The sequence below is a fragment of the Gasterosteus aculeatus genome, chromosome 13, assembly GCF_964276395.1.
Source record: "Gasterosteus aculeatus chromosome 13, fGasAcu3.hap1.1, whole genome shotgun sequence".
In the NCBI taxonomy this organism is placed as follows: Eukaryota; Metazoa; Chordata; class Actinopteri; order Perciformes; family Gasterosteidae; genus Gasterosteus; species Gasterosteus aculeatus.
The window spans coordinates 7,521,440-7,633,735 of NC_135701.1; the positions used below are offsets into that span (position 1 = coordinate 7,521,440).

The 112,296-nt window shown below is 42.4% G+C and overlaps 2 protein-coding genes and 1 long non-coding RNA gene across 4 annotated transcripts; 1 reads left to right on the top strand and 2 right to left on the bottom strand.

The window, feature by feature from the left end:
* Window positions 1-8,450: 8,450 nt before the first annotated feature.
* On the bottom strand, window positions 8,451-10,085 carry LOC144386363 (uncharacterized). Its single transcript, XR_013452065.1, has 2 exons — window positions 8,969-10,085; window positions 8,451-8,768 (listed from the first exon to the last, which is right to left on the bottom strand). It is a non-coding gene; the product is annotated as an uncharacterized LOC144386363 (long non-coding RNA).
* Window positions 10,086-19,969: 9,884 nt separating this feature from the next.
* Window positions 19,970-101,816, bottom strand: ipo11 (importin 11). The gene is made up of 30 exons (XM_040195663.2): window positions 101,630-101,816; window positions 98,578-98,727; window positions 97,151-97,251; window positions 94,653-94,725; window positions 91,997-92,200; window positions 87,365-87,497; window positions 87,060-87,118; window positions 83,930-83,978; window positions 80,638-80,708; window positions 80,047-80,239; window positions 79,004-79,156; window positions 78,546-78,589; window positions 76,749-76,839; window positions 75,870-75,917; window positions 74,106-74,211; window positions 68,306-68,432; window positions 62,544-62,577; window positions 62,343-62,383; window positions 62,089-62,205; window positions 60,060-60,173; window positions 55,542-55,657; window positions 53,261-53,337; window positions 45,714-45,793; window positions 45,540-45,620; window positions 44,113-44,208; window positions 43,617-43,730; window positions 42,955-43,076; window positions 38,445-38,540; window positions 36,423-36,507; window positions 19,970-21,699 (listed from the first exon to the last, which is right to left on the bottom strand). The coding sequence occupies exons 2-30, from the start codon at window positions 98,713-98,715 to the stop codon at window positions 21,535-21,537; spliced, it is 2,928 nt and encodes a 975-aa protein (XP_040051597.1). The 5' UTR covers window positions 98,716-98,727; window positions 101,630-101,816; the 3' UTR covers window positions 19,970-21,534.
* A 924-nt stretch (window positions 101,817-102,740) lies between these two features.
* On the top strand, window positions 102,741-108,252 carry hsd17b3 (hydroxysteroid (17-beta) dehydrogenase 3). Of its 2 annotated transcripts, XM_040195715.2 has the most exons (12): window positions 102,741-103,000; window positions 104,844-104,876; window positions 105,893-105,939; window positions 106,121-106,196; window positions 106,336-106,440; window positions 106,546-106,613; window positions 106,940-106,984; window positions 107,275-107,309; window positions 107,418-107,499; window positions 107,569-107,634; window positions 107,731-107,880; window positions 107,972-108,252. In XM_040195715.2, exons 1-12 carry the CDS (start codon window positions 102,850-102,852, stop codon window positions 108,113-108,115), a joined length of 1,002 nt encoding a protein of 333 aa, XP_040051649.1. In that variant the 5' UTR covers window positions 102,741-102,849; the 3' UTR covers window positions 108,116-108,252. The 2 variants fall into 2 exon arrangements, with proteins under 2 accessions (XP_040051649.1, XP_040051650.1); XM_040195716.2 differs by lacking the exon at window positions 104,844-104,876.
* Window positions 108,253-112,296: the final 4,044 nt, after the last annotated feature.

The following is a 112,296-nucleotide window of genomic DNA, read 5'->3' on the forward strand; positions in this document are numbered from 1 at the left end:
GCCCGTGTAACAGCACACTTTGCTGTGGCTGTGGAACAAGGTGCGTGCACGCCAGTGTTGTGTTGGTGGTGCAGCGGTTGGAAGGGGTCGAGGACTCGCCGGGCGGACGGCTTGTTAAGATCATTCTCCTGTGACAGACCACTCACTCGCCTCCTCTCCGCTCTCAAAGTCAACTCATTGCACTCTCATTTCACACTTGACGGCGTGTGGAAAGGAGTAAAAAAAACAAGGAGATGGGAGGAGTGTGGACGAGGTGGAGTAAAGATGCTTTGTTGTTTTTTGGAGGGGGAGTCAGGTCTTGGACTGGCATGATAGGGTCAAGAGGGGTCGCAGGAGGGCAAATAAGAAAAGCTTTTGAGGGGCTTGTTGGATGAAGAGAAGATGAAATGGACCAAAAGAGAAAAGACTTGAAACTGAGGAGCAGAGGATTGGTGTCTTGTTGTTTCTGAAGAGTTCTCATCATTCATTTGTTAACAGACATAGTTCCACTAGTGCTGCCTAACCTCGATATCATGGTAAGATTATACATCATAGAATATTATTCCTTCTTTGAATTTTTTATCCAATTGCCTCTGAGGGGGTAGAGCTGCTATGACAACCGTTGATCAATATAATCAATTCAACCGTCCATTCAAGTTAATGTGAACCGTCAAAATTCTACCTAATATTAGGAAATGAATGATTGTATTAGTAGTTTGAATGATGCTTTTAAGCTGCGTAGAACTGGTCATACAAGTTACACATGTCAAGATACAACTATAGCTACACTATATTTGAACTCCTACGATAATTCACCGTACAAAAGTCATTTTTACTGAGCTTTTCTAAGCAACCCACGAGCAAGTCAGCGTAAACTCAATTCATTTCAGCCGTTTATCTCAGTGCTGTCGACAGAAGACCCGGTCACTGCTCTCACTCTTTTTTTAAACCTGTTTCAATGTTTCGGCAAGTGATCAATCGGCAAAACCGATTTCCTAGGTGCAGTTTACATGCATGTCTGTCCAAAATGTCACCATTTCATCAATTTATGGATGTAGGCACTACTTACTCTTTCATATTTTTGGGTCTTTTCTGAGGGAACACCACCTCTTTCAATCAGCGTTTGGGGCACCAGTTAAACACTAATTTATTTTAATTGGTTTATAGTATAAGATAAAAGACTAATATGTAAAACTTTTTGGTGTTTTCAAGGCTTTATATTACCTCTAAGTACACATTTGTGTTATGTACAAAGTTTTGAATCAAAAGCATGTGTTATGTTCGGGGGGCTCAATTTATATACATATCAAAATTATAAAAAATCAATTAATTTTTGATCACTGAACCCACTTCTCCCAAACATCCCAGTGCGAGTTTGTCGGGCTCTCGTCGGCCCTGCCTGGTTTCTCTTTCGTCAGAGCGAATGTGACGGGAGAAGACAAGGGATGTGTTTAGAGACGCAGTGGCTGGAAATATTCCCCTTCCAGCGTCAGCAACCAGAAAGCTTGCTGTTACGTTGTCTTTTGACCTTTTACGCTCCAAAATGCAGGCTTGCAAGTGGGTCACATCCAAATATTTCACACCGCCCCCATACACGCGCCTCCCCCCTCCATTTGTCATCTCAAGAATATTGGCTTCGACTGACGGTGTTACGAAGAGCTCCGCAGCTGATTATAAGGCTTGACATGGCTGAGTACATGTGTACAGGCCTTTGAAAACATTTCATTGTGTTATTTTTAAGTTGTCCCCTTTAAAATTAAGAAAACTCATGAAATATGAAGCGAAAAAAAAAGATGCCGTGATGATCAATTATTTAGGGGCGTTAAACATTGAATGGGCTCAAATTGACCCCAGATAGGAGGGTTAGTACATATTACCTGAAAATGATTCCCCTCTACAGTTATTGAAATGGTCAACTGTTAAATCACACAACATCATACGCATTTATGTGATTATTCTAAATTGACTTTATTTGTTGAAATACCAGAAAGCATACTAAATTAGCCTATTAGCTTATTTGTAAGTTCTCTAATAATCATTTCTATTTTGTTAGAGCTTCTTTTGCCGTTTGCTCAGGTAATTGAAATGAAAAAATTGAATTGAAACAAAACAAAGTGTATTTTACTACTTTTATTAACAGTGACATTAAAACATTAACTTTAACCCGCTGAGACATTTCAGTGAGATGGAAGGGTGAGATATGTCAAAGCTGCTCTTGTGTCTGAGCATGATGACACGCAGAGAGGACGGGTGTCTCGTCTTGTGTTGCTTCCTTTTATTTTGTACAAAAAAAAAAAGTGTTGTGGCAAAATGTAAAACATCAAGATGTCCTTTTTTTCCCCCCGACGGGGTTCTTTTTATATTGAACTTGTGTATCTGAAGAATGTCTGAGAAAAGAGTGGAAGGGACAATGTGAGCAAAAGAGAGTAGATAGTTAGTGTGTGTGTGTGTCTGTGTGTCTTCAATTTCCTCCCCAAAAAGAGACCGCAAAGCTTCAAACGGCCGGCCCCGTCCTTTGTTCTGTGCCACAGTGTTTGCACTGGAAGCCTTCTATGAAAAGTCCCTCTGTGACTGAAGAGCTGCCACTCTGCTCGCTGCCTCCGTACACTTTGATTTATTACAGCGTAGAATGACGCCACTCAACTTGATCAAGGGATTCAGACCCAAACAGAACAAATCAAAGAAATTAGAAAAACCTGCTATTTTTCCAGGCACATTAAGTTCAAACTACGAGCCATCTGTAAATGCCACTTTACTTCCCGCGCACACCCCCCCCGGGTGGAGATGCGATGTATAAAAGCTACATCTTTGTTGTCGGGAGATACAGACAGAGATGCGCAGAGAGGCAGAGATGAGGAGGGATGCTGCCTTCCCTCCCTCGGCCAATGCTTTTAGTGAGTCTGCTATAATTTAGTAAAGCAGGAAGAGTGACTGCATCCAGCTTCAAACAGCTGGACCCGCTCTTTGATCCAGATCTTTTCATGAAAATAAGTCTCTATCTGTGCTTGGAATTTCCAATCGTTCCTTTTGCATTTAAGAACATTTAAAAGAAAGATGGCTTCCGATGAAGTGCAATGAAGCGCCATAGTTAGAATTTATGTTAATGCATAGAAATGTACTAATTTGCATATTTTCCAGACTAACCAAAAACTGCGATTACCTGAAAGCGTTGAACCCCAAAACGGTTCAGAGAACAGGATGTCATTTGCAAATCAGGGATCAGGAGTACGAGTGATGAGGATGGACACAGAGGAAAGGCCGAGGGCGGATTAAAACTCGCCGCTTTGTAGTCTCATAAAAGCCAGCGGCTGGGGAGAACCACACATTCTCTCTCCAATTTGTTGAATCTCCTGAGATTGGCCTTCGCTTTAAAATGCAAAAGAAGACATCGGTGTGTGGAAGGGAAAAGGAGAGAAGAAGCACGTGCACAAATAGCCGTTTCTCCACTCTGACAGGAAAAAGAAGGTGGGGAAAGTGAGGAGATAAATGAGAAACACCTGTGGACGGGTAAATTAACGGCATGGAGGAGCAGTAAGAGGAGGGAGAGTGGCTGAAGGAACAGATAATTGAAGTATAATTCAGGTTGTGGACGTCTTATGCTGAAAAACGACATGAGTTGATGTATATCAAACTAAACGGAGGAGCAGGTGATCAGAGAACCAGCCAGCCATCCTGAATTGGGACCAGGTGTGCTGGTCTGCGGTGGTTCACATTTACATGCATCATTTAGCTGATGTTTGATCCAAAGCGACTTAATGAGTGAATTCACAACAACAAGAATCAAGAGAGTGAAGATGCTTCAAGAAAGCCACACTTTAAAGTGTGATATGCAAGTGCCATTGTAAGTGCCCCTTAATGTAAGGTTTCCCCTCACATTTCCTCAAAGACACACACACGCACACTGAACTAAACCGGATTGACACAAACACACTCACATTTACCTTAATGGGACTTTTTGTCTTGTGCATTTAGCAGGCCGCCCGTCCAACTGGACACAAGTAACATTTTCTTTACTGCGTGCCAATCGTATTCACCTCACTGCGGCTAATGAGCACATCGGGGCTCATCTGCATACCATCGTGAGAAGCAGTTTGCCAGATATGTGAATCCCACTGAGCCGTGGTAAACTCTCCAATAAAAACAATGTCAAGTATAAGTATAACTCAAGGATGGAATTTAATTTAATGAGAAAAACAAATCAACACATCTTTGAAAATAAGTGGCTCCTAAACTTTATGGGAGATATTTAAGTGAGACTAATGAGGAATCAGAAGTGTAATTTAACCTTGTCGGAGTTTGCTGCTGGACCTTTAAAGTATCTGATTAATTATTGTTTGACAGTCTGGGACTAATGAACGGCCTTAATCATTCTGAATTACACACACGCGACAGGTTGTAAATCAGAGTACAACGTTGGGGTTAAAACCACACCATGCTGCGGTAGATTCGGTCTGTAATTTAGAGGCGTCCAAGCCACAGCGGCAACGGCAATCCGTCAGAGCTCGAGCACATGTGTGCGTGAAAGGCTGCCTCGGATTTAGATTTAACGTGTTGGCTGGGAGACAAATCTAGTCTCGTCGCTTCACCAGTGAGTTAATGCCACCGGTGTCAGGCTGAAGGTCCTGTTCCATCGGGCCGAGTCGAGCTTCTAGACATTCAACAAAGAAAATGAAAAAGAGCCGATTGTGTTTCTTGAATCCTTGAAACTGGCCTATAGAAGATTTTATTAGTTCACCCATCTGGTTGTCGATCATACTCAGTCATTATTAGTGATGGAGCTGAAAGAGAATCCAAGGCGCTCACCAGTAATAATCAGTCGGTATCGAGTTCATCATTGCAACTAAATGGCACCACTTTTAACTAGCGGCAATGTACATATACACGTACTTGTCACGCAGATAGAGACACATGCGTGACCACATGCACAGAGGACGTGCCGTGCTCAGCATGAGAAAACATAGAAAATCATCTTGGCATGAGAGAGCAGAATGTGACTGACAGGCGAGGCTCTCTAACTGACCCACGCAGAATATAATTGGATGCATTGCTGGCAAAACTCCACAGGGGCCACATATGGCAATCTCATCCGCCCAGCTTCCGTCTCATAACAACAAATTCAGTGTTGACTTCGTTTGGAAAACGGGATCTCACAATGCAGGAAGCCTGTAAAAAAAAGAAATCAATGGGGATAAAGCGCAGTCAAGGACACGGTGTGTTTTCGCAGCACCCGAGGCAACTTTAGGAGGGAAGGTGTTCTTTCCTGAATATAAATGAAATGCTTAAGACAAGATTTTATAATGTGTCCCTTTGGCAGTTGACCTGACGGGGGAGTTGCTGCCATTAGATGAGTCAGAAGTTCTGGTTTAATGCCCAATCATGGCACGAGAGAGCACAGGTGGAAGTCTAGAAAAGTTCAAAAAAAGTTCACTTTCGTATTTATACGTTCGTTTTTATAAATTGTCCCCAGGATAAGGCGCGTATTCATTATTTTGATGATGAATACACTCCTCAGACACAAAGACTTGTTGGGGGGCTGCATTTAGTCTCAGAAACGTGCTAGAAGGCCGCTTTCGCACCGGGAAAGGGGAAAAAATAATAATAATAATATATATATATATATATATATATATATATATATATATATATATATTATATAGATACAAATGTACAAACGTTCAAATTCCGTATGTGTGTGTGTGTGTGTGTGTGTGTGTGCGTCTCTGTTCCATGAACACCCTTTCTTGCATTTTAAATCAGCTGAGACAGACATACCAGTGCTGAGAAGACACAGCAGAGGGTCATCGGGGAGGCCATCAGGAATAGGATCAAATACGAGGGACGGATCCAACGGCTTCTACAGGATATTGTGTGTGTGAGTAGAATATAAACTATCCTGAAGAAAGTGACCAAAAAAGTTCGGAGATTTCTGGAGATGGTCTGCTCACAAAGCAGGTTTTGTTTGAGCTGTGAGAAATTACCATCAGGCTAAAGTAGCTCTGGGAGCTCATTAATATTATGGCTGGCTTTAGAGTGTATTTTGAAATTAAAAACCACAGTTCGTTCGTTCGTTCGCGCACACACACACACACACACACACACACACACACACACACACACACACACACACACACACACACACACACACACACACACACACACACACACACACACACACACACACACACACACACACACACACACACACACACACACACACCCTGCAGTGCATCTTCCTAATTGTTGCTATTCCTCCAACTAAGACTATTGAACTGTTAATTTAACAGCAGCTCTGTTGCATCGGCAACACACACAAAAAAGAGACACAGTCCTACACACGCACACATAGCGTGTAGAGAAACCTGGACCATTACTGATGATTCATATCTAGTCTCAAACACACACCTTTTTTCTAATGAGTGTGGTCTGGGTGGATCATGTTGTGGTGCTCAGGTCTTGGTGCTGAAAGCATCCGTTTCACTCACACAGAAAAAGCCCTTTATAGCTAGAGAAATACACTCTCTGAAGTGCAGATTTCAGTCAAGTGAGTCCGCACCGATCACTGCTGCAATATTTTGGAGAAGTACAGGTGAATAAAAAGGGCAATTGGTCTAAACGCGAGAGTATTGGACTAGTTTTTCACCAGCATGTTGAATACAAACGGATACACGTTTAATCAATGCACCTCTCTGCACCAGGTCTGTGCAGCTAAACTGCACTTCACTGCGTAGAGCACGTGTGTCAAGCCTCGTCTTCACACGCCAGTGCGGCCCGCCGGATGACTTTGCTATTGTGAGCATTACAGAAAGGTCCCGGACCTGAACCTGAAATGAGTGTGACACCCCTGGCGTATCTTAATGCTGAATATTTATATTTCAGTCGGGTGTTTGGTTAACTGTTTTTTGAGAAAAAAACAAAACACAGCAGGCTTCCAACAACTGTTAACTAGCTCTCCTCCACCTACATACATACATACATGCAGATTTTCAACTGTCCCACCTGCAAGTCAAGACAGGACTATTTGTAATCCGTGGCGGAAACAAATCAAACTGTAGCAGTCGTTGACTGACTACATACGTTCTTAAAATGTGTGGATAACTGCAACAGGGAGAGCCGTTAGAGCAGGAAATAAATAAATGAGCACAAAGAAATGGTACGATATTTGCCGACAGAGAGCAAGATGCACACCGCACGCTATACCGGTCACATAACCTTGAGGCGGTGCATCATAGAGGCGCTGAGCATCCCAAGAAATAAGTGACTGGATCGGGAGAGACAAATGAGCTTTCAGCTTGTTTATCTAGAAAGTTCTTGAAACTGACTACTATTAATATGCTCCTCCATTTCAAACTGTCATCCTCACTTTGTACCTTCAAAAACATCCTTGGGAGTTTATTTTTTATTTTTTTACAAAAATAGCGCTCTACTTGACAGAAGGAAATAACACAACACTTGATCATTTCAAGAGGAGCGACAGCCATTCAGGCAGCCCCGATGGACTTAAACCATCTAGCTCCTGCAGGTGAACATTCCCCGTGATGTACAGCTGTTCGCTGTCATCCATCAGGCAGCAATTACAGTTCGGCTCAACACATGAATTGCATCAAGCCAGACTGATGTGAACAAAGACCTCAGTGAGTAAAGACGTTTTTATGTCTCTGCCCTGACTGAAGGTCAGGTGTGAGGCTTCTCTGTCTGAGCTGTAGTCAGATACTCCTTTTTCTTCACAACGCACTCGCTCAGCAATTTAGAGGCGTTGCAAATGGAGAATGATGCGCGGGGGATACCAGAGCGACGGGGTCAGCTTCTCCATTACCATCAGTCAGAATGACTGCGATGGGGGATTAGATGTCCATGCGCTCTTCTGGTTGTCTCTTGAGACCGGAGGAAGGACTTTTGAGGCCTCGTCAGTCACTCATTTCCACCCTGCTCTCACTTCGCTGTATGCACCCACTTCCACTCAAAGGGTGCATGTACACCAAGCATGCTAAAGCCAGGTGCATTGACATGGGAGGAGCCACAGAGGTGTAGGGGATTTACAAAGCAACACCAATATAGAGCTGCATATTTGAAATTGCACATTTGCGAGAGTCGAGGACGGTCCGACGGAAAACATTATGCCCGGGCCTGTCAAAAGCATCAGACGCTGCAGCATGCTTTGACTGTGATTCAGCCTCTCAGTGTCGAGGGTTGCTACGATTGCGAAGACGCTGATGTGGGTAAAGGCTGGCGCATGCTTCTGCGTCTGCGTCGACGCACTTGTTTCAATTCATGGTTCAAAACTCACACTCACACTCCTCCGACCTCAAGACGCCACTTTCCACTAAAGCGGATGTGGCGAAGATAAGCTGTAAAAGGGGAATTGAACTAAATTAAGACAACGCCACCCGGGGAATTTCATCCCGAGAAATAATCTGGGAAGCACAAGGCACACAGGTAAATTTACTCGTTAAGGCAAGAGACGCAGTTCACGGTTTAGAAAAATACAGCTTTATTCAGGGCCTGGGTGTGATCTGTCTCGCTGTTGTGCTTGTCCCAGTCCAGAGGAACTGAGCAAAGCAACTGTACAGGGCGTGATGCTCCGACACACACTCACGGAGGAACCGCCTCATGCAGTGAAACAAGTCCAGCTTCATATTAATGTTTGCATTAAAATGTTATCTTGATGCACATGTGTTTCGGAGGTTACCAGAAGTGACATCGGCAACAATTGCATCTGTTGTTCTCCAAGAATCCCATTCAGATGCTCTCCTGCAAACGACTCTGCCACCTTGAGTGCAACACAGCAATCCCTGGAAGAAAAATAAAAGGAAAGACATCAATGTGACAGCAGGCATATAGACCACCACGTGTGCTCCAGTGTATATGGTCATCAAAATAAAATTGAATGCAAAGGGCTTTCCTTTAATTAAACTGAAAAAAATGAAAAGTAATCTAAGACTGTGAGCTGTTTGTGTCACCAATGATGGTAAAAAATATTTATATAATTTACCTGTCTACCCACTGGTATTGTGCCTTTTCTATGCCTGCAGCGCTGTGCCAGTCCCTCGTACATGGGCTTCAGGGACTTAGCATCGAAATGAACTTTAATGAAAGATTAAAACTAGTTGTGATGCCAAATATATCATATATTACCCTAATCATTGAGGCATTAATGTGTTTACATTTGACTGACTTTAAACAATTCTGGTGGTTTAATCTATTAAAAGATCCTCATTTATTAGTTAAGTAACATCTGTGATATGCAACTAGTAATTAATGCAGTCAAACACGTGAACACAACTATAAACTAACGCGTGGCGTGACACTAACATAAATGCATTTATAGACATGACACTTAAGTACTAAAGTACAGTATCAGGAAACATTTTTTGCCAAAATATGTCAAACATACAAGGAATTTGTCTTGGCGGTTGGTGCGTGACAGTAGACAGTGTAACAATAGACAACAAGACAGCAGTGCACAAGTAATAAAATAAAATGCTAATGCTATGAGTTAGTAGAATAAGACTATGGGTTAGTATAAAATAAGAGAATAAAGTTAAAAAATATTAAAAAAATAAAGTGCACTATTGAACAAGTGACAAAGTGACAACAAAGTGAAAAATTGCAGTTAAAGTCACATGTGCAGTGTGAAGGGGAGTGACCGGTGGGATGTTATATAGTCAGTCAGTGGGGGACCGGCTCTGTTGATGAGCCCGACTGCCGACGGGAAGAAACTGTTGGTGTGGCGGGAGGTCTTAGTCCTGATGGACCTCAGCCTCCTGCCAGATGAAAGGGGCACAAACAGTTTTTGTCCGGGGTGAGAGGGGTCGGCCACGATCTTTTTAGCTCGCTTCAGAGACCTGGAAGCGAACAAGTCCTGCAGGGACGGCAGATTGCAGCCAATCTCTGCAGAGCGGATGACACGCTGCAGCCTGCCCTTGTCCTTGGCTGTGGCTGCAGCGTACCAGACGGTGATGGAGGAGCAGAGGATGGACTCGATGATGGCCGCGTAGAAGTGGACCATCATCGTCTTTGGCAGGTTGAATTTCTTCAGCTGCCTCAGGAAGAACCACTTCTACTGAGCCTTCTTGGTGATGGAGCTGATGTTCAGCTCCCACTTGAGGTCCTGGGTGATGATGGAAACAGAAGGAGTCACACAGGGTGATGAGGGAAGGTGGGGCTCTGTTCCTCCGGAAATCCACAACCATCTCCACTGTCTTTAGAGCGTTGAGCAAGAACGCAAGGAGGTGTGTAAAGGCACGCAAGGGACACGCAAGGGGGTCTTGCGTTTGCGTCGCTCTGAAAACGCAGAAGCATAAACTAGGCTTAAGGCTCATCTGACTTAAGCAGAGGGGGACATTTGTCCCACATGGCGGCATTTGGAGAACAATTGAAAAACTGAAATGTGTCTACCCACGCTACTCGGTGTGAGGGGTGCATAAATACAATGTTCCCCGTTTTATTAAGAGAACAAAAAACAGGGGTTTTCTAACCTGCGGCTATGCTTGTCTCAGACTTGAGGAAAACGTGAATTTCAGTAAAGACCCCAGGGTTCCACCTGTGTAATCTGAAACACAGCAATGTATAAAGACTATATCCCCTCCCCCCCCCCCGAGCCGTCTTCTTATCACAGCAGGAAGCATTTCCTTGCTGCTGAACACAGCCTCCATGACTTCACACATGGGTTTCTGAAGAGTTGTTGTGAAGCTCAAAGGCGGATGGCTATGGGCGGTCGCCATCTTGACAGTGATAACACAGCCTGACTCTCGGCTGATGTGAAAAGGGGCAAGGAGGGGGACGGTATAGTAGGAGCAAAGGCTGGCGCCCTCCCGAGGCACCGCTGAGAAGACGGAGAGGAACGGCACTCACCCGTCCCGCAGGGCAGCGACACCCTTAAGTGTACACAACCGTGAGCCTCAATATGACTTAGTGTGTATAGTTGCTACCAATGGGCCCCAGAGAACTGGATCTTATGTGAGCATTTATCAGACATATGCATATTATATATATATATATTATACATGGATGCTGATTAATCATTTAAAGTGCGTGTAAAATATTTTTGTGTAGAAATGAGAGAAAGAAAAAGCCTGATGAAATAAACAACCTAATGAGACAGAAGATTTCTTTCAAACATCACATATTCACGAGGCCTGTGTCTATTGATCTTGGCTTTAATACGGCCGGTCTTTGAATGGTCTGAAATCGTCAGTGTCCATATAAACTGAAAAACACTGCGCGACATGGATGCAAACGTAGATCTAATACATATAACCACCTGCATTGGGAAGCAAACATTGTGTTTTTATTGCATTAAAAAAAAACACACACTAATTTGAAAAAAACTACAAGATTGTTAAATAAATAATACATGTGAAGCCTTGGGCTGAAACCCATGAACTGTACTAAACGTGCACAATTGAGGTTTGCAAAGCTGCAACACTAGCATGGGCTAAAACCTAATTAAGGGTCATGTGGAATGAATACATTTTGGTTTCAATCTTTGTGGCCTGTTTCATTTGTTTGTCCCAGCAAAAATCATCTTTGCAATTTAGGAGCTACTGACATTGTCGTTGATCTACATGGCAACATTCGGCTCCCTGCTGCGACCTAGATGCTCTGCACAACTGTGCCCTGTAGCACCTGGTCAGAATTCCTAGGTTTGGAATTTGAGTTTTTTATGATTTATTTGTGCCAAAAGCGCGCGTGCGTGCGTGTGCGAGTATGTGAGAGAGGGATTCTGTGTGGGGATCTCTAATATTAAGCATGACAAACCGTTATTTCCCTCCCTGTGAAGCATGGTGATGGAAAATGTCCCTTCCCCTCGACGCCCACACCTTCCAAGCAGGCCGCAGCAAAATCAAATTTCACACAAGGTTTACACGGCTGGTCAGCCAAGACACACACACACACACACACACACACACACACACACACACAGATAAAAGGGCTATTGAATCTTGCAGTATATATAGATGATGGAGTAGCAGCTACCGTTTAATTGCAGTACATCAGAAATCTTTAACCAATGAAGCGATGAAGACTTAAAGGAGACACATAGAAGTTCCTTTCCATCCCCTGATTGACAGGTATACACACACTAACAAGGATAAGATGAGGTGAACACCAAAAACACACAAGAAACACACAAGAAACAGATGAAAGGCAGTTGAGGCATGTCTGTGTACTCAAGTCTTGATGTCCTCAAAGGCTTAAATGTGATTGTTTCTTAAATCCTCCAAAGCTGATTTGACCCCATGCTGCCTAACCAAAGACCAATCGTCACTCCACTGTGCAAGAGTGTCATGTGTAAGTACCAGAGGGGAATGTTGGTGCGGGGGATTTCTGTACGGTCGCCTGAGCATGCGGTGCAAAAAAGGGCAAGTGTGGGAGGCTACATGCAAAGTGCAGTTTCCTGCAAAGCCGAGACAGAGACCAGTCACATGCACAATGATTCAGCGTCCATATGCCTGCACTTCAACGAATACGCCAATGATTTGATCTGCAACCGGCAGCTCCTTACCGTTTCTCTCAAATCCCCGGCAGAGGGTCAATCGAAGCCCTCGAAAAATCAGAGATATCACTCGGCAGGAATGCCTATTTTTATCAGTCAAAAAACGCTTTGCAAATAACGCGATTAACAGTGAACTTTTTATGCCTTATGTTTATGAACCCATTATGATAAGCAAAACAAAGATTGTGCCTCATTTATTTGATAGATTCTGACAACTTTCATCAAAGCGCTACGGCTTTTAATGTATTCACTTGTGAGATTGCCTCTCGTCTTATGCCAGACCTCTTTCTTCCTCCTCCGTCTGCATCTCACCAGAATCACAGATGTGAACTCCCCGTTAACAACTTCCCCTGCCTCTTCGCCCTTGCTTTGCAGAACACTGTCAAACCATTTTAGTCTTTTTTTCTCTCCACCTGTCAGTTGTAGAAGAGGTGTGTAAAGGTGTGATGATGAATTCTTTCCCAGACAATGTAATCAGAGAGCGGACTCATGGCTGCTAATTGAGTTGAAGGAAAGAGCTCAAAGGTCACTCAGTGAATTTGGTTTTTGTCCACGCCTCCATGCAATGAACCAGCCTGCAGTAATCCTCCAATCCTCGGTGGCCAGGAGCGGTGTTCAGAATTAACATTGTTGCTATCAAAAGGCTTCGAAATAATAGACGGTCCCACAGTGGGACAGGAGGGAAGACAATGAGAAGCGGTTGCGAATGCAAGGGGGAGTCAGAAGAACAGAAGGGGAAACATATCAGTATTCAACACATGGATTCACATGCGCATTTAAAAGATGATGAAGTAGAGGAGAGTGGTAAAAGTACCACAGGACTCTGGAGCAGCAGTTCTCCTCCAAGATCTATTACAATGCATCGGATGTCAAAAGGCGCTATTCATTTCAAGCGCTGGTTTCATCTGTCCGCTTCAATGACAAATAAACTGCTATATTTTATCATGTCATCCTACTTTTAAACTAACTTGAAATGAAAAATGGTTAAGAGAATCGGGTCAAAACAACAAGACGTGTAGACGAACTTGCCTCTGTATGTGGAAACACAGACTCTGAAGGTGATGAAGAGAAAGGAATAGTTATTATTTTCCCCCTCGCTGCAATCCGAGGTACATACATGTGTGGCATCTTTTCTGCAGTGTTTCATCCCTTCAGTCATCAGCACACACAGCTCAGCGTCCCATCACACCTTTAGCACAGGTAATGAGGGGGTTCAGTTCAGACGAACGTTTTTTACTGATCAAATCCCTCCTGCATCCGTCCGCTGTCCTTTCTCCTGCTCATATTCTGGTTCACAGTAGAACTACAAAAACAGCAACGTTTTAAAATAACCACTTCAATGCGCCGTGACAGACTGCTGCGGTGAACCCATGAACTGATCAACAAAACCTCTCTTCATACTTCAGGAGGAAATTATCCTTACAAAAAGCATGAAGAGCCATCAAATTAGCTAAAAAAAATCAGAGGGACAATACATTTTCGACTGTTGTGACCATTACAAATGACGCTATGCGCTGCGCTAGAATACAATGCTTGCATTTTACATTTCTGCAAACAACAAATATGTTGAATCATGATGTTTCTGAACCAAACTGTTGATCAACATTAGGTAGATACTTGTGTTTGTATGAACGGTTATAGCATTTTTGCCCCACGTGTGCTTTTGCCATTTCGAGGCTGAGATCTAAATTATGTTACGGTTCCACTTGGTTGGGTTTAGTAAAATATAGTGTTTTGGTTTTAAATAAACGCACTACTTCTCACGTCCCCACACAGAATTTTCAGGATATTTATCAAACATATTAGTGATACAACAAATACAAACGTTCCATTTGTAAATGACAAGGTTGTTTTGTAGAAACCTACGTTGCTGACCGGGCAGACATTGGACTTGGTCATGGACATGAGACACGAGCAGCTGGTTAAATCCTCTTGCTCGCCTTGTAAAATTAAACACGACATTTATCAATAATGAGAAGGAAAGAAGGAGACAGAATTGAAACAAGAACAAAGTCATGCGTCAAGGCTACTCAGAGGTCTTCTTCGCAGCGGGAATAGATGGAAGGTATTTCACAACAAAAGTTACTATTAGATAATTATGCGAAACAGAAAATATATCTACATATATTTGTATCAAGCCATCAGGATATGTGATACCCGTACAAAAGCCCATAGCAACAGTTCAATGAAAGCAACATGATGCAAACATCATGTCGATAGACAGGTAAACTACAGAGTCATGGTAGCATGAGCAAATGCTGTCACCCATGCAATCCTTTGCTCAAATTGTGCAACCCCCATAATGCAAAATTGAAACTACAGGCTATCAGGTGATCCAACGAGATGTTCCTCCGGGGCACCCTGAAACCCCTTGTTAAGGATTCCTCCCCGTTGTGCGAGTCTGACAACTGAGGGGCCAGAGCCGGAGGCAGCAGACACTTCTATGGAGAGCTTCTCATTTCACTGAGGAGAAAATTAGACGGTTACCGTGCTGTTTGTGACATTGAAAAAGGGTTGACGACGTGAGCTCGGTCTTCACTTTGAATGCTTTCCTGCTTTCAAGCGTCAGTAAGTACACAGGAATTATAATGTGCGAGTCCTACCGTATTATTAGTGTCATTACGGACCTGTGCAGAGAATTACACGCAGGATATTCAAACGTGAAACCTTAAATTCTTTTCTGCTGGTAGAGGGGGCAAAACAAATAAAAATCAAACAATGACAGCTTTGCCATCCAATATTAATCAGCCACCAGCGGGGAGAGACAGAGATGGAGCCGACAGAGAGGTCGAGGGCAGCGCGGGAGAAAGGGTGGCCGTGGTGAGGCGTGCGTTGGTGCGGGTGAGGATTTCGCTCTCCTCACTCTGGACCTGGAACCACACTGTCAAACACCCGTCAACAGGCCTGACAAGGTGATTATGGCAATCCACAATCACACAAAAAAGAAAAAACACTCACTATCGCAGCGACAGTCTACAGCCGCCTATTAAGTGTTCTGAAATAAATCAATGAGGATCCGATCTCGGGGGTTCAGCGGGTCGTCCAGCTAATTAGCATCGACGCGCGCACGTGTAACGAAGTGCAGATTAAAGCTGCGTTTCGACTATGAACGCGGTGCAATGTGGTGGCGCGATGCCACAAAAGAGTTTTCCAGCGACAGCCGCAGCAGCTGAGAGAAAGTAGATTATCCATCGGCTGACTCGCTCCACGGGCGGACACAATAACAGGAACACCTCTGCAGAATAATGCAATCCACGTGGGTATCGATTTGACTTTATGGGATTTTAATCATATTGAGTGTGGTGTTCTAGTAACTGTGTGTGTGTTTCTAACTGGAAAACCAAATTCTCAAGGAAAATTTCCCAGTTGATGTAAACATAGAGAATATTGCCGGTGAGATGAAACTGCCACTAATGCCTGCATCAAAAACACACAAAATTGCCTGTCACAAATGTAACAAGTAACTGTAGGTTTTCTATTTCTGTCACTGCATGGACGATGACTCTGACACACTTATGGGTCTGTGCTTCACCGAATACATTTTCCTCACTGACAACGCAGTCGTACTTTGAATCCACCTGCGTTGTGTAAAGCTGGTGCTGCACAGAGCCGATAGTAAAGTGTGGGGGTTCAAAAACATCCTCTCATTTACATTTCAGACAAGTACTCCCTTCCAATTGTTCAGTGTTTACTTAATGTGAGTAGCCCTGCTCTTAATCTATCTCCTCACTAACAGCTCCTCAGTCTTCAATTGTAAACAGACACATCCAACAGACGTTACGTGCACACAATCAGCCTTTCTGTGTCCTGCTCTGCCACCTCTGTGTCTCCCATTTATTCACCTCATTCATTACAGAGCGGATAACCGATAAGAGCTTGTTTTAGTTTTATAATGCTAATGAGAAAGTGTCTTTTCAGATACATGCCTTATCTACTTCACCTTTGTGGCTCCCGCTTGTCAATGATTCCTTTGCAGACATTTTAGGGGATTAAGCCTGATTTACCTGAGGATGATTTCTCTTCTGGAGTTCCATACGTTTACACTATCACACTTTCATCATAAATATGATATCGCTGACTGCCTGAAACCGTTATTTGTGGGCACAGCAACTTAGAGATTCCTACCTGAGGCGAACACTCATCGATTCCATTTCACATGGACAGAAATGACCTCTTCACCCCTCACTGCAGACAATAACGCTCAATTCCTCCATCCTTGATGTCATTGAGTGTAATCCATGGCGTCACTGGCAACTTATGCACTACACCAGAGCACTTTTTTATTGTTTGTAGCTCTTGTCACCATTGAGTTTCAATGCACTTCATCAAACACATGCAGCACTAGATCATCTGCCGAATGTCAAACCTTCTTCTCTTTGCTTCCCATACGACGGCCCATTTAAAAGCTTTGCAAGACGTTTGACAATATTGTGTGTCGAGGATGTGTGTCAGCACAGAAGATACGGGAAAGTACCAAGCCCGGAAAGCATCCCTCCCACCTGCCTGGAAGTCTGGTGACCAGCTGGCGCTCCCATCATACTGACGCGGCTACTCAACAGATCACTGGAGTTGTGTGAAGTCCCATCCTGCTGCATAATGCCCCACTAACATCCAAAGGACGAAAGGCCCTCCGTTTGCAGACTTCAGCTTATCGCAGACGTGCAACAATTTCAACGTCGCCGAAGGTCAACGTCCCAGCTCCCAGCGGGCAGTGGATCTCAAACTTCCTGACAGACTGCAGGAAGTAGGTGAGCGACTGCAACTCACAATCGGCCTCAGCTGGCCATGTCGGCTGTGGAAGCCCTTTAAGCTTCTGCGATCCCCCATCTTCTAGGACCTCAGGTGGACTTCTGGCATTAGACACTCAAAACACACAAAAGGACCAGCAGAGGATGTACTTCCTGCTTTTATTTCAGAAAAATCCACCTGCCTCAAGAGCTCAGTTCCACATCGCAATAATCAAGTCCCTTTCTCTGCACAGCCATCGATGTGGCGTTTGGAGCATCAAACAAACAGGACAGGAAGAGACTACAAGAGAAAGAGAAATTCCTTGGTGACAGCCTGTCCTCCATACAGGGCTTCAACACAGGAAAACAGGGAGGAAAATTCACTCCAGACCCTTTGGACTATTCAGAAGTTCTTCCCTCTTGGAGAGAATACAGAACACACCAAAACAACCAGATACAGGAAACGGTTTCTCACGCAGAATGTACATACTGGACTGTAGATGTACTAAATTATATATACACAGTCTATTTCTCACACAATGAGAAAGTGTGTTCAAACTTTTGACTGGTACTGTATGTGAGAGTGTATGAGGGGGATTAACAACAAACAACTAATAGTCAAATTCCTTGTGCATGCAAAATAGATTTAGTATAAAACTTGCAAAATTCAGATTTCCATTAAGAATGTATCGCAATATTATTTTGCATTCACTTACGTTGCGATGCCGCTGATGGCCGTGTCTGGTGCAAAGCAAAGTTGTATTACAGCATTTCTTTCCCTTGCAATGATGGTAATATATGAAACCGCTTCTGATAGGAATTTGGATGAGTGTCAACTACTTGACGAATGGCCCCACGGGACTTCGATTCCACAGCCGAGAGCACACGAGCAGGGAGGCACTGGGATTATTTTTACTGCAGGTTCAGCGGCACACATGGAGCTTGAACAGGCGAGATAGCTAAAGGCAAGCTGCACGGCTACGTACACTAATGATCCCACATGCTCAGGACCGCGGGGAGCCTCCAGCGGGCGGACGAGAGCCGCCCCCTCTAATCACAATCAATACACAGACACACATGGGCACTCACCAATACTCTCCTGCTGCAGCAGCGTTCAAGAGCCCGCACTCACAATCTGAGTACACGGTGTATTTTTTACACGGTTTAAGCCTTGAGGGCTCGATGAAAGGATTCTATGGGCTTCGGGAGACGTCTGATCCGTGGCCGTAGTGTTGAGGATCAATGTAGAGGAAGTTGCTGATGCAGCTGGTTGACCAGCGGTTGAGGAGGAGGAGGATGGTGCCATGGGGGTCCAAGAGGACAGGTATCTGTGAACAGTCTGCAGTTGTTCAACAAGAAATGACAAATAATACTTAAAGGTTTTCTAATAAATAGCACAGAGATCCTAAAGAACTGCAAAGGGAACACGATGACTTGGAATCTACAGGGTTGTTGCATTGATATACTACAATATTCGTACAATACAAAACTATATTTGGAGAGAAAAAAAGTCTGCTCAACTAATATAAGCAACTTTGGGGTACTACACAGTTAAGATGAATGTATTGGTGAACAATACATGACCCTTTGTTTCCACCTGAGACAGAACAAAAGCAGGACACTGCTTTCGCACATCGTGTTGCTCCTTGGGAATTCTGTAAATGCTGCTGCAGCGAGCAAATGTTGCAGCAGTAAACAGGTGCGAGTCTTTTTTTTTCTGTAACTGGATAGTATGAAGCTTTTGTGCCTCCAGTGCTTCCTGCAGAGAACAAATACTTCTACAGAATGACATCTCAAAGTTTGACTACAGGCAGCGAAAGAACAAGACTTGAGTGACTTAGAGCCAAGAAACAATCTGGGATTCTTCTCTTCCCGCGGCGCTTTTACTGGCTCCCCGACACTGTTTATCCTATCGCGGGTCCTACTGGACCTTCAGAGACGAATAAGAGCCACGAGCAGACTATAGACCAGGCTTTGTGTTAATTATCCCGTGGAATGCATGACAGGAGTAAGCGCATTACCTCTGATCTAGAACCTGCATTATCGTTTAGTTCCCCACTTCAAAAGGCAAACGGTGTATTTGTCTGTTCTCTTATTTATGCACCTGCGATAACCATCACCTGTTGGATTTACCAAGATGATGAAAGTGTTTGGAATATTTTTGGCATGTGGGAAGCAAAGTATCATTAACCCCTCCGCCTCCAATAAAACAACCTGTGAATGGAGCTCTGCAGTTACAATTCTTTTTCGTTGTTAAATGTCAAGTCCCCTGAGCTGGGAGGTGGAGCTCCAAAAAAACGAGAGCAACACAGGTTATTAGTAAAAAAAAAAAAAATTCTACAGTGTCGTAATGTCGACAATGTCCTATTTTGGCATTACTTAAACAAAAAAGATATCTTGATGAAATGTAACGACACAACAGTGAGTTATTAATACTAATAATTAAAACTAATGAGGCAAATACTTTAAGGGATACTTTGACATTCTGGCATACAAACACACTTTCCTAACAGAAGGAAGGGAAAGTCGCTAAATAGGTGAACATTTGATGGAAATAAACTTAAAAGTAAAATGTAAAACCCTGACCAGCACTTATTTTCAGTTTGTATCAGAACACGAACACGCGCACGCACGCTTTGTACCTTTACAATGAAACATTTTGATTTATGTTCAGAAGCAACAACACTCAGATCAGAGGAAGCTGTAAATGACTCCTGATGTGCATGTTTGCAATGTCAGTACTATAAAATAATTACACAGTATAATATTTGGCTTATTACTGCACTTTATTAAATGCTTTGGAAAACGCAACGAGGATAATTTCTCATCAAAGCATAACCAACTCGATAGGAGCATAACACACAGATGTTTCTGCACTAACTTCATGATTGAGGTCTTTAACAGAACACACAGAAACCCTCTGGTGTTTCACTACTCAGTTATTAACATAATGGTAAGAAAGTTCTCGAGTTTCAGGGATGCGTAAGGCTGAAAGCGCATGGCTGGAACTCTGTCTGCTACTCAACTATCACAGTGTCAAAGGAGCTCGTGGATTTTCTTCCTCCCAGATAGGTGGACCAACGTGATGAGAACCAAAAGAAGCTATTCTACTCCCATGAATTCGAGAAGAATAGACTATAAAAGCAGGGCGACCCAAACTAAATGGCTTTTCTCTTTTTTGTTTTCGTTAAACCCGATGTTGCATTTTATTGCAAGATCAAACTGCCACTAAAAACCTACTTAAAAAAAAAGGGATTCTTCAGTCAAAGCAAATACAGCAAAGCCTCCTCTCTACTACTAAAATGCCATCAAAAAAAATAAAGCGTCCGGGCAGCAGCACAGTCGACTCATGCAGTGGCTCACAAAAGGGAATCTTTAAGAGCCCCTGAGATCAGGATTCATGAGATCATTTCAAATTCTGTTTTTAAAGACACAACCTACTGGCATGTTACCATTACCACAAGTCTATTACAAGCACAGACCTGAAAGATCAGGGTCAAATTTAAACAATTGTGTGAGAAGATGGGCCACTGACAAGAATATGAAAACAGGTGACACAGTTTTGGGTTATTAAAGTGCTCTCACACAGTCAGTTAGCAGCAGTATGTGTACGCACACATAGATGTGGTTCAGCACTCTTCCAAATCAACCATTTTACGGTGGAAACAAAACTCCCTCTGAGAAAGAAAAGAGGGTCTCAGTAGTTACTTCAACTTGACCTCTGGTTATGAAATAATTATCTTTTTCAAAACAAAAGAGAAATGAACACAAAGTAAAAACAAAGTAAAAAGGTAAAATATCATCATGCAGAATATCATCCATACTTTACATACATACAAAATTACATTTTTTTTCTTCTCTTTTTAAGAATAGATTCTGTAAACACTGCTTTGGGTCCTTCGGGTTCAATTTATCCCCATTTCTTCAACAATCTGTTTGTTTCTCCGTAGAAAATAGTCCGAGGATCCTGCTGTGGCACCTGCAGGGGATTGCTTCCTTTCTTCTCCCGAGAACCCCAAACCAGCCCATAGTCTAACAATCCCACGTTAAAACCACAGAGAGAGAAGAAACTACCGAACGAGTGGAAGCTCTGGTGTGGTGATGATGTAGTGTGGCTGAAGGTGCTTCACATTCATGTACCCACAGAGACCCCACCTTGATAAAAAAAGGATGTAAAGGAACCCAGGAGATAGAGAAAGGGATGCAGGGTGTTAGCTGAGGAAATTGGCCACGCCGTAGTCCAAAGCTTTCTTTTTTAATGAGGGTGATGTGGGGTGGGGGGGCACTGGGCAAAGGTGTTTGTGTAAGGTAAAGAAGGCTCATAGATGTGATTCAGAGGCCCTGGAGGAACTCTTGGAGCTGCCTGACAAGCTCCGTGTCCACGGTCTCCATCAGCACCCCGAAGCCCTGGTCCCCCATCATGGCCTGCTGCGCCTTCAGCTTCTCGTACACAAACTGCTGCAGGGACACGCTGTGCACCGGGTCCTCCAGGGCCAACTGCAGTGGGACACAGACAAATGCAGCGGTTACAGTTTGGGTTGAATTCCAAATCAAAGAAATTAAGATTACGTTTCATCAAGAGTCAAAACAAAAACACCGCTCAAGCAACATCTCCTGCTGAAAATGCTGCACTTTCTTAGGCAGCCTCCTAATCTGTAGCCGATCTGGATTTGGAGAAATCCTTTTTTTCTTTTCATGCGTTTGTTGCAGGTTGCTCAAGTTGGAACAATCTGTAAAGAGATTCAAATGTGGCTTTGGCCGGGTCAGTGGGGGCTGGTACATGATTGTTTTGTCTCCGGTCCAGGTTGGATTCGGTGAATGATAAGAGCGTGCATACTCTGCCCAGCTGCTCTCAAACCCAGCACTTGGCAAAGGCAGCTGCAGAGGGATTCTCTCTTCAATCAGGGACAGACTCTCTGCCTCGTGCATTTGTCAGTCATGCTTTTCCTTTAGGTTATTTTTGCAAACTCTGGTCAGCTGCCAAGAGGCTGAGAAGATTTTGACATCTTTTGGTGATGTGCTGACGTGGAATCACTTCTTGAAGTTTATGTGCAGACAGGAGTGTACAAAGTGCTGAGATGTAAAGTAGAGTCTGGAGCACAATGCTTCCAGTTATTCAGGGTTTGTGAACATTTGATTTATTTAAATAAACAGTTGACAGCCGTATTCATAAAAAGCTGGTCAATCACCAGGCAACAATTTGCATCATTTTTTTAAGGAAATCAATCATAAAGCACACTGCTTAACAAAAAGGGTAAATTCACAAAAGATTCTTAATCCGTTAATCAGTTCGGGTCAGATTGGAAGGAGATTCACTAGTTACTTTTGACAAAAGGGAAATGGAAAAGAAACTCAGACAAGTTACTACTTCCAGCTTGGACAGATTCATCAAACACAAACCTCGCGCTGGAGAAAGAAGGAATTCAGTATATGCAGCCGCTGACATTTATCTTGCGCAGACGACAGAGCTGGAAAAATAACAGAATTTTATAAAGCGGGGGGAGTTGGATGGGCCACTAGAACAAACACATCGCTGGGGAAAGTGCACCGCTGTTTATTTTTTTGCAAGGACAGAGGAAAACATCGCCATTGAAAACTTTGAAACGCCTGCGAATGAATTGGAGGGGCGTACGATGGACATCTGTACACAATCAAAACCGTTTGAATTTCAACACAATTGGTGCAGAATAACATCAATAAAATGGGATGGTTCATGATTGTGGTTTGGAATAATGTAAACCAGACTTTCTGCGGTACGCGTCATGAACCTGTAAGTGCTTTTGAAGTGGTGTGCGTGTCATATATATGTGTGCACCTGTATGTGAAAGCTGGATCCCGCTTTGATTTCCCAGCAGGATTAATTATTGCTATTATGTGACGATGCTTGACCCTCCTCCTCAAGCAGTTTGAGAGCGGAGTCACTTCATCTGTATAATATGGCATACGCATACTTGACATTTGGGCAAGCTTGTGCACTCTCACTCACGAATATCGAAATGGAAACTCCTGGTGTCAAGCCAACCACTGGAGGGAATAGTCGCTAATTAGTTCTTTGTCATTACAGTGCAATCAAACTAGTGGAGAGTGGCTCAGTGGAAACACTGTCAGCTAACTTGCATAATTATATTCACCTCAAGACCCTGCTGGATGTGTGTGTGCGTGCGTTAAACGGCCATATTTTCTTGTCAGTTTGTGTGTTTTTTTGTGGAACCATCAGACCAAAATCTCAGGCAAAGGATCAAAGCAAAGGCATTGAAAAATTTGTGTGGATGAGCACTTTTTGGAGTGTTTAAAGATGGTGTGTAAATTGAAAAGGATAAATAATAATGCATTGATTAGGGATGATGAGGAATATGTAACAGATGAGACAGTAAAACAGTTAAGGGTGTAAGCAGGAGGCTGTGAGCAGACATGAGCTCAAAAGGCAAACTGTTTTGGACAGTCAACAACAGAGCGCCGAGATGAGGACACCTGCTGCGCACCAAACAGCACGCACACGCGCACACACTCTGATCTGAAGAGTGGAAGCTACCTATAAGAACAGCAAGTTCAATCTAGTGCGCCCGGAGAAAAAACAAAAAGGCACAGATGAGAAGAGAAGACAGAAAAATGAACGGCAAGAGGAGGCGTGATCATACGTGAAAGTGAAGAAAGTGGCGACGTTGGGAGCCTACAGAGGGATGCAGTGTGGTACGAGAGCAGAGGTGAGCGGGACCGGCGGTGTGACGCAGTGGCAGATGATGCCTTGAAGGCGGCTATGGATGGAAACAAACACGCGTGGGGCGCTGCAGAGGGGAGTGGGCAACATGGGTGGAGAAGGTGGAAGAGCGGCGGATGAAGTGAGGGGCCCATTGAAAGCCTTCATCTGCAATGCCCGGAACACGGCTGCCTGTTACCACAGCAAACATTGGATATTTCACTATTGTATCAGGAAATATGTAATTACAGAATTCACACAAGTGGGCTCGTTAAGAATCCCTATGCTTTAACCTGCCGACCTCTTAAACCTCATTTATTTCCATTCCTCTTGCTTTCTCACAACAGTAAGCTGCTCTGTTCAGCGCGGCTGTAGCAGAGGACATTAAAGGGAACCAAGTCAGCCAGGCAATTGCTAAATGGAGTTAATGATGCAACAACCTGCACTTTCACAGCCTTTATTGCACATCCCGTGGCGCTCGATGTCCAGCTGCAAGCACCCGAATACAGTAAATGAGCGCGCCTGTGTGCGAGTGCGTTCTCACTTCAGCTTCATGCAACAAGCACTGTGCGAGAGGAGGCCGACGTTAAGGGGCTTCAGAGGATTACGTTGCAGGCCGATCCAAATCACCAAATTTATCGCATCTACAGAACACCCGCCAGCCAGTCGCCCTCGGCAACGGAGCCACGACTTGCGAGCCGCTCCCACGTGGTCAAATCTGACACAAGGATTCATATTGTTTGAGCACAACAACATTTAGGTGTGTGGACTGATCGGTTATTCAGTTATTGAAATACAAAAATACTGCCTCGGCCTGTATACCTCTGCCGACCAGTCATGTGCATAACATATCTGCCTCACCAGAGAGACATTTCTGTGAAATTATAAAATGAGGATATGAACTATTGAATCAGGGTGCGAGAGAGTTCGGCCCGTTACCCACTACTACTACTACTACTACTCCCGAAACCCAGCCTGATGGAAACGCTACGCGCTCCATACAGCTTACTTACGCTGTCACACATGGACGCCAGGGTTGCCATGATGTCGGCATAGACGTTTGTCTGTATGGAACAGATACTGGGGCAATGTATGAACTTCGTTATGGTGCAAACCATGCGCCCACACATGCACTAGCAACAGCCTAACTTGACTTACTTTATGTATTTCTGTTTGGGATTGTTTTTGCATAACTTCTAGAATAATGTGTTCTGTGTCATTAATTTCTTACAGGCATAAGTATTATCTAAATAGTGATCAAGGGTTAAGATGGCCATTACGTCACTGGTGTATTAGGTGACTGTTACTGTAAGTGGGTGACACTTTTTATTTTTAAAATCGCAAATCTCACCAGTTACGCTGGTCTGCAATTGCAAATACCATATCTAGCTATTTAACATCTCCTATATGAAACATTCATACATAAAGAATTAAAAACAAATCAAGAGTATTGAATTCAAAGCCAGGGAAGCGCCAGGGAACTACAAAAGAACAGGTGAATTAAAAATGTGAATCGACTTCTAATTCCACGATCTCTCGGTGGCAGTTCTTTTCCTGACAGTTCCTCCTGATTTTGACAAGAATATGTTCGGCTGACGTGCACGAGGAGATGGAATGAGAGGGGAAAAAAAAACATCACACTACAAATGTTTTGGGAAGCGGGGGATTTTATAACCTACTAATATATTTTCAAGTTCAGAGTGCCGGGAAGATGAAAAGGCGGACTAATCAGGGCATTTGGATGAATGAGGAAAAGATAAAAGGCAAAGGGAAGACGGGGGGAGAAGTACAGGTGCAATGAACAACATAATTGAGTGAAAACATGTGGAGAGAGAAAAAAAAAGACAGCGGGATGAATTGAAGGACAAAAGCAATCCCCGGGAAACTTAAGAGCACAGCCATCCTCTGCACTAGCCAAATATTCCAGGCGGAAGAACGTAGAAAGGACAAATGAAACCCGGTGGAGGCTTGAGGAAGAAAAGATTTGGAGTGATGATGAGAGGAAAGGACGGATGCTCTCTGCTGCACCTCACCGATAAAGAACCACTGGTCCTCATTCCTTGGAGAGCGTGGAAGATAAATGAGAAGCAGGATGAAAAGAGAGCGACAGATGAGATGTGAGGAATGGGGAAAGGGTTTAGTAGTTGCCAAGTGAGCAGAGAGGAAAAGTCATAGCGAGCACAAAAAAGGCAAGTGGGCGGGATTGGCTGAGGAGAAAAAAAGAAATAAAACTATAATTGTGAGAATGATTATAATAATGATGATGCTGCTGTTGCGCCCCCACAACGGTGGCCACTCTTACTTCAAGTAAAATGTCAGGATAAACTTGTTCCATCTGTATTGACACTATCCAGATGCTGACTAAGTTGTTTTTTGGTACTTGTATTTATTCAATGATTGGCGTTATCATGCAAGCAAACACCTAAATTAAGCAAAGGAGCAATTAATGTCCGTAATTATACCTGTTGTGTGGTTCGAGCCGAGTCGACTCCACACTCCCACCGGCGTGCACACTTAGGAAAAGCACTGTTTACGCTTCAAAACACTTACTAAGACCTACAATGCAGGGCCGCTTTAGCAATAGTTTGTTGTTGTTGACAAGAAGCAGAGAATACTTCTGCGATATGGTCTTCTGAACATTTAATAAAAAGATATCCTCAGTAGGAAGTTGGCCCCGCAGAAGAGAAGCTGAAAGGGACGGACACAGAGCTGGTTTTGCTTTATTCATTTCTTCACATTAGAAACCTATAAAGTCAACAGTACTTATATATTTGTTGTGAAATTTGAATCAAAGTTAACAGCCGTGACTGTAATTATAAACATCAAAGAACAAAGGATGCAAGGGACTGTCTGTATGCCAGCTCATATGAAAGAATATGCGAGTGCGTGGCTGATGGATATTATGCACGGCAGTGAAAGTCTCTCTTTACGTATGCATGTGTTGGCAGAGATGCACTGGCCTGATGAGAACGGGCCTGCTGAATATCAGAGTCTGACAATAATCCAATTACCTCAAGCTTCTCCAGCTCCTGCAGATATCCGCTATCTACTTATGTCCCCATACACACTGCCCTGATTTAAGGACACACACACATATGTATGTGCAGATGTAGATCATAATGCCAGTGGGAGTGCTTACCTATGTCCTTATCTTTCAATGTAAAAGTTATGAAAGGAGTTCGATATTCAAACTGTGGCCCAAGTTATCTCCTTCTGTTGTGGTCTCCCGAGCTTACCTCAGGTCAGCCTGCTGATACGACGCGCTCATTTGCACATGAACTCATTTTAATCTGTGACATTGTTGGGAGTTGCCTTCTTTGACTGCAAAAAGCCGGCTTCAGAGCTTGTAAATTGTCCCAATTATTACTCATAGTAACGTGTCTTAGTTCGTGATCATTTAAATGATTGCTATCTGAACAAGTTTTGGTGAGCAGACTCATTAAAGTGTGCGTGAGTGTCAAGGTTTGACACAACAGGTCATAAACTTCTTTCCTCCCAGTATTGGAGGTCCTGGAGCATGAAATTGAAGTTCATGATAATAAGCTGTGTTCTACATGAGGAGTGGCTTGCACTTCAGAAAACCACAGCATCCCTTCTGGTGTGGTTAGAAGTGTGCTCAGTTGCACCTGCAACCGTAATCAACAGCAATGTCACAATGTGCTAGAACACTGGAGTACACTTCTACATCACAACAGCCGGGTGAGACGCTGAGCCACTTGAGGTCAACAAAAAAAACAGATGTTCAGCTGGCGTTATAATATTCAGTTACCAGATAAAACTTCCATGTTCCACGACTCACTTTCGTAGCGAGCAAATACATAAAAAAGGCTCTTCCTGCATTGGAATGTGGCATCCAGTCCTTTAGACATCTGGACTACAGAAATACAACTAGATAATAAGTGTTTCTGCTGTTCAATGGCCGCACAGGCTTATGGAATACTGGTTTGCGAGTGTAAATCTGTAACCAAATTAAAATCTTTGCTGCAGTACCACAATATAAAGCAAACCATGCATGCGTAGTAACAGTGAGCTGAGATATAAGGTCATGTAGATTTGTCAGTGTAATTATATTCAGGGAAAAAGATTAATCATCCGATAAGTAAATAGGCATCAAGACAAGACAAGCAGAATTAAAAAAGGTAAAATGACAGTAGAGGTCAGAGTATCAGTCAAGTGGAACGCGGGCCGGAAAAGACAGATATTGAGCGATTGACCTCTAAAACACAGAAACACACCTATGAAACCTTCTGAAAAGAAGAGGTGGATAATCTCATGGTCTCTTGATTTAGAGGGAGGATTAGAACTCGATTGCAGTAATTTCCTCACTAAATGAGGCGGAACAAATTGTAATAGCTTAATTAGTATCGTAGTAGAGGAGGTAAAATCACAGGAGAGTGTATATAACATCAACACATACCTCTAGGTGTAGGAGTCTGCACATGCACATACATGTGCGTTGTCAAAGAGCCGTAAATCTGCCTAGAGCGAACCTCCCACATTAAGTGAGGAGCAGAACGGAAGAAGGCCGTAGCAACTGGAGGGAGGCCACAAAGAGGTCTACAGCAACCCGGGAGAAGCTGCAGGGTTTGCCAAAGGTGTGCTGGCCGCGTGGAAGAAGGCCACACGGTGGGAAAAGGCTAATTAAAGGTGGTGTCATAGGCAAGGCAAGGCAATTTTATTTGTATAGCGCTTTTCATACACAAGGCAGACTCAAAGTGCTTCACATCATAACATTTCATACAATAAAGTGAAATAAAATGCATAATCGTAAGGGCTACGACACTGAGACATCAGCTCCATCACTTCTTCAAATCATCTCCCCAGCTAGTGTGCTAAAATCAAATCCCCCAAAAAGCAGTTTTAGCAGTGCTATAAAGTAGAAACATGCTGGATGGTGCTGGTAATAAATGGCCTATAAATAATTGACGATTCATATCTCGTCAGTGAAAACCTTGACGGTGCTCGGGTGGATGGCTGATGGATTTAGTGCGACTGGAGGACTCTTACAGCCGGCGCTTGAGCGACAAGCTGGGACTAACAGTGATACGCAAGGTCCTGTCTGAAATCTGCTGTGCCATCTGGCACTGGAAGGACCATTTCTGCACAAAAACGGTAAAACTCGAGGGGAGGGGAAGGGAAGCGGTTTGCAATTTTTGCAACGTGGAAAGAAATGTTGTAACAAGACTGTATTTTTCAATGCCACTTCTGGGATTGAATGCCCCAGATCGGAATTCAGTGCTATCCTTAAAATGGTATAGAATTCATAATATTTGGGGCTTTTTATTCTTATATATTGAAGAAACATGCAGACATGTAAACTTTCAAATGAAATTGGTTCTATTAGCAGTACGACTATTTATGCCTAATTATCAAATCAAAATAAGAATGTCATGAGACGTAGTGCATATTATTCTATGAGCAAAATTATTCACATTTAGTGCCTTTTGAAAATGCAATCATGCTCTCAGATATCAATTTGGTTTGGCTATTGCGACCATAACCCCGGTTCTGCTCCCCTGAGTTGTGCGTGAAAAGGTTTGGTGCATTGCATCACACCTCTTAACCCTGTCAAACCACTGATGCAAGCAACACGCATCCTCGCACAGTTCACGATGTCTCAGGGCATCGAGTGCTCGTGACAAGGCAACCAGAAGAAATGGACTTCATCAATTTTGGATGAAATAATGCCTGCTCACGAGGACTCTCATGTACCGGCATGCACACGCGTGACAGGATTCACATCCCTGCAATCAGTCTCACACGATTCCGCTGGTCAACATCTTGGGGGTTTAAGTCCATCTCATTTGAATCATAATCTGCATTTTAATAAAATCATATATCAACATATATGCACACCTTTGATAAGAAGCAGAGAATACTTGCGAACGACCTTAATGTATTTCTCACTGATTCATAAATCCCCAAGATAATAACTAGTAGGATATGAATATTTCTATAGATATAGAAAATATGTTTGTAAGATCCGAATACGTACATATTTTCCACTTCAGGCCAATGACTCACTGTACTGAGGATTCCACAAAGCTGGATCACAAACACTTTATGTGAGATAGAGAATGTGTGCAAAGCTCATGGATGGACAACTCTCAGGTCATGCCACAGCATAAAATAAAAGAATATTACAGCAGTGTGGAGCGGACCTATTTTTCATCTTCTTTCAGCATTCCAATATCTTTATCAGTTGCCGTATCCTTCAGCTTCCCGCGTGGACCAGCTAAATCGCCAAGGCAACAGTGATGATGTATGTTCAGCTCTACTCTGATTCCAATGGTAGACATGTTGACAGAGCAGGAAAAGCAAAGGTATATTTAAAATCAATACGAAAAGTGCACTCGGAGGGAAGACACCTGCCAGGATAAACCTCTGCTTTAATGGATGCGCTCGGTGTTTGGTTGAATTTCTAGGTACGTGATGAGAAGACAACGTTCGCTCCGTTGTAGTCATGGAGTTTGCAAAGTTGACAACTGATGGCGAACACATTATTGCTCCCAGGACATCGTAAGTCTTGAGCGCTGCTTTAAATGAGCGCTGCATACGTGTTTGATTGAAGAACAGACTTTGTGGCCGTTGTGGATCATTTGCGACACGGACCAGCCGGTTAAAAATATTGCAGCGTCAGCAGTCGATGAAAACCCGTCGTCAAAAGGTTTGATTCACTGCGGCCGCGCTAGAAGTCCTTAAGCGACCAACGACACGGCCGATGGGCGGAGCTTAGCTGTGGAATGGAATTGCACCGGTATCCTTCTTCTGATTGAAACTGGTCACACATGTCCAACTATGAGTCAAGACTCACTTCATTTATATTCCTTTGTGGGTTTAATTTTATAGTAAATCAATCTGTGGATTGTCAGTGATTCAACTTAATTAAATGTATTTGACCTAAAATTATAGTAGAAATTACAGTATTCAACTCAAGAACATGGATGCAAAGAAATGCCAAACTAAAACATGTTTGCGATCCTGCCACACGGCAAGAAGCCACAACGCCCAGCGTTCCAAATGGCTTTACAGCGCAGGAGTGACACAGATGGAAACTAATACTGATACCATCGTATGCCGCAGGCAACACAATAGGAGAATTCCTATATCTCGTGGTGCAGAATAATACCGTCAGAGAGGTCTGTTATTCAACAAAACCAAATTATGCTGACACTGATGGTTTGCTTGGGACGGGAGCAATAATACAGCAAGAATGGCACGTCTTAATTACTAAAGCTTTGCGTGGCCTGGAGGGAGTTGATAACACACTGAAACTCTTTTCCTAAAAATATACACCTCTTGAGGACCCAGAGTAATGTTGATTGTTCATTAAAATGAAATAATGAAAAACTGCAAAATGTCAAAAACTATTTCATGACTAATCGGTACTTTGTCAAAGCTTCAAAAAGCATTTTTTTGGTACACAGTGAGCAACAACAGCCGCTGGGTAACAACAACAGCTATCGTTTTCTATCATTTCCTTCCTTAAACATCAAAGCACTCCCATTTAATGGAATTGCCATTTAGGGGAATTTAATCAGACTCATTGCTAATCTCTACACAAAATTAAAACGTGGGAACAATTTCAACTAAATTAAAAGGTGGGAACAATTTCATGACTAATTAATATGTGCCGGAAATTGTTTTCTATTCACTCTGAGCAATAACAGCCACGGGGAAACAAAGTAATAGGTATTATTCTTTATCTCGCTCTTCTCAAATTTCAAAGCACCAAAGCACGGACGTTTAATGGGATGCAATTTTTCAAAGCCGTTCCCTCAGAAAAAGTTTCACTGGAGGTATTTTTACTACAGCCACATTTTGATTAAAGAGGCGGTGGGGCTTGTTGGGGGGTATTTTCCACACTGTCATTCAGATTGTGATCAAAACCTTTGTTCAAAGTTCTGTCATTTATTCCACTAAAGTAAAGTGAAATATGTTGATGCATTTCCAAATAATGGGTATTTACACTCTTGGTTTTTTGATCATTAACGGACTCTGGCTTGCTGCCATTTCTAACAGTCTTCTAGTCCAGTAATGCAGTGAATATTCCCTCATTTTAGGCTACCTTCCTTACTAAAAATAACTTTATTTAAATGGCACTATTGAGAAAGAAAAATTGTATCCGTGGCTTTCTTTTTGTACATCATTAAGTCCACATGAATGGTTTATGAGACATCCAACGACAGGGCTCAGCGAATACTGTAAGGACACAAACAAATGCACACGGGATACTGCAACTTTGAGTCCCGACTGCCTGAGCTGCTATCGACTCACCACGAGTAAAATATATTAAAAAAGAAATATGTAGCCTAATTCAAAATGAGCATTATCATCTAGAAATCTAAAAAGGACTGACTGTGAGCCAAATGATTTTTACTATCATATGTATCCACTATTACCAAAACCAATGGCAGAAAGACGCACTCCTGACACTAACTCATTAGCCTAACTGCCTGGAACAAAAAGCTCATCAGCAACACATCCTCAGCACATGCTATAAATGACTAAACCAAGCATGCTGCTCGAGTAAATCGAAACTACATTAAACAATAAACACCAAATTATGCTTTTAAAATAATGTCATTGGTCTGCTCAAGGGTGGCTGCAATATAATATAATGTATAAAAAGCCATAAAAAGTAATGTGGGTAAAAGGCAGTAAGTTCAATGCGAATATGTGAAACTACAGAGTAACTTTCTGGGAAAAGAACTGGGAAAGGATACTTTGTCGAGTCGTTTGTCGTTTCATTAACATAAGCCTTCCTTATTAACTCCTATCCTTAAAAAGGACCTTTGACATCTGCAGGCTGCATCACAAATAGGACGAGGGTTGTTTATGACAGAAGTCCGTTAATGGCAATTTAGCCATCAAACAGGACTAATATTTTCTGGGGACCGTATATAACTAAAAGATGACCGCCTATGCATCTGTGCTGCACAGGCACACGGGATATAATGAATAATCCAAAACCCTCTGCACTGCTAAAAGTGTGAGAGACACATTAAGAAGTGCTCGTTTCAAAATCTCCCCACTCAATCGTTTCACTCGGCCGTGTAAACCAGACTAATTTCTAACGAACATTACTCTGTGTTTCAATGCACGATGCCACATGTCCTCTTTTCAATTAATCAGGTTTAGCAACCCACCCCCCTTGTTAAGTCCCAGCTCTAACTGCACAACAGTGTGTCATATGCGGCGCCGTTGTCGTGTTGTTCATGTATATTAGTGGTAATAAAAGAATAGCTGTGGGTTTGTGCCGCCATAGCACAGCAGACGGAGCCCATGTCATTAATACCCAGTGGAGAAAGTCTTTGATGTCGTCCATCCCTCTTCTTGTTTGATGGCACACCAAGCGCAAGAATCAAATGACGCTTTATGCAGTGAAGCCAAAAAACAGCATCCGATAGCCGGACGTAGTTGCCTGGAATGCTTAGATCAGAGCAAGGCGCTCTAATAAACGCCAGACAAGATGGAGTCGACCTGTCGAGTTGACAGTGTCAACAGCTTCCAAGACGCAAAACAAACTCCCGCTTTGTGCCCAGAAATATATGCAGAGTCAAATTCAGAAGACAGCCGCAGTGGTTTATAAGCACAGCAACTATGAATCTGCAGCCACGAGTGTTTCCCCTACACGGGGGGGTCACGCATATGCTTATTTCACCGCTCAGAATATGGAGAAAAGGTTTCAAAACTGCTTGAATGTGTCATAGGATCTCAGCATTAAGCTATGGACTTCACAAACATGTCATTCAGTGCCCAAATAATAAAGCCACATCAAAATTCTAAATATAACTATTGCCAAAGCTATTATAATATTGTATATATTATTCAAACACTTCAGTTTAAAAGGTTTACATTATAGTGTTAACAGCATAGTGTTGTCATGTTAAAAAGACAATTCACAAGTCACATGACTTTCATGCAGGAAAAATAGCGGCACGTTCTGACACACGAGCGCTAACACACTTCACACGGTGTGACGAGTGCTAGAGGAAAAACACAAAAGCCAGCAGTTGGCAGCCAGAGTCGCTTGTTATATTTTATTCAGCAGTGTCACTTGAATTCCACTTATCCGGAGAACATTTAAATGTGGCCCTTTATGGAGGATGTAGGTCATGTATGAAAGCTAATAGAATGAGTCCTGCAACCATTACTTGTACTTCTAATGACTCCGCTGGAGCCATCCCCCCAAAAACTACAATTATTTGGATGAATTAAGGAAGCATGGAGTGAGGGCGCCGATTGCGCCTTGAATTGCACCACATTTGCGCAACTCAAGAGTCCGATTCCCAAATGGTTTCAATAATGCAGTTTGATTTTCCTGAACAAACTTCACATCGTGGCAAGACATGTTTGGCCGGCACACCAGATCCACGTCTAATGAAACTTCAGGTACAAAGCCGGAGAGGAAATGAGACTGCAGAGATCTCAACGCTGATTGGCCAAGAGTCAAAGCTGTTTTGTTGCGTAGATCACGACATCAAACCCTCTTTGGATCAACTTCTTTGAATTCTTTGTCTCTCACAATCACTTTTATACCTGCACACACACATTTGTATACACATAAAAGCTTCTACACAGACACCTGCAAAGGAAAGAAATGCCACGGGTCATCTTCCTCATTAACTTTGTCCTCTGACTGCAAGTAGAAATCAAACCGTTCACACTCACATGCCTTCATCTGTGCGCACGCACGCACGCACGCTAACAAGCAGGGAGAGGCGCGACTTTAAGTCTCCCCTAAAGCTGAAAGTCGGGGCTGAGGTGATAAGTGCACTGGGATCCCACTCAGCAAAAGAAACACACACACACACACACACACACACACACACACACACACACACACACACACACACACACACACACACACACACACACACACACACACACACACACACACACACACACACACACACACACACACACACACACACACACACACACCCACCCTTCAGTTATCAAGCTCCTCTTTTGTGGAACCAGGTTCCACTTTCAGTCCGGGGGGGCAGATTTGGTCAGCTCTTTTAAAGTTAAACTTAAAACGTTCCTCTTTGATTCTGCCTATAGTTAGGGCTGGCTCAGGTTAGTCCGGAGTCCTTAGTTAAGCTGCTATAGGCTTAGAATGCCGGGGGAATTCTTAGGACACACCGAGCTCCTCTCTCACGCTCTCTTTCTACCATAATTCAAGTTTTATTAATGCACATGACTAATTCAGCTTCTTTCCGGGAGTTTTTTTTTTTTGTGCTTTCGCCCCTATCAGGTCTCCATAGATCGTGTTCCTTCGGGACCCTGGTCCTGACACCTACCGTCGCCATGCTGACGCCTGCTGCTGCCATCATCATCATCATCATCATCATTATTTTAGATATTAATCATATTACTTTACTCATAAACCAACATTACCCTCTCCTAAAATCTCTGTGCTCTCCCTCCCCACAGGATTCTGTGGATGGTGGTTCTATCTGATGGTGGTTGCCTCTGCAGTGGTCCTGCTGTGCGCCTGGCTTACTACTCACAATTACTTGAATCATTTCTGTCATAGGAATTGCATGTATTATACATAGTTCATTCTGTACACATGGCATCCATTGTAGTCTGTCCATCCTGGGAGTGGGATCCCTCCTCTGACGTTCTCCCTAAGGTTTCTTCCCTTTTTTCCCTCTTGTAAGGGTTTTTTCATTTTTTGGGGAGTTTTTCCTGTGCCGATGGTGGGTTTCGGGGCAGAGGATGTCGTATGTGTACAGACTGTAAAGCCCTCTGAGGCAAATTTGTAATTTGCGATTCTGGGCTATACAAAATAAAATGACTTGACTTGACACACACACACACACACACACACACACACACACACACACACACACAGAGGAAAAAGACACTACAGAATAAATCCAACTGCATTTCTCAATTTGAACCTATGAAATACAATTTGTACATTTTTTGTACAATTTTGCTCAGGCATTCATTTGGAGAAATCACACTCGCACACTGACACAAAGAAACAATATTTTCTCAATGTTCAGTGGTACCAAGTGCAGCAGGGGAATGCAGGCAGACGACCCCCCCCCCCCCCCCTCCCTCACCTACCCAAGAGCTATTCATAGTTCCTTAATGCCGGCCTCGCACAGCTCAGGTGAATCAAAGCAATCTGCATGCTGCTATGACACACGTGCATCCAGGGGCTGTACGTAAGCCATCACATGGTTTACTGCAAGAAAAGTGTTACTGAAGGCTGAGAGGTGGTTGACTAACGACTGAAGTCTAACCTTTCTCCGTGCTCACTGGAAAAATAGATATTTTCATGTTGGTTGAGTGAGTCTGTATTATGAGTGCCAGTGGGGTAAAAGAAAGGATTATCACAAAAAAAGAAAGTTGATGAGGAGTAACAGAGGCGAGGAACATTATGATCAATGAAATACCAAACGTGAATGAGGCTACACAACAAACCTTTATGATTGCAAAATTAGATCAGGTGAGATTGTCACCGTGTGTACAATAGTGTGTGTGTTTATGTTTGACTGACCACTTTCTTCCTCTTGTCCTGCTCCGTTGGCGGCTCCTCGTCGTCGCTCAGCTTGGGCTCCTCAAACTGGCTCATCAGCATGCAGCTGCAAACACAATAATATTTCACTCAATATCAATATTGTATTGCACTCTGTAGGCCTGCACAACGGGAGACAATTTCAGAACAGGTCGAGTGAGTCTGAACCTTTGAAGTGTGTAACTACTATTAATATAATAATGTATCAAACGACCATTTGAAGTCCATGCGACAATGTGAAAGCCGCCACTCGTACTGATAACCAACAGATCGCTTGAAGCTGCAATCTCCCTCAGCTTTACAGAGCTTAATATTAGCTCAATCTCACAGCTTTAGTGTTTCTGTTTGCTCTCGTGGTGTCGTTTTCGGGCCGCAGAAGGCAGCTGTCATCGGTGCAGGAACACCCAACGGCAGACAGACACTGTGAGCAGCTTAAAAGCCGCACACTTCCCTCAGGAGCTGGTGGCCGAAAACAGAGCCAAGATGCTCCCATTCGTCAGGTGATCAGAGATACATCTCAGGATGAACGATGATGCTGCTGCTGCTCAGGGACAGCTGGATAAATAAGCAACTAACGGACACCAAAGATTGCCGAGTAAAGTTAAAAGGTGGCGATACGTTGACGGTGTTGTTTCTGCCGCCCCCGGGTGGACAAGATCAATCTGTTTATGCAGTTCTAGCAAAGTGTGCAGTGACAATTTTGTTGACCTAAGAGTACAACAGTTCTTTTCCTACTTTTTAAGTCATTAGATTTGTACACATTGATCCTGTGCCGCTCAGTTCAGTACAAAAGACCTTCAAGGGGTTGTGAAATTCCTTTTAGGATAGTTAAGGGACAAGCGGCTGACTTGGCTCAACAACTAGCATGTTGCTTTACTGAATTCAATACACGGCAGCAACGGCTTTTATTGTTCCAAACACCACAAAAGGACCAATTCCAAAGCTCTTATGAAAACAAAAGAACAGACAGGAAAGTCTGTTAACTTCAAACTTACATAATTCCTAAACACAGGAAGGGCAATTACAGAACCGCCTGCTTTCTGTGAGTGGACCGAGTTCACAAACTGAATGAAATGCGCATCTGAAAAGGGTTGTTTTGTCTGTTATGAAGCACAAAAGGGAACTAAAACAATTCCACACATCACTGGCAAATAAAGAAACATCTGGAACAACCGTTACGGCCAACTGTTCAGTGAATTTCACACTGGCACATTTTAGGAGGGCGCTGAGAAAAGTTGTCTGCCTACAGGTTAAATTCCGAGTAGAAGCGGAACTAAAGAGTGAGTCACGCCACAGAAGGGTCATTAACCAATCAGAATAATGAATAAAAATCCCCAAGTACATAAAGAGTCTAAAATTGTTAACAATGAGCAGCACACTGATCGCACAGTGAGGGTGCAGGTATCATGGATGGATTTACACCTCACTGCTCTATGGTCAGAGCCTGCACACCACATTTAAACAAAATCCATTCAACTCTGCGGCTCTTCTAGACTTTCAAAGTGTTTCCGACCGAACCGATCAAATTATAAATCTTGGTTTCCCAGCGTGGCTCGAGCCTTAAAACACTTGAACCGTTTTACAGCCGCAGCACCTCGAGGAGGTGGGACCGCCGATGCTCTGTGCGCTCATTTCCATAGAGCGTTAGGCGAGGTTCTGATGAAGCAGGTCTCCTGTGCATCATCCAGCAATGATTTCTGGCCCGCCATAAAAGTCAAGGCAGAAAATGATGAAACCGTTTGTGTCCTGTTCAACAGTGCTACTGTCACACTGCTTTTATAGCCTTGATTTAAAATCCTTCTTAAGGAGGTTTATTTTTGAGGGGGGGGGGGGGGGGGGGAAGCCTGGCAACCAACTCAAAAGCACACACAGCTGCACTTACTTTTAAAACAGATATTTCAGAATTTACTCCGCATGCTGGAGCCTCAACAAAATTACAGTATTCATTTGAAGGATTTGCTTTTCTATTTTCTTGGTCAATAGGTGATAAACGTGCATACTTACTCTTTGAAGGTGCCCGTCTCAGGATCTTCGGTCATCACGTCATGCAGGGCCTCAACGGAGATGTTGATGATGCCACAGAACTTGTCCTGGATCACACTGAGGACAGACGGTCAACACCGACTTATTACTCGTGAGATCACATATTCAATGGCTGTGTGTTGGAATGTAAACAGATGGATGCATGTAGAAAAGCACAGAGGGCCATCTGTCCAAATAAGCAAACGGTCAGCAAGAGAACTATGACAGCAGAATAGCAACAGACGAGGTAAAATCCCAACGGTGTGGAAAGTGTCAAAAAAAGAACAAAAACAGATGGCCATCCAGAGAAAAGAGCATCTATGGAATCCATTAACTCGGGTTACAGGACACATGTCCATATTTTTCCGTTTGTGTTTTTATCACCCTTTCGCTGGTGGCTTTTGGTAGCAACATTTTATGATTGAAAAGGCGAAAGACATTTCTCTACTTTTATGATCCCAGGAAAGCCTGTTCCCATGGCACTGATCAATCACGTATAATGACGAGGGGCTTTCCATCCTAAATACGGTTTTATTTGAGTTGTATCGATAAAAGTTGGGTCTCATTTCGGTCGTAGCCACTGAGCCGAAACCGGATAAGAAGCATTGCAGAGTTTTGGCTTCCTGTATTGAACTTTAGAATATGCCGTCTTGCGTCCCCCACCTCGCAGGCTTAGACACAAGCTGCAGTCATTGATGAATTATTTGAGCCATTCTTCCAAAGCACTGGAAAGGAAGTGGGGTTTACCATGTCAATGGGAATGAGAAGCAGGGAGGGAAAAGAACACACAGACACCCAGAGCGAGAATCGGTGGGTGAGGGCACTGACGCATCAAAGGTGCTGTCAGTTCAGGTGCCTGGCTCGGTAGACCTCTGGCAATGCTGCGTGAAGTTCACTGAGCATGAAGTATGGCAAAAAAACGGAAAAATCACTGCATGAAATGATACAAACCCAGCCAGCGAAAAAAGACCTCTGTTTCCTGTAAGTGGGAATCACTACTGTAGTGTGTTTATTCGCTTAATACAAACAGCAATCGGGGATGTAGTTCGCATATGGCTGTGAGCTGTCCTACTTTCCTTCTTGTGTTAGATCACTGTCAGCAATCTTTTTTTATTATACGGTAGTTTGTTTTAACTGTTATACCACGGAAAACTGAGGCAGTTCTGAAAGAAAAAGGGGGTCAAACCTTTAACTACCAAGATGTACCTAATAAACTGGCCGGTGAGAGGAGTTAAGCCTAATCAACTCAGAAGTCAATCAAATATTGCCTACAGTATTCATTTTAAACTATTGGCAACATTTTACTCCTAATATCCAGGCAAAATACATCGGCGTCACCTCTGCCACCAATTTCCGGCTAAGAGTTTTGAATTGACAGCCATAGCAACGACTGGATGTAGACATGGCATCATAGATACCGTATCACACATTCAAACTCGTCTGTCAATTCTAATTCCATCCTGCCCGGCACTTATCCAGTGATTATTTTCTAATGGCTGACTAGTGGGAGCTGCGTCGTGCCAGTCATTCAAATCAACATAAGTGGTTCTAGGGTCTGAAATCGCGCAAAGACATTCTGTGTTGGCGTCGTTTTGACAGCACACACAAGTGGAGGACAATGCATAAAAGACGGCATATTATATGTTAAGTTTTGCAGAACAGTGTGTTAATTCAAAACTGTGCTTTTGGGGGGGTTTTCCCCGTATTCAATTCTGAATACTTTTTTTATTGTTCAGCTGCTGGAACTGATTAATTGTCAATGTGAGAATATTACCCGTTTAGAGAAGCAGTGTCGTATGATACCAAACTTGTATTCTTCCGCCTCTTCCTTGTGTGTATGTGTGTAGATTGGATACTATCCATCTGAGCTGGTTGCAAATGGATTTCAATTAAACATCACTGATTCAAATGAATGTTGAAGAGCCTCATTAACTCTGAATCCTTAGAGAAGCCTTAAATAGCACAAGTTCAAGTGCAACTGGCGAGTGCATAGCTCGTGACAGGATGACAGCAAATCCAAAGCCTGCGGTATGAACATCAAAGCTGAGCATTACAAAGAATTGCATTATTTTACACTGGGGAGGGCTTGATTTACTAGTAATAATTCACCAGCAATTGCATGCACCAAAAATAAAGTATACGTTAGTGCAAGCAAGGTGCAAATGAAATATGTGCATCTAACATTTAACTAAAACTTTAATACGTTGGAGAATATGGAGAAAGATTCCTCCGAACATGACTCTTAAATAACTTTGAGAAGACACCGTTTTAATCCTGATTAGACAGAATTTGAGGACAGCAGATCCATGCAATAAGGATGTGCGTATTGATTTCCTACGGTCCTTGTTCCTGTTGTCCTGCCTTGGTAAAGCAAACTGTCAGTGATGATGAACTGGTGGTGCAAAACATACCCACAGGTTCTGATGACTAAAGCAGTCTTTAGTGAATTGGCCTCATGGCTCTGCATGTTAAATACGGGAACGTTCCTGTTCCCTTAGGTTGCACAAAAGTTTCAGAAAGTAAGCAGTAATTCTAGTTAACAGACAGGTTAGGTTCTTTGAATGCGTTCATGTGCTATCACAAAATAGGAAAAGCAGCGGACTGATATTATACATGTCTATGTGTGAAAAGCATAAAAAAATGATGCCTGTGGATGACACGCCTTCGCAGCATTCTTAGGGCCTTTTTTGCTTTATGAATTCCCAGTGGTGTGTTCCACTGCAGTTTCGTAACACCGGTCCACATTATTTTGCTGATATTAAATAGGGCTAGTGATAACATATTCAGTGTAAAATTATTCAAATAATTTTTTTTTTAATCATTCAATAAAATTCAAAATAAAAATGAATATTAAAATGATCTTATTAAGATGACTAGTATTCCGATTGGGTTCCATCCCCAGTATTGAACCACAAAAGAATTAGTTGACAAAACTCTCCTGGTGTGTATCGCTGTTACCAACATTGCAGAATACTGAATCACAAAACCTTTAATTGTTACATCCAACTGTTCTGCACCGAAGCAATTATTCCCATTGTTTTTACTAATTGTGCAATAAAAACGTAGTCATTGACCTCTTGCTGATCCTTCATCCAGATAACAAATTAGAAAAAAATAAGGTACACAATAATTGTAGGACACTGTGTAATTAATGACAATCAAAACCGTCCGTTATCAGCCAGTGCATTTAATCTTATAATCAGGCTACATTGTCCTCGAACGAGTCTCCTAAACAAAACAGCTTGTGGGGCTAAATGGTTGTCGGCGTTTACTTATTTTCTTAGAATTGCTGATTTTTCAATGGTGCATTAAAAAAAAAATCATGAGATAAGTTATAATGATTGAAATAGGCATGATTGAGAAATATCATGAAAACAGGTGGGACGTGAAGTCACGGTGACCTTTGAACTCCATCCTTCAGCCCAATGAATGTTTGCGCCAGATTTCAAGCAATTCCCTCCAGGCGTTCCTGAGGGATCGCTTTGACAAAGAGCGCAGGGAGTCCCGAGGGGACAACGTACGAGTGAAAAGGCAGCGACGGAGCCCTTTCAATTTCTGCCCCGAATGTATGAGAGAGAGTTGATTCTTCAAACAGCACTTAGGCAGCCAACGCTGTCACAACCAACTGCTGTGTGAGACCAGGGAGGGGAGCGTGACAAAGGATTTCATGCCGGTCCACGCCTGCGATAAGCATTTCGCAACTGCAGAAAACCAAGCGCCACAAAATGTTAATAAAAACATGCATCAGCGTACAGTGGGAGGCAGACGACACAAGGAAAGTTCATCACCGAGCCCACACAGAACACAGACTCCTTTGAAGTTGCACTTAACAGAAAATGAAATGAAAACTCTTTTGATGGCAAGTGAAGAACTTTTTTTGTTTTATTGTATCTTTGGTGCTCAGCCTGCCTCCCATAGCTACGTGTAGATAGCAGCCCAATATGTGATGACGGAGGCAAAAGAAGAAGAGCTTCATCTCACCATGCAACATGCTCGTTAACGCATCAGTAAACAAATGGGGCAGCATGATATGGTGTCGCGATATTATGCATGATTTTGTGCACAGATTTTCAAATAGCCACTCTTCTGGTACACGAGTCCATCAACTTCGAGATCTGCTCGAGTGTTTTATTGTCAATATCTAGCAGGGGAAAGTGTTTTGGTTAACATGTTTTTGCATTGCAGGCAACAGTCAAAAACTTCCTAATCAACCTCAGAAGAATCCCTTATCCATTATAATTCATTCTTGAAGTTAGAAAGATAATAAATTCATAGCGTTGGGTTTACAAGTGGCACCAATCTGTTGGAAAACCTCATTTACAGCGTCTATGTAGGCCTCCGTGGTGTCACATTATACTGGCACCCATATGGTGATAATTGTGTCAATCTTGTGTAGCATATTAAAGCTGTGGGGTAAAAAAAACAAAACGACAACCTTTAAGCAGCAACTAATATTCATTTCTGTCCCCATCTGCAGACAAACACCTCTCACCTGTTGTCCGATGGGAGCAAGGAGAGCAGAGCCAGCGACGACAGCTTCCTCCTCTCTGGCTGAGTGATGTTATCCATGCGGTCCACCCACATCTCTATCACACTGGCCAACAACTGCTCCATCTGATTGGCAAAGAGAAGGGAGAAGGGAGATATACGGAGGGTTAATGGAGAGGAAGAATGTGGGGAAACCAGGGAGCGGCAATTCAGCATTTAGAGAAAGCGCCAACAAGAGGGACGTGGGCAGTGTTGTATGATACAGTACTGTGAAGGATTTGAATGTATGAAAGGTTGGTTTGGCCTTTGTCAGAGAAGGAGGCAAAGCTGACCGTGGGTTTGTTTCGTCTCATTTTCCTCACTAGCTTATCCTCACATAAAAAAAAAAAAAAACCTAGGCTGGAGACACAACTGTGGGTCTGTCATTTTTAACATTACGGCAAAAAACAGGCCAGTCAGTGATAAAAACTAAACCGTCAGTTTAACGAGGAAGGGGATCCAACTCTGAACTTTAATATGTTAACATTTGCAATTCCTTGGCTCATTACACTTTGCCTCTTCAGAGAGATTTCCTTTTAACAGGCAATTTGCGGTTACGCCGCTCACACAGATTTGGAAAGGGTTGTGCAGAGTGCACAGAAATGAAGGGCAGACATTGAAGCTCACCTTCTGGCTGCACTCGGAGGCCATTTGTGTGAGCAGGGAAGAGAAGAAACTGGAGTTCTGGAGCAGTATGCGGCCGATGATTCCTAGGTAGGTGGACATCACCACTGGATATCTCTGAACACACACACACACACACACACACACACACACACACACACACGGTGAATGTAATCACTCATACGGCATACATCAAGACAGCGTTATTACGCATGGGTCATGGGTGAGGATCCACTGACACAGCGGAATCCTTCAAAGGCATGTGACCCTTAACTTAGCAGCATGATCAATAAACACCACTATATATTCACCGTAAGAATTAGATTTTTTACGTGACAAGAAAGGAGCAAACTGAAAGTACATGCAGGAACCTGTTGTAACCACGTAAGTATTGTACCATCCAGTCAAAGAAGATCGAAAATGAGTGAAAAGGGCATCACAGACAATATAACTCAGCATTATGGGTTTTCTATAATCAAGATGTTTAGGTTAAACTCACCTCGCCGGCCACAATGCCTCTCAAGACAGCAGGCAGCAGGGGCTGGAACATGTGGGCTCCCAGTATGGGGCTAACCTTTAAAGCTATCTCCACCACCTGCCGAGACACGGAGGGGTGAGTCAAGAGAAGAGAGTTGGGAACAGGAGCAAGGAGAGACAAGAGGAACAGACTGGGAGACAGTAAGGGTCAGGCAAAGGATGATGTGGTGACAGAGTGGGAAGACGTGCAGGGACAACAGGGAGTTTGCAGGTGCTGCTAGAGGTGTTAAAAGACTGTGTTGACAACCCTTTTTTGAATTGAGGGTCTGACCTACTGTAAGTGGCAAGAAATGTGAATGAGCTCTCTGTGAGGCAATGAAGTAAAAAAAGAATATGAAACATGTGAAAGTACATATGAATTTATAACGCAGTGTCAGCCTACAGTTTAAGGATGTGCACTCAACTGTTACTTTATAAAAAGGTATACTGAATGCATTTGTGCACCTAAACTAATGCACTCTGTGATAAAACAGCAAGTCGTACCTCCACAAATACATTCGCATGCTTTGATGTTCAGAAAAATACCTCGTTTGTGGATACATTTAGCCACGTAAACTAATCTTAAAAGGGCAGGATCTGGATTCAAACCACTAAAAAGATCGTTCCATCCTCATTAGGCTTCCTATGATTAGACCCTGACATAAATCCAGATGCAACACTGGAAGGGTACAAATAGCATCCTTTCAAATCAAACCATCAAATGAGAATGTTTAACTCAAAGGTCAGCAAGCAAACCTGAAGCAGAGAGACAGAGGGGCTATATCCGTCTTGCATAATGAACTTTTCAAAGGGACGACTGCGAATTACGCGGATCGCTGTCTTCTCCGGGAGTCCATGTGTGGTGAGCTGCTGTGTGCACGTGTCTGTGTTGGTTGACAGGTTTATCGTCTACAGGCTCAACTTCCCCCAGAACAAAAGGATTAGCAGGAGCCAGATGTGCCGTAATGCCACTGAGCTTAGCTGGGATAAAGCGCTGTGGTTTCATGATCATTCTGCACACAAACACGACCAGAGTGGTGCAAACAGAGCATGCATGTCACCAATGGACAACATCACAGCCAAATACCTTTTGGTGGAAACATGCTAACATCATACAAAACTGAGAATGGCCCCAGAGTAAAAAACCTGTTTCAAGGTCCTATTGAGTAATAGTTGCATGGCTTAAGCTACAGTAAGCCGTTTTATTAAGTTTCCTTTGGCTCTCCAGTGGATTTGAGTTCCCTCAGTTAAGTTAGGAAGTAAATATGGAATCTGCCTCTGGGGGCTTTTAAAATGAGTGCATCCAACTGATGTACTCGATTGCTCTCAGGATGAAAACTAAGCGAGAGACAAAGAATAGCAAAGGTGAGATACGCAATTTAGTGTGTGAGAAAGGGTGATTGACAGTACCTTGAGCACTTGCCCCTGTCCCTCATTTGTGATGTCTTTCAGCAGATTACAGAACGATCGACACAAAGATTCTGCATAGTTCTGAAGAGAACAAAATGATCTGAGCATGGGGAAGTACTGTACAATGTATGTTGATTATATACCATTGTGTGTGTGTCGGGGGGTGAATCTCACCTGCAGGAAGTCCGTTGCAGACAAATATAAGTAGGCGTTAACAATCTGAAAACAGGTGCGCAGGTTCTCTGAGCTCAACTCTGAAAAATTTGCCAAATTACAACAATTGGTTTTAATTGATGGAGGATGGGCTGTACTAAACACAGTTAGACTATTCTATACTGGATGGATGGTCCAAATGAGTGAAAGTCACCAATTAAAGACAACTTTTTAACATTTTGTAGTTGAGGATTGTCCAATATCCCTAATGCAATCCACAGTTACTGTACGGTGTTCTCACACACACACACACACACACACAGTATGTTATTATACACAGAGTGCTCACACCTTGCTAACCCAGGCAAAATGAGTTTTGATAATGACATTTTTCGCTCTCTTTTTTATTTAACAAGCGAAAAGAAAAATAAGAGTTCAATTAAGAGCAGTTTTCAACACGTTCACTATGGTCCAACAGAAAGCGTAGAGGAGAAGAACGAGGAGGACGTGAGCAGTAAGCATCCTGAACATTCACCACCAGAAAGCACGGTGGAATACTGGTCGGACGCTGGCATGGCAACAGACCATAACACTGATACAGGTGAGTGGTGATGAAGAAAGGAGAGGGGACACAGAGGGACAAAAGGACTAAAAAAAAAAAAAAAAAAAAAAAAAAGAAACACCTGCATAGCAACACCTTCGCCCCAACACAGCATCTGCACGTACATCTGCATGAACGGCCCTAGAGGAATGGCGGCTGACAGCGCGGCAGACTCCAACAGCTCGAGTAGGTAATAGCTGTTTACCACCGATAAGTTGACGCGAATGCTAATTCTAACACCGAGGATGGCGGTCCCCCCCCTGCGTGTTTACGGGGGACAGATACTGTGGATGTACGAGTCAACATACATAAAACGTTGTATTGTGAGGTAATGGTCCTCACAGGGTTGTGAGGTGGTTATAGTCCCGAGAGGACTCTCAGGGGTCAAAAGATTTAAGGGATGCGCCGAAAAAGCAACACAATACTTGATTTTTGGTACAGTTTTTTCTTTCTTTCTAAAGCTTCAACATATTACTTAGACGAGAAGAAAAAAAACAAAAACATTCCTCCTCTTTTGATGGCATTGCATCATTTTAAGGCATCACAAGCTTGGAGGGGAAAAAAACGAAAACAAAAAGGCACTCCAACAAATGAGGCTCAACATCTGTGCATGGATGCCCGCTCGCTGCCTTTGTAAAGCTAGAGTGTGTCCGCCTCAATCTCCCCGGCTCGCTCCTTATTTCTCTATCCTCGTCTCCTCAGCTTTTTCACCGTCCTTCCATCATTTTGAGTTTATTGAGGCAGCTGCAGTAACAGTAAACAAACCTCTCAGGCCTACTGCTGGATAGAAAAACACAAACACGATTTCAGGCAATAATCATGAGGCTCGTTCACCGATGCACCCTTAACGAAGATACTTGTGGTTCATGAAAACATGAATTTTAACCTTCGGAGACCTGAAACCTACAAAGTATACATTGTTGCTCTTTAATTCAGAAATGTTCGCAGTTCCTGTTGCTATGTCTGAAGCCGATGTTCAGAACAAACTTTCTGAATCCCAGTTTTCATAAAGCACCTAAACCTCACGTAGCCTTTTTCTTGGGAGAAGAAGTCACTGGGTGAGTAGCTCTGGAGGAGGTCCATTCAAACCCCGGCGGTCCGTACTGTATCTAATGCGATTTCTCCCGCCATCTGCCAGCCGCAGTAAGGTAATGGCATTAATGTCTGCTTCCATCTGTGCAGGTACACAACGTATTTCAGGGGTTTATTCAATCAGCCCGGGGAGCAACACTGCGCTTAACTTACAGTACAGCGTTTCCCATACCACTACAACAGGGGGAGGGGGCCGCCACCCCTGTAATTACTCCACCCTGAAATTTATTTTATTATGTGATGAATATAAATTGTTTTATATCGAACAAAAAAAAACAGGCACAGCTGCTGATGCATGTCCTAATGTTAAAAAAAGCCTCAGCCTCGATCCAGACTGCGTGAGCAAAGCCGAGAAGCCGCTGAGCAACATGTTGCATCACTGCTTTGAGACGAGATGAAACCGGCAGGAGTTCACAGGTCAAAAAGCCAAGTGGGACGGAAAGCTTCTCAGGATCAGACAAGAGAGAACTAGATGAGCCGGTACTGACAAATGTGACAAAAAAAAACCCTGGAATGAAGGTCTCTGACGAGGACGACTTGTGCCATTCGACTTCCACTTTGATATGGTACCAGATACAGAAAAGAGAACAAAATATGCATTTATTTCCATTGATCTTTTTCTTCCAAGAAGGCACAAAAAAACAATCCTAAAGAGTTCAGTTGGAGTGATTGTTATTGTAAAAGACGTACTTTTCTTGGTGGGTTTATTTCAGGTGGAGACCTTCGTGCTGCACCTACATGAGCGCTGCAGGCTACAAGCTGCCCTAGTTTAGAGAGTCTTATGGGTATTACTTCTCTCTCGATTCTTCAACTGTAATTTCATGCATGCGTTTTACTTTGGCGTAGTTGGTTTCTGTATTGTTCAGTCTACAAACACTATTGTAGACATCGCTGATTAAATACAAACATTTAACTGTTGTCCAAAAGAAATGCTTAATGAAGTCATTTCAGGGGCTGAAGTGAGAGTTGGACCTTATTGAATTTTACTGTGAAGGATTTTAATATTGTGTTGAAATAGTGAATGGCCACAGTCACAATGTTAGAAAGCTCTTGTGAATACTATTATAAAAACAGAAGAGCGTATTTTGACAATTCAGCATTACAAAAGCAATTAAATGTTCACATAGACTAGTGAGGACATGACAACACACACACACACACACACACACACACATACACACACACACCAAAGTCACAAAAACAGCTGCTGAAGCACTGATTAAGCTTTAGTTAGTTCGTCCTTCATAGATTTGGGCATGTGTTGTACAATCCCCTTCGGTTATCAACACTAACAGCAAAATGAGCCTCACATCTGACTGTGATAACGGCTCTTAAGTGCCTCTAATCGTTGATGGGAACAGTGCTGGAAACGTTGCTCGTCTCCCAACACAATTTTTTATCTTCACGCTGTGTGATTGAATTGACAAGGTTTTATACATAAGGAAAGTTAAAAGATACCAAAGAAACACTGCCAAAATCTGTACTGATGCACTACAAGGAAACGAAGATGTGTTTGTTGGGCTCATTGAAGCCCGTCGATGTAAAGGGTTTGAGCTCTAAGGCCCCGAAATGCATGAATCTAAAAAGGGAAAAATTGTTTTCCCGTAATTGCTTATTGCTTCTTTCATTTCGGACCTGAAAAGGAAGACAACTCTAAACAGAGTGCTAATAATAATATGTTTTTGCATTGGAGCTCAACTCCTGTACCACGTTTTACTGTACCCATTGGACTGACTCCTTAAAACATAAAAAAACACAGGACCAACAGTTGCAAGATGAGAAGTCAACTCCCCTCTGGTGCTTGAGTGACTCTCTTCAAAGTCACGGACGAGTGATCATGCATGAGAGAAGCGATAAAAAGCTCAGCGAGGGATTCAGTGAAGTGGCAGAAAAATCAACTTTGTGGGGAGACACCCATGTATGAGATGACAGTCGTGATGAGAAAGCAGAGCGCTCACAGCACTGAAGCAGCAGCTCAAGGTTAGACAGAGCGAACCGATCCAAACGGATTCACACTACAAATAGAGAACATCAAACTTTAAAAGAAGGGACGGTCGCACAAAGTTACGTTAATTAAACATCAACATCAACCTAACTTTTTTTTAAATTAAAATACCTTCCATCCCGGCAGAACGTGTAGTCAAACATATTCACTGTGGAATCTATAACCAGTTATTACTTTTTGTAATAAAACCTCTCTCCTCCGCATTGATCCATCCGGAGCACATCTGCTGGCCGCCGGAGCCTGTTCTTCCCCAGGCAGAGGGCGAGACTCCGAGCGTCTCCACGCGCCTTTGCCTGCACCAGTGATTGCTTACTGATGGGATGATAATAAAGCACTATTTTGCGAGACCCAATTTTGGCCGTGCACCGCTCCAGTCAATTGAGCCAGGTCAGTCTGAAATTGTCTCATCTATTCTAATTTCCGCATTAAACTGTAGTACAGACAGGATGGATTTCAAATAAAGTTTCCACTATTTTCTAAAATTGCATGGACTGAACTATTAATATATTGATAAAATGACTTGATAACGCAGACTGAGGGCTTTTAACAGAAACAGAGCATTATTCTTGATGCACCATACGCTCTTTACATTTTCTGTAGGAGGCCCAAGTGTTTTCTGATAAGTTTCTGATTAAATGTACATTTGTTGTTGCTGCTGCGCTTCCTTATGTATAAAAGGAAGCTTAACATTTCCTCCATCTGTTCCCAATTGAAGCCCTCTAGCAGTTCAGCAGCAATTATGCCTTGCTCTCCCAGGTCAGCTTTTACCGTGAAACTGCAAGACGTGTTTGGTTTCTCAACCAGTATTATTAAATGGCATGGACATGAGTGGATATTGCAGCTCACTTGCCCAGCGGTCGCGCTAATCAGTGGAATGCCGACAAGAGGGGGGGTGGACCCCACCGTGCTCATTGTCACTAGTCGGTGCAGCGCACGCGGCTGAAATGTGTCCTAGTTGAGAGTGTGGTGGCAGTGATACAGGATGTAGTGCTAGTCCAACAATTTAGCGGAGGCGAGGCCCCCTGACCATTCTAATTTGGGAATTTGCTGCTCCATTTTAGCGGTGATGGAGCGGGGCTCTTTATCAGGCGGGCCAGGCCACACAGCTGGCAAGCCACGACAGCAGACGGAGCCAGACTCACTTAATGGCCCGCCTGCCTCCCCGGACTAAATAAAATGAACCGCCCAACATCCCGGTGAACCACGCTTTGACGGAAGAGACAAAAAAGACAAGCTAATTACGAGACTTTCCCTCAATATATGTAAATAAATGCATGATTGCTGAATGCAAAATGATCCTCCACTTATTTTTGTGTTCAGTGATGAAATGACCAACTGTGTGCGAATTTGTTCTGACCTTGACTGTACTTTTCATCGCAGAAGCTTTGAATGTATCCAACGTACTTGCATTGACAACCGTACTTACATTCAACGTGATTAAAGTGTTTTCAGCATGCTAATGTTAAGACAGGGACACAGGGAGTGCCGACAGGCAGCTCCAATAAAAACATTCATTGTTGTTAAAAACAGGATAAGAAGATGATAAAGAAACTTTATCAAGTGAAAAAACAAATGCTTGTCACAGTTTCTCTGAATGAGAAAGATTTGGGTTAATTCAACACCACATGTTACAGGGGTCACTGAAGATGGCAGAGGTCAAATGTGTAAAATAGAGATGTGACAAACCAGTGAAGAAAACTGAACTGTCATTCACTGAGGTGAGTGACTGAGCAGCAACTGAGAGGATTCATCTCAGTTCTCAATGGAGTTCATGTTTTCCTCGTGAATGTAGCATTGAAAAAGCAAAATGCTGGGAACAGGGACCAAAGACCTCCAACTATGTACAAAATATGCTTTCCTTTGCTTTACTGCAGGGGTGAGTTCTACAAATATAATGATTTCGTCCCCCACGCATAACATTTATATCCAGCAATGACATGCAAGCGCAAAGTGGCATCCATGGCGTGCGCCAAGGTGCGGGAGAGCAGAGGTGCGGCTTTTAAAATGCACTGTATCAGAAGCCATTTGTCCCAAGCTAAACCAGCATGGAGATGTGATGAACACTGCTGAGAAAACTGTCAACATCATTCGGGCCAGAGGGCTTTCAGGCTTTCTTATCTGTTGTCGCTGCTGAACACGGGGACCTGCTCTACCAGGCTGATGTGCGCTGGCTAACGCACGGATCCGTGCTGCAGGTGCAGGTTTTATTCCCTGGGGTCAAATATCGACACATGTTTTAAAGAGAAGGTCCGACCTCTTTAAGAGCTGAGGGACCCACTGTGGCTGAGAGACCACGCTTTATAGCTGATCTCACTAGTCGCCTTAATACACTGAACAAGAGACTACGAGGCAAAGAACAGCTGGTACCACAACCGCACGCATTGAAGCATTCTGTGCAACGCTCAGACTCTGTGTAACGCAAATGCACAACTTGTATCAATGTAGCGCAATGTGTCAGGGAAAAGCTTTTCACTGAACCAAATACTGAAAAAAGCAAAGAATTGCCGCTCTCAGTAGGTCACAACTGGGTCACAAAGTGAGCCATTTCCATGAAGTAATGCAAACTAAGGTGGACATGGACAAGAGGTCCGACCCCATAAGGCTGCATTCATAATGAGTTACTCCACCTTCCAGGCATTAAACTAGCCAGATTACCAGTGTTATAGAAGCTGATCCTTGTCCATAAAACACGTTCAGCTTTGTTGCTGTTGAGCCAGTGTGACAAACCACATCCCTTAAATTTAGTAAAAAAAGAACATGTTGACCGTGGTGGGCTTTATGGCCTTTGATGCAGTTGTTTTTGTCAGCTTTCAGCCACCTCTGTGTAATTCCCTGTGAATGGTGTCAAAGTAAACATTACTGAAAAAAAACAATGTCTTACTTTTTGTAGGCTTTCATTGACCTTTTCTGTTTAGCATTATCTTTCCATCTATCCACGTCCAAAGCTCCTCAGAGTTCATCTCCACGGTGTAACCTTTACTACAGCATGTCCCTACGCCATTCCTTTTACTGGCATCACTTCATGAATCATTACTTTTTATCCGCCACCTGCTTGCTAAGTTTCACAAATCTCCCCCATTTCTCCCAAAGCGCCTTTGCTCTTCTGTGTTCTCATGGATTCCCTATCCACACGACATAAAATGACCCGGTAAGCAGAGCTACACTGGTGTTCATATTAGCTTGACTCTCTTCATATGTGGCACCAAATCAATACTGTTCCTCATCACACTGGCCACACACACACACACACACACACACACACACACACACACACACACACACACACACACACCTATAAAGACTACAGTAAGTGAGGGGTCCCGACGCTCCAGGCCTGTGATAAATCATCCAGCCAGTTCCATGCAATATGCCACCACTCACAGCTGCCGAGCGACCCGGAGCGGCGGCCCCGCTGTCTTGAGGCTACCGCAAAGCCACCACTGAGTTTGGAATCATATTCTACCCGAAAGGTGATGCAACCAGGACAGTGAAGTCCATGTCTGTGGATTGCATCAATCTTCCTGTTCTGCCTCAGAGATTTAAAATGATTTGATGACGTACCGATGGCGTGTGGCTACGGATTGCACGTCTCATTTTGCGGCAAAATGTTTTATGCATCTTTTGTTTAAGAGACATAAGTTGAGCGTATGATAATCCAACAGTGAATGCAAAATACATAAACCAAGTACAATTATATTGTGTTATCGTGATACCTTTCTTTCCTACCACTAATTCAATTTATATGTTAATGCTAAACTCAATATACTGGGGGAAACACGAATAATAGTCATTCCAATCTTATTTGCATGTACATCACACACGCTAGAAGAAACATGCGTGCATAGATAAAGAAACATCATGTGAGCTCACCCAGCAAAGCGGACATGTTCTGGAAGATTCTGAGCAGCTCGGGGGTGATGGCTGGACTGTTCTCCAAAGTCACCAACCTGCATGATGAGACGGAGGGAAGGAGAAGACCATGAAGGAGGGAAAGTAAAAACAACACTGGGAAGAGAGAGACTGAGAGGGCAGAGGAGAAGATATGGATTAGAGGTGGTAAAAGAAAATGGGAAGGGAAGTAAAGCAGGACAGATTACAGTGGTAGAAAGAAGACAAAACGTGGCCATCACAAAGGCAGAGATAAAACATGGGTTGTAAAAGGGTAAAAAAAAAAGGAAATGGGGCAGAGGAAAGTAATGTTTGTGGTTTGACTCAGTGTACAAAAAAGTATGATGAAAATGAATCTGGTGATTGGTTGATTAACCAGATTATACAGACACAATGTAGACACTAAGCTGTAATTATAGCTGTATATTGTCAGGAAAAACATGATGAATTCACCAGGCTGCTCTCCTCATCCAATAACCTTCAAACAGGAAGGAAACCCTCAATGACCAAAAACTCTAAATAAATTTGACCTACAACTGAAAACATGCTTGATGGATCGAATGCATGCTTCAGTCAACCAGGAAAAACACACACACACACACACGGAGAAAAAGTCAAGAGTCAAGGAAAGATGGTAAGATGAATTTAGGAAACAACGGTGTTTAAAGATTCCAATTCCTTTTTCCCTAAGTTACGTAGTCCTGATGCAACGGGAGACGCATGTTAGTGATGTAGTGAAAAGAAAATGACATTGACTTTGAACTAAAAGGGCATGATTGTTAATCAAGGATAAAATGCGGGACGGTAACAAGACTGTGGCTTTGTACTACATGCACACAGCACATGCTGAACAGAGACAAAATCACAACAAGCAGGGATGATAAGTAATCTGGCAAATTCATTAAGCAATTCATAATCAATTTCACAGTGAACCCATTCATCTTCATTCAAGTGTTTGAATTTGGTCACCATGTGGACTGCGTGATACCAAAAATAGAAGAATTCAGTGAGTGACATATTATGGATGTAGCGTAGTCGTGGCATGGCTGTAGCGTAGTCATGGCATAGATGTAGCGTAGTCATGGCATAGATGTAGCGTAGTCATAGTATGGGTGTAGCGTAGTCATGGCATAGATGCAGCGTAGTCATAGTATGGGTGTAGCGTAGTCATGGCATAGATGTAGCGTAGTCATAGTATGGGTGTAGCGTAGTCATGGCATAGATGTAGCGTAGTCATGGTATAGCTGTAGCGTAGTCATAGTATGGGTGTAGCGTAGTCATGGCATAGATGTAGCGTAGTCATGGTATAGCTGTAGCGTAGTCATGGTATAGCTGTAGCGTAGTCATAGTATGGGTGTAGCGTAGTCATGGCATGGGTGTAGCGTAGTCATGGCATGGGTGTAGCGTAGTCATGGCATGGGTGTAGCGTAGTCATGGCATAGATGTAGCGTAGTCATGGCATAGATGTAGCGTAGTCATGGTATAGCTATAGCGTAGTCATAGTATGGGTGTAGCGTAGTCATGGCATGGGTGTAGCGTAGTCATGGCATAGATGTAGCGTAGTCATGGCATAGCTGTAGCGTAGTCATGGCATAGCTGTAGCGTAGTCATGGCATAGCTGTAGCGTAGTCATAGTATGGGTGTAGCGTAGTCATGGCATAGCTGTAGCGTAGTCATGGCATAGCTGTAGCGTAGTCATAGTATGGGTGTAGCGTAGTCATGGCATGGGTGTAGCGTAGTCATGGCATGGGTGTAGCGTAGTCATGGCATGGGTGTAGCGTAGTCATGGCATAGCTGTGGCGTAGTCACGGCATAGCTGTAGCGTAGTCACGGCATAGCTGTAGCGTAGTCACGGCATAGCTGTAGCGTAGTCACGGCATAGATGTAGCGTAGTCACGGCATAGATGTAGCGTAGTCACGGCATAGATGTAGCGTAGTCACGGCATAGATGTAGCGTAGTCACGGCATAGCTGTGGCGTAGTCATGGCATAGCTGTGGCGTAGTCATGGCATAGCTGTGGCGTAGTCATGGTATAGATGTAGCGTAGTCATGGCATAGATGTAGCGTAGTCATGGTATAGATGTAGCGTAGTCATGGTATAGCTGTGGCGTAGTCATGGCATAGCTGTAGCGTAGTCATGGTATAGCTGTGGCGTAGTCATGGTATAGCTGTAGCGTAGTCATAGTATGGATATAACGTAGTTCTAGTATGGTTGTAATGTAGTGATAGTGAATAGAAATGTGTGCAGCTTTAATGGCCGTACCAAAGCTCCAGTCCGTCCTCCAGCAAGTACACATGCGGCGGCTGGGAAACGTCAGTGCTCAGCTGGATGACAGGGAGGAGGAACGGATACAGGTTCTTACACTCCGCCCCCAGGCCCTGTGAGAACAGCCAGACAGGAAATGCAAAGTTAGGAAAAAAAATGATTTAAAAAAAAAAAAAAAGGAGAATGGGGGGTGCTTCAAGCACTGTACTGTGTGTGCTTTGGTTTAATAGGTGTCCCTTGCGCACCATCTGAGCGGAGTGGAGAACAAAAGACACCTTGACAGAGCACTCTGTCCCCGGTCTATGTTAGCGGTGCCGGAGCATTCCATGTCCCTACAATTTATGAGACGCATGTCTAGCTGCAGGAGCGCTGCGGGGCGGGACCAACTGTCCCCACTTTCAATAACAAGGAATCATAAACAGAAGGGGTCTTTTTGTTTGTATGATTGTTTCTAATAAATTCATGCCTTAAGAGGCAAAATCTGTTGAGGGAATTTTTATGGACGTTTCAAATTCAGATAAAAAAAAAAAATGGGACAAGATAATCCTTTTATTAGTCTCGCAGCAGGCAAATTTACAGGAGTTACAGCGTCGTAGTTAAAGTGCAAGAGACATATTAAAAAAGAAAACTAAAATCAAAAACTATAAATACACAGTAATATAAATAAATTGAACCTATGTACAGACTGTGTAGCTTTTGTAACTAATATGGTGGTGTCCTGCGTGGGGTGGGAGGTGTTGTCCATCAGGGATGATAGCTTGGTCACCATCCTCCTGTCTTCCATCAGAGGACGCCCCAGCCCTCTGCTGACCTTCTTTAATAAGTCTGTTAATTGTGCACAGAAATAGCCAGCTACAACGGTCCCGGCTCTTAGGGCGGCGACATCAACGCACAAGATCGCGGACCCTCTGACCCGTCTGCTATGTTGATTTGGATGGCGATGTCAGTTCTGCTCTCAGTCTATTTTCAAGGGTCAAACCCACTTTAATGACATTTCAGATGGCACTGGAGGTGAGTAAGACGCGATGCAATGTTCCGGGAGGAATTGCTAATAAAGCGTAACGCACAGGCCCAGTTGTTTCACATGCACTCGTGTTGGAGGTATGTGGCTACAATGTAAGATGAGGACGAGTCATCTTTGCTACACTGCCCCTTTGCTTTTGCTGCTGGGAACACAGGAAAACTTAAAAGCTCAAAACCATCTTGAAAGTAGATTATATTCTACGCAGAGGATAGATTTTATTACAACATTCTCTTAATGTACGATGAGGCTGAAAATATAATATTAAAATCTCCTCAACACTTGACTTTAATACAGAATACTGTCTATAAACTCAGTCCCGATTTATTATGAGACGACGCTTTTTTGGAACATTCCTCAGTTATCCAGTATTTGTTTACTGAATGAAATATTTGTACAGCATTGTAATTAGCCCCACAGAGATATTATAAGAAGTGTGAAAATAGCAGACATCTTTCTACTTATCCCATCTTACTGCTCCGTCTCGGGTTGCTGGAAGTACCAACAATGTTCAATTATTCTTTATCATTACCTACTGTACATCTGTGTTATCTTCATTATTGCCATTTAGTATACTTTATATACCGTTATAACTGATTAAAGCTTCATTTGGAAAAATAGCTGAGGATGTTTAACCTGACCCCGACAAATGTTCTTGCAACATTGTAAATGTACTCACCATCACAATTTAAGTTGTTTGGTGAGTTTTACTTAAGAAACAGTGCCTCTTAATTTGAAGAAAAAGGTAGTAATGGAACTACTTTGAACCCAATTGTAACTTTGGTACTTCAACTAGACTTTTCTTTCTCAGTCAGCATTATATTACAATCCACACTGGTATGTGTTTGCACGGGCTGCTAATCCAAGCCCCTCCGGCTGTAGACATTCAGTGCCTCCCACGGTTTGCCAGATGTGTACTTGTATTAGTGCATCTCTTATCACGCAGCGTTTCATCTCCCTCTGTGAAGAAATGAAGCGCCAGCCACACTGAAGTCCAAATCTTTCCGCAGGATGAGACAGGCTGCTCGAAGCTTCTGTCAGGCTTCTTACTCTCAACTTCAGAGATAACACTGATTGATATTGGAGGCAAATAAATACTAATTATATATTAAACAAGTTGCCCTAAAGACACAACATAATCTTTACAAGGATTAGCACAGCTAAATAGCAAAAAAAAAAGAAAAAACAGGATACTTCTTTATATGTGGCTCACAAATATATACTCCTTGTCTAAGCAACCAAGTCTGAGAATAATAAAGGAAAGCCAGGCAGAGCGTCTCTACAGGCGAGCTTATCCTGGCAAGTCGCAATTTCTGGCAGGTGAGAGTGAGGTGAAAATAAATGATGTGGCCAGATGAGTTATACAGTGCATCTGGAAAGTATTCACAGCGCTTCACTTTTTCCACATTTTGTTATGTTACAGCCTCATTCCAAAATGGATTAAATTGATTATTTTCCTCAACATTCTACACACAACAACCCATAATGACAAAGTGAAAACTGTTTTTTGCAAATTTTTGCGAATCTGTTAAAATAAAAGGACGAAAACATTACATGTACATACGTATTCACCGCCTTTGCTCAATACTTTGTTGAAGCACCTTTGGCAGCAATTACAGCCTCAGGTCTTCTTGGGTTTGATTCCACAAGCGTGGCACACCTATTTCTGGGCAGTTTCTCCCATTCTTCTTTGCAGAACCTCTCAAGTTCCAACCGGTTGGATGGGGAGCGTCGGTGCACAGCCATTTTCAGATCTCTCCAGAGATGTTCAATCGGGTTCAAGTCAGGGCTCTGGCTGGGCCACTCAAGGACATGGACAAGTCCCGAAGCCACTCCTTTGTTATCTTGGCTGTGTGCTTCGGGTCGTTGTCCTGTTGAAAGATGAACCGTCGTCCCAGTCTGAGGTCCAGAGCCCTTTGGAGCATGTTTTCATCGAGGATATCTCTGTACATTGCTGCATTCATCTTTCCCTCAATCCTGACTCGTCTCCCAGTTTTTCCCGCTGAAAAACATCCCCACAGCACGATGCTGCCACCACCATGCTTCACTGTAGGGATGGTATTGGCCAGGTGATGAGCAGTGCCTGGTTTCCTCCAGACATGACGCTTGGCATTCAGGCCAAAGAGTTCAATCTTTGTTTCATCAGACCAGAGAATTTGTTTTCTCATGGTCTGAGAGTCCTCCAGGCGGGCTGTCTTGTGCTTTTTACTGAGGAGTGGCTTCCGTCTGGCCACGCTACCAAACAGGCCTGATTTGTGGAGTGCTGCAGAGATGGTTGTCCTTCTGGACGGTTTTCCTCTCGTCATAGAACAACGCTGGAGCTCTGTCAGAGTGACCATAGGGTTCCTGGTCACCTCCCTGACTAAGGCCCTTCTCCCCCAATCGCTTAGTCTGGCTGGGCAGCCAACTCTAGGAAGAGTCCTGGTGGTTCCAAACTTCTTCCATTTCCGGATGATGGAGGCCACTGTGCTCATTGGGACTTTCAATGCTGCAGAAATCTTTCTGTACCCTTTGCCAGATCTGTGCCTCGATACAATTCTGTCTCGGAGGTCTACACATAATTCCTTGGACTTCATGGCTTGGTTTATGCTCTGATATGCACTGTCAACTGCAATACCTTATATAGACAGGTGTGTGCCTTTCTCAATCATGTCCTCATCAACTGAATTTAGCACAGGGGGACTCCAATCAAGTTGTAGAAACATCTCAAGGATCAGTGGAAACAGGATGCACCTGAGCTAGATTTTGAGTGTCATGGCAAAGGCTGTGAATACTTATGTACATGATATGTTTTCGTTCTTTATTTTTAATAGATTTGCAAAAAACAGTTTTCACTTTGTCATTATTGGTTGTTGTGTGTAGAATGTTGAGGAAATTAATGAATTTAATCCATTTTGGAATGAGGCTGTAACATAACAAAATGTGGAAAAAGTGAAGCGCTGTGAATACTTTCCGGATGCACTGTAGGTTGAACCTCGGTTCGGCTGCTGTTTGGCTTATTTCCGTATTTTCTGAGAGAAATGAGAGCTGGCTCGCTGCGAAAAACTAAAAGTGAGTCAGACAATTTCGCGTTGTTGATCAAAAACATGCAAGTGGTGAGTTTGATAAGGGAGCAGATTCAAGCAGTACATTTCTATTTGCCACCGGATGAGAGAGACTGGCACAGACAAACATGCAGACGCTGTCTGGTTGAGTAACGTCCAACATTGTGCCCCTTTCACAGGTGATACATTGATAAATGACTTCTTTTAATCAATCATGTTGGGTGCTGCTAGCTTAATGGAATTTTAATTTAGGTAGCTGACATTTACTGAAGTTTATTGTGCCAACAGGGGGCACGGGTGGATTGCATGAAACACACACACACACTCAGACACACACGTACACACACTACAGCTGCAGTCATTGCCTGCAGGTGGTGCATTCTGCTCGGCTGACTGGGAGGATCCGATGTACGGACACACAAACGATGGCAGCCTGACGGAGCCACGTACCTGTACCAGGTGGATGAGTGTGGTGAGGATGGCACACCGCAGCATGTTGTGCTCTTCTGATTGCTTCCAGAGCAGCGGCAGGTACTGCACCAGGCAGCCCACGTACGGCCGGATCTGAAAAATACAAAGCAACAACAACGTTAAAATATTTAACTACAATACACAATTATATTAAAGCCTACGGTGGATGTTACAGATGATAGCAGCATTGTAGAGTCTGTAAATTGTTCCAGCTGCAGATGCCTGAACACACTAAGGAATCACTCAAGTATTGCGGCAAAGCCAGCTGTTTTGGGCTGTAAGTGCAACATTCAGCGTACAGCAGAAAAGAGGTGAGCAACAAGGCAGGACATATAACACTGCCCTTCAAAGGATTTTTTTGCAGAGAATTCAGACTGGATTCCCTGATGCTAAACCACCCTCAACCAAAATCAGCTGCTTCGAGACATGCTGTAATGGAATAGATCTGAAAAGAAAATACTGGACAGGTTGTTGAAAATACAGAATCAATGCATGTATACTCAAGCATCGCCTCAACCGCACAGTCTGTGAGTGCTTGTGAAAGCCGACCCGGCTTCCATGTAATCAACAAGTTTTCTGCCATTTTTTTGTGCTGACTCGTGCAAAACGTCCGTACAGCCTGAAGTGTCGTTGTGGCTGCGCTGCAGAACCCCCACTCTGACATTTTTTTTTACTCTGCTTCACCTTTTTAAAAAGGTGTTAGCTCGGGGCAGAGGAAACAGCAAAAAAAAAAAAAAAAAAACTCATGTACACTACAAAAATAAAAATTGATGCGAAACTTGGATGGAACCCTTGGATGATTTCTGTGACACTGACAGCAGAGATGAGCGCTGGATCTCATCATATCTGTGATCACGTTCATTTCAACACAAGCTGCACTCGTGTTATCTCTGTGTAGTTTTCACACATGCTGCCACTCTTCTTGGGTTCAAAATCTTTTGTGAGAAGAGTAAGAATATTAATGGGACATCAACTGACTCCAGAAGTTTGGCCAGGTCGGCTGTGAGGCAGACTTAAGTACACAGGGGTGGGGCGGGGGGGTAGAGTGGACTAAAACGACGTACTGAATGCTCAGAAAACAATAGATAAGATCACAAAAGCACTGCTACGGCTGTCTCAGAAGGTGACAAATCAGTGTTTAGCTACAGTATCTTCATCTTCATCTTGGGGGGGCTTGGGCTAGGTGACGGAAGGTTTGTGTCTGCCAGAGGGTTTTTTTTTTTTTTACAACCTGCAGGGAGCAATTCGATGACCACAATTTGTACAGTGCTGATCTTCAAGAAGCAGCTGCAGAATATATCTTCCCAGATGTCCAACCACTCACTGAGTGCCTTGCATAAGTATCAGACCTTTCTACAATTAAACATCTGAACTATTAAGTGCATATGTATTCACCCCCTTAATGTAAAACCTCATTTTAAAACTCTTCTTAAAACGCACCTTTTTCTTTGGCTTTTAACACTACATATTTTGTTGATTTTATGTGTACAGATACTTTATCTGGGGAGGACAGTCGATTTATTTCTTCATTATGTTTTATTGTGTTTATTTTATTGTACAACACTTTGGGAATCTGTAAAAAAACGGATTGGATTGTATAAGAAGTGCACGTAGCCACGGTGACATTCATGCCCTTTAGAAGTCTTGAGTCTTTGTTTGTTTCTACCAGAAGTGACACAAGAGGGGGGGGGGGCTAAGTACAACGCTCTGACCTGTCAATCACAGGCTGATCACAGCGTCAACTTTACTATGAATGATTCCATGATGATTTCATGTTTACTGATAAATCAAGTGACCTTTGGCACATTTGCGCACAGATGTCAATTTGACTTCTCGTTGTAATCAGGACACTCGCACTCTTGGTGGCCAGCAGAGAGAATGAACATTTAGGCCACTGAAGGGAATAAGGTAGGAATAAGTTGCTGCTTCCCACAAAAGGGCTCCGTCATAGATACGGGAGGTTTCACTCAACTTTGACCAGGAAATGTGTTCGTTTTCGATATCTCACCTGCATGTTCACTCTCTCGATGACACAGGAGATGACATGGAGCACCTGCATCTTCGTGTCGCACTCCGTCACCTGCTGCAACAACTGGAAGAGCAGCCCAAAGATGGACTCCAGGTACTAAACAGAGGAAGAAGAATTTAAGGCTTGGAAAGGGGGAAATGTATTGATTAAATATTTTGACAGTTTACTCTACTTATCACTAAATCAAAGGCATGAATAGTATCTTTTTTTATGTTGGCGACAGATGTACTCACTGGGAGGAATTGCTCTGTCCGGAACTCAAAGTCATCAACAGGTGATTGAGAGTTTAGGATGAAGACAGTGCTGCGGACACGTATGTAAACAGTTCATCAACACACACGAAAACATTCATTCTTTCTTTCTTTCTTTGCTTTACTTTGGCTTAACCACAACCAACGCAAAAAACAAACATAAAGTAAGTATGAGAAGGATATTAAGCTTCAGGGTTGTTGCCGTCTCAATCCGCACCTAAGGAAAAAAAAAAAACATAAAATACAGTTCATTTTATAAAGCCTATTGATATGTGGCCTTTATCAGTGCATCTAGAGTGTAGCATTTGTGAAAGCTGCAGGGAGAAAAGACATACTGAGTTTTAAGGGAAGAAATACAGAATAGAAAACTACATTAACAGCTGCACATAATGCAATTACACTAAACATAATTACACTTGCCGATAATGGCCGACTCTCTCACTGTAGCAAACAACTTTTAATAACTGAACAAAAAGAGTCGTCCCTCCACCTTTACAGATTGCAGCAGAGCAATCTCGCTGAGCCAGAGGTGGAGGTGGAAATGTCCACCAGGAGAACGTGATCAGATGGAGAAGAGATTGAAGAAGGGTGAAGAGGGTGAAGATTCACCACTCAATTAAAGTGGGAACCTCTCTCACAATACATTTAGTAAAAATCATCTATGGGTTATTATAATACGGGATGATGAAATCCAGCGTTCTGATTGGTTGAGAGTGAGTCACGAGGGGTACAGTTGCTGTTCACATTGAGTGCACAGTGTTACGAAACGCTCGGGTCAAAGTAGAAGTTTAGATTTTGTGTGACCGTTAAATATTTTTTAGCTTTTAGCTCGGTGGCGATCGCCCCAAAAAAACCCTGGAAATCTCACAAATGTTTGTTTTCAAGCAATGCAAGCTTTTGCAACCGGACAATTAAGGTGGACGTCATGAGCGATGTGAATGAATGAAATGGTGCGGGACCAGATACACGCATGTACGGGGACTAGTATTTTTCTCTCTAGACTACTGAAAAGCGATACACTATGTTTGGTGGATACAACTATTTTGTGCTATCTACTTACCATTTATAATTTCGCTGGTAACCGTATTATAAAAGCAATAAGGTACTAGAGGCAGTACATTATCTTCAATAATGTAACTGTTGGAGGGTTGCTCCCTGTCGGGCCGAACAACGCCCCTGAACTGTTACATTATTGGACGATAAAGTACAGCCTCTCGTACCTTATTGCTTTAATAAGGGAGGGTAGGTTTGTTTGTGTGCACATGTTCATGTGTAAGTGAGCAGTGCCGCTCACAAACCTGATACACTATTCAGAATATGAAAAGTCTGGCGGAATCTTTAATGCAATTTAAGTTCACTTACCTTCAGGTTGTTTTGACTTATATCTTAATAAATAATGTAGCTGTGGGTCTTTTAGGTCTTTAGGTCCTATGACCCTCAACAGGGCCGCAGGGCTGATTGAAGTGTTTTTTCTGTTTTTTGCCGAAACACATTTGGTTCAGGATACATTTTTTCTATTTATAGTAGACTTTCCAAGAAAATTTTGTTATGGGGTAGTTATGGTTTATTCAGTTTATCTGATAAATAATTTCAACTAAGTTTATTAACGGGCCAACGGGCAAAGCAAGCGGAGTACCCCTTCCTGTATCTTAATTATGGGATTCTGGGCGTCAGCATATATTTGCAGTGAGAAATGTGCATGTCATTTGCTCTCATTTTTCAGTTGATTAATAATCTATATGGCTTTATTTGTAGTTTGGCAGTTTCCATTGAAGTGGTTAGAGTTGTTTCTTTCCCTAACGCTCTAACTAACTCCTGCTTTTAATGCAATCAATTCACTTTAAAAAGGTAAGTCAGCTTTCTGGAATTTACTTGTCTTGCATCACCATCATGCATATTGTATTATATTTTTTGTGGATCAACGCAAAGATTAAAACTCTGTAGTATCACACTTCACTCACTTAAAATGGATGAGGACTCCCAAGCTTCCTGTGATGCCATCTCTCCAAAACATACAATAACCCTACAATAATCCAAATTTAACATGGTTTTGTCAAAGGAGCTGATGCCATCAACACTCACAACAGAAGCACTTACGACTTCTGTCATCCATTTAACATCTGGACACAGTCAGTGAAAATACAACTGCGTCTCCAGAGAATAAAGTTAGTCATTAAAAACACATTTATATGGATGAATTAATTTGCATAATCCAAATGGAATCTGTCTTACTCTTTTATATACATAATATAAAATGCTTGGTTATGTCCTCTCAACAAGAATCTTTCATCTTTTCTCCATGATGAACCGCATGGTAGAAATGTTTCCAATTTATTCCTAGGGACACGAAAGCCTCCTAGTCATTGATGATAATGAGAGATTTTAACTGACAACCTGGCTTAACTCTCCTCCATTAGGAATAATTTCAGACACTCTTAACATGTCCAGGTAGGCGAGACCAACCGTCAAATGTACTTTCAAGATAATAAAGTGAGTTTAATAGAGATGTACAAATGTTTGAAATATAATAAATACAATGTCTAAAAACAATTCAGTTACAACATAGGCTGCCTCATATGATTATTCAACCTCAAACTGTCTTAGAAGGATGAAAAAAAAGAAGCACGTTAAAACTGAATTCTGAAAGTTATTAGAACAGTGATCACTGAAAATTACACTGAACCGCCTCACTTAATCCAACCGAGTCAAACGAAAAGTACACCTCATTAAGAGGGACTGAACCCGAGATTAAGATCATTCATATTAACTACTGTTTGGCGTGTGAAGACGTAGTGTAGGAAGTGTTGTTTACGTCAAAGCTTCAGAGTTGAAACTATCCGGTTTTATCTCAAAGTTAGAATTAGAGCAAGTAAACAATAAACCTACACAAGCTTTACCCAAAGCTGATTCATCAATAACATTGCCGGGAAAAGAGCGCTTTCTTGTACTTTGATTTTTGAAGGGAAAGAAGTGATTAAAACAGCAGCATGTGTTGAAATTAAAACCACAAAACTACAAAATGGCTTATGGTTCACATGGAGAGACGGCCACCTGTCTAATTCTGGACTAATCACAGCGATATGAATACGTAGTAGTATGTGGTTCAGCATAGTGCCTTTACTGCAGAGTAACTAAAGACATGATCATGCAGGGTTTTACTCATGAGGAATAAAATCCATATTTAGGACACATCAAAGCCTCCACGCAGTACAAGAAAAGTAGAAATGGCCCAAACTGTTGACTGAAACATCACAGCTTGATATCGTCATTGGTGGCTTAACAGCAAATCCTAGAGAATATTACTGCCTCCCGCTGGGAATGCAAATGCTCGGAAAACAGATGGGGAAAAAAAAAATCTTTTATCAGCCTTTACTCGCAAAACCCTGATCAGAAATCAGAGAAGACTGCAGCTGTTGACAGAGAGACGGAGAATGTATTGGAGGAAATGAGATTAGAAAAAAAAGGCACAATAGACGGCTGCAAGCAACTGGCATCTGTGATCTATGATTCGGCTCATGAATGTCATTGATGGATGCCAATGAGCCGTCCCACATACAAAGCTCTCACGGGGCGCAACCACAATGACCCAATTATCTCCATTTCTCTAGAGGCACACTGGGGGATTTCTGGCACAACTCTGTCTACTCCTCAAAGTGCAGGGAGAATGGAAAAAGTTTGAAGAGATCAGACCTCCAGGGACGCCAGTAGCGAATTGAACGGCTTCATTGTTTAGACCAAAGCGATTTGGATTGTGGCTTCATCGGGGTCATTCGGAACGGACACACGTTGGTCCAAACAATTCAGTTGTTCTGTGTGTTCCTGGAGTTTTGAACTCTCATCTACAGTTTTTAAAAGTATCTCGGATAATAAACTGTACTTTAAAAAATCATGTAAAACAAGTTGTAAATCTGTTGTAATTTAAGGAAAAACATGTAGAAAACTTTTATTTTTTAATACCATCTGGATCAGAGCTGCAATTAATTATCTAACTTGCAAAACGGTCATGAAATAACACAAAATGCTGCAGACTCTAAAAGAGCATGACACTTTTAGTGTATTAATTGACCCTTACGTGGCTAAACTAATCCCACTTAAGGAAGAGGAGTTATATTATCCAGCTTATCCGTTAACTACCTACAAAAAATGTACAAGCATGGGCCCGGGGAAGTTACATAAATGAAAGAACGGTCAGGCGAGCAAACCCAATCAAATTCAAGCTTCACACTTGAGAAGTGACATTAGAAAAGCAGCATTCTATTTGTCTTCAAATTAAACTGCAACAGAAATTATTTTAGCCCAAACGCAGCACGGAAGCTGACAAATTCATACCATGCAGGAAACAATTTCAATCTAAACAAGAAGGCTATAGAAGAGCAATATAGATATTGATAACCAATTGGACTGATTAATTAAGAGGGCAGTTTTTTTTCCATTGGCCCATTTAAAAGGTTTATGATCAATAACTCTTCTGCCGGAGAGGTTCTAATTGGCCGGGACTGTATTGATCGGGAGCCACTACATGACTGGGCCGCGATCCCTGTACGTGGCGCAACTAAGTCCATCAGATGTCCCATTAGCAGGGCTTAACTTAACCCGACGATTTATTCCTCAAAGGCTGATCCGCCTCAAACAATCGCGTTAATTCGAGCCAGGCGTCAGTCAGCAGGACCCGCATCCTACTTCAGAAGAAAGACCATAACATGTATTCTTATATTTATCTCGGTCTTAATCGGTCTTGTTCATTCTGTGCACACAACGTCTATTGCAGCTTATGGGCGCATCCGTATGTGTGACTCATAACAAAGAATTAAATCAATTGAAAAAGAGTAAAAACATGTAACTTTCTGAAGCGACATTCTCGATATTCTCTGCATTGCAGACACTGTGTAGACAAATGTACAGTGAGATAGTGACTGCTGGGCGTGTGGTGTTTACCACGTACGAGAAGGTCTTGTAAAGAAAGGATTCCTTGTCGGCAGCATCAATAGCGCTCGTATAGGAAGTCATCGTGATGAGAGAACGGCTCTCGCTCCTTCGACAATAACTAAGTTAGCCACAAACGAGGAACGGGGAACAGGGCCCTGGTCATTGTTCTAACGACCAGGTATCAGGCTTCATTTCGGTGTAGTTGGCTGTGAAATCAAAATGGGGCTGCTACAAACCTATCCCTAGTATAAAATGCACCATTAGTGTCACCACGTGTGCTCCTGTCCCCTTAATTTAGGCAAAGCACCCAGAATGGATGATGCATCATCTGTACCGTAGCAGGAGACCGTTATTACTAGGATGCTTCCACCCATTAACATGAATGTGATCGGGGCATTGCATTTGCCGTATAATGATCTTGACTGTATTATAATCTTAAATACATCATAATCCCATTCTATGTCCAATACGACAAGGAGATGCAACCACAGACACATCTTAAAGCTCCTCCACACAAATATGACTTATGAGGTAAGAGGAAATTAGACGCAGAGAGATGGAACCCAGCGACTCGTAATGGTTCAATCTAATGGGAGATTATTTTGAATTGCATTGTAAATAATGCATGGAATATTTCCCATTCCTTCATGTAAATCCTTTAAAAAGAAAACACATCAATCAAGTGTGCGGCTCATGAGGCACGAAACCAAACGATTGTGAAATGCAATTTGAATGGAGAACATTTAGGGGATAATAATACCACTTTTCCACAAATAGGATCGCACTGCAGTTCATTGAGGCCGGGACTGAATAGAAATATTGATGTGTAAATAAAAAGTTTAGCTCTTTTTATCAAAACTATTAAAAACTTCTCTGTAAAACACTAAACAGTATATTGAGAAATCCAACTTCTACCGTTTGAGTCTAACGAATCAAATGCTCTGTGTGAGATGCTGCCCCTGCAGTCATGTGAGTAGTTTATCCCCAAAAAAACGGGCATACGTCTGAAGCGGCCTTACCACCAAGTCCGGATCCTGCATGAGGCTCAGGATGACCTCATACAGTAAAGGTCGAAGCTCCGATTTGAACTTCACAGAGATCCACTGTCCTATTAGCCAGATGACTCGTCGGCGAATCAACTTGTATCTGTAGAGAAAAGGAGGAAGGGAAGAGAGGTTAATTCTGCTTGCAGAGAAATCCTTTAACAAACTTATTCTCTGTATGCTATAAATGAGAGCCTCCAGTATAACTTCTGCTCTGAGGGAGAAGCAGAGCGCCGTCCTTTTGATTCACACACAATTTCAACAATGTTACATATGGTGGCTTACACATTCCCACTGAACTCTAAAGTGTGAGGTAAAATAAAATTATTAATTTATAGACATAAAAAGGACATAAAACAACGGCCGAACTGAGAGAAAGAGGTTGTGTTTGTTAAGACAGTTTTGTGTGGATTTGTTGAAATGAAAGCATGTCAGCAAAGCCTGGTTGAAATGGTGACCTGTGACAGTAAATTTAAATAGAAACAAGAATGATCCAAAATCCACTCAGTGGGCTCAGTGGTGTGTGATAGAAATGAAAATGCCATGACTTTCCCAAATGTGGAGGGCACTGCATGTTGGGAAATTATGGTTTTACAACAGCTGCATCGGCGAGGGGGGAATGTCACGCAATTGCCTGCGTTTGTATCCGGGGAGCGGCTCGTCATAAGAGAGCTGATGGAGGGTGGAAGGGAAGGAGAGAAGGGAAGATAAAGGCTAGGGGGCGGGGCTCACTCCTGGTTGACCATCTGGTGACGGAGTGCAGGCAGAACAACCTGGAGCTCAACGCTCCAGTGACAGTGAAGACAGTGGAGATGGTTGTGGATTTCAGGAAGAACAGAGTCCCACCTTCCCCCATCACCCTGTGTGACTCCCCCGTCACCGCTGTGGATTCCTTCCGTTTCCTGGACTCCATCATCACCCAGGACCTCAAGTGGGAGCTGAACATAAGCTCCATCACCAAGAAGGCTCAGCAGAGATTGTTCTTCCTGAGGCAGCTGAAGAAATTCAACCTGCCAAAACCGATGATGGTGCACTTCTACACATACGTGTTTTAACGTACTTATCTGTTGATATTGTTGATTCTGTCGATTGTATATTTTTTATTCTTGATGGTATATTTTTCTCTCAATCTTATTTTATTCTTCTTATATTTTATTCTTCTTATATTGCACCAATGGACCAAGTCAGATTCCTCCATGTGTAACATACGTGGGAATAAATGGCTCCGGATTCTCATCCAAATCCACAGGGGAACCAGAGACCAGTCCGGGCCACCATTCAGAAGATGCCAAACCGCAGCCTGACTCAGGACTCTTAGACGGGAAAGAAGCGTGTGCGCCTGTGACTGTGTGCGCACACATGGCCGTGCAAGGACGGGAAAGAATAGCTTGTTCATGTGATCAAAGACCAAAGCAGGTTTTTGTTAAGCTAATTTCTTTGATTCCCCAAAACCTTTCAAGTAAAACATCCCAAAAGGCATTTGGAAAACTAAAACAGCCCGTATATTACTTCCACTAACAATATTGGGCTAAATGCCATTTGGACTTAATGTCTCATCATCCTAAAAGCACGAGATTTTGGACACTCTGGGGTTAAACAGCTCAGAAGCAGCGGACCAAGCGGGCAGAATAGGCCGTCATCCAATTACTTTTATAGAAAAACAGCAGGTGGACAGATTGGATTTTATAGAAGCTTTCATGGGGGCATGGTTCCAACCCGATTGAGCTAGTACGCAAGTGCTGGCTCGCTCTATACCCAGGTACTAAACAACGGCATGAATCAAATTACACAGATCACTAATACAGGACGCCTGAGCACTTTTCATTCACTCACTCATACGAGCACCAGAAGATATGGATTAGCGAGGTGAACAACTATTGGCATATCTGTTTGTTTATGCGGTTTTATGCTGCCTGGGACCAAGGGATGGTAACTATCTCTGCAGCTGGCGGTGAGTATTGTGTGCTGGCAGAGGGGAGAGGAGCGATAGAGCGGCAGACGGAGAGGCAGGTGGACGGGGGCCACTTGTCCGTCAGTCAGATATTAGACCCCACTCATTCCACCACGAAGGAAAGTTCTCCTCGATAACTTCACACAGGTAACGACAAAGTGTTTGCTAAAAGCAAAACATGCGTGTGTATGTTTATCGCAGTATTTATGGTACTGCAAAATCCATGTTGTGCCCAAACGTGATAGTGATGAAACCAGTCTAACAAAGAGTGTTAGGCAGGTGAACGGCTTGGCGCGTCGCGCATACAAGAGAAAGAAAGTAAACAGTAGTTACACTGAAACTGGTAGAAATGCAAGATTAAAAGGGTCATGACCCAAGCAGGTGAGTCGGATTCATTCAGGCTGCGCATACAGTTTGTCATCCAGCCAAGCCCGTTGCGGGGCTTCTTCTCGCTCACATTGACCCGTGCAAACATGCCAAATCTATTACGTTAGAAATACAAAGCCAACACAAAATAACATCCACATCGGCAAATACTCTGAATGAGGAAATATGGAGTTGAAGACAGCCAAAGCCAGAGTCTTTTTACAGCTTCTATTGATCACCCAAGGAGGAGGCTGATTTTTCTAAGCAAACCAATAGGTCAAGCCACAAAAGAATGACAAAATGCCAGTGTTTCACAGCACTTTGGTCAGAGTAGAATGTCTGAACATATTCTGTGTCTCGCTGTTAGACTGAGACACAAGAAAGCGGTCCTTTCAGCTATTCTAGGATGTCAATACATCGTAGAATAGGGTGTATTATGTGTGTAGCTGCTGTTAAAATTTAGATATTAATATATTATTTTGTTGCTGCTTCATTTTAAGTGATGTAGACAGCTCAAGGATAACAACCTGCACGCAAAAAGGGAAGCGCGCATACACAGCTACATGTACAGGAAGGGATAATACAAGCAAAGTTATTCTTTGAGTAATCCTCATGGATGACGTTGGGTGATTGTGAACTCGCTATCCAGAGACAACAAGGCAGTTCCTCGGAGATCCTTTGAATCGGTCAAGTGAGTCGCCCCCTTACCTTGAAGGACATCAATCAGCCTGTCAGGACAGCTGAGGTCCTGTCTCGCATCTGGCGGAAGTCCCCTGAAGACAGAGTGTGTCCACCTGGAAATCCAGACCCAGACGGGGCTTCTCTTTTATACCGTGGTTGTTTTCCTCCCCGGGTCGGCATGAGCAGTCACACTGGGATGTGCATTTCCAGTGCAGCCAGTGTTGCAATTTATTTGGCAAAATGGGAATATTGATCGACCTTTTAATTGAACACTATTAAAAACTAAAAAGACGCTTCCGACGTGTAAAGGCGAATGGGGAACCAGTAAATTTGCCACCGTTGGTAATATCGCCTGATTGTGGATGGAGATAAATGAGCACCAACGAGAAGAATATTACACAGTGTCCCAGGAATTGATTTGGAACCAGCGTTAATGAATAGAGGATCTAAATGTTTCCCTAGTAGAGGGAAAACAGCGTGGTGACTGACACAGACAGACCATAGGAATATGCTGCTTGTGTGAGAACAGGTGGGTGCGGACCGCCTGTCCAAACCACACAGACGGTCAGGAGAACATTAATTAAGCTGCTCCAACGCCACTTAATAACAACATTACTTCACTTTCTTTTCTCCGGCTTAGCATATTGCTGTCATATTAAGATATTCTATTGCTCTCTGTGATGTAAACCAACATCTGAACCCACAAGCTGTATTACAACGCTGAAAGAACTCTGCAACCAACGTGCACCAGGCGACGGTGTTGGCCAGAAGATCTGCTTTGAGTGCGGCTTCTAGCAGATGCAGATATAATTACGGTCCTTCTGCTGGTTGGGAGATGTTGCCAATCTGGGAGAAATATTTCAGCCATTTTGCTCTCTCCGTTAGCTGGACGTTGCATTTTCACGCCGTGACTAAACCGTACGAGATCAGGGCAGATGGGTGAGACTTTACGGACCCAGATGGCAGAGGTAGAATGACAGTATAGAGCCTCGGATAATCAACGTGGTCTCTGTGCAGTTCCGTGCACTGTCCAGAAGACACACCTTGTATACATACAAGTAAATTATAAAGGGACTTTACTTTGGTCAATACAGAGAGGACGATTGTTTAACACGATTAACCAGTGACTTTGGAAAATTCATGCGTATAGAAAACACTTTATAGCGTACATTAAAGAGCCTTGGACATCGACCTGGTGCTCTTTCACAATGATGAGTAATCTAGTCATTAGTGATTTAATCAAAATATTGTTTGTGTAAAAAAGAATATTTTCAAATTTTATGCTATTTTCTTTGCTTTGTTTTTAAAACTTTCTCAACAAAAGTTACCAACACGAACAATCAATGAGATAGACTTTAATTTGCTCTGTGGATTGCTTGCGTCTCGAGTCTGAGCCAAAAGGGTGTTTTATTGCGATTATTTCTTCACCACAATACAAATTTCCACTTGTTATTGGGGGAGCAGAATGAATAACTACAGGTGAGTGCTAGCATTCTCGTGTTTTAAAGCAACAAGAAACATGCCTACGGCGTATTTACGACGTCCCCGAGGACAAGGCCTCACTTTCCATTCCCACTCACGGTGTCCGGATGAGCTCAGTTTGTTCAGACACATCAAATCAAGTGAAACTTGAATATCAAAAAGGAAAAACATGAGGCAAACTTGGAAAAGGCCAAAGGCAAATAAGGATCCTGGAAAAGGTGCAGGGGATATCTGCAGCTGCACTGAGTGGGAGCGGAGCCGCAGTGACATCGGTGTGCGGGCTCGCTGACGTCAGCGTTAACCCGAGTGGCCCACCTTCTGAGTGCCGCTGGGCTTTTTGTTTTGATCGCCTCGGAGGCTGCGCAGGCAGGGCGTTTCTTTGTTCTGTGTGCCGCTGTCAACACCTTCCCTCAGGCCACTCTCATCTTTTAATGCTGGACATGGACTGTTTTTTTCCACCCACGGTGAAGTCTGCAGACTTTGTATTACCGCTTCTTCGGGTTTCATCAGCCTGCCTGGTGATGATGCCGTTACCAGTTCACTTTAATTGAATGAGAAGGGTTACTGTGTGTTTGGCGGCTGCTGAAGTTATTGAGTAAATAAAAGCAACAGTTCTTGGTGGGACCCTTACGGATACTGACTCCATGAGTCAGTGGGCTCCTAATGAGCCTTTTTGCATGCATCGACTGGGCCGCTGACAGTAATCAATAGGTGTACAGAAGTTAATAGTCAATTAGCCTGAGTTACAGTGACAGGAGTGTTACCTAAGCGATGCATCAGACGCCTCTGAGGTCTGAACGTGAGCTCGGTTCTAGTAAAGCAAATAGCCGTTTAAAGAGTAACTGCTTTGTTGACTAAGGCAAAATGTGATTCACTCAAGAGTTATAACAGTCAATGCATTTAAAAAAAAAAAAAACATGCACCATGAAAAGACTCTTGAACAGTTCCACATAAAAATATAAAAAATATATAGTGAATGCAATTACATTCAATTTTATATGAGACTCCAATGTATTGATTACAAAGCGACTGGTTTTGCATAAAACCCAACCCTAAAGCGTAAAAAGGGCATTTGCATTTGTTGTCTGCGCCGTCTTTCCCACATTGAGCTAGTATCTGATGTTGAGTAAAGGTCTTATGTGTCTTTGGCTTGTGAACATAAAATATCATCACAGGAAATGAAAGATGCTGGAGGGCAGCTCTGGCTGAGGTGGTGGAGCGGGCAGCAACTAATCGAATGATGTGTGTGTGTGTGTGTGTGTGTGTGTGTGGTCGGTTCAAAAAGGAATGCAATACCTGTGATGGCTGACTTGCAGCTCTCCGAGAAGCTGGTTCTTGAACCACTGGTCAAAGTCGACGTTGTCAAACAGCTCATACGCTGCCAGTCCCACCGCATTGTACACTGCGGACAAGAGAAGTGCCAACGTCATTTAGTCACAGTAGCACTGGGAATATTGAACGAACAAGAACGCAGTAAATAGAATGAGAGCCGTTGCAAGAGAGAGATAAAAAAAAAGACGATATCTGTTGAATAAAGATGACTTGTAGTTCTGAAATGAGCTGAAGAAAATTGAATAAAGCGAGAGAGATGAACATCACGGTTCAGCTCTGAATCAAAGTAAAAAGATAGGAAAGAGATGAAAGCAATAACATATGGTATAAACTTGTTTGAATCAGTGTTCCAAAGGAGTCGACGTGACTTTCAAAAGCCTTAGTTTGAATGAGGTTAAAGCCTGAGGTCTTATTGTATAAGCGCTGCAGTCTACACCAGAGACCCTGGTAGACTCTTGTTACCTTGGAGCTACTTCTACACAGTGCAGCCTTCTTACGCTCACTCATTAATGATATGCATATAAATGATGCACGCAAAGATTTCTATATTATATTGATGTTATAACAGAATATTTGTGTGAATTTATAAAGTTAGTCCTTTTGAAGGTCCACGACGTGCTTTGTGTGTATTTGTATCCTTGTGTGCCGACGTGAGCCTGCCAAAAATGCAATTAGAGGACAAAAGGGAAAAATAAACAACGGTACAAGAACACAAGAAAGAGACGGATAAGGGACAGAATACAAGCGGAACAGATGCTTGTGTTTTAACTATTTATATTTCATCTTTAAAGATGAATCCAGAGACAAGAAAATAATAAAGAAAGGGCCAGAACGAGATTCAACAGAGAGGGACTTCAGCTCTGTACTATTAATCGGAGCCGGTACTCGACAATCATTTATCACGAGCTACTCAACCGAGCTGAGCTCTATGTTCAGCTGGGGGTTGGGAAATAACCTGCACCCGCTTTTTACAGCAGTGTAACTATGATTATAATGGTGCTAATACACACTGAGACGATGACCAAGTCTAAGTGTTTTACCGCTATTATAATCATTGACTAATTAACAAATCGGCACCTGCTGTTATTAAATGGCACTGTGGAGCTTCAAGCCGCTTTGGCTCTTAGTTACAATTACAATATCACTCCCGCTGGCACAGATTCATCATCCGACGGTGTCTGCAGGTTTCTCAACACTGTCGGCAGACTACTGCGATCTCTGCGGGCCTCCAGCGTTAACAGAGGCGGTAATAGCAAGCAATGCCACTGGTGTGGGATCTTTAGTTGTGCGTGTGTGCGCGCGATAAAAACACCCAAGAGGCAGCCCTGACCTGTCACAGTTATAAATCCTGGAAGGACGAACAGAGGCAAGCGAGGGGGAGTAAGAAAAAAAGAGGTGGGAGTTGGGGATTTGGAGGGATGGGGGGGGGGGAAGTGGTTCACGGACATTAGATTAAGTGTAAGAGAGCAGTACAAAAAAAGAAAGAAAAAAGGACATAAAAAAGAAAAAGAAACCCCTTAATGCAATTACAAATGTCATGTGGCGATTCAGACTTTCTAGCCTAAAATGAATGGAATGCTACTTTATCAATTTATCATCTCCGTATTTTTGCATTGTTTTGTATTGTGAATGGAGCATTTTAATAACAGCGCACCTTTGTAAACCTTCATATATCGTGTTTAAAAGTGCAGGTCAGCCACATAATGCACCTTGTATGCGTCGACTCACCTGAATCCTTCATCAGCAACTGAGCAGAGTCTTCCACATTGGTGGGGCCTGCAAAGACGGACATCTGGGTTACATTACCGCTTAAAGTAGCATGAATGAAGCCCAAATGTTTCTCAATAACAACAATTGGTGTGATTTATCAGTATTATGTGACCACATAAAACAGATGCAACTTGAAATGGCCTGGACTACAAGTCCCGACTCAATCATTTCACTGGTCTGTTCCCACCCTCGCCCTTAACCCGTGTTGTGTACTCGGTTCTCAAAATCAATAGCTGCCTCCTTCCAACAAAAGAATGACACCAATCTTCCTTCCTCCAGCAGAGCCTATTTCCACTCACTCACTCTGGCGCCTAATTCAGCAACATAACAAGAACTACAGGCAGTGCCACCAGGGAAGCAGTGGCAGTATGTGTGTATATGTATGTGTGTGACTGTAGCGGTGTGAGTGGGTTTTAAACAGTGTCGGATTGTCAACAGGGATCTTAAATGTGCTGTCAAGCATATAGCTTGCATGCAGTGCATTCTGGGACTAAAAGCAACATGAACAAACACACGCCCTTTACTGGAATATGTATCCCTGAGGTAAGGCCCATCGTGTATTACAGGGAAACTTCGGCATACCACGCATACGGGAAAAGGTATGGCATTCAAGGCCAGTCACCGTACATTGCATACTGTGAATAATGCGTGAAGCCAGCAATGAAATGAATTAAATATTGAAGGTAAATAAAGCGCATTGAAAGAAACATGTTTTCATGATGTCACCGGGGGCCAACCAATGTAAAAGCCCACTCAGTATAACGCAATATAATCCAACAGAGATATCAGACTTTGTTTCTGGCATGAAAAGAATATTTGAATTGACATTTAACTGACCCTGGAGATTCTGAACCATGTCCAGTAGCCCCGGTATCAGCGTCTGGTTGTAGTTGTGGAAGATATCCAGGAACAATACCTCTGCACAGGGCTGAATAGAGGAAAGAGAAGGGGGGGGTGAGGGGGGGATTGGGTCCTTTGCAGAATTGATGGTGCACTGTATGCGGAAATCTTTACAAGCATTCATTTAGCAGTTTGTACACGCTCTTCTCATTGTTAGCTGCCTGCTTTAGCTTGGTTGGGTGGTGAGATGCAAAGGAAAATATCACATGAACAAATGATGCCAGTGCATACCATCTATACACAAAGGTCATTTTATACAAAGAGGCTCATGCACAAACGCAGAACAACAACGGCAAACACTGCCTCTATCTCCCGGTTCAATAAATAGTACAATGTGAAGCTGATTTTTGTTTCTGTTTGCTCAAATAGAGAAATGGTTGTCTGCTCGTCTTCAATAGTTTATTGGATTTAGGCATCTCCGAAATATCTATATGAAATTAAGTTGTAAGAAATCTGACAACGGGAGCTGGGCTGTTGGCTGAACACCTGCCGCATGTGTATGCGACATCTAACAGTATGTCCTGTAACAATGGACTCACATGACACTTCTAAAAGGCCACTGCAGCCCCTCGGGACTATGGCAAACACAAACTCATGTTTTTTAGGCAGGTGGCAATTGATCGGGGAAGGTCAGCTATAATCAGCTCTGTGACTATGGGAGGAATAGATTGACAGCAAAATTTGGTCACCATAGTCAGCACCGAAATGCTCAAAAGACAACAAAGTCAAATTTTCTAACAACTAATTCAATACAGAGTTCTGAAATAGGAAGTGGGTTTTTGTTTACAAGATACTTTCAGGTGAAGGGAATAATGATCACTTTGGGGACAATTTCAAAACAAATTGTTTTCAACGCTTATTCCAATCTTCAGATCCCCATCCTTCAGAAGCAGAGGTCAATTCTCCGTAAGACTCACAGGAACCACATTATTATCATTTCCATTTTTTTTCCCACCAAAAAAAAAAAGGTTCCTCCATAAGGAAGTGTCAATAGTTTTGTAATTGTTTTAATTGTTTTCCATGTATTCCTTATTCCCAGTAAGCAAATTGATGTTCACAAACAATTAATCTTCACCGTGCTTTAAAAAATTGCTGTCGTCTTAAGTGATTAATGTGCACAGATGGGGCTCAATAAAAGAGAAGGGCGAATAAAGGAAATGCACAGCAAATAATGAGACTTGAATAAGAAATGTCGTCATGAAAAGGTAAAGCGCCACAGCCAACTCAAAGACACAGCCGTAGAGAACAGGAGGAAAAGCCGGGGGACTAATAACGGTTTTATGATCCAGCTCTGTGCCACTACATAAAATACTTTTAATGCTTTTAAGAAAAAAGAAAAAAGTTATGTTATTCCAATTCCAATGCAATTTGACTGTTTTGGTTCTTTAAATTACACTTTTATTGTTGAAAAAGGTGGCATTTAGTTTTTCTTGCAAAAAAGGTGACTTTAATCTTGGCAGAGTAGACATTTTCATTGAAACAAAGGACACATTAGGTTTGTTTCACCTAATATTGTAAAACAAACATGTATCTTGCTTGACGGCATTTACAAACTGTGGGAGCAGATCCTGCAGTAATTTTTTTTAAAGGGGATGGTTGAGAACTCTGTACAATCATCGTCACTGGGCAGCATAAAATCCTAAAGTTCCCTTTCGCCCCCTTATTGTGTAACTGATTTTGTATTAGCAGTTTTGTATTGTGCACGTGTGTGTGTGTGTGTGTGTGTCTACTTACCCGCAGACTGTATTTCCAAGAGTCACCACCTGTTTCTTCCACAGCTAGAAGAATAGAGGAGAGGTGTGAGTGAGGGAGCATATCACATAGGTCGGTGGGAGGGGGGGTGAAGCTTTTACAAATTGTTATTTATTAGGACGCGTCGGACCGCAGATTACAGCTGAAGCAGCACAGCAGAGCGCAGTGCACACTGCCCGTGTGAAAGCCCCATAACAGTGTTGATGGAAGATGAAAGTCGTATAGAAAACAATTCACAATGCAAGAAATCCATATTACGGCAGTTATTTATAGATGTTCAGCGCCTGTAACCACAATGCACTAATACACCACCGAGAAGAGTGCGGTAAATTGCTGATTCTGGACTTCCCGAGCACATGCGCACCAACTTCGCCGGTGTGCAAGTCCAGATAAGTCAACACATCTGCATCCAGCCCGTGATTCTGGGGATGGATTATTACCAAAGCTCTCCGGGTCCTCTTCCCACATTGCCAGCTCCTCCTCTGTGAGAAGGAAGTAGTGCGAGACGAGCCGGCGTCCAATCTCTGTCAGCGTGGGGTGAGTGAAGAATGCCGTCTTGATCTTGTGGGCCTCCAGACTCTCTGGTTTACTATCTGAGGGCGGCACAGCGGGGGGGAAGCGATAAGTCCATTGACTCTACTTCAGAGCTTTAAATCTAATGTCTGCTGGAATTCAACATACTTGGGGAATGGATCGGTAACACAAACACTTAATATACAGGATATCCAAGTTCCGAAAGTACGCTAACTCTACTCAAATGATCTTATACCAAGAAAAGGAAAAGATATCAAAAAGACCCATTAAGTAATCGTTTGTAGACCACAAACAAACCTCCAAATGAAAGCTTTTGCATAGTTTGGAATTAAAGAAAGGTTCTGGCCTCTGCTGCTCATGATGACTTTTCATTTTTAAAAGTTGATTATTCAAGAACATTCCTTATAACAGCCAAAATTGATGAGATATTTTAATAAGGGAGAGAAAATACTGATATAAAGTAAACCAGACATTTGACTTTACTTGCAGAGCCACACAAATACCCAAAGCAACGGATTGCCTTTGGCTGAACTTTGAACCTGTGGCCCCTGACCTCCGTGTCCCTGCTCTGCACAGTTGTGCGTCCTGCCGGAATACCCGGAGACACTCCTGTCAGTCCATCTGACTGACAGCATGGGCCTAATGAATAAGTCAGGACGTCTCTGGGCTCCATCAGTCAAGGCTCAACTTTTTCCTTTAGCTATCTACACCTGCTCCTCAAAAAAAAAAAAACTGTTCATCCACGTGACTCGACTCCGGCACCACAACACACTCAAACATTGCAACAAAACCAAAGCGCCGTAAAAACGTGTGAGCTAACGATGATAATGACGTGCTTCACGGCTAATGAGGCACTGGAGGCCTCCGTCAGCTTGAAATAAACATGAGCCTTTGTGTTATCGCTCCATTCATCCTTTATTAGCTGGGCCTCCTGCACCTCCCATCCTACCGTCGATGTTCTTGGAGGGTTTGTAGGCATCGTTCTTCACAATCAACTTGATCAGGTTCATGCACTGAACAGTGAAGCGTTCGAAGGTCACTCCTTCCCCTGCTGGCGTGAACAGGTAGCTGACGGCGAACTCCAGGGAACGCTGGATTAGGGGTATGAATGCACAAGGATGGTACTCCAGGAAGTCTAACAACTACATGGAGGGGAGTAAAGAGAAATGTAAAAAAAAAATAATTAAAAAAGGAGAGGAGGAAGATTAAGATGTGTTAGACACTGTAACTGGTCTGTAATGCTCTCAATGCAAACATACACATATATAATAATCATACAGCAAGAAAAAAGAAAGCTCCACCTTGAGCGGACTTGAGTTTACTCGAGTACTCTTTCCCCTCTTTACTCGATGTAAACGTTAGGATGCAGGACTTTCACTATGTCACATTGGGCTATTAATAATTCTAACTATTAACTAAGATATGAAAGGAATTTGCAACATATCTATGATTTTTCCAACAAAGCATGCGATGGTTGCAAACAACAAGCGGTGTGCAAAGGACTTAGGCAGAGATGTATCCTTCGGAGTAATTAACTCACAGCTTTGGTGTACAGTATGATGATCTTCTCCAGCTTCTCTCTGCATGAGCTGTTTGGGCCAACCTGTCGAGCTGAAACAGAAAACAACAGCAGCGTTACGTAACAGTACAGTCGGTGTGGTGGAAGATTTTGCACAGACAATCGTTAAGTAAGAATCAAAGGCTCTGAGTCAAGTATGTCTTTTCTCCGTTTATTTCCTTGCAAGGGAAAAAGGGTCACAACAGCTACATGGTCAGTAGACTGTCAAGAACCTCCTTTTTCTCCCCCAGCACATCGAGGCAGTTCTTATACCTAAGTTTAGATATCGGTGGCGTCAACAGAAACCTTTGACCATCTTGTTGAGTATCTACAGCCAGGGTACTGGGAACATCTTATCCATGTAAGACACGTCAGTTCTTTGACCGTATCCTTGCTCTCCCAACATGCTTAAACAAAGGTGGTCATAGACATAACAAACACTTTGTTCAATCTCTACAGCTATGACGCTGGAACCATCTAATCCAAGTGGGAGACATCAGTTCTTATGTCAGGGTCTTTGTGATCTAACCACTTGCAACTAATAAACTGGTTATACAAATGAAGCATTTAAAAGGGTTGCATATAATTTTCCCATTACATCGATCATGTTGCAGTACAAAGATGGGCTATAGTGATGTAAAACTACATGTCAATGATGTGACTTAAGAGTCATCGTGCTATAAATCTTGACACCCCGCTTCACAGTAGTATGCTCACGTAAAGTTGCAGTTTACATGCATGTCTATTCAAAATGATCACTTCACTTAATCACTTAATTTTATTCCATTAGAATCGTTTGTGAAATTGACACCATTAGCATATCCAGCCTCCGTGCTCCTTCATTGCAGGTCACAGTGACCTTTACCGCTGAAAACCAAAATCTAATCAGCTCACACTCAAGTTTCAAGACATTTCTGTCAAAAATTTCCTCAAGCCGTTTGTGAGCAATTACATTCACAAGAATGGGGCGTGTCGGAGGTCCCAGCAACCTTGAGCTTTAAACATCAAATTCAAATTGGTTTGTCATTGGCCGATTTAGCGCGGAGGCAAAACTATATCACATGATCTCTGTGGAAAAGCTGCATTAACCCTTGACCTTAAAAGTGGATCCTGACATATCATTCTTTCTATGACCATAGACACAATGAGAAACGCTTGTATTCCGGCTATAACATTCACAAGATAAAATAAATAGTTTGAGAAATTTGTTTTTCTCACTTCAAACACAAAAAAAAATCCCTTGGCCTATTTGCCCAATAAATGAGGATTCTTGAGCTGAGTGTTTCACGCACTTGCAGGTCGGCAGCAAAATGTTTTGAAATTCAGAACTTTCCTCTCCGGAAGTAATTTGCCAAAACCTTCTTAAACGGTACACAGTAAGTAGCCCGCATTAGAGAAACAACGTCAATTGTTGCCATTTTATGAGTCACAGTTGATTCAGAGGACACCTCAGAATCCCCTTGTACAAATGTTATTTCTGAATGATTCTTTTCAGTTACTTGCCAAATGTCTTTTCTCGTGTCCTTTTGGAGAAATTATGTAAAATAAATAAAACATTTCTGTCTTCTAATGAGACTTTGCAAATACAAAAAGAGGAAGACAAGTAGGATCAGGATACATGCAGACATTTTTCAGGCCAAATTCCCACGTCACCCTGCTGCCTTCAACTTGTCCCACTTTTGACATCAGTGGTTAAAATAAAGAACAATGATACAAATAACTCAAAAATAACCACGAAGAGTTCACCAGGCCCCCTGCTGTAAACTGTGGCTCCATAACATCACTCATGATGCTGGAGCCAATGCAGTCTCGATGGAATCGGCAGACGCCGCGGCGCTCTCTGGTAGCCCTGCGATCATGTGTGACCAGCCTTGAGCACACATCCATTGACATGCACCACTACTAATTCACAGTGACACTAGATTTAAAAGGCTAACTCGCAAAATGATTACTTGGTCTTGCTTCCTTCACATTTACCTGTAAGCATTATGCAAATCAAAACACCATTGCAATTTTTTGACCTTGTGTCCATGCCAGTGTTTCACTGTTTGCAGGTGTGCGACAGCTGGTAATGTAAGCAGGCGGTATGTAAAGTCATCAAAAGTCACTGAGGTCGAACATTGGACCCAAAAGAACCTGCCCAGCAAAATATGGAGGACAGAGAAGGATGACGAAAATTAAGCAACAAACATTATTTGACAGATTTGTAACCTGCTGCAGTGATTGACAGTGGCCGGCTGATAGACATCAGAATGGACCTGAAAGACTGCCCTGAAAAACACCAGTTCACATAGCTGACCTTATCAGTCTGTGCAGAGCTGATGTTCCTCTCCAGCCGGCCTGTGAGCTGACTCGGCGTTTCCCCTATCTGCCATTCCCAAATACCAACAGGACGCCCACCCTCGTCTTTACTGCCATCAGCAGGGTAAATATGCCGATGATGATTTTTGCGCAAATTCTGCTGCAGAGGTCGAGTGTCACAGAGTTGTGTCTTGAGATGTATCAAACACATCCAAGAAGAAAAAAAAAAAAAAAGGAACGTTGATAGTGAAATCAAACTGAAATTAAGCAAACATATGCAGCCCTGAACTGGGTAGCCACCACTCAAAGGGCATCTCGGTTTGTTAATTAACTTTATTGTAATATTTCTATTCAGAGGGTTAGTCACAAAGTAACAGGAGGGGACAGGACCGAGAACCTTTTCGCAACTCATGAACTTTAAAAAAAAAAAGACTGCAATTGACACCTGGCGGCTGGACCCTTTGCCCAAGCGTTCACGTCCATGTTTATCCCAAATGTCAGGCATGTGAACAATGGTGAACGTTCACAACTATATCCAAGTATCTCATCTTTGAGTACACACACAAGAAATCGTTTTCACAAAAATGGCACAGATGGACGGACTGGCATACAGAACGTAAGGAAAATAAAGGCGTAAAACGTCTCAAGTGTATGTAAATATTAGGGATTATATCAATAAACCTCTCAACCTTTTTGCACTGGTACCAACCTAATATTTCACAATAAATATTTCCAATCCATGAATTCAAGTCTAATTACCATGTTAATTGGTCTAATTACTCAGGTCCCTGAGAAGAAAAGGGTTGAAAACCACTTCATTACAATTATTCAGCCTAAACTTTCTATTTCCTGGCGTTTGTGTACCACACGGTCTCTAAAGCAGGAGCCTTTAGTGTGCTTTATACGAGGCACCACTGACTGAGTTTGAGCCTCAGATCAGACATCCAGAGTAGCGAAAGGGACAAGTACTCACAGCATTCCAAGAACTGTCTCAGCCTCTCAAACACAGCATTCAGGAAACCCTGAAGGGGAAGAGATGAAGAGGGGGTGAGATCAAGTTTAATCTCGTTGACATTTCTGTAGTTGAATCATGTGTGATTGCTTCATCAGTATTGCCCAGACGCGTATCTTCTAACAAAGGAATAACTTTAGCGTGTGTCTTCTATGTGCGCGCTTGTGTGTGTGTATAAATAAAAGTGCCAGCTACACAGTATGAAAGACAATCAATTTGCTGTGCCCTGCTGTGGACGCGGCGTGTAGCGGGAAATCAGATGATAGATGGAGATGCGAGCGGTTTAGGTCTGCGTTAATGTTCAGCCACGAGGTTAACAGCGGTGTCATTAATCACACGGCCCGGCCTGTGAGTAAAGCTCCCTAACAGAGTGTAGTGAGGGAAGAGATACTTAGAGCGCGTGCAGGAATTTAGAAACAAACAATGCAAAATGGAGTTCAGCACAGACGCATTTAGCTGATGGATGAAGAAGGGTTGGACAGCTGATGGTGAGCCGTGAGGCTCTTGGCCCCGCAGAGGAACGATGCAGCCGGATGGAGAGAAAAGTTGGGCAGTAACATGGGTCGCTGCCAGTATATAAAGTATATAGCTACAGTATAAAGCAGTGGTCCCCAACTACCAGCCACTTGGTAGGGGGCTGCAGAGAAGGAAAAAAAAACTGAAAAATATTTTTATTTTGAAAACAGATTCTCTCGTGATTGCTGGCGCTTATAATTGGCAAGCGTTTTTTTGCTGTGCACAGTGACAACAATGTTATAGGTGGTTTGCTTACAGCTACCAAAGTTTCCTTCAGTGAGGTTATTTTGTGTTTGGGACTAAAGGTGGTTAAGTAAAGATTGCTTTAGTACATTTGATGTAATTAGTAGATAATTAAATGTTACAGTTATGGCCATAATGTATTGTAGGCAACTGGATGACCGGGGTAAATAGTTTCAACCCCTTTGATGCGTTTATTATGAGACTTGAAAATTACTGTAGACCTCCTAAAGAAAAATGACCTTGAAAGAGATTTTAGAAAAAATGTATGATTTGACCGTTTGCTCAGCAACATTCCCACAGCCTAAGAGTCACATGAGAGATGATGAGCAATCAACACCTTGATGACTTAATAACAGATCAAAATAAAGATACCTCTTCAAACCCTCATGAAAAACTAATGCGGAGAATCATCGGTTAAGAAGAATGTTAATCGAAAAGAAAAAAATCAGTTCTTGATAAGTGTGTCAAAATAGATGAAGTCTCATCACCAGATTTAAACCGCTGGTAAATAACGGAGTCATTCAATGAGTGCGATGTAGGAAAGAGTTCACTTGACCAAAATTGCATCCAATCTATTTAAATCACCGCCATCGTCTGATTCGCTTGTTCCCGTGAACAGTCTAATTTGTTCCAGCTCACGGAGGCTGATGCCAGCAATGTCCAGGTTGAGATGGAACAACGGTGAATAAACACACACTTTTATGTAGTGAGTGGAAATACATAATTGGAGTAACTTTATTTGGCAGAGTATGATGACAAATAGAGAAAGACACAAGGGTTGCAGTGAACATGTTTCTGTGTTAACACACCTCAGCTGAATAAAAAAAGGTGGTATTTGATAACTTAAACAACAAATTAGGTGGTTAAGAAAAGCCTATGGATTGCTTTAGTACATTTCATATAATTAGTAGATAAGTCACTGTAAACAGTTTTACAAGTATCGACAAGTAGACGTAGTGAGTCTGAGATCAAATAACCATCGAAACATGAAGCAACTCTAAACCTTTACTGCTCATTAATCTGGAATAAGCAGGGACAGCTTGAGGAAAATTACATTTTAATGTGACTGTTTCAACCAGAATACATTCTTCAGCCTGCGAGCTAAAAGTTGCATTTAATCGAATAACAGCACAGTAAACATTTACCTCCGTCATAAAATGTCCCTTACAACTCCCATCTGACAGAAAGACAAAACCAAGCATAAGGACCAATTAAAAGATACAAATAGGAAACGATTCTATTTTTGATTCTATCAGTGTTCTCCCACAACAAGACGACAACTTACTCTATTAACCTAAAGCTCCCCTTTGCCTGGGGCTGCATCATGAGTGATGCAATTACCTGGACTAATACTACTAAATAACCTTGACAACTTTAGAATCACAGAGTCATATTGACATTTTTCATCTCTCCTCCATAACGAATTCTATTAAACTATTCATTCACAAACAGTATAATTAATATAAAGTAAAAGCAATAATTCTAAACCTTGTTGAAGTTCACCAAAAGCAATACAGCGGTTAATATCAGCTTCTTTTAGAGTTATTTTGCAAAAGACACTGCAATACCAACTTGACAGCTGACATGTTTTGTATTTACTCAACTGTGGCCGTCTGCCTTCCTGTTGAACAGGGTTTTATTCTCCATGTACAAACCCGTCACACAAAATCACAACCCATGTAAAGAGAAGTTTCTAATGTCAAAACCTAAAAGTCCATTCAAAGATATAAAGTAATCCTCTCCGCTATCTGACTGTACTAAAATCAATCTGCTGTGGTCAGTGATTCCAGATACTTCAACACAAGTGAAAACCAGTCGACCAGTCAATCAATAAATAAACAAAGCGCTTAACTGTCGGGCCGAAAACATGAGGAAATCGTTCTGGTATCACAGAGTGAACGGTGGTATGAGGCTGAAAGTCCCTCAAAACCGTCTGCTCTAATCCCAAGTACATGCGAACATGTCACATCCTGAATCCAACAAGATGTTTCGTTAAAATAAAGAATAATCTTAAAAATGTAATTTCACTTTTAAAAATCCCCTCTTCACCTTTTTACTTTTTTTTTTTTACTACCCTAGGAGCACATATTGTTTTTCTTTCACCAACCCTTGATTGGCACCACTTGAAGTGGTTTAAATCTGCAGCCTGGGCTCACATACATGTGTGTATATATATGGGATATTTTGTCTCGGAGTCATGTGGAAACCAGAACCCCATCCTGGCTTGCAATATTTTGTTAAAGCGGACAGATTTAAACTGTTTCATAGAGCTGGACGTCCTGCAGAGTCGCACCGACAGAACAGAAAAAAATACCCACAGCTCAAGACTCACCATCACTTCCACATTCTGTTGTGGCTCCTGGAATCCGAAGACTGTCAACTTGCGAAGCACTGAGAGGGGCAGATAGAGAATGACGGGTTAGTACGCAGGGTTGACCTTATAGAAAATCAATCGCCATTTTACGGATGTCTAAAACGGTAGCAGCACCTATGAGTACGAGTACAGACGTTAAAAAGCATCTCTTAATTGATTGGCTGTAGGTGTAGACACAAAATATAAGCGTAACGCTATGGAACTAGTTACTCCAGGAGCATTTTGACTTTGTGATGGTGTCCGGTCCGCACGTTGCTTGCTACCTTTGAGAGAAAGCAGCGACCTCTCCAGCGAGCCGAGCGCCGCGGCCTCGTCTCTGGCGCAGATCTGCTGGAGGAAGCAGTCGGTGTGATGGCTCCACAGGGAGCATGCAAAGCTGTAGATGCCCGACGCCAGCTGCCAACACACACACACACACACACACACACACACACACACACACACACACACACACACACACACACACACACAGAGTAGTCAATCAGACGCGTCCAATTCATTCTGGAACAACGATGGCTTTAAAAAAATATATGTTAAAAATTCAGTCTGGTGAACACAGGAGAAGAATCTCAATTGCGTCTACCTTTGTCGTCTGCGACGTCAGGCGCTCGGTGACGCCAATGCAGATACAAAAGGCGCTTCCATATGAAACGCTCTCGCAGAAGAAACGAGGGGAGGCACAGAGGGACGTCGGAGTCTCAGGTCTAATTTAGCTCTAAATTGACTTCCTATTACAGCCACTGGCATCACATTCACCACTAACCAATTACATTTTCTTCCATGAATGCGTTCTCTGGTAAAGATAATGAAATAGGTAGACAAAGGTACTCTCCGTCCCATCAACTGTGTAGAGTTAAGTCTGGACCAGTAGCTCAGACAATATATAATCAATCTGCAGCGGCACAACAATGAGCTTAGTGTCACGCTTCATAAAAGAATAAACGGAACTGCAAAGAGGTAAACAATACGTCTGACTATCCAATCCCGGGGCCTCAATATTCAAGCATTTCCATGAGGTGAAGCGTAAAGGAACCCACATTTTCTTTTATTCTAGATGTGATTGATTGTCATTTCTGCTACTTGATTGATGCAAAGCACATGGAAAATGAGTTTGTGGGGAATGTTTCAAAGAAAAGGAACAGAACACACTGACAATAACAGACAGATGTAATAAGCAGGGGTTAGTTTGGTGATGTGATGCCGACTGAAGGAGAAATACCTTCTTTGACACCACAGCAGAGGCTTTAATACATACTTTACAGAACACTGCAAGGCAGGACATTTTCTTCTTAGAAAGAAAGATTTGCACGTTCTATTCACATGATACCAGACTAATTTAAACCAAAGTGATTAATCAAGTTTGGAAAACAATCTCAAATTTGCATGTCGTCTTCCTCCCTCTGGGCTGTTTTTAATGGCATTACAGGTTGTTTTAACTGTCAACTTGTTTTACGCTACTTGGTCCACAACTTGTGCTTTATGAAACACAAATGAAAATTAGTGAGTTTCCCCAAATTGGATAAGATATGAGAGTTTGAGGTGCAACTTCCTTTCCTACAATTCAATCTCTCTTCTATGTTTTGGTTTCATGGTGTCTTTTACAGACATGCAGATGCTATGTTCTGCTCAGCTCCTCACACATGCACCAAATATGCTTCCATTGTAAAACACGAAAAAAAAAAAAAAAGAATTCAATGCATTTCATAGGACCTAACTGCCTCATAATCATGATTCAAAAACGCTGGTCAGCAATTTTTATTTAAAAAAAGAAATAATTCAAATCATTCAAAAAAACAGTTAATGAATGAACCTTTGTTCAAATTAAAAAACGGGGAAAATATTCAAGTTAACCAAAGGGCTGAATTTAATATTGTCACTTAATACCATGATCTTTGTTAGTGGGTGCCAGCCTGAAACCTGAAATCCGTGCAGCCTTACACCTCTCTCACTTAAACGCATTAACAATAGGCACAGCCTCCCACAACAACGTAACCTTGAACACAAGCTACTGAAGCACCAAAGACTGCATGAAGTTGACGGACAGCCTCGACCCGTCTCCTGATGAACAACAGTCTGTCCTTTGAGGCTCACATGGTATATTTCTAAATAGGGACGCAGGAAAGTCTGCTTTTGGACTGATTACTGCTGATTGGGGAACCATCTGAAATCCAATTAATGACATTTCTTTTATTATTATTGTTGTTAATGAATTATTCAACAGAGAATGCCAAGGCATCTAAGAATTTGTTACCTTCCATGTGGTGCCTGTGCGTGTGAGTAGAAAACACGAGAGTGTGCATATCTGCGTGCATGCTGATTTTTACAACTGCAGCTGGAGACAGCAGAAGAGGCACATTTCAATAAAAGCAAACAATTTCCTCCATCTGCGAGCCGGATTCCCTATTCCAGGAGGAAGAAGCCGTAAACCGAAGCCATCCAAGAAAAGCACAGTTCATTTCATCTTTTTATGAATACTCATCCACAGGGAAATTGCCCCTCTGTTGTGACTCAAACGCACAAAGCCAGAAGCTGGTTATCACCTGCCCCATTCGTCGCTCAACTTTCTTTCTGCATGCTGGAGAGTCACAAAGAGCCAACGAGCTCTACGCAATGCCGACGCAGTGTCTATACAACAATGCTGTGTCTTTATGAAAAACCACACACGGTTTCACATTTAAGCTGTGATGTTCTTGTACAAAGATTTTTCTTTCGAAAAGGAAAAGGCAATAAAGGAAAGAAAGTTGCTTGTTCATAAGAACAATTGTCGTGTTAAAAGTGCTAATCTGAGGGCAAAGGTAAAACCCATCCCAAAGGCACATCAGGACTTTCTAATCCTGTCATTACTTGCGTTTGTGGAATTAATTCTATCATTCTACCTTCTGATGCTCTCCCTCAGCGTGGTTTAAAAGGTGCTCGAGTGTTACAGCGAATTAAGATGAACTTTGATAAGCATGTCTCTGACTTTTATATTAATTTCTGTTTTCTCATCTTCTATGCTTCTGCAGTGGCAACATCAACCACAGTTAAGTTGTTCCTGTCCATTTTTTTAACATGCAACCCTTTCATGGAGGCCATTTCTGCTGCATGGATCCATTTTCATGATAAAAAGGTTTATGTAGTTTCCATCATATTAAGAGGAACTTTATTTTTCTATCCAGTATTTTATGTTTTTCAGGTAAAAGGTAGCAAGCACTGTGCATTTTGCCTCCATCCAGTTCCCTCCTCATTTAATTTCATTCATTTTTGTAAAGTGCCCCAATTCCATCCTGCTCCTTGAATACGGTTTCACCTTTATCTTTACCCCATTTCCTTCATTACTCCATAAATTCTTCTTATGTGAACCCTCCTCCTGTCACCCGCAGCCCTTGGTTACTTCAATGACTTTTTTTCCCCTCCCCCACACTTTTTACATACAAACAAGTGCAAACCAGCTCGGAGCCTTGATGAAAGACGGAAGCCCGGTCCACATTCTGCATTAAGCTGCATTCTGAGTGATGTGATCGCATCTACGCCTTTTAACAACTGTTCAAACGGGTTATTAATAACCGACGGGACGCAGAGATACACTTTTGTGATTCCGAAAGTCCGGCCAATACGGAGTAAATTGCCCAAGATGTTTGACTCACTCGTAATACATCTGTATCCGTCGGATGCCACTTATCCATATTGCATGTTGGTGCACTTTAAAAGGACGCCATTGGCACGCTGATATGTCCCTTCTCCTGCTTACACAGAGGACGTCAGATAAATACGCGGTCCTTCGATGTGTCCCAGGATGATACATTACTGTGCAGTGATGAAAGACATGACCCGACTTAAAATAACGTTGGAGCCATCGGATAGCGATCCGTCCCTCAAAGTGCCTCGGGTGCATTCACACACACACAGACTCGTGATCCGATCCCGGAGACGAATGACAATGCCAGATGAGTACACTGCCAGGGACGGTCTCGACAGGTGTTGCAGTTGTGTACAAATAACCAACGGGAAAGAAAATGCACACGGCTACGGAATCGCTGGGAGTCACACACACACACACACGCACACGCACACGCACACACACGCGCACGCACACACACGCGCACGCACACACACGCGCACGCACGCGCACGCCAGCAGTCGTGACGGGAGGAGGCATTCCACAGGCTGCTTAGTGTCAAAGCATTTCAAAAGGTGCACTGCTTAATGGGGCTCAGAATGCCTTTGTTGCTCATTTTGCCTAAAAGCACACATTTTGGCGTTTGTGGTCCACTCATCTGTCTCTCTTAATCTCCCTCCCCCGGCACGGTTGTTCTCAGCCTTCTCTCTGCTGGAGCATTTGATACCTCGTTCCTCTAACAGCCAAATATTTTCCCAAACATGTCAATCTGGCTCCAGTCATGCTTGAAAACAGTCACACGGACATGCAGAGAAAGTCTGGGTGCCACAAATCTCAGATTTGAGTCACAGCAGCTGAACAGCATCTCCTACAGGCAAAGACCGAAACACCTGCAACTCTAAGGACAATCTTACTATTAATTTATTAACATTCAAAATGTTTGGCAGGGAAAGGGGGAACATGACAGAGTCAAAGGACGGAACACAAAAGAAAAAAGAAAAAAGTAGCAAAGTTCAGTAGACAGGCTTCAAGTTGTATTTCTCCTCACTCATTGACCTTAAGTTCCCGATGTGACCAGCTGCTGCACCAAGTGCAGAGAGAAGTAAGCTGCAGAGCCATAGGGAACGACAATGAAAGGTGGTAATGATGTACGGCACAACGGAGAGACGCAACCAACGGCAGTGCATCCCTTAGGCTGGGGTCTGGGTTTACAACTTTAGGGGGGCGGAGGTGGTAGTAGTATTCTGTCAGGTATACATTTATTTTATTTTTTTGCAGACAACTAATGTGGACTTACATCCTGGAAGAGCCGCCTGTCCTGCGCCAGACGTTTGGAAGCCAGTGTTTTGGTCACGTGATAGAAGGTTAGCAGCGCCCTGTGCTGCCGCAGGCCGTCCTGACCCTTCACAGACTCCAGCAGGATGGGGATGAGCTCCGGCCATTGCCTGGGGCAGTCCAGACGGGCCACCTTGGCTATCAGTACTGCAATCTGGGTTGCTATCTGTTGGCAAAGAGGGGAGGGTGACCAGCGGCAAAGCAAACAAAGAATTTCACTTAAACGCTGTAATCTCGAACATTCTGCATCGGCGTGATTGTAGGTGAGTAGTCTGGCCAAACGTAAAATATAGCGCCCAGTGTGCACCTCCAAAAAGATGGAATCCATCAGTATTGTTTCTACTGAGCGTCAGCTCCGACAGCAGATTTTACACCTCATAAGCATCTGTTGCCTTTGATTTAGACAGCTGTGGTTCACACGTGGTGGCGTCACACTTGACTGTGCACAGTTCTGTCGTGTATCGTGTAAGTATTAGCATAAACATCGTGAGAAGTGAGCAGGCATCGTTGATTTGCATCCACATGGTAGAGAGGTTGTGCTGGGTGGAAACAACAGTTAGGTACACTAAGCCAAAGCAAATCTAGTCAAATATCATCATCCTGCAGGATGTATGAGGAGTATATTGTGATTTATATTGAAGCCCGCCTATATTTTGTACATCTGATTTGTAGACATGATGCCGAGGCCCGGCTATAACCCGAGAAATCACACGGGTGACTCATTAGATAAACTGACCGGGGTTGTCAAATAACATTGGTCTAAATTCTAGGACTTGAGATCAGGTAATTTTTTTAAGGTAAAAAGACAATATTCATGTTACAAATATTGAAGCAGCAATGGTAATTTTTTAGCTCTTTTGGACCCCATTATTGTTTAAAAGGCACATCACAGTTAGAGGTAAAAATCAAGGGCTTGTATTGTCTAAAGAATGGATGTTTCCACAAAAACACGTATCTGCCATTGACAATAATATATATTAACAAAGTACTGAATAATCAGCAAGTATGAATAAGTACCTCAGCTTTCTTAAAGCCAGGTCAGGTCACTTCATCCGCTTTGATTATAGAACTAAAAAAATCCAGGCAACACAAGGCACACAGACACACACTCAGAACCCCGATCGATTGAGAGAGGCTGTGACTGGAGAGACATATGGTGCTTAAATGGCATTCATTACTTGCCATATGGACCCGATCAGTCCTGATGTTGGAGGGCTGTCCCTCAGGGATAAACAAGCTGTAGAAATCAGGATGAGGGCCACCTTCCATGTGCCCTCAGACAGACGTGTTACACAGCACTTGAGTCTGAAATACTGGTGTGTTGTGCCGTTGCCCTGAGAATTATTTATAACAAAAGAAAAAAAAATGGCTTGTCTAAAGACTTTTTGACCCTCTAATGAAGAAGCCACTGGCACGACCAGCAACTTTAATCATCCTTTCTACTACCATCCTATTTTATTGGATTCCATTTACTTATGTGTATTGCATAAGCCTGCATAAAGCATTCTACGTAACACATTTAACAGCTCCGTCCACATTGGCTTACAAACTAAAAATGGTACACTTTGAGTAAATGTAAAATAAAAGTTGTTGCTGAAGCTACATTAAATTGGTGAGGTTGGCGGCTGCTTTATTATTGTACTAAAAGGCAAATCATCATTTAATTGTGGCAATCAATGTGGATATCAAGAATGGTTCAAAATGCAATAAATCTAAACCCTCTAAACTACAACATGATGTTTGTTTGGATGGAACAGCTGGTCTAAAATCTAGATGCTAATCTTAAATCTTAATATGTATGGTGTCAAATAGTGGTTGAAACACCGTATTTCACCGCACCTGCACATTTGTTTTCTGAAAAATATTTTGTTTTGAAAATGTGTTTCTCCCTCTTAACAGATTTGGTCACGTGATAATTAGTGCATTTTACATTTTATCCCAAAAGCTTGCGAAAATGAGTGAATTCTCTTTGGAAAATAAAATACCCCCTAAGGAGACCCTACAACTTAAAAAAAGAAAGCTTGATTTAAGCAGTAAGGCAGTATGATGAGTCATACTTAAAATACAGGTTTATTCTGTCAGGTAATTGTCATACACCAAGCCCTCTCTGCGTTATGTGTGTGTACGTTTTCATGCCAATCCTATTTTTTTATTTTGGCGTGTTTATCCGCCACACCCTGAAGACATGAAAACGGTCTGTGAGACAGAAACAGTTATGGAGCACTGCTCTAAATATTACCCACCATCCCTTGAATGCACAATGAGGCAATAAAAAGTTTTTTTACAAAAAAAAGTTATTACCAAATAAACTGTCAAAACTATTATATGCAGTTTAAAATGTAGGAAAAGATCAATAACTGTTCACAAATGTAACTGACAGCAAAGTTGGCTGATCTAGTGTTCAGTATGTTAATCTGAAGATACTGCATGTCTACATCCATAATATAAATGATATGTAACATAACACAGAAAATACACGTTGACAAAAAGTTAAATTAACTATTAATGCAAAAAGTTAGATAATGCAATCGATTGCAGTCATTTGCTTTGCAGATAAGTTTTTTTTTTTTTTACTAAGTCACCTTAGTGACTGTTTGGATTTCCATTTGCCACTATACCTGATTGACGGGCTCATTGAAGTTTGTGATGAGACCAGCCCGCAGTGAGGTCTTCTCCTCTTCTGATAAAGCACTGTGAAGAAACCCACCACAGAGATGTTTAAAAGAGGTTTGACTTCTGATCAAAATCAGCACAGAAAAAATACAAAAGCCAGACCACACACAATGGGTGACTAGTTTTAGTACAGAGCACTGCGAGGCCAGAGCGCTAACCCCTCCGCCACCACTTCACATTGTGCCAGTCGCTCGCGCACTGCTGAACGGCACTCAAATCCAGAGATGGAGAATGATTACATTTCACATTCTGGACATGCAAACCCCGTGCTTTGGGAAACATTTGAATACGATATCAATCTGCCAAGTAGTTAAGGGATCAATTAAATCCTTTTATAACACTCTATAGAGGAGGACCTGCCAGCTGCCTGATTTAATCAGTGAGCTCGGTACGGACGCCCTGCTCTCCCCGTGCCAAATCCAGCAGTCCGCAGTATGAGCCTCAGGTTGCGCGAACAGAGGGGAGGGTTGCAAAAGAGTGAGTGATTCAATTCTACAAAATAACCCGTTTTTACTACTTCAGCTGCTGCTGAAGCTGGACGGAGCAGGTGATCGTTGATGTGAGGAAGAGCGAGGATTGATACATGTTGGGAATCCAGGCGTCAAGCACGTTTTAAAGTAATGAAGGGTTTTAGGCTTGTCATGTGGTCGTCACAAAGAACTAAAAAAAATATGATGAGTTTTGAATTTCTAATTGGACTTTAAGCAATGACAGTCATACACGGGAAGAGTCTCAGCCTATGAATCGGTTATTATCAAGATTAATAAGCCATTTCCCTGCATGCCACAGTCAGCCCAACAACTAGTGACTGCTGATTTATTCCCACAGGTGTGTGCGTGTGTAAGTGCATCGGTGTGTTTGCGGCGCTCAAAATTCATAATGCTCACAAGCATGCTCACTGATGTGGAGCACAAATTTTAAAATACTTACGAGTACATTGTAAGTTCAAATTTAATACCGGAAAAGTGAATGTGAATATACCTAACATAACAAAAATTCTATCCAACTAGCCAACTGGGCAGAAAACCCACGGAGATTCTTAATTACAAGACACAGCTTTTAAACTGGAAGATGGAAATGCAAACAGCTCAGGCATGAAGCCCGTCTACAAACCCAGCAATCATTTGCAGAGAGGGTTTTTTCTGAGGAGATGGGTCGCGTAATCACTCCATAGGTCGTAAAGTAAGGGATGCCCTACGAACAGCGTATGGTCTTTATACTACGGAAGCTTTCATTAAATTTCTTGGAATGAATTTGATTAGAAACAGGTGCTACGGTCATATAAAATAAATGACTCCAATATTAAAGCCAAATGGCTGTTTACTGTGGATGGATATCATTAACAAAAAGGCACGAGTGGGATTTGTTTCACGAAAGCGGGAACTGACCTTTTTCACCTCGGACCTTTAGATCTTTCACAGCAGAAAAAGCACAGGTGGAACTAAAAACACTAATGAGGGCTCCATTACACTACGTGACCCATTAAGCCAAGCCAGTAAGACCAGAATGCACAATACCAGGGACATGATCCTTTTAATCATGGTCCAATGTGTACACACTACTGGAACAATAAAGCATATGATTTTCAAGTATGAGGTTTCCAATTATCAGTCAAACGGGCTTTAAAGGCAGCGACTACCCTTTGACTGATTTCTGCTTACATTACAATATTATAGTAAAAACCTGCCAAATAAAACGGTCATATCGAACTGAAGGGCTTGCTTGTCTGGTTAAATCGTCCTCACTTCATCCTTTTATTTCAATTAAACATTTAAATGAGCACAGTAGTCACCTAAGCGACGACATAAAGACTCATTAAACAGAACTCGGATGTGATAGAATACTGTAAATCACAGAATAGTAAATAATTGTACTGAGTCTTATATGGTGACAGCACATAGAAGGATTAATGGCAATCGGCCCTACATATTCAAATAAATAACCCAACGTCAAAGAGTGACGACAGAATGCTGAGGCAGAACAGATTACCTCCAATTCAAACTTGTTCAAGTCTAACAAACGGTAGCAAGTCAGGTAACCATGGACAGACCGTAAGCTTGGAGGACTCGAAGCACATCCTTCACCAGACAAAAGGGACACCATTTTTTTTTACAAAACTGGAGCACAATAAAATTAATAATCAGCGTGGAAGGTAACAAAAAGAAGAAGGAAATGTGGTGAAGGCAGAACTGCAGACGTAAGCTGTAACAGTTACAAGAAAAGACAACGGGGACAATAAAGGCAATGAGAAATCGGGACAAAATCAGAAAATAAGGCAACTAAAATTCTGACAAAAAAAAAGATCTTGAAGGTGACAGAGAGAATGCGACTGATGAATAGAGAGAGTGAGTAAATGAAGTATAAAAATAAAAGACACGCTGCAGAAGAGAAAAGAAAGAAAGAAAAGGCCTGAAAAGAGAACATGAGGCAAGCAGGCACTTACTGAGGCGCTACTCTCCTCCAGTATCTGTCAATGCCATTTTTGAAGTAGAGCACAGCAAGCCACCTGACGTTCACATCCAGCATGTGGTTATTGAAGATATTCTACGCAGAGGAAAAAAACAAATATATACATATAAATACACAAACACACCAGTGTAGCAGAGGTTGTGTTGTTGTGTCTCAATTGGGTAACATTTAGGGACGGAGGCTGCGGTCAGGCCAGAGTTTAAAGGACATTAAAATACACACCAATATTGAGATCGAGTCGCAAACACTACCCTCGTTTTATTGTCTTATAAACGCTAAAACTTCTGAGCTGTAAAATGTATCCATAACCTTTACCCAGAAGTGCTGCCAGTGTTCTCAAACGTCCTTCTCCTGGTTACTGCAAAGGCAGACGCTCTTTAAAGAGCAGCACAGTGACATTATAGATTTGGCTGTTTCCGGGCGCATGTTCACTTTAAGGAGATGTGGGAACACAACATAAGTTCACGGCTACATTTTTGCATTAACACATAAAACATCCTCCTGCCGTCCCTCGTGATGCGTGCACGATAGGACCGGGAACACGGCGCTCTTTCACAGGCTCTTATTGCGTTTATAAAAGATATTGTATTTGTTAATTAGCAGATTAGCCAGCCAAATGAAATTCTACACAGGCCGGCAAAATTTGTTTCTGGCTCACATTTTGTGGATTGGGCGTATAGAAATGTCTCTCTTGGGGTACACTGACTTTAACAGGGTATTGGCTAGTTACACTTATTTGGCACAAAATTGTAGAAAATAATGCGTTCTTTTGAAAGGAAGAGGCATTTGTGCTCATCTAAGCAGAATGCAACCGTGGCTAATTTCCCCACAGAATGAACAGAAATTATTCTGAGACCCACCAGGCTGAACAAAGTAAACAAACATAGTTCCTAAAATCCATGAGTACTTATTGGAGGAACATCAACTTTGCAATAAATATGCGCTAAAATGTAGGTGCTGGTTAGTACAAACAAAGCTCTTATCCCATTGTGTCCACTTGATCTAAAATGAAAATGCAGAGTTTGGTTAAAATATCTATTTTCATCACTAATGCCATTCAACGGAGCTTTAGCATTAATTCATTCCCAGCTAATTTCCTTTTCCTCCTTGTTTCCCACCTCTCACAATTTGGTGATTTGTTGCTTTGATTAGTTTTTGCCAATGATTCATTGTCACACAATAACAGAATATATAGATTCGGAATTGGCTGTTGTGCAAATTTATATATATTCCCCTGCTATTAATAACTGACCTGTAAGAAAGCTTGAAATAACTTAGTAACTAAAATGCATGTACGAAGTACCATGTACGATGCAGCGCACTCAGTAAAACCCGCCTTCATCAAAGTTGTAATACTTTTCACCAGCAGATAAATTTCAATTATTTGATACCATCTCTCACCAGAAGGACAGAATAGAAGCCCGGCTGCGTCTCCCACTGCCGGAGCTGCTCCTCCGCGGGCTTCAGCACAGCGGTGTCCTGACTGGTAGCTTGGGTTAAGGCCTGCAGCACCACTGAACTTGCACCATCCATGTCCATAGCTGGAGATACCTGCAGGGGAACACCAGAGGACAGGGACGACACACAAAGAGAACCATTTTATTGCTCTAGTTGTGAGGGAACTTCTTTTTTCACCATAGAGGAAAACCGCGCAATAAAACATTTTTCAAACAATAAGTCAAATTTTATATTTTGCTTTGTCTGCCGTTATCCCTTTTGAATCTATTTTTAGCATCCATCAAACGGCGCTGAAATCACTATCAAAAATGGAGAGGAACGAATCCTTTGGAATACAGAGAGAAACACTGGCAGTCATTTCTACCACACAAGGAACTATTTCCAAGAAAGTTTCCGTTTCAAAAGGAAGTACCTGATTAAGCGGTCTCTGTGCCTCAAAAAGAGCATTTTCAGATAGGATGATACACCGTAGAGCTCGGGATCATCATATCTTCTTTATGGACCTCAAATCGCAACATCGCCAGAGGAGTTTGTCAATAGTAGTTGGGAAGAAATATGTGCTTGTTTACTTTCCTACTTCTGTTTTTCTTCAGCTTTAATTATATCAAAGAATACCCTTGTTGGACACATTCCAAAACTTAAGATTTCTTTTTTTTAAATCTGATATATGATAAAATCAAAAAACACGTCAAGATATTTATATCAGGGGCTATATGAGGCCCAATATTCCAGACACAGACTATGTTGAAAAAAAAAAAAAAAAACTTCTATTCTTGGTAAGCACTGATAACAGACTGTGGAGATACGGACAGCTGTGAGACCAGTAGAGGTAGTGAGGTCAAAGACACCCTTCAGTGGGAAGTTTCAATCAGAGTGGGGAGAATGCTGGACAAGGGTGCCATCTGCAGCCCAGAGACAATTATCCAGCCCTGTGATTCACAGCATGCTGTAATTGTATATAAATTAGGGCTGACGCAGTGTTTTGGCAAAACCCATGTGCACGGTCTGTTAGTTCTAAAACAGTTGCTGAGTTATTAATTGAGTTAACAGATATATTGTAAGACTCTGCTGTAAAGGCAAACGTAGCAAGAGTAGCACCAGTCAACCGACAATGAAGGCCATTTGTGTCTCTGGCATTTGGTTCATTTTCCACATAAAACTGCCAACCATAATGCAGGACTAATTAGATGTATTGCGCATGTTATGTTAATAGGTTAGGCTATCACGGTTATATTATTGCACTTGTACATGACACATCCTTGTTTTAGAAAGTCAGATACACTGCAATGCTCTGTTTACTTCCTCCACAGCAACTCTGTCGACAGTTTCTGCGGATAACCCCAGTCTCAGCAGTGTTTTTTCACGCACAATGCTTCTCACTGCAAGCAATGAGCAAAGCAGATACAAGGGGTTACGTACACACACACACACACACACACACACACACACACACACACGTCAGTCTGACTGGCTGCGGTAGGTTCAAAACATTGGCAAAATAAGCAGTTCATCTTTATTTCTAAATCCTCACTTTAAGCCAAAGAAGGAAATTACAAAGATAAAAAAAGATACATCACTCTGTGCAAAAAACATTTACGGGATCTGCATATGGAAGAGGAGGCGGGTCAATGCCGGTACATGCCGCTCAGATCTGTTTATGACCCTCTGCCACTTTTCAATCTCGCGGTCAGAAGACCTTTAAAAAAGGACAGGCGGTCAGTGTAGGGAAACTCAAGTCAACTGCAGCAGCCTGCAGTGCACAGAATTCATATGTATTATGGGACTGTCCGTTTTACAGTCATGTCCAACCATCGTTGACGAGGATACAAATGCTTGAACAACATCCAGTTACAGCAGCAATGCGGTCAGATGTGCACGGTGCTGCTTCTAGCTTGCCCTAGATCCGAAACATCATCGACCTCTTTACCTCACTGATGCATTGACATTCATGGAGGGGCAAGCAAAGGTGTTACTAATTACATTAATGCAATACATTCTGAGAGTCCCAATAAGCCAGGACAGTCCAAGTGTGAGGCAACATGCATAATATCTAGAACCTTTAACAAAAACTGCCACATATACAAATGTCTTATTGTGTGTGAGTGTCTTATAATCAAAGCAGTTTTGACAAGGTGTGAAATCAATGCACTCTCACGAATATGCCGGAAGTTTGCATTATGAAACTTTACTTTAACTCTTTAGCTACTAGACTGTTTACGCAGTCACTGTAACAGGTAAGTTAGCATGCTATCAGGCAAGCAGCACTTCAGTTGTGTTGTCTTTGTAGTCTTATGGCTACGCAACGGTGTGAACGAACCTGCCACGGCAGCACTATGTGTTGTCCTGTCCAACGTTAGACGGGTTAATGGCTGATGTTTCGCCTTTTTAATGGTCTTTGTCGCCAACGAAACGTTAGTTGCCTACTGTTTATCGAGTGGTCACATAAGCTAGCTACAGCTAACGCTGTATGCGTCTAGTGGCATGACGTTAACTAACTTGGATGCACAGAATTGTTATGATACAAATTTCAAATTCATGACACCATCACGTGGGAAAGAATCTCGAGTATGAATTGGGTTTAGTTGACGTCAGTTGTTTTAAAAGGTCACGGAGAACAATAACAAGCTCAGTGCGTCGGTAAGGGGCCAGGAGAGAGTGGCAACTTTTACTAACTCAACTGTTCCAATAACGTGACGTTTACATGATTTGGATTCGCCATTGACGTTATAGACTCAAACACATGCAATGTAGCCCCAGTTGCTTGAGTGGCCCTCTCATCATGTCATGTTCAATGGAAACAAAACAACCAAACCTTCACCAGTGAAAGGGTCCGCACTGACAGTTTACACATCGTGCATACCCTAAACACCAAAGCTAACTTTGGACAAGCTAGCGAGCTAAACTTCAATTCAATGCGAAAACAAGCGCCAACCTCGTCCGTGCTATCAAATCACGTCTTTCCTCAAACGTATCTAAAAGATAGAAACGGACTCACCTAAAGAACGTCGGTAGAAAACAGAATAAGTTGTGTAGCAGTTGCTGCTAAAGCTCATCCAATGGCAATGAAACGGGATGAAAACACACGCTTGTAGGAATGGCGCGAGCGACACAGCAGGCGCACGCTGATGACGTAGGGGAGGCGTCCCTGGTCACGAATGAAGAGAGCCAAGACTGCTCTTGAGTGCTGCAGAGGAACATGTGAAGTATTGTTGTTCATCCTGTAAGACAAGGTATTTTTATTTGTATGGCAAATTTCAACAACAAGGAATGTCAAACTGCTCAACATACAACCATGAAAAACATCCAAGCATATGCATGTGCAATTTATGTGCAACTTAACATCCAAAACCCAATGATTTTCAGTCCCAATTATATAAAACAGCAAAAAATGGTCAGAACCAATGGGAGTTGGCATTTTTGTTAGACGTATATAATGAGAACATCCTGATATGTTTTTGATCCAGGTCCATTCAGCCGCTTGAATACCTGACAAGTCAAAGCAAGAAAAATCTCAGGAGACGCACAGCAACAAGGAGTTGTGTAAAACTAGAAGTTCTGTTTCTTTTACCAACTATACACTTACTTTGGCTCTCCACATACATACCTAAATCTTCTTAAACTTTCACCCTATGACATTGATTACAAAAAGTACATTTAAATTGTTGTTTTATTATGAATGTGTGCTCAATCTGAACTCAGCAGTCAATTTGTATGACACATTTCTTCTGTCATGTAAAGACAAGGAGTGTTTTATTTGTATATATATATATATGTATCACATCAATATATATTTATATATATATCTGATACATTTTTGTTTGTATGAAATCAGACAACACCAGTTAAAATCACAGAGCCCTGCCCACAGGAACTTTAATGTGTTCTGGACATTTACAACACTTATCCACATACAACAGTGTGTGTTATATCCACAACAGTACACAACACTTATGTCAGTGTAAAATACATTCCCTTCCTAGATCATTTTTCATTTGTTGATGAATTTTTTATGTGTATTTTGGCCAGTAACTTACAGGTTGAGTGACTCTGTGGGTGTTTAGGGGGGGTCTTAAAATGGGAGTGTCCTAGCGAGAGTTGTTCTCTCTTCTCTTTCCGTCCTGCTTTACTTTCACTGAATCACTGAACTAAAAAGACTCTGTCAGAGAATACACAAACACAGAGGGTCTGAAAGGCAGACTTTGTTTCCAGACAAGCATGGATTTAATGGAATTGTTCTTCATTACTCTTGGGTTTGCGGTCATTGTCTGCTACGGAGTGAGACTGCTGCTTTTCAGCAAGATGCTTTTTCCAAAAATTTGGTTTCCACTTCCAAAGTACTTTTTCACCTCCATGGGAGCGTGGGCAGGTGAGCTGTATGAGCGTGTATGTGTGTGGGGGGTGCACGTGTTGTAATGTAATGTCATACACACAGTATTGCCACATTGTGTATAATGAATGCTGGGACAGAAATGGACGGGTCAGATGGAGTCAGGTAGATCTAATGTCAGCACATTCATAACTAACTACCGAAAACATTTTGTGACAAGATACTACATGTAGGCCATGTATCTTTGCGCGATCTTCATGGTGGAATAAGGACATTAGTTCACTCTCAGAGTGGCATAAGAAATTGCCGTTTCTCCAGCTGGTGCAGAGAATCAAACTCGTAGGCATTCTTTCAACTTGAGGGAAATGTCCGTGCATTTTAATTACAACAACAAATTCCTCAGCAGCTCCCAAAGCTGTCTCATCGAATTACAATATTTGCTTTGGCAACTCTTGAATAGGTTATTCAGGCTCAGTGAGTGAATAAACCTAAAAAAAGAAAGAAAACACACTAGAACATTGGCCTCATCTTTCCTTCCACTGCAGAGAGGAAACAGCCATGGGAATAGTACGTCTTAGACACACCGGGTACAAACCGGGTCCCACTGCATCAACTTCTGACAATCTGAAACTACATTTATGTTTCTTTCCATTTAGTGATTTAGGTCAATTGAGGACATCTTATGGAATGAATGTTTACCATATTAATACATGTGGGCGTGTTTTTATGAACAGTGTGCATATTAAAGTAAAGTGTATTACACTTATATGTACAGTACCAGTCAAAAGTTTGGATACACCTTCTTCTTGACGGGGACTTTATATATTGTGATAGTAAATTAACAGAACTTGAGGGTATGTTTTTCTCCTGTGGGGACAATTGTCCCTTCTTGATTGACATTTTCTACAAAACCGGGAGCCGTAGAGGACTCGGTGCCCTGAGATGAATGGGGTGCGGCATCAGTATGCAGAGCGTTTCCCAGCCTACAGCGGGATTCTTTTTTAATCAATTGGGGCATACAGTGTGATTTGGGACTTTGGAACGGTGTCCTATTGATTAGCCAATACTAATCCTATTGAAGAATTAAAATATCATACAACCCAATGTTATTTGAATATGTTTCTTCCTGTAATAAAGAACACTAATTGGCAGTTAACTCCAGCTATTGCATACTCCGCCTGGAGGAGATAATAATAATATTAATAATAATAGAGCTTTAGTCTTCTGACTATGTTACAAATTTGTAAGAAACAAAGACCGTGCACACATTTGTAGGGGACATTGAGTCTACTCATCCAATTCAAGTTACTTGACACAGTCAGATGGCTCCCATGTTTAAAGATCAAAACAATGGATCCCATCCCATCCAAAGTCATCTTGTCTTCATTCATTTTAAAATGACAGTCCTGAAAAATCTGGCTTTGTTTGAAGGCAGTAGATGCCCATTACCTATAATTTGAAAATGAGCTAAGAAAATAACTTGTTATCCGTAATCGGGTCAAAGCAGATGGGAGAGTAGTAAACTCTCAGAAACCAGCAGGTCCTGTTTGCTCTGAGCAAATTCTTTATCAGAAGTGGGGAACATGTTGTAGTCATAGTGCAGTCTTTTAGAACATGACGGGCTTGGTTTTGTGTGAACAAATTGGAGCTGACGTCCACAGAGAGTTTATTGAACTGAAATGTACTGCTTTTTCAACCCAAAGGGTAAGTCAACGTTTGCAAACTCAGGTCACCAGGTTCACTCAGGAGTTTGGGTCACACTTGACACTTTTTATTATCTTGGGGCTTTGTTTTACTCACATTCCTGAGGAGATAAAGAGTTTATGGGTATAGTATTTTTCATGTCATATAAATTGGGTAATTTTAACTACTCTTCCTGCAGGTTGTATCTCACCCTCTCCCAGACCGACAGAAGGTGGGAAGGACGCCATATTTTTCCAAAATTGGATAGCGGCCAAAATAAGTGAAACTAGTGTTGGCTTACGATGAAGGCTGAATGCCATCATTCTTTTGTACAAACGTTGGGATTTATAAATCATAACTTAATAAGATAAAATTAACAAATATCTTCATCATTAATATTTCTTAAATCTGCTACCAGTAACAATGCTATACATACTCAAACAAACACACTCCTGGGATTTGTTAGACAGCAGAGGGAGAGAGTTGGGAGGCGCGGTTCTGATTCTGGTTCCTCTGTTGTCCAGAAAGGAAACTACAGGAGAATATGACAATTAATGGAAGTAATTGTTAGCAATACAGTGCATCCGGAAAGCACAGCGCTTCACTTTTACCACATTTTGTTATGTTACGGCCTTATTCCAAAATGGATTAAATTGATTATTTTCCTCAACATTCTACACACAACAACCCATAATGACAAAGTGAAAACTGTTTTTTGCAAGTTTTTGCAAATCTGTTAAAAATAAAGAACGAAAACTTAACATGTACATAAGTATTCACAGCCTTTGCTCAATACTTTGTTGAAGCACCTTTGGCGGCAATTACAGCCTCAGGTCTTCTTGGGTATGATTCCACAAGCGTGGCACACCTATTTCTGGGCAGTTTCTCCCATTTTTCTTTGCAGAACCTCTCAAGTTCCATCAGGTTGGATGGGGAGCGTCGGTTCACAGCCATTTTCAGATCTCTCCAGAGATGTTCAATCGGGTTCAAGTCAGGGCTCTGGCTGGGCCGCTCAAGGACATTCACAGAGTTGTGCCGAAGCCACAAGTGAACACAGATAACAGATTTGCAAAAATTTGCAAAAAACAGTTTTCACTTTGTCATTATGGGTTGTTGTGTGTAGAATGTTGAGGAAATTAATGAATTGAATCCATTTTGGAATAATTCTGTAACATAACAAAATGTGGAAAAAGTGAAGCGCTGTGAATACTTTCCGGATGCACTGTAATTCCTGCATCCCTCTTTCAGTGGTGACTGGTGCTTCAGAGGGAATAGGAAGAGCATATGCATTGGCGGTAAGTCATTGTGTTAATAGCACTACTTCTTATTGCATGTTTACATTTTTGTACTTGGATTTAAATTATAAGAGACCAAAAGTGAATACATTTTGTAAGACTGTAAACATTTATATTTTAGAAGGTTACATGTATTCTTTTTATTTGATGAATATTTGCTTCTTTTCTTTGCTTCCCTCAGCTGGCCGAGCAAGGAATGAACGTGGTCATCATGAGCAGAACGAAAGCAGCACTGGAGGATGTGGCAAAGGAAATAGGTGAGAACTCGCTTTCTGTAATGACTTTCTTTTTTATTGTGTCTGCTTTTGAAACTTGAACTACATCCACTGATGTGCTCGTGGTCATCTGTCATAAATCAAATGTCCTATTGTTGACCCTGATGCATTTATCCTATAGTTGCTACAACAGGGCAAAGAGTGAAAGTGATTGTAACAGACTTAATGGAGGACGTCTTCAGTGAAATTGAGGATCAGCTTTGCGGCCTAAACATTGGGATTTTAGGTTGGACCTTTGAAAGAATACATAACTCCATGAAATTATTGAAACATTAATTGCCTCTTTTTTTTCCCTCCCTAAAACCAAATCTTCTTCTTTCCCCAACTCCAGTGAATAATGTGGGCATGCTGCCCAGCGTCATTCCCTCCAAGTTCCTTGAGTGTGCAGAGCTGGACCAGGTGAGCGGTGTCGGCAGTCTTAGATGGCCTGTGGTGCTTTATTATCAACAAACAAATGTTCTACTCACATTGAGTCTTTCTCACCAGCATGGATTCTGTGTGATTCCTTGTGCTCTAGCAAATCAATTGAATGCCTTTCCTTCCCTGTAAAACATTAGAATATTTTCAATATGACACATTCCTGTGACAAACTTTCCCCTCACAAACTTTTGAAGATATTCATTTCGTAATTTATATCGTAATTGCACATCCATCTCTTAACATTTATTTTTCCCTTAACTATTAATACTGACATCTTTTTCTAAATGTTTTATTCATGGTTTCAGACAATAACAAAGGTGATAAACTGCAATGTGAAATCTATGGCCAAGGTAAGTGTTTCTTACAAACCCCTCACCAAAAAAACAAGGTCACAATTTTCAAGACGTTTCTGCACACACAAAGTCTTAGTGACAGGTGGGAAGAATCAGAATGCTTTTTTTCAGGACATTTTGGTCTATTAGACCGTTAGTAAGCAAACCTGCTTGTGTAGCTTTGTCGATGTGAACGTCGCCAGATGGATGTCTGAGGACATCGAGTCGGATGCTTTGTTTCCCTCACACCCAAGTTAACTTTGTCAACCTTTGTCCCAAATCTGATTGTATGTTCTTTTTTTCTTCAGATGTGCAAAATAATCCTTCCAGGCATGGAGAACAGGTTTTCATGTTTTCTTTATGAAATATATAATGAGGTCACATTCTAACATGCTGACTAAAATGTTCCGTTTAGATACAGATGTAAGACCATGTCTTTCTGCCTGTACAGGGGAAAAGGGGTGATTGTAAATATTTCATCAGGAATTGCCTCCATTCCTTTCCCCCTCTACACTCTGTATGCTGCATCTAAGGTAAGCACAGCATCGCCAGTACACCTCCATCTCTCCTCATTCACGCCGTATGACTCCTCCTTCCTTTAGGTGTTTGTGGAAAGATTTTCCCAAGGTCTCCAAGCTGAATACAGAGATAAAGGGATTATTATACAGGTACAATGCTTCCGTTTTAAGACTCCACCTCAAGGTGTTTATGCCGAATCGAATCATTTTGTCACAAAGTTCTGTTAATTCTTCCCGTGTTCTCAGACAGTAGCTCCATTTGGGGTTTCCACTCGAATGGCAGATTATCAAAAGACCAACACAGTGACTTTGTCCCCAGAAGACTTTGTCAAAAGCTCCCTGCAGTACCTCAGAGCGGGAGACAAAACGCACGGCAGTGTGTGTCACATATTTCTGGTAAGACGATCTGATCATGCCAAAAAAACAGTAACGTCAAAAAAGACACATGTGACCTTCTGATGATGTGTGTGTGTGCGCGTGTATATAGGGCTGGTTGCTGCAGTCTATTCCTGCCAAGATTCTCTATGCAGAGTGTGTGCTACACGGCCTACAAGACTACGTCAAGAAGCGAGCTCAGAAGACATCTGTGTCTGTGTCAAGTGCCTCTTCAGAACAGGGTAGAAATGGATGACCGGCAGGCAAATATTTCACACTTCAAATCCAATTATAAAATTATGGAACAGGTGTTGATGGGCCTTTGTGTTCTATTCTCATTTAAATATAGTGGTAGATGTTTTAACTCATGAAAATAAAATTATTCTATAATTATTGATTATCAGGAACTGTACCTATTTTGTTTTTATATTCTATAATTCAACATCACGGAACACTTTTTTCCATTATGTAGTCGAGTGCGACAGCACACTAAACGAAGAGTTCAGCAAGAAACATACATTGTGCTCGACGAAACGAGAGCTGAACACAGTGAGCTTGTGAGAGTTGTCGTATCGAGCCTTATTGAACGTTTGTGCGTAAGACCACTTTACACGTGTTCCTCATAAATCTAGAAGAACATAAGTGATGAGCAGAACTGAAGGAACTTTCCTGTTGTATTCACTACACACACACACACACACACACACACACACACACACATCTGTAACCATCATTAGCCTCCTTCCTTCCCCTCAAAGATGAGGGAAACACTTGATTTGGATGAGTAAACCACCAGACCTCTTTGCTGAGGGGTCGGTCACCATTATGAGATCCACAAAACCATTTGTGGGCCACGAGAGGACTAATGAGCTTCTACCTGCTTCCTGAGAGATTCGGATTCACCCCAGAGCCGCAGGTTTTAATAGCTTACAGCATGATGTACAGTGTTTTTGACAATGCACAAACATCTGTGCGGAGGCAGACACACACACACACACACACAGAAATACATCCATTTGAACCAGTACGTGCTACCGAGATGTCTTACTTAAAAGAGTCACTGATCATGAGGTGACCGGGCTGTTTAGACAGCTGTGATGAATGATCCTCCCCATGAAAGGGGAAAAGGAAAAGTTTTTTGAGAAAGAGAGAGAAAAGAGAGTGGGGAGGTCAGTGTGACCTTGAGTCAAGATGCCTAGCTGTCTTTTTGAAGGAGGCAAAGAATACATTTTTATGAGAATAGTCTTTTTTTCCCCTTATTGAGACAAGCACAGCCATTTTACAACAATAATACCAAGAGGAGAATTCACTACAATACATTCAAAGAATTAAATTATACACCTTTTATGGGCAAAGGCAATTCAATTATTAAAGATAATCATATAAAAGCAATTATAGTGCCATATTGTGGGTTGTAAACAAGCATTTTTGATTTTATTGGAAAGGCCCACGGTAATTGAAATAGGCCTGATTTCATTTATCTCAATAAACATATTCTGATTTATCTTCCAACATCATAATGTTTATGCTAAATAAAGTTCTGTCTGTTTGAATACGGTTGGACTGCACAAGAAGACACTGTACTAACTGGCTTGCCAGCAGGACAGGGGTCGAGGTCAACTTTGCTTCGCTAAATGAATACATCACCAGTTCTTGATTTAAGGAGTTTCTGTATATTTAAATGGTCAAGTTTAACTTCACAATTTTAAACTTCAAAACAGCTTTTTAAAGTTGATATACAGCTAACAAACTGTCATCAGAACCAGATGGGCAATTTAGGTTACGTGATACAACGGTTTTCTAATGCTATCAGTATAGCCCCCTTTTCCTCCAAACGTCCTATTTATTTCTTATATATCCTTAATAAGAGGTTATGGCTAATTCATTCATTTAAAACATTTCAAATTCAGGTGCAAAGTATTCCCAGTGTAGTTCATCCTGTGACCCGTAATATGTAATAAAGCCGCTAGAGGGAACCAAATATCAAGTTCTGAAAAAGGTTTTATGGTAACAGAATTACTCGCTCTCACACACACACACACACACACACACACACACACACACACACACACACACACACACACACACACACACACACACACACACACACACACACACACACACACACACACACACGATTCAATTTAAACAGATGACAGATTATTTCTGATTGATATTATAAAGTTGTCAAACTGAGGCTGCTCATTGGTTCTCAGTGAAGAGACGGAATGATCAAACCTCACACATTGAAAATATTCCTATGGAGCAGATGGGATGTCTGTTGTTGATGATGTCGCACAACACTCTCAGGGGAAATACTACGTGTATTTCCCACTTGAAAGAAAGAATAAAATCCTGTATAACAAAAAGAAAAGTATTTTAGATTTTTTTTTTTTAATGAAAAAAACGCTGTGACTTTCAAGGACGTGTGTTAACTGCAATGTTCCCATGCTTGCACCTCTTTAAAAGCCACAGTGGAGCGTGTTTGTCACCTGCTGAAATCCAAAGTTGTTTACTTTGTTTCTCAAGAGCGGGGACTTTCCTCCCCTGAGGGGATCTGCAATTAAATTGAGAAAACGCTTTGAATAAAACTTTTTCAAAACCATCTTCAAAGCCTCCCAAACATCAAATGAGGCTACCGGAGTTGCCAAGTGAATATAACTGCACTTGTAATAGCACGTTATATGTAGCCAAAATAGTTCACAGCCATTACAGAGCATCAGTGTGAGTTAGCATCTCTCCTACACTGCAGGATAATGCTTTTACCATCAAGGGGATCATATTTCAGCTCAAATATTAAGTCAAACTAGCTTCAACATGTCTGACGTCCCGAGCAGATGAGGGATTCATCAAGAGGAGGGTCAAAGACAAGTCATCGCTTTGGTTGGGTGGTCAGGCCTCCGGGGACGGCCTGTGTGTTTGAGCGAGGGAGGAAAGGAAAAGGAGCGAGGTGCTCCCTTCGAGGATGCTCCCTGTGCGACTCCTCTCTCCTCCCTGGACGCTGCGTTGCTTGTTGTTTCAGTCAACAGAAGAGGATCCAAGACAAGCACGCAGCCGCCGCAGCCCACCCAGCAGCCAAGGTCAGGACCACTGACCTCCAAACACGCATTTCCCAGGTCGGGGTTCAAGTTTAACAGTGGAACTCGTTTGTCCAACCCAACGGGGGAATTGTTGAATAAAGAAAGCCAATCCCCCCCCACCATACACGGACTAACGCTCAATTCCCAATAAAAAGATTTGAGTGAATTATCGGAGAGATATAAAACTCCCGTTGCTATTAACATTCACTCTGTATTTTAGAATCCATAATTCCCTCAGTGGCCTTCCCCCTGAATGTTTTCCATCCCCCATGTGCTCGTCAGTCTCACACACCACTATAACTATTCCAATATTTATCCCGACTGAAATATTTCTGTGACATAATTACCACCTCGTCTCTCCCGGAGCTCCGAGAGTTTTTAGGGGTAATTATTCATCGCGGGAGAAATAATACCCACCACTTCTCTCCCCATCCAGGACGGAGGTCTTTGAAACCCGAGATGATAATTCCGACCCTTCATCTCTTCCATGAGAGCAGACTGTGAGGGACGGGGCTGCCCTCCGCCGCCAACGGAGCGCCGGCAGGGCTGAAGGAAGAGGGACGGCGAAGCTAAGGGGAGAGAAAGGACTCATTTCACAGAGACGAATGGATCGAAAAGGAAAAAAAAAAAAGGGCCAGTGCCTTCCCCGACTGCCCAGTGCTCACATATGGCTAGGCTTTGCTTGTATAGCCTCACTTCAAGGCGAAGGGCCCTGCAAAGATAAACAGCAGAGAGGCTGCAGCTGGAGCGGGGAGGCAGCCGCTTGCTTACCGAGACCTCTCTACACTAAACAATGGATCAAGTGACGCACGGGCCTTTGGCAGCGCAACAGAGACCCTGAGAAGCCTTTCTCCCGTACGTTTATATCTCTGCTCTCTCAATATTTACCCCATGGGGAAAAACACTGTTTTCCATTCCTTTTGTTCCCGAAAGGAGGAAAAGAGTAGGCCCCCCCGCCTCCGTTCCCCGTCCCTTCCTCCTTCAAGACGGGACAGGTTCAGCGAGGACAAGTGTCTTTTTGTGCACAAAAAAGTTGTACGTTCAACCACTACGCAGCCCGGTCTGAGGTTCCACCGCTTACTCGCCCCTTCAGCTTTGTTCAGGTGTTTGGAGTGAGCAGGTTCGACCGTATCGGCACAATTCACTGATATTCACACGCATGGTCTATTTGCAGCCGAGAGAGGGGAAGGGAACAAAATGAGGAATAGCCTTCCTGTTACCGGGGCTCTCACTTCATTCAAAACGTTGTGTGCGCGTGTGCATGTGTGTGTATGTGCGCGTGTGCATCTGGGTTATATCTCTTTTATGGATGGGCACAATGGGGAACGGAAGGTCTCGCGAGCCGGTGAATTAACCA

What these genes read in the sequence shown, in the direction of transcription:
- ipo11 (XM_040195663.2), bottom strand. Translation starts at nt 98,715, where the DNA reads ATGGACATGGATGGTGCAAGTTCAGTGGTGCTGCAGGCCTTAACCCAA. An exon ending in TCAATGAGCCCGTCAATCAG is followed by an intron (nt 92,201 to 94,652) that starts GTATAGTGGCAA and finishes CTTTGCCAACAG; the next exon opens with ATAGCAACCCAGATTGCAGT. An exon ending in ACCCTCCAAGAACATCGACG is followed by an intron (nt 79,157 to 80,046) that starts GTAGGATGGGAG and finishes TGCCGCCCTCAG; the next exon opens with ATAGTAAACCAGAGAGTCTG.
- hsd17b3 (XM_040195715.2), top strand. Translation starts at nt 102,850, where the DNA reads ATGGATTTAATGGAATTGTTCTTCATTACTCTTGGGTTTGCGGTCATT. An exon ending in GAAGAGCATATGCATTGGCG is followed by an intron (nt 105,940 to 106,120) that starts GTAAGTCATTGT and finishes TGCTTCCCTCAG; the next exon opens with CTGGCCGAGCAAGGAATGAA. An exon ending in ATGTGAAATCTATGGCCAAG is followed by an intron (nt 106,985 to 107,274) that starts GTAAGTGTTTCT and finishes TTTTTTCTTCAG; the next exon opens with ATGTGCAAAATAATCCTTCC.